Source organism: Mytilus galloprovincialis, chromosome 1 (assembly GCF_965363235.1).
Source record: "Mytilus galloprovincialis chromosome 1, xbMytGall1.hap1.1, whole genome shotgun sequence".
Lineage (NCBI taxonomy): Eukaryota > Metazoa > Mollusca > Bivalvia > Mytilida > Mytilidae > Mytilus > Mytilus galloprovincialis.
Genome location: NC_134838.1, coordinates 100,451,599 through 100,595,777, shown reverse-complemented (window position 1 = coordinate 100,595,777; position 144,179 = coordinate 100,451,599). Strand labels below are relative to the sequence as shown.

General features: G+C 31.9%; 3 protein-coding genes and 2 long non-coding RNA genes across 10 annotated transcripts in view; 2 read left to right on the top strand and 3 right to left on the bottom strand.

Moving 5' to 3' along the window:
- Window positions 1–1,633, bottom strand: part of LOC143047269 (uncharacterized) — a 10,526-nt gene extending 8,893 nt beyond the window's left edge. The window contains exon 1 of the long non-coding RNA XR_012969475.1: window positions 1–1,633. This exon is cut by the window's left edge and continues 2,836 nt beyond it. This is a non-coding gene — a long non-coding RNA (uncharacterized LOC143047269).
- An 18,163-nt stretch (window positions 1,634–19,796) lies between these two features.
- Window positions 19,797–24,735, top strand: LOC143047260 (required for excision 1-B domain-containing protein-like). Its single transcript, XM_076220288.1, has 4 exons — window positions 19,797–19,948; window positions 21,106–21,310; window positions 22,319–22,407; window positions 24,355–24,735. Exons 1-4 carry the CDS (start codon window positions 19,833–19,835, stop codon window positions 24,458–24,460), a joined length of 516 nt encoding a protein of 171 aa, XP_076076403.1. The 5' UTR covers window positions 19,797–19,832; the 3' UTR covers window positions 24,461–24,735.
- A 13,594-nt stretch (window positions 24,736–38,329) lies between these two features.
- On the top strand, window positions 38,330–102,779 carry LOC143047231 (regulator of G-protein signaling 17-like). 6 transcript variants are annotated; one of them, XM_076220270.1, is made up of 7 exons: window positions 38,330–38,468; window positions 66,343–66,442; window positions 72,011–72,168; window positions 95,780–95,854; window positions 97,105–97,160; window positions 100,262–100,428; window positions 102,159–102,779. In XM_076220270.1, the coding sequence occupies exons 2-7, from the start codon at window positions 66,347–66,349 to the stop codon at window positions 102,333–102,335; spliced, it is 729 nt and encodes a 242-aa protein (XP_076076385.1). In that variant the 5' UTR covers window positions 38,330–38,468; window positions 66,343–66,346; the 3' UTR covers window positions 102,336–102,779. The 6 variants fall into 6 exon arrangements, with proteins under 6 accessions (XP_076076385.1, XP_076076377.1, XP_076076372.1 ...); XM_076220262.1 differs by having other exon boundaries at window positions 97,105–97,166; XM_076220257.1 differs by having other exon boundaries at window positions 72,011–72,192.
- A 13,454-nt stretch (window positions 102,780–116,233) lies between these two features.
- LOC143051744 (uncharacterized) lies at window positions 116,234–120,983 on the bottom strand. Its single transcript, XR_012970901.1, has 3 exons — window positions 120,823–120,983; window positions 118,492–118,569; window positions 116,234–116,761 (listed from the first exon to the last, which is right to left on the bottom strand). It is a non-coding gene; the product is annotated as an uncharacterized LOC143051744 (long non-coding RNA).
- A 20,216-nt stretch (window positions 120,984–141,199) lies between these two features.
- LOC143051651 (uncharacterized) overlaps window positions 141,200–144,179 on the bottom strand; it is a 9,136-nt gene continuing 6,156 nt past the window's right edge. Inside the window, exons 3-6 of the mRNA XM_076224587.1 lie at window positions 144,005–144,118; window positions 142,580–142,690; window positions 142,108–142,195; window positions 141,200–141,479 (exon numbers count right to left, since the gene is read on the bottom strand). Coding sequence (XP_076080702.1) covers window positions 141,374–141,479; window positions 142,108–142,195; window positions 142,580–142,690; window positions 144,005–144,118 — 419 coding nt within the window. The 3' untranslated portion in view covers window positions 141,200–141,373. The remainder of the gene's footprint in view (window positions 141,480–142,107; window positions 142,196–142,579; window positions 142,691–144,004; window positions 144,119–144,179) is intronic.

The window sequence follows — 144,179 nt, the reverse complement described above, 5'->3', positions numbered from 1 at the left end:
TTTATAGAGAAATGAACTTTAAGTTTCATAGAGAAATTTACATTAATTTCATGGAAGTATGTTATTTATGTTTCATAGAAGTTAGAACATTTAGTTTCATAATGGTATGCACATTAAGTTTCATTGATGTATGTGTATTTAGTTTTATACATGCCCGTTCATCGAAATAAGTTCATAGAAAACATTACAATATCGCAATTTGTATTCCTGTTGTGTATTGAACATAACTGTATGTTACGTAACATATTCAAGGATTAGTCGTGCATCATATGTTATACTTGATGAATAAAGAATAAAACATCAGTACTTTTAACATCGTCTGGGGTTTATATATCTTCATATATAAAGACCAAAATTTGCATTTTCTTAAAATTAAAATATTGATTTTAGTAACTAGAGGCTCTCAAGAGCCTGTGTTGCTCACCTTGATCTATGTGAATACTAAACAAAGGAAGCAGATGGATTCATGACAAAATTGAGTTTTGGTGATGGTGATGTGTTTGTACATCTTACTTTACTGAAATTCTTGCTGCTTACAATTATATCTATCTATAATTAACTTGGCCCAATAGTTTCAGTGGAAAATGTTATTAAAAATTTACAAATTTTATGAAAATTGACTATAAAGGACAATAACTCCTTAGGGGGTCAATTGACCATTTTGATCATGTTGACTTATTGTTAGGTCTTACTTTGCTGTACATAATTCTGTTTACAGTTTATCTCTATCTATAATAATATTCAAGATAATAACAAAAAACGGCAAAATTTCCTTAAAATTACCAATTCAGGGACAGCAACCCAAAGTTGTCCAATCCATCTGAAAATTTCAGGGTAGACAGATAAACAATTTTACCCCTCTAAATGCTTTGGTTTTTGATATAAGCCAAAAACTGCATTTTACCCCTATGTTCTATTTTTAGCAATAGCGGCCATCTTGGCTGGTTGGCCAGGTCACGCCACACATTTTTTTAACTAGATACCCCAATGATGATTGTGGCCAAGTTTGGTTTAATTTAGCCTAGTAGTTTCAGAGGAGAAGATTTTTGTAAAAGTCAACGACGACGGACAACATACGACGGACGCCGGACGCAAAGTGATGAGAAAAGCTCACTTGACCCTTCTGGCCAGGTGAGCTAAAAAAAGATTAGCATAATTGAAAATGTAGATATGGATAATATTTAAATCATAGGCAAACATTCTTTTATATGTGCAAATCAATTTAATGACATGCATATATCCGGCATTGGCAAATAAGGAAAAGTTTCTGATCTGAAAATATGTCACACTTTGAAACTCACAAATATGAAGATTGGCACTTACTATAGAAAAGTATCAAGTACATTTACGCGACAAACCGGATGTAGATAAGTGTAAGTGAACATGTATATCTAACACTTCCCATGTTAATGGCCCATAAAAAAATCAACTACTGCTATTTTTACATTTCGTAACAGTTCATGTCTAATTCAAAAATAATCATAGCTCTATAATGAAAGATATGTGTAGGTGTGCATTTTGTATGTCAAAAATTATTGTTTGTGGATGGTAGAAGAACTTGTCATGCCTATCTATACGTATAGTACATTACAGCCAGTAGTGCATTTGTTGTTATGCAGTGTCGATACGATTATGATTTTTCAGGTTGAGGGTGGTATCCATGTTGATTCCCATGATAAGATGATTGAGGTTGCTGTCCATATGATGGTTGATGGCCGTAAGATTGTTGTGGTCCAAACGGATCATTATAAGCCGAATTATTTTGCAGAGTAACAACTGTTGGTGGATGCTGATGTTGAACTACTGGCATAGGTCCTCCTGTCATTGCTATAACGGTCTGTGGGTGATGATTTGAAACTACTGCCCCTTGGTGTACTGGCATATTACATCCTACTAATATTAGTATAAATGATACTATCACTGCTCCGCCGCCAGCCGCTGCACATAAATAAAATGACCATCCGGGTCCCACATCTACACCGAAAACTGAAAGTAGTGTAGCCATATCACCAAATGTTCCTTTGAAGAAGTACAAATAATACCATAAAGTAGCTGCACCACAAAAGAAACCTACAAATAAAAATATACGTAGATCTAACTATATTAAAATTAATGTATAAAGTAATACACGATCCGATTATATTTTCAAATAACATTACATTTTTGTACAAATGAGATTCATTTTTGTGCATTTCACCACTCAAGCAATTGATAGGCAGATACAGTTATCATAATGTCAAAACAGGACGATGAGTGAGTTTGTGGTGCGCACTTGTTTTACCGTTTCTATTGGTAACGACACGAAAGTACTCATTTACAAATCACAAAAAATGGTCAAGTGAACCTCCTTTATCACCTAAGGCTGCATATTTAAGGATATTTTTAATAACTAAAAACTAGAGGCTCTAAAGAGCCTGTGTCGCTCACCTTGGTCTATGTGAATATTAAACAAAGAACGCAGATGGATTCATGACAAAATTGTGTTTTGGTGATGGTGATGTGTTTGTTCATCTTACTTTACTGAACATTCTTGATGCTAACAATTATTTCTATCTATAATGAACTTGGCCCAGTAGTTTCAATGGAAAATGTTTGTAAACTTTCAAATTTATAAAAATTGACTATAAAGGGCAATAACTCCTAAAGGGGTCAACTGACCATTTTGGTCATGTTGACTTATTTGTAAATCTTACTTTTCTGAACATTATTGCAGTTTACAGTTTATCTCTATCTATAATAGTATTCAAGGTACAAAAATGTAATAACCAGAAACAGCAAAATTTTCCTAACATTACCAATTCAGGGACAGCAACCAAACAACAGAATGTCTAATTCATCTGAAAATTTCAGGGCAGATAAATCTTGACCTGATAAACAATTTTACTTCATGTCAGATTTGCTCTAAATGCTTTGGTTTTTGAGTTATAAGCCAAAAACTGCATTTTACCCCAATGTTCTATTTTTAGCCATGGCGGCCATCACGGTTGGTTGGCCGGGTCAAGCCACACATTTTTTAAACTAAATACCTTAAAGATGATTGTGGCCAAGTTTGGATTAATTTGGCCAAGTAGTTTCAGAGGAGAAGATTTTTGTAAAAGATTACCAAGATTTACGAAAAATGGTTAAAAATTTACTATAAAGTGCAAAAACTCCTAAAGGGGTCAACTAACCATTTCGGCCATATTGACTTATTTGTAAATCTTACTTTGCTGAACATTATTGCAGTTTACAGTTTATCCCTATCTATAATAATATTCAAGGTACAAAAATGTATTAATAAATAACCAAAAACAGCAAAATTTTCCTAAAATTACCAATTCAGGGACAGCAACCCAACAACAGAATGTCTGATTCATCTGAAAACGTCAGGGTAAATAGATCTTGACCTGATAAACAATTTTACTTCATGGCAGATTTGCTCTAAATGCTTTGGTTTTTGAGTTATAAGCCAAAAACTGCATTTTACCCCAAATGTTCTATTTTTAGCCATGGCGGCCATCATGGTTGGTTAGCCGGGTCAAGCCACACATTTTTTAAACTAAATACCCTAAAGATGATTGTGGCCAAGTTTGGATTAATTTGGCCAAGTAGTTTCAGAGGAGAAGATTTTTGTAAAAGATTACCAAGATTTACAAAAAATGGTTAAAAATTTACTATAAAGTGCAATAACTCCTAAAGGGGTCAACTAACCATTTCGGTCATATTGACTTATTTGTAAATCTTACTTTTCTGAACATTATTGCAGTTTACAGTTTATCTCTATCTATAATAATATTCAAGGTACAAAAATGTATTAATAAATAACCAAAAACAGCAAAATTTTCCTAAAATTACCAATTCAGGGACAGCAACCCAACAACAGAATGTCTGATTCATCTGAAAATGTCAGGGCAGATAGATCTTGACCTGATAAACAATTTTACTTCATCGCAGATTTGCTCTAAATGCTTTGGTTTTTGAGTTATAAGCCAAAAACTGCATTTTACCCCAATGTTCTATGTTTAGCCATGGCGGCCATCATGGTTGGTTGGCCGGGTCAAGCCACACATTTTTTAAACTAAATACCCTAAAGATGATTGTGGCCAAGTTTGGATTAATTTAGCCAAATAGTTTCAGAGGAGATCTTTGTAAAAGATTACTAAGATTTACGAAAAATGGTTAAAAATTTACTATAAAGTGCAAAAACTCCTAAAGGGGTCAACTAACCATTTCGGTCATATTGACTTATTTGTAATTCTTACTTTGCTGAACATTATTGCAGTTTACAATTTATCTCTATCTTTAATAATATTCAAGATAATAACCAAAAACAACAAAATTTCCTTAAAATTACCAATTCAGGGGCAGCAACCCAACAACGGGTTGTCCAATTCATCTGAAAATTGCAGGGCAGATAGATCTTGACCTGATAAACAATATTACTCATGTCAGATTTGCTCTAAATGCTTTGGTTTTACAGTTATAAGCCAAAAACTACATTTTACCCGTATGTTCTATTTTTAGCCATCTTGGTTGGTTGGCCGGGTCAAGCCACACATTATTTAAACTAGATACCCCAATAATGATTGTGGCCAACTTTGGTTTAATTTGGACCAGTAGTTTCAGAGGAGAAGATTCTTGTAAAAGTTAACAGACGACGACGACGACGACGGACGACGGACGCAAAGTGATGAGAAAAGCTCACTTGGCCCTTTGGGCCAGATGAGCTACAAAGTATATTTGGAAAAAAGCATCTCGCATTGTAATGGTCTACGTTCATTCAACGCATTTTGTTTCCGGTAATAGCACGCATATATCAATTATTGTCGTTATTTTCTATGATCCGAATTTTCTGGTCTTTTATATCTCCTTTGAAATTAACTTATATGTTTGGGTGACATGACGACAGTGAAATTCTTTTTATTTATAAAATAAATCAAAACTCATTTCTATTAAAATTATTGTAAAAATATGTAAAAGATCTATAAGAAAAAGTGATGGTGCATTTTCAAAGTTCCTGATTTATGAAAATGACGACGGGTACAACCATATAGGTGCTAAACAATGATCCCGATCATACAATTTAGTAAATTTGGATCCATACAACAGTTAACAGTAAAACATAAACATTTCAAAATAATTATAATAAAGTCACTCAGATTTGCACATTAATTTATATCTGCGTACCGCGATGTCTCGGGTAACTGATTGTTGCCTTGCATAACGTCCAGTAACTAATATTTTATGCGTGTTTCGAGAACTCAGGGGAGAAGTCGGCGGAAAGAATTAGTTAGTACTGCATATACAATTTACCCCTGTCTATACACGAAATACTTGCCACTGAACGTTAAGTAGAAAACACTCAATTAGCTTACCTCCGAAGAGACCGACACCAGCTATATTCTGTACTGTTGGTTTGGGGTTAGGTTTACTACAGCCAAAAAAACCGATCATACAAGCTATAGACAGAAGTAGACTTCCTAAAAGAGAGCCTCCAGCTATACCAAAATAATGAACTGAAAACAAATAAAACTGTTTTACAAGTAGTTATAAATTATGAAAACGATAGGCATACAATTTGTAACAGAATAGCTATATGTGGCGTACTATATTATTAAATTATTGAATAGTGAGTTCGTGACGTCGCGTTCATCTGCATGGCTTTGATCTCATTTTCAAGATTCAATGGTTAATGGTTGATGCTAATGTAAAATGGGTTAACAATTACTTATGAGTATAATTTAAGGATCGGCGACTATCTAAATTTTAACTAATATTGCTCGCTGTATTTGTGGATTTGCTATAAAGAAAGATCTGCAACCAAGTTTTCGTCTACCCTGTAACTAACACCATTCAGGGTCATATACTGTAAACTTTTCATCGCACCTTTCAGGACCAAACAACCTTAATCTCCATTAAATCTTTCAGGACCAAACACCCTTTACCACACAACCTTCAAGACAAAAGACCATATATCTCACATACTTCGGAAACAAAAACTCTTTGCCTCACACCCTCCAGGGTCAAAGAGACGTTACCTCTATACTCAAGACCAAAGATATTTGACCGAACATACTCTAGTGCCAAAGACATTCAATATCGCACCCTCCAGGGACAATTATATTTTACCTCACATACTTCAGAGATAAAAGACTCTTTACCTCATACCCTTTGCAGCCAAAGTCTTTCTACCTCATTCCCTTTGGGACCTAAGACTCTTTATACAAAACCCTCTATTACAAAATAAAAAACCCATTTGGCCCTAATACCTCTACCTCACATCCTTCACGAACAAAGATCTCACAACATTCAGGATAGAAGACCCTTTATACCTCACATCCTTCCGGACCAAGGACCTTTAACAACACACTCATAGGACCGAGGAGACTTAACTTCAACATTCAGGACCGAAAATCCTTCACCCGACACCTATCGGGGCAAATAATGTCACATCCTTCACCTGGCACCTATCAGGGCAAATAATGTCACATCCTTCACCTGGCATCTATCAGGGCAAATAATGTCACATCCTTCACCTGACACCTATCAGGGCAAATAATGTCACATCCTTCAACACCAAAAGCCCTTTACTTTACTTGCACCTTTCAAGAATTAAGACTCTTTACCACACATCTTTCACGGCCACATAAATTTTCTTCACACCCTCAGGACAAAAGACCCTTTACCTCATAGCCCTCTGAACTAATCACTATTTACACCACACCCTAATGGACCAAAGACCCTTTATATCACACCATATAGGGTCAAATGACAGTTACCTTATATCCCTTAGGGCCACAAATGCTTTACCTCACATCCTTCATGACCAATGAGCCTGTACCTCACAACTTTCAGGGCCACATACCCTGTATCTCGCGCCCTTAGTTTATGGACCAAAAACCCTACTTTACATCTTTCTGGACCAAAAACCCTGTACCTCATACCATTCAGGACCAAAGACCTTTGAGATGAGCATTATACATTGTCATACGTTGGTGCGTGTTTTCATTGAGCGATAACTACGGCTATACGGCATCTGAATTAAGATAGTAGTGTCAGTCGAAGCTTTGGGGTTGTTTTTATTTTGCCTAGTACATATTTTTCAATTCGAAGTAGTAGCTTTAACAATTTACAGATATTTTTAAGCTGAAAAATGTCGACTTTCTAAAAGTTAATTTGAGTTTTTTTTATTGGGGGAAAAGAGGAAAAAAATCATTTGGAAAGAAAAAAGTTTGACTTGTAAAAATTCAAACTGTAAAGTTTGAAAAGTTGTAATCAAATAACAATATTAAAAAAAGATGAAAATTGGTGTTCAGCTATAAAGAAATAATATTGTAAGTCTAAAAAGACTGGAAAAATAAAGAAAAATACAAGAAGATAAAATAATAGATATAAAAATTTCGACTTTAAAATAAACCCTATCTTTATTGTGGTTTCACTGTGTCTGATTATGTATACAAGACGAATATTTGTATGTAAGATTTTTAATAACAAATGGGTTTTAAACATGCATATAACTCACTGTGAAATGAATAGGAAATTGAATTTAAAACTCGTATTTTCTCTTTCCCCAGATCTAATTTAAATGAAAATCATATCTAAATTTTGTCTGGTTGAATGACCGCAAAGCAAGTGATTATTGTAAAGTGCTAAATAAATGTCGCTGTATCGATTGTGTATCACTAGTAACAACCTGAACAGGTTTCAGGATATCGAAAGCCGTACCATCATTTTCAGAAAATTATGTTATTTACATCATCCAGGTCAAGCAAAAAAATGAAAGTACTTTGGTCTAAAAAAAAAAATAGATTGGAAAGGGCGTAAGGAAGACATTTAAACTCTGTTGAGGACCGATGAAATTATTTTTTTCGATTTTACATGCGTGTTTGCTTTTTAATTATATATATTAAAACTTATCCATAGCTACAGTACTTGAACCATACATTGTACATATGTACTTGAACTAACAAAAGAATAAAGATTTACTTCGGAGTTTCAATAAGAAAATACCTTACATCAACGTCTTACATTTGTTTAAAGTAAAAGTTTCAGGTTTTTGTTTTGTTTACCATATGCAGAAGACGAATCACTGCTTCTGTAAATTCATCATTTATAAATTTTAATTTAATTTGGGATGAGAATGTAAAACTACGGATTTAGAAAATGTTGAATAAAATAGTTAATTGAAAGAATAAATAAAAGATGTTTTTGAAACATGTTTTTACAAACGAGACAAAACTAAAAGGAACTATTGTTTACTTGTAATATAAATATATAAGATACTAATTGAATACAACATGTACACCTAGGTATTTCATCTTTGATAAAAGCCAGTATATATATCTTGATGCAGACAAACATATTAACTCTTGATTCGTTTGTTTCTTTAACTTTTGTAACATGTGTAAGTTTCACATATAAATTATGAAGCGTGAAAACAATAAATCGTTTAATACACATACATGCACAGTTAAGTAAGTCTTACCATTTAGGAAATCCTCTGCATATTGAAGATAATAAAAACATGCTTCTTGATTTAAAACTTCATAGCATATCTTAAAGAGTCCGGCATGAGATTGTACAAGTCCTGATGAATGGCCAACTACCATCCAGTACTGAGTTGCAAGTCCAACAATCTCCATTATAAAGCATGCTACTAAAAGAAACGTTCCAATTGGTACTGCTGACGACATTTTGTTATCTTATTAATAATAGTGATGAAGTGTTAAACGATCAATGCATCAAATAAGAGAGATATTCCGGCAACATCCTGCGTCAACGTCATATTACCTGGAACTTTTAATTGCACTGCGCATGCATTATTGTATACACGGACAAATCTTTAAAGTTCTTTTCAGGTTAAAAGTGAATATTTCTTAAATCAATTTGATTTTAAGTGTGTGAAAATATGTTAACTGATGTTGGTTGTTATCTATACGCGTATAATCTTCACTAAGTGCTGATATTCTTGAAATTGAAGGGGAAAGTGGAGTGCGTTGCATTATTATGTATTGGCCATCATGTGGTTATATATATGTCCCCATTGGCAATCCCTGGAACCCCCTGGATCTGCCACAGACCAGAGAGTGCCTGTGTAAAAACAAATGTATATAACATAAGTGTTTTGCCTGTTGAGTGAGTTTATTAAGTTTATTTTAACAAAAGGAATTAATACTTGATAAATTAAAAACTATTATTTTGCTCAGGTTCAATGGTTCTTAATAAATCGGGAAAAAAATTGTTAAAATCTTTTGTTATGTATATTTACAAGTGAATGCACTAAATGGAAATTACCGCGGTGAAACCGTGAATACATTTATGAAGTTTATATTACATAACATAATTAGGTCAGAAAATTAATGCATACCGATTACTGAGTAATGATGATAAAAATAAGTGTATCTAATGCTAGCTTCATTATTTTTGTTTTGTCTATGTATTTGCCATAACCAACATTGGTTTTTATACGACCGCAAAAATTGAAATTTTTTTAGGTCTTATATTGGTATCACGTTGGTGTCGTCATCCGAATACTTTTACTTTTCGCACTCTAACTTTAGTAAAAGTGTATAGAAATCTATGAAATTTTAACACAAGGTTTATGACCATAAAAGGAAGGTTGCGATAGATTTTGGGAGTTTTGGTTCCAACAGTTAAGGAATTGGTGGCCAAAAAGGGCCCAAATAAGCATTATTCTTGGTTTTCGCACAATAACTTTAGTATAAGTAAATAGAAATCAATGAAATTTTGACACAAGGTTTATGACCACAAAAGGAAGGTTGGGATTGACTTTGGGAGTTTAGGTCCCAACAGTTTAGGAATTAGGGGCTAACAAGGGTCCCAAATAAGCATTATTCTTGGTTTTCGCACCATAACTTTAGTATAAGTAAATAGAAATCTATGAAATTTAAACACAAGGTTTATGACCATAAAAGGAAGGTTGGGTTTGATTTGGGGAGTTTTGGTCCCAACAGTTTAGGAATAAAGGGCCCAAAGAGTCCCAAAATTGAACTTTGTTTGATTTCATCAAAAATTGAATCCTTGGGGTTCTTTGATATGCTGAATCTAAAAATGTACTTAGATTTTTGATTATTGGCCCAGTTTTCAAGTTGGTCCAAATCGGGGTCCAAAATTAAACTTGTCTGATTTCATCAAAAATTGAATAATTGGGGTTCTTTGATATGCCAAATCTAACTGTGTATGTAGATTCTTAATTTTTGGTCCCGTTTTCAAATTGGTCTACATTAAAGTCCAAAGGGTCCAAAATTAAACTATTTTGATTTTAACAAAAATTGAATTCTAGGGCTTTTTTGATATGCTGAATCTAAACATGTACTTAGATTTTTTATTATGGGCCCAGTTTTCAAGTTGGTTCAAATCAGGATCCAAAATTAAGTATTAAGTATTGTGCAATAGCAAGAAATTTTCAATTGCACAGTATTCAGCAATAGCAAGAAATCTTCAATTGCGCAGTATTGTGCAATAGCAAGAAATTTTCAATTGCACAGTATTGCACAATAGCAAGAAATCTTCAATTGCACAGTATTGCGCAATAACAAATATTTCCAATTGCACAGTATTGCGCAATAGCAAGAAATATCTAATTGCACAACATTGTGCAATAGCAAGAAATTTTCAATTGGAGTTATCTTTCTTTGTCCAGAATAGTAGTTGAATCAACTTAAATCATTGTTTTATACAATATACAATGTATATACACTTTTACTACCAACTGATAAATTAAAACAATCTTTACCATTCAGTGATAACAAGCACTTTATCTTACATTTTAATATTTTATGATGTATTTAAATGAGTAGTTATTGTTGCAAACTCCATTAGAAATTTGAATTGAGATCAGTTTTGGAAAAAGGGAAAGGGGGATGTGAAAAAAAGGGGGGGGGTTAAATTTTTCTCATTTCAGATTTCATAAATAAAAAGAAAATTTCTTCAAACATTTTTTTGAGAGGATTAATATTGAACAGCATAGTGAATTGCTTAAAGGCAAAACAAATATTTTAAGTTCATTAGACCACATTCATTTTGTGTCAGAAACCTATGCTGTGTCAACTATTTAATCACAATCTAAATTTAGAGCTGAATCCAGCTTGGATTTTGTGTCCATACTTGCCCCAACCGTTCAGGGTTCAACCTCTGCGGTCGTATAAAGCTGCGCACTGTGGAGCATCTGGTTGTTTGTTTTGCTAATAAAGATTATAATTTGAAAGTCGTGAACTTTAAAACAACACCAGCAACGATTGTTTGATGTACATGTTACATCTGAAGATCAATAAAATGTTGTACTTAATATCAACTAGTTTTACTATGTATATTATACAGTTTAGAAGATGTCTTAAATAGTTAATAAGATATCTCAGATAAAAAAAATTATAAGATATCTTATGTTATTTTAGATATCTTATGCTATTTTAGATATCTTATACATTATATAACATAAGTTATATAAAGTATATGTGAGACATCTTTAAGTTCGAATAAATAGTAAATAAATAGTAAAATGACTTGCGATATATTTCGGTTATGTTTTACTCCTTATTAATGTTTCTTTTGTGCAGGTGGGGATATCATTTTTATAACTATTTTAAAATATTTTGATAAATTAGAATACAAACAACTTATTGTTATTTGTGAAATATCTGTACAACACAATAAAGTTAATCAAAATTGACATCAAGAACTCTCCAAACTGCAGTATTCGACAATAAGCAATCGCCCACACCGATTGCGGGGCGTCTGATAAGGCCTAATGGAAGCAAGCATAGGAAAAATAAGGGGGGATGATAGATCCGTAGGGAAAAGGGAAAACATTAATCAGGACCATGCTTTAAACCAACTCTCCTCGAAAGCAAATAATCCGTTTCAAATATACTCTGAAATTCGAGGATGTGTTATCACCCACCGATGTGCGCTCCTTATCCAACCACAAAAGGTATATGGCATATATGTATTAAAAACATTTCTCCAGAATCATTATTATTCTACCTTTTTTTTCTAAACATTTATCTAATAAGATGATAGATACATAGATTTTAAAGGTATATGAAAACGCCTTGCACACCATGCAAGTTGACTTAAAAATTCAATTTTACAAATAATATTTGCATCAATTGCTACTTGTAGGATTTTTTTTCTATTGTCACTTGTATCTATAGTAGATTTTTTTTCATAATTCGACAATGATTCTTGGTAGTTTGGTAAGTTAAAATGCAAGTCTTCTCGCGGTTTCTTTTCATGGGTTGATCATAGTTTTTAGAATTTTAGTATATTTTATCTGAATAGAAACTTGATTGAATGTCTTGAGTCATACCCACTGATTTTATTTGTACGAGATCTTCGGCACTCCATTTTCAATAGAAGCAAATACGTATATTTTATCCGAATTTTAAATATGTTCACACCCTATTATATAATACATACGTCTGCGGTGCTCATTGTGAAATGTCTTTCCGACTGTGACAGATTATGTGTTCAGGTGTACCACATCATGGACAAGGTTGAAATTTTGTACTTCAAAAACACGGCCGACACTCGGCTAACCGAGAGTTTGGTCGGTTAATCTATATTGAGTATGCGGCTATATACGCGGTTGGTCTGTTAATCGGGTTGGTTATACGTCTGTTAAGAGTAAAACTCACAATTTAATGTTAAACTCTGTTAAATATACAGATTTTTGCCATATTATGAGAACTACATTAAACAAAGAAAAGTGTCTGACAAAATGATATCTATCATACAGAACATTTTCCACCAGAAAAAAAATGCATAGCCTGCGCAGTTTAAAGTAAAACGAAAAGGCGTCTCGCAAGTATGTGGTTTTTATGCTTGTACGCATAGCAATATTTTGGATAAAAGGCTAAAAAAACATTTTTATATATGATTTAAAGGACACAAAATAGTACTTTGGTTCTAAAAAAAATAATTGTCATTGATAAATATTTCATAATTGTTATATAAGTTGAGTAATACCACATTTTAATGAATATTAGGGGAATACAGTCTGTTAATGGGTTGGACAATTTAAATCGTGTCAGTTAAGAGTTATTTAGCCACGACAATAGTCTTACGGGCGATATCTTTTTGCGCCAAAAAGTAACTCATTTGCGCCACAACTTAATTGCGCCAATACTTCTTTTGCGCCACCTAATTTTCAAAACTATAGGTATCATTTGCGCCAATAAAATAATAATTACTACCTTTTGTTTATATTTTCACATTGAAAAAAATGAGATGTACTTGTGACGAAAAAATTACAATACGGTGCAACAGTATCCTTATAGAAAGAGAACTTTTATTTTAATTGTATTTCTTTGCATTTCATTGAAGGGTGTGTCACTTCAGTTCAATATAGCGTTATATGGACTGATTGGCCGCTCGAATTCGCACGAATTACTACTACTTATTTACGCCAAGTTATCAATCAGCCTTATTTTTTTTTTTGTCTGTTCAAAGTCTGTAACATCTATGAATCTGTCATGTGTTGCAATGCAGCTGGTTAAATTCCATGCATTTTCTTTGAATTACTAAGGCTTTTCTACCCCAGGAATAGATTACCCTATGCCGGCGTCACACATTGGCGTATAGACCGGCGTGCACCAAACGTACAGAGAAAATTGACAAAGTCGGTATACGTTAGTTGCATGCCATAGGAACGCTTAGCAATCGTTCAAAGCGCGTTGCATAAGTTTGTAGTACGTCGAAATACAAAGGTAAAATTGAGAAAGGAAATGGGGAATGTGTCAAAGCGACAACAACCCGACCATAGAGCAGGCCAAGGCCACCAATGGGTCTTCAATGTAGAGAAAAACTCCCGCACCCGTAGGCGTCCTTCAGCTGGCCCTTTAAAAATATGTATACTAGATCACACAAAACTAACAAAGGCCAGAGGCTCCTGACTTGGGACAGGCGCAAAATTGCGGCGGGGATAAACATGTTTATGAGATATCAACCCTCCCCCTATTCCTCTAGCCAATGAAGGAAAGTAAATACGCTTGATGAACGTTACAATCCCAGGAAATTTGTATGCAGCATAAAAAACATACAACATACGCCAACATACGTTTCTAGTACGCCCAATACACGCTTAAAGCTCGTTTTGCACACGTTACAAATATGATTGACAGGTTAAATGCATCCACAATTACTAGCGTATTGGCAGCGTAAATGATTTTGAACAAGCCAGTGCTATACGCTGACGTGTGACGCCGGTATTAGTTGTGTTTCCTCAATGCTTTTCAACTTCGTATTTTATTTGGCCTTTTAAACATTTTTTTCGTCACTGATGAGTTTTTCGTAGACGAAACGCGTGTCTGGCGTAAATATAAGGCGTAAATATAAAATTTCAATCCTGGTATCTATAAGGAGTTTATTTCCGGTATGTATTGTCTTTTGAAATTAATATTACTTTGATATTACACTTTTTGAAACCATTTCTATCAATTTTCAGATTCCATTGTCTAAACTTATGTTTCATTGTTCATGTGTTGTTTCCATATATTCTAGCCACTAATCTTGAGTCTATCCCTTTATTCAGATAACACCCCATATAGCAATTAAATTATTCTTGTAATGTCATTCATAACTAACAGACCAATTAACAGATCGAGTTTTATACATCCGACCCATTAACAGACCACATTTTTATCAAAAATTGATTTATGTCACCAAAATACAGTTTTTCGTGTAGATTTTTCACATATTGATGTTAATATGGTAAACAAACATAATGCCTGTCTTTTTTCGATGTTCAAAATATTGCATACAAGTTAACTCAACCAACTTGTCATTTTTGTGTACAGTTTGTGTGTGTAAAATGTGTATAAATTTACTGATGAGTAACTCGCCTTTTCATTTTATAGATCGTTTATTGAAGCTAGAAAAAAAAATTACACCACTGGATTCAGTACTCCAAATCGTTTTGTTAGATATAGTTTTTATGATATAAATATAATTAAAAATTTATACAATGAAACATACTGACCTTGCAATGATTTACTCGATAACACCTGATTAACAGACTTTAGCCAACCCGATTAACAGACCAACCGCCGATATAGCCGCATACTCAATATAGATTAACCGACCAAACTCTGGGTTAGCCGAGTGTCGGCTGTGAAAAAAGACAGAATAATTTATCGTATTGGAATAATGAAAAGAAAAGATTTGACATAATATAGAAAATAGAAATGGTGAAAAGGTATAGGCCTATCAAAAGTCAAACTCAATAACATCGTCAATTGTTGTGTTATGCCATATATGTGTTTTTTTTGTCAGATGACCAAATTTTTTCAATAGCCTCGATTGATGTTTTCACAATTTAATTGAACAATAATCAATCTCTATGATTTCGTTATGCATCATTTCTGATAGCTCGGGTATAACTTCAAATGGATTTTTTTTAGATTTATAAGGGTTAATTTAAGTCCGTTTATAAGGTATGGTATAGCTATCTTTTATCTCTGTTTCTCAACAAACCAAATTACATTGGTATAGAGAGACTGAGTATTTTCCACTAAATTGATTGATTTGCTTAATTGTTTAACGTCAAGTGGACACATTTGGCTGTTATATTTCACTCTCTATAAAATAAACACACATTTCCAAGAAATCTACGATTTGCATGAATTATTTTATTGATAACCTATAGAAAAATTTGTTTAGTCCATATAATTCTCAATTCAGACATTTGAAATTTTTACTTTACATTTTTTTCCGTTGGCGACTTGCCTTTCTTTACAAAGAAACATATAGCATTATGTCACCAATAATTAATTGTGAATAAAAAAAATTAATATATATATATAAAAAAACAATTAGACATGAAGATTTTGGTGGTTTGACCGACCGACCGACCGACCGACCGACCGACCGACCGACCGACCGACCGACCGACCGACCGACCGACCGACCGACCGACAGACAGACAGACAGACAGACAGACAGACAGACTGACCGACCGACCGACAGACAGACAGACAGACTTGCTGAGAGGAATAGAAAGTTAGTAAGTTATATCCAAGGGGATAATGATTGTCTCATTGGCAATTATACCACATCTTCTTTTTTATATTTCCTCAATGATTCCAAATATCCGGACTGTAAGTGTTTTATTATACGGAAAGATATAACAGACAATCAATGTCGGGGTTAAGGTGGTAGACCTTGGTTCAGGGAGATAACTCTTTAAATCAGTTATGTGCTTGTTTAAGTCAAGTTTCATCAATGTTTTTCAAGCATTTACCTGAAACAGATTGAAAATAATCTATGTAACCTAGAAGCTTAGACTATATTTTTGAAAATGGTTTACACAAACGTACTGATGATTTTAAGAGTTATTTCCCTTAACCTAGGTCTACCTCCTTAAATCAACTATCGTGATTTGAAAAGAGGTAAAAAGTGACGTCATGACTCCCAAGGTATTCTCAACATGACAGTCATCCTTCGACCAATCGGTGACATCCCATTAGTCCGACAACCATTATTCCGACAGCCCATTACATCGACAGCCCACTATTCCGACAGCCCATTACTCCGACAGCCCACTATTCAGACAACCAATTACTCCGACAGCCAATTATTCCGACAATGCATCTGTCTTGTGTGTATGGGTAAATTTTCTCTAAAAAGAACAACCCTGTTCTCTTTAGTATTTGTAGTATTTGGGGTTGTCTGTTTTTATTAAAATTGTTCTTTCCATGCAGGATATTTGTCTCATTGTATTGGAGTTGATACACATGTTTATTGCAACTGCTCAGTCCTTAACTTTTTCCCTCTTCAGTGGTGGATCCAGAACTTTTCAGAAGGGCACGTTGACTGACCTAAGGGGGCCCACTCCAGTCATGCTTCAGTGATTCCCTATATAATTAACCAAATTTTTCCCACGAAAGTCCCCCCCCCCCCTTGGATCCGCATATGCTCTTGCGTTTTACGAGTCTGGGTATTTTATTTGTCTTTATATTTCGTCGTTTGTATGTCCACTGTCAGTCTGTGCTGTTCTAGTTCGCTGGGTTTTTTTTGTGTGTCTTGATCTACCTTCTTTCACTAGATCTTCGGTTTCCCCCTTTCACGTATCAGGGGAGTTAGCACAATTAACTACATAAATAAATATATCGGAGTTGGTTTACACTTCCCGCCCTCTTTGGTCGCAATCTCTCTACCCCTTGTATCACTTATCTGAGTTTTATTTGAATTGATTTTGCCGCAGAAATAAGGGACCAATGTGGCGTCAGTCAAAATAAGGAAAAACGGTGACAAATACATACCAAGATCCTAAAAAATAAGATGAAATAGGACGAAATATGTGCTCCGAAAAGATGCGCAATTCCAATTTGAATACGGTATAATGTTCGGGAATGTGAATCCACGAAATACAAAGACAGTACAAGTTACTTCCAATAGCGATCGATCAGATTTAGTATGAGAGATGACACTCAATATATTTGTAGGGATACCAATTTTATATCCCGAGCTTATTTTAAAATCTAGAAAAATATGTCTCTTTTATAATGGTTGGGGGATGTGCAGGACTGATGATTGACAACAAAGCTCATACGAAAGACAAATATGACGGACATGAACATTTCGGTAACTTCTATTTAAATATTCATGAGGCGGAAAATTGATATCGGGCCAATGACTGTATATGACATAGAAATATACAGTCAACACAATTTAACTGCTTAAATGGAACGAGTGCAGTTTAAAAGCCAATAACAACTAGTAAAAGATCTAAGACAATTTGTGATATTCTTGTAAAAACTTAGTACATTGTGTGTTTTGTGGCAAACTTGACACTTATTTTTTCATTTAAAAATTGTTTCAAGAAGAAAAATGTTTAGATATCATTGATTTTAAGAAGGTAGTTCATATGTTAATTAAGAATCTGTGCTCACCCATTACATTATTATTTGAAAATGCCAGATACTCAAAAAATTGTATTGTACAGCTGAACAAGTTAAGGTTCAATCGAATGGTCACTTCATGATAATTTGAGGAATGAACTCTTTCAACATATTTCTAGCACCTGTCAGAATTTTAAAAAGTTAGATAAACTTGATTAAACTTCGATTTTAACACAAGAAAACTTTACTATTATGGAAAAAAATGATGATTTTATTGTTAGTTCTTTTGAATTATGTAGTGCAGGTATTGATACTGACTGTTGTTTAATATCAATGTGCTAGTTTTTTGTTTTTTTCCCCTATTTTGTGTTGGCTCCGATTGTGACTGAGGCTTATGGTGAAATAAAGATAACTATATCATATCAGTATTGTAATGTCTTAATGTTGACCCGATCATTATACCGCCACTTCGAAAAAATGTGGAGTACTGATTTGCCTCTTTCTGTCCGTCCGTCCGTCCGTTCGTCCGTCCCATGAATATTTCGTTGCATCTTTTTCATGAACAACATTACAAGGATTTCTGAAATTTGGTTTCAGGGTGTATTGTAGTCGGCTGTATCGTGTGATGCTTTTTCAGATTCATAACTCAACAACTTTCTGTTTACCGAAGACTTTTCACATGAGAGCCAAATTGAAAATGTTTGTCATATTTTTCTCAGAAACTACAATACAATGATTTCTGAAATTTTGTTTCAAGGTTTATATAAGTCAGTTATTCGATTCTGTGTGATGCTATTTCAGATTCACAACTCAACAACTTACTGTTTACCGAAATATTTGGGCGGGGGTATCATCAGTAGCTCGGCGCACCATCACTGGTTGGTCTTGATTTATATGCTCTTTAAAAATATAGACCTGTAATTTGGAAAATGAAATATTCTTTTCTGTTCTATTTTATATACAGACTTCGAATTGAGTAATATATAGAAAGACTAAAGTATTCGGACTACCTTAGTCTTAAGTAATATATATACGGAGTTATATTTCTTAACTGAATATGTTATTACATAAATGTAATGATACCAAGGATTTGTATAGTTAACCATACAAATCCTTGATAATACAGACAGACAAATTTTATTCTACCCTGATACCCTGATACCGTTGACTTGATAAGTGTCGGACTTATGGTTGTCGGAGTATTGGGCTTTCGGAGCAATGGGTTGTCGGACTTTTGGGTTGCGGGACAAAATGATTTTCGGACCAATGGGCTGTCGGACTAATGGGCTGTCGGAATAATGGCGACCAATCATTGCTGAAATTCTGTGAAATGTTATAATCGACACCTGCGGTCAAATAGTTTCATCGAGGGCATATAGTTGGAAACTATTGACCGATCAAATACTGCAACGCTTGCAATTTGATTAATACTGAAAATATTGTGTACTTATGATAACTAAGGATTTGTATAGTAAGATCTTACTATACAAATCCTTGTGATAACTGAGGTATAATAATATAAGTTGTATTCATCAGTTATAAATTCGATTAAATATGCAATTGTATCTATGCGGCAAAACCGTACGTGGGTCTTTGTCGTCATTAAAGAAATTCCTTTTTGGCCGGTACTAAATGCATTTAAAACCATCATTGCTATTTTTTTATTTAAACTTTTGCTGTTATAGATGATTAATCTCTCATGCAAAAACCTCACCCCGTGAGAAAAGAAAAAAAGTTGACACATGAATTTATCTTTAGTTTAACTTCGGACCACAATGGAGGTAGGTGCTTGTTCTAAACAAACACTTTCCAAATAGAATTGCTATGAAGCGTAAGGTTAATTAACTGTCCCTTGCACTTGACATAAAAGCAATGCTCCACTCACATTTAAAAATGACATTTTATAAATACCGTAAATACATACGTTTCCATTTTTGTTGGTTTTATTTTATTTTATTTACAAGGGATTGCTTCCCTTGAAAAATATCCAAAACAATGACAGAATCTGTTAGTGTTACAGATAATTCGTTTGAAACAACTGCTGTTAAACTAATTCAAAGATTTCACTTACTACAACAAGAAAGAGTAGAAACTTACACTTTATTTGAAGAGTACGGGTTTTCGTAGCGTTCATTTTCACGCTTTTAGCTCAAATTATAGAGTTTATGTTATGATATATCCTTGTTACTACATTTTTATACTATTGAATTTACTATGCAGACTGTCAATGAAGAACTTTTTATGATTTATTGATGATAGGCTCTTTAGGCTGTGTCTTTGATGAATTGAGCAGGTCTGCCCGATAGGGACAAATTCCCACAATTCTCCAAACGGGCCATGATAACTTATTTGGGGGTAGTCCAAATAATTTTGACTCTAGGAAGGCTATTTTAAATTTTAAGCTTTGATGCTTTCCTGCAACGTCGATGTAAGGCATCAAAGAAAAAAATATAATAGCCTTTCAAAGAAGTATTCTAGCCCACATCATCATGGCACATGCAAAGTTGACTTTTAGTGGATAGTAAACATGCATATTTAAAGTAAAAATATGGTATATTAGTATATATATGGTACAAATAAGTGATATATATTAAAAAATCTGAGATTTATGATAATAAGGGGGAGGGACTATGGGGGGCTCATATAACAGGATCCTGTCCTCAAGCACCTATGGGAATAACATCTGAAATTTTAATTTTGGCTAATATTGGTGACTTTTAAACATTAATTGATAAAATACTAGTACATCAGAAGTTTATGATATACATGTAACATACAAATGATTTATAGAATCAGGTACATGTACATTTACATGTATGTACATTCATAGAGATGATGTCATTATGAATTTAGTGGATACATCTCTATTATGAAATTACATACATGTACCTAATTATTCTATATACATTTGTGCAATGTATCATGTGTTTGTTAACTTCTAATGCATTATTATTGATTCAATCAATGTTTAAAAGTCACCAATATGTGCATATATATACAACATTGAGTTTCAAAGAAAAAACAACCTTAAAAAAATAAGAAAAATACTGATACACAAGTTGCATGGTCGTTGGATTCTTTAAACATGTTAAATCTGAATGAAAATTATGAAAAAACTATGAAATTTATTCTTTAATCTTGTATTTTTGCCTATCTATTCTTATTTCTGAGAGACAGCCTGCTTGAAAAAAAAACACAATTTTTTACATACTTTGATTAATCATTTTTTAATATACATGTATATTTTGAAACATCTTATATTTTTCAGAGGTTATGTGGCATATTTAAAGGGACATCCAAATTACAATTTCCCTTTGTATCGTCAGCTTGTTCATGAGATAACAGAGACATTTAACAAAATATCAGCAGATATCATAGTGATTAAAACCAGACTTAATGATGATCATCAACAAAGTGCTGTAGCTGGACTTATCAATAAAATACAGGACCAGGAGCAGAAGAAATTAGAAACTGTATGTTGATTAATGTGGTTTGAATTATCTCCCTTTTCTAAGTTTTTTCATGACTGAAATTGTTATAAATGATTAAACATTTCATTCTAAGAAGGATGTGGTGAACATAGCCAAATTATTGGAAATATATATATTTCCTGAAGTTCTTTTTTCAGACTCTCCATAACAAAGATTTCTGTAAAGACTGAGATTTTTTCAGCCTATTAAAAAAACTATTTTCTTAAAGAAATCTTGTCATTGTATAAGTGACAGTTGCTAAACAAACATTTCAGAGATTCATTTGACTTATAAAACCTGTATCTTCAATGCTTATTTGCCTAATGTACATATTATTCGTTAAGCTGTGTTGTCATAGACCAGAGCAAGATTAGTTACATCTGGACTTCCACCTTGGCTAAGCTTGTCCTTACATGTACATCCTCTCAAACACACACAGGGTAATGTGCATCCTCTCGAACTTCAAGAATTGTATATCTACATTGTTACAACTTTGCACAATAGACTGACAGCTTACAGATTAAAGTTGTACACCCTGGAATCTGGATCCTTGTCTATTTTAGCAGATTGGAATTTTTCAGGGTTGACAAAGTAAACCCCAGTCCCTGATTTGCAATACTCCCAAAAATGGGCAATACTTGACAATATGATTGTTAAGTTTTTTTTTTTACATGGAAAAACTAAGTTATATTGCAGTTTCTTAGCACCTGAATCGTTGAACTTCTACATGTTAATATAACTAGAATGGAGATGATCATCATGATGCTATGCTATTAGATGACTCATTATTCTATATTATTCACTGTTATAAATCACTAGAGTATACTTATGAGTTTAAAAAAATAGAAGAAAACAGCATACTATTGCCTAAAACTGCTTCAATTGTCATTGGATTTCAATGAATTATTCAATGAATCAAGCAATTTAATATTTTATACTATTGGACATGGATTGTTGGTTTGCATTTATGAGTTCTGATATATCTTATATAATTTGTCTACTCCATTACAGACTGTACAACATCAGATATCAAGACAGAATGACATAGATCATCCTGATGTACCAGAACACAAAGAACAATCTGAAAGCCAAAAAGAAAAGTTAGTATACCTAAGGAGATTGTCTACTTTGTATTAAATATATCTATTGGAAATTCCCTGTTCCCCTATTCTACACACAACTTTTTTGTACCATGCTATCTGAATTTAAAAAAAAGTACCATTTCAGTTCACTGTTTCCCTTTCGAAAATATTTTGGAGAACACTGTTTTATTCTTCACTATGGTCAGTACCAATTCAGTTTGATACAAGAATGTTTTATAAACTAAGTTGTGCTATGAAGTGGTCAAAGATATACTTTTAAAAATATTGGAATTAATAATTTCATAATTGTGCAATTTAGTTATTAAAAAAATTAAAAATGGTTGACTTTACTGATTGTTAGTTGCTTATAAGATCAGGTAACCAAAGGAGAAGGTAGTATAAGAGCCATTGTTAGGCCCCTGAAGTAATAAAATGAGTAAAAATAGTCAAGCCTTTTAAAAGTGGGTTAATTTTATTGGTAGATGAACAAGTTGATATCATCTAAACACTTTAGTACAGAGAGGTCATGTATGGTGTCAAAACATGTTGCATTGGACAATTTTGAGCTTAATTGACCATTTACACATAGTTTGGGGACAGAATAGATACGAGCAACAGCCTTTAATACTCCATTTACACATAGTTTGGGAACAGAATTGATACGAGAAACAGCCTTTAATACTCAAAAAGATTTTATGCACATAGACATCTTTGTATCAAATATATCTTATAGAAAAATATCTTTTTTGGATTAAGCTGTTTTTCATACACTACATATGTAAATATTAGTAAAAAGAACTCAAAATGAGGCTATTTGTGAGGTCTACAAAACACCTTGACTAAAATTTATTTGACTCTTTTAATTTTCATAAGATTTTGACAAAATATTTACTTTGACCCTTTGACAAAAATATAAAACTTTCAAAAAAATTGAACCAACCAATTTATCAGAAAAATTACACTGGTTATATAGCAATTTGACAAACACTAATTTTGATCATGGAGAAGCTTAATGTTCCCTTAACACCACAACGTAATTTAAACGTTTAGCTGATTTTACAGAGTTATCTCCCTGTAGTGTTAGGTACCACTTTAAGAAGTGTGAATCCCTAATTCAAATATGCAAGACAATAATTCAAAATTTTAAATTCTGATGTCTGACAAACTAATGTCTTATGAACATCTGAAGGATTGTATTTGGTTGATTAATGTTCTGTTGTGACTTGTTCAATACAAGTGCCTTAAACAGGAGCATTATCCTACCTTTTCATAACAAACTTTCTTCAAGACAAGAAAGCATTTTTTTCCCCAAAAACTTTAACCTTAATTCTGTCTTGTCTTTGCCAGGTTGATATGATAGGAAGGATATTTTTCCAGTGTGAGCAATAGCAATTTAAATACCAAAGTATCTTATTCCTATGTAAAATTAAGGGCCACAGTAGTGTATTAATATTCTAATCTTAGAACATACAAATAAAGGTGCTACATTTGTATTCTACAAATTATTTTTACTGTCATACATGTACAATTGACACATTAAGGTTATGAATGCACATGTGCAAACCAAAAATTTGATATCTTTCAATTCCAATAAATAATTTGTCAAAAAAAATGTTTTTTGTTGTATTCATGGCAATTTATATGTTCTGCATGTATATGCCAAAGCATTTCTACAAACATGAGTTATAAAATGCAACATTTGGCTCCAATATCGGTCCAAGAGAAGAATTTTATTCCTTTTGAAAGTTTCCATTTGAAAGTATTGACATTCATTTACAAAAACAAAAAATAAAAATAAAAATATGATTTTTTACATAAATTTTCTGTGGGCATGATACAATTGCAACACATTTTGAATTATGAATAGAGAAAGGTTAGTCTTACCGTGATTTCTAACCCTTTAAAATGATTTTTTAAAACAGCATTATCTGTAATACATCATCATTTGTGTCACTATTTTTTCAGGTTAAAGGAAATAGTTGATAAGATTAATGAATTTTTGGAAGAACTAAAATACGAATCCGAAGAATTGTATGGTGAAGAAGAAGATGAGAATCTTGTTGAAAGATGACACCATTGATATGTAGTCAATAGTTTAACTTTTAATTTGTGTCTGAGAGAAAAAAAAGCTGTGTATGATAGAAGTATGTTCTAATGCAAAGATGTCATGCATATGATACTAGAAGATGTGAAAATGAAAACAGGATAGTTTTATAAATGTTAACATCATATTGTATTATTGAAAAAGGAGATATGATTTTGTAATTTTCAGTTACTTTCGATAGTTGTGTATTACATTATTATCATTTTTGTAAAAGAATAAAAAGTGACCACATCCATGAAAAATCTCATTAAACTAAGTGTGTTATCCCAAAATTGTGAACCTCATGCATCATATGATTATATAGATATAAGAAGATGTGGTATGAGTGCCAATGAGACAAATCTCCCTCCAAGTCACAATTTGTAAAAGTAATCCATTATAGGTCAGGGTACAGTCTGTAACAAGGAGCCTTGGCTCACACCAAACAGCAAGCTATAAAAGACCCCAAAAGTACTAGTGTAAAACCATTCAAATGGGAAAAGCAATGGTCCAATCTATATAAAAAAATCAGGTGTAAAAAAATGCAAACATTTTAATAGGTACCAACCTTCACTATTACCCAAAACAATAATGTAAGATTGCAATGCAGAAAGACGCACCATATAATATCAATTGAAATGGCTTAACTCAATCAAAAGACATATTCTTAAAACAAGTGTTGTTACATTTAAGCTAATCTATCTTCTAAGATGGCCAATAGAAAGGACACAGTACTCTAAGGACATTACATAAAACTGTCTTCTTTTAGATAAGAACTATATGGAATAAAATAAAACATGGCATACATGATCCTTATGAGGTTCTGACCAAGTGTTGTTACTTGCTATCAAATTCATCAACCAAGAAGGCTGCCAACATAGGACTTAGTTTAACAAAGGACCAAAAGGGAAATACATACAAATGTCTTGAACCTCTGGAATGAAATAAAACTTGCCATAAATGTTTCTTATGAGGTGCTGAGCAAGTGGTGTAACTTTTTAGGCGATATATCTTCCAAGATGGCCGCCAGCGAAGATGTAGTTTAATATAAGACCCTCTGGGAAATACATACGATTGTTTTTTGAGAGAGCAACTGAATGGAGTGAAACCAAATATGACATAAATGTTCCTAATGAGGTGCTGATCAGGTGATATTCATTTGTAGCAATTCCATCAACCGAGATGTCTACCAACGTGGTATTCAGTTTAACAAAGAACCCTTTGGGAACTTGTGATATATACAAATGTTTTCTTTTAGAAAACCGCTTAATGGATTGAAACCAAACATGGTATGAATGTTTCTTTTGATGTCCTAACCAAATGTTGTTACTTTGTAGCTGATTTGTCATCAAAGATGACTGCCAGCAGGGGATGTAAGTTTAACATAGAACTCTATTTGAAATACATACAAATGTTTTCTTCTAGGGAAAAAGAGTAGATTAGTCCGACAGATAACCAACCTATCTTTCTGTAGGATTAGGCTACTTCGAAATGGGGGTAGTATACCTAACCTAATAATGACTTCACGGTTTAGCTAACGATCAAGCTAACCAACCTACACACGTAATGCAATCGGCTGCAATACGCTAGATGCATATCAACCAGTAAGTAATCAATAATTACACATTTCTACAGATCAAGAAAGAATTTGCATCTGAGGTGACAACTAAAATTTACAATACAGTAATTCAGTACTGACGTTATATATAACACACATTTTCAAATTTCCTTCTTGCAATATGACTTTTCTGTTATAAACATGCCTTTTGGCCATTTAGCTCCTACGTCTACACATTTTTACATCCATAGCTTTCAAATGATAAGATGATCATGTACTTGTTGGAAGCATCTTATCCCAATTCAATTGAAATAAATGGTACCACATATCCTGCTTCATAGTTGACAACGAAGGTCAACTGAGAACTTAACTTTACAACAAAAGAAATGATTTAAGCTTTCGAGTTGTGAACCATTTCTTTGTAGCAAGATTCCAGTAGCTCATTCATATGGAGTATATTATACTAGCGGAAAAAAGGGTACCAATTGTTAGAATATCAACAGTTGACACGATATTCAAGAGATGGCGTTTCCAATCATGATAGTGGGTTGTTTATTACAAGTATTAAAGCTCGTTCCTTTTTTTGTGAAGTTATCCTCTTAAAAGTTTTATGTGTCATTTGGTTGACCGTTATGGAATATTTATGTCATAAATTCCTACAACTATGTTCTTATAAATTATTTTCGTAATCTTTTTTTAATAAGCCGTTCATTTTTGTATTATCATTACACCCCATACACCGTGTAAACTTATTCGTCCTACGGTAACAGCATGTCTTAAAAAAGACCGCCAGACGTCAGAGCAATCACGGACTGAATTAACACCTGCCTCATTGATAATACTCATTTACGTATATTCCAGATTTACGTATTTATCGCATACTCAAGTAAATTATTATTTTTAACAGTTTGATAATAACATTCTATTAATGCAATTTCTTCCCCTTATACCCGATACGGTGATTTGTCCTATATAAGATAGTACATGCACTTACATTGACAGCAATAGGTGAAATAAGACATTAAGCTTATAAAAATCCTCGGCAATAAGCTGAAACGTATGCGTTGAGTTATTTCCAGAAATTTTCAGGCATGATTACGTATATTTTCTGAAGTCTAATAAAAATTATACGTTCAAACTATTTAATGCAATATTAAATTGAACTTTGGAATTTTGTTTTTTCTTCCAATTACAAGTACATGTACATTCGGTGAATATTCTTGAAGTATGGTGGAAATTTCAAAATTATATTCGAAAAATCTTTAAATTTTAGTATTTTCCATATTCAAAACCAAATAAACTCGTACATCTCATATGTAAATTATCTTTGTTAAATTTTTTTTTATCAAATACTCCAAGATTATCTTGTATGTTTTACTTCTTTTAAAATTTGGATTAATAAATTACAGTTAAATAAATTTGGGAATGGAAATGGGGAATGTAAGAGCAGACGAAATAACGGGATGTCTGCCTAGGACAAATTTATTCATTTTTGGCGGTACATTTGAATCGGAGAAAACAGGGAACGTATAAGATAAGATATTAAGATAAATTTATTTAATTACAGTGTCTTAATTAAAGTGACACGTATTGATCTTACACAATAGTAAAATATTTACACAAGTACAATCACATAAAAAAAAGATCAACACCCAGCCTAAAAAGACTTATGAGACACTGTTATATATGTCGTGTACATGTTATTATTTTGTACAGGTTATAATCACTTGTACAAACATTTTATACAAGTTATTACTTGTATGGAGCCATCATACAAGTTATTACTTGTACAAATACAATTGTACAAGTAATTACTCGTACAATTTTAACAGAGAAAAAGATAATAACTTGTACAAATCATTATATTTGATGTTCTTAAGAAATCGTTTCCCTTTAAACAAATAAGTTATTACTTAGAATAATTTGTTACTTAGGCATAAAGGTATAAACTTTGGAGCAATTTCTGCTTACCCTTCCGGAGCACCTGAGAGCACCCCTAGTTTTTTGGTGGGGTTCGTGTTGTTTATTCTTTAGTTTTCTATGTTGTGTCGTGTGTGCTGTTGTTTGTTTGTCTTTTTTATTTTTAGCCATGGCGTTGTCAGTTTGTTTTAGATTTATGAGTTTGACTGTCCCTTTGGTATCTTTCGTCCCTCTTTTTTCAACATGTGTATACTTTTTGAATAACAAATATATCAGCAAAACTTAAAAAAACCAAGTCAAAACTTAAATGAAAAGATGGAAAACAGTGTAGAAAAAAATATCAAAAAATAATTAACTCTAATAATTCGCTTACACACGTGTAAGATAGTACAGAGAGAATATAAGTTATGTAAAGGAAGCCAAATTATGTTCCATAAAGACAGCACTTCAAAGATACTTCTTATGACAGAATGGTGTTTTGAATGTACCAGTAATTGAACTTGAAACACATTCGCAAAGGCGACAAATTGTTTATATTGTGCAGTTGATGAACTTTACCCTTTGATGAGAACAGCACATGCCAAAAGATGATTTAAAAGATTAAGAAATTGAGACAATGTTACAGTGAAATAGTAGACAGAGGTTTGATTGACTGTAGAAATATCAAAGGAGTTGTAAGAAAAAATAAACAAACAAATAAATGAATAAGGGAAAACAGTAAAAAAAAATAATACCCGACAATTGACAAAACAATCCAAAACTTACTAACTCAAAGAAAGGACTTTTTCAATGAAACATTTTGTTTAAAACAAAAGTAGAAACACATACAACCCAAAGATATTGTTTTGTACAAGTTATTGTCTTTTTCTCAACAAAAAGTGTACAAGTAATTACTGGTACAATTATATTTGTACAGGTAATAACTTGTATGATGGCATCATACAAGTAATTACTCATACAAAGATTTTGTACAAGTAATAACCTGTACAAAATAATAAAATGTACACGACATAAACATATAAAACAGCTCAATCACACAATGTAAAAAAAAAGAAAAAAAAAAGAAATAAATATATATATATTAAAAAAAGGAAATGATAAGAAATCTCTTGCAAACCTGATAAATTAAACGGACTAATAAAAATTACATTTTAAAGAAATGTAAGAATAAATACACCTAGTTTAAAAATTGCATCTAACGACTAAAACAAAATATAGGTAAAACTGCGATAAGAATAAAATATTTCTATATATTATAATTTAAAATTAATAAAAGTAATAGAAAAAAGAGAAAGTAAATTGAATCAACAGTACATTTAAACCACTTTCAACAATTTTCAAAAAAAAAAAAGAAATACTAAAAGTATACCTATTAGATCGAAGTACAATGATCTTTTGGCAATGATTAAACTTTTAGAATTTATAAGAAAAGAACAATAGAATTTTATGTACAATTCAAAAGGTATGACATTTCTATCTTCACAGGCTTTGCAAGTTTGATAACCAAACTAAACGAGACGACTGAAATTTCAAAATTTATGGTTTTTATAAGAACTGTAATGTATTTTGGAGAGGGCAAACAAATAAACTGGTTATGGTGGCGCCATAGAGACCGTTCGAATTAAAAACAACTTAATAAGGACTTTGCTTTACATTTCCTTTGATCAAATAGAACCATTGCTTTCACTTTGTAAAAATGAACAGTAAGAAAAAGTAAACCCTTTTTTTCCAAAGAGTTAGAAGACATGTTGATTTAAGGATTTTCAATCAAATCCATTTGAAAACTATTGCCTATCTTTCTTTTTTTTTTTTTGTAATGAATTTATTGACAAAAGTACGTGTATCAATTATACTATATCTGTCAAAAATACGGTAATTAGTCCATTATTACGCAAAATCAACCCTTGACAAAACCAAATATGTATTTCTTAAATCACTTAATAAACTTATAAATAACTAATAATGATAGAAAATACAGGCTGTCTGAAAGATATCTAAATTTAATTTACTTAACAGTTTATTTGTTTTAATTGAATATCAATTGGAACCAGGGGTTCTATAGCAGGAGTTCGCTTTTTTGCTATGCTTTTATATTTATTTATTCGGTGGTTTCTAAAACCGAAAGTAAAACTATTTCGGAATCTACGTTGAATAGTCAAGTCTAGAATATGTGTTCTTTGGTTTCCTTGAGCACATACAGAAAGTACATTTATTGCTTTCTACATTATAACTTAATTTTGTAGACATTCATTTGTTCCAAATATTCTGTGAATGATCTTTTATTGGTGCAAATTTGAAGTTTTAGTTATGTAAGATGTCATTCTATGTACATACCCAATGTCCCAGATAACAGTATATCATTGTAGGATTGATGGCCATTTTACTTTGATGTGATATTTGTTATTTATCATTTAGAATACTGTAAATGCCTTTTTTTCAATTTTAATCAATTCAGAGTTGTATTCCAAGTGTTTATTCAATAAACTACATAAACACCAGATCGAGTGAGCTTTTTTAATCGACCGAATAACATAACGTATAAATACATACAATAGTCACGAAACAACATAATTTTAAACATACAGCTAGTGCATAGTAAGATGTCATAAATGACATATAAAAGTTAAAAGCATCGACATCGTGCACGCAGCGGAGTCGCTATATAAAAGAATATGTATTATGATTGCCAAGAGATTAAATGACACAGAAATTAACAGCTAAAGATCATCATCATGCCTTCAATAATGGGAAAAGCCCCCCCTTCCGCATGGTCAGCTTTGAAAGAGGGACGAAAGATACCAGAGGGAGAGTCCCCGAATTGACAGATGTTTAACAATTTTAATTCAAACTAGAAAAGTAACGGTTTTGTAATGTACAAACAAAGACCGAAAAACAGATATGTAACACAGCGGCAAACGACAACCACTGAATTACAGACTCCTGATCGCTATGTGATAATAACGACAACCTTAGCGTTTAACTTTTCACTTTTTGAAGAGATAGGAAATTCAAAATGGTCGTCAGTAAAGGCAAAGTTTGTAGCGTAAACACATTCGTCTTTTTTTTTTATAGAGAATAATGAACACCATATGCAATCAAGCTTATTTAAAGTTATTTACTTGCAACTCGAGACTTGCACATACAAGAAATTTATTTTTTAATCAAGTCAAATCAGACCCAGTTGAATAGGGGAGCAATTCAAGCTCCTTGGGGCCTCTAATTATGTTTGGCATGTACAGATTTGTGTAAATTATGAAGTACTTAATTTCCATTCCAGGTTCTGAATAAGATGAATTTTAAGCTTTTCCCAATGAAGACTAATATCTTAAGCTTTGGAGTCATAGTGCTCAGACCCACGGACCTCTGTACCTTCATTTGTACACAATTGAATCTTAATGTACTACTGAGACTTGATGCAAATTATAACTGCATTGCTATTGTTGGTTCTTAATGAGATTCTTCAAGCGTCATCCACATTAAAGCCTTATCTAAACTTTGTACCCAAAGTTCTTTCAACCACTGTACACCAGGACAACTATTCCTACAAACTTAGGGAGAGGGTCTGAATCCCGCTAACATGTTTAACCCTGCCATATTCTCTATGTATGTGTCTGTCCCCAAGTCTTTAATTCAGTGGTTGTCGTTTGTTGATGTGTTACATATTTGTTTTTCGTTTATTTTTGTACATAAAATAGGCCGTTAGTTTTTTCAGTTTGAATTGTATTTCATTTGTCATTTCGGGGCCTTTAATAGCTGATTTTGTGGTATGGGCTGTATTCATTGTTGAAGACCGTAAGGTGACCTATAATTGTTAATTTCTGTGTCATTTGGTTTCTTGTGGAGAGTTGCATTCATACCACAACTTCTTTTTTATATTTACTCCTCATTATACAAGGATCATCCATTCTCTAAGATTGGTCCAACATGGCCTGATATTTCCTATGGAGAAGATTTTCAAAGCTTTTTCCATTGGAGCCTATGTTAAACTTTGGACCCTAATACTAGAGCCTAATGGATCCCCTGACCTTCAAAAATTTCAAAATGATCAGTTTGACCCATATCTGAGTTGTGTCCTCTAAACCATTTTTTGGATAGCTACATGTATTGACATCACTTTGCGTCCGTCGAATATGACCGGCAACCAACAATATGGAGACTGATACTTAGTAAAGGCAAGAGTAGTATAAATAAAAATAAAAGTAAACGGTAACTACAGACGATGACGGACGACAGGCAATTGCTAAAGCACTAATTACCCTTCAAGTACTAAACACATGTTCTTGCTATAATAGGAGCCTGATTTGATCACCATTTATATGGGTCCTATTCGACTTGATTATGAAATAAAGTTCTATCATGTGCAGTCATATAGAGTAAATAACTTAAATCTCAATCAAGCTTGATTGAATTCAGAGTTTATCATTCTGAAAAAGAAAATGAATATGTTTACAATAGGGTTTTGATACAAACTTTGTCCTCACTGGCGGCCATCTTTAACTCCGGATCATGTCAAACGCAACAGCTCCTTTTAAAGACATCGGATACTAGGTACACAATGTTTATTTATACTAAGTTTAAACTCAGTCATTGTAGTGTTCTTGAGAAGAATATTTTGAACATTTTTAAAGTCCCTTGGCGGTCATGTGTTTTAACCAATTTGAAACTATAAGTTACAAAACTTGAATAGGACCTTAAAGTGCACACGTATATCAAGTTTGATTCAATTCTTATAAGTGGTTCTTTAAATAAAGATGAACATGTTGGTTCCCATATTGTTTCAATGCTCACGAAGTAACAAGGCTAAGGTTGTTATAATGCTATAGCGATGTCGTTATTTCCACATAATATGTCGTTATTACGACATAGCAGTGTCGTTATTTCCACATAATATGTCGTAATATGTCGTTATTACGCCATAGCGATGTCGTAATAACGACATGTTATGTCGAAATAACGACATGTTATGTCGAAATAACGACATAGTGATCTCGTTATAACGACATGCTATGTCGTAATTACGATGTCGTAATTACGACATAATTATTTTTTTGAATGGCCCTTATCGGCTTCCGTAAATATATGCTAAGAGCAGTGTAACGGAAATAATAAGCGACTATGTCGTGGACCCTATTCAAAAATATTCGTTAAAACGTCATTTCTTTAAATTGTAACATGATAGTTGGACATCCAAAAAATTTATATGTTCAACCTGGACTATTAAATTTTTATTTTTTTGCAGATTTTATCATACCTCTTGTTATGCACATTTGGAATATGACGTTTTTTTGAAATAAAAAAATACCTATTATAACACACATCTTAAAACATAGTACACGTTAAAAATAAAAATAAAATGCACAAATAAAACAGTCCCACAACAAATAAAAAAAAAAAAAAAAAACAACACAGGCATACAACTCTTTATGCATGCACTGCATTGTCATTTGATCCCATGTTTGTACCAATTTTTTTCAATTGGTCAAAAGATGTTTCCGTACGACAATGGTTCGGCAGCTCATTCTAGATTTGTGCAGCATTAAAGCGAAGCAATCTTAAACCATACCTGGTAGTTCTGACTCTCGGGAGTGCTGCTGTTTCCTGTGGTATTAAACCATACCTGGTAATTCTGACTCTCGGAAGTGCTGCTGTTACCTGTGATCTAAAACCATACCTGGTGTTTCTGACTCTCGGAAGTGCTGCTGTTGCCTGTGATCTAAAACCATACCTAAAACCATACCTGGTAGTTCTGACTCTCGGGAGTGCTACTGTTGCCTGTGATCTAAAACCATACCTGGTAGTTCTGACTCTCGGGAGTGCTGCTGTTGCCTGTGATCTAAAACCATACCTGGTAGTTCTGACTCTCGGGAGTGCTGCTGTTGCCTGTGATCTAAAACCATACCTGGTAGTTCTGACTCTCGGAAGTGCTGCTGTTGCCTGTGATCTAAAACCATACCTGGTAGTTCTGACTCTCGGGAGTGCTGCTGTTGCCTGTGATCTAAAACCATATCTGGTAGTTCTGACTCTTGGAAGTGCTGCTGTTTCCTGTGATCTTAAATCATACTTTTTATTTTGATATCAATTAAATCATGAAGATAGCTTGGAATTCTTTTGTGAATTCTTTAAAAAGGTTATGCTGCAATAGATTTTATTCTTTTTATTTCTAACGATCGAAGTATTTTTGACTTTTCTAGCACTTTGTCGTATGAACTATCCTAATCTTATACATGAACCCAAGAGCTCTTTCTTGATTTTTTTTCCATTTTAAAAGATTTCTTTTTCGCTACAGTAGTTCCAAATTACTGGACAATAGTAAAAATTGGAAAGGATGAATTAGTAGTACGTGGTTAACCTACCTAGACTATTGAAATATTCATCAATTCGTTTTAGAATATTTAAATGTACATGTCTTGGTGCCTTTTTATATATTTCATGAGTTCGAATCCATACTTATTCAAAGATGTTTAACATTTTTCTTCGAAAAGAAATTGTGACTCCATTTTTAGGAATTAAATGTTAAGTTAAATTAATTGGTTTTTTTCCAATGGCTATAGCCTGGAATTTTTTAGGATTAGCCTTCATTAAATTTAATGAAAACCAGATTAAAACTATCAGTTTCTATACATTCAACATTTATCTGTATCATTATTTCTATATGAGACAGTGTTATCATCAGAATAATTATAATGTACAAAATGAAATATGTCATTTATGAAGACATTGAAAAGAACTGGAAAAAGAATTGACCCTTGTGGTACACCCTTTAACATACAATCCCATTTACTGTAAGAACTTTCAATTATAAATTAATACGTTGTTTTCTGTATTCTAAATAACTTTGTAATAATTTTTGAGAAAATTTGACCACATGCTTTCAATTTTGGAAAAAGTCATTCGTGCGGTAAACAATCAAATGCTTTAGATATATCCATTAAAATAGCAGCAATATTACTTGATTTTCTTATTTTAATAAATGCTGTCAAGCAACCAAAACCTGACCTAAATGACGAACGGAGATGCCGATGAAAATGTTTATTCAAGAATTACATTTATTGATGAAGTATAGGTCTTTCCTAAATTTTGGAAATACATGGTAATACACTTACATGTCTTTAGTTTTCTTTATCTACAGAGTTCTTTTTTTTTTTAAAGTGGGGATACCTGAGCAGATTTAAGGTTAATATCAGCTAACTGTTAGCCATGCATTCTGATGTTAATTTCGGTTATCTGTTAGCTATGCATTCTGATGTTAATATCGGTTAACTGTTAACCATGCATTCTGAGGTTAATAGCGGTTAACTGATTGTCATGCATTATTAGGTTAATATCGGTTAACTGTTAGCCATGCATTCTGAGGTTAATATCGGTTAATTGTTAACCATGCATTCTGAGGTTTATATCGGTTAACTGTAAGCCATGCATTGTGAGGTAAATATTGGTTAACTGCTAGCCATCCATTCTGAGATTGTGATATGTTACCTGTTAGCCATGCATTCTGATGTATATATCGGTTAACTGTTAAACATACATTCTCGTGTTAATATCGATAAACTGTTGAGCATGCAATTTGATGCTAAAATCGTTTATTTGTTAGCCATTCATTCTGAGGTTAATATAGGTTAATAGTTGGACATGCATTCTCAGGTAAGTATAAGTTAACTGTAATCCATGCATTCTAAGAAACAAATATCGGTTAATTGTTAGTCATGCATTTTGAGATTGATTTCAGTTAACTGTTTGTCATGCATTATTAGATTAAATAGAGATTGATACATGGCCTTTTCTATATCGGCCCGGGTATCATACCGAGACGTATAGTCGAGGTAAATGCTACTTGAAATGGGATATATCACCGCTATACCTGAGAATATGATTCAAAATTATACAGGACTCTTCCAATCTTTCCACAAGTAATTACGGGCAGGCTGAATGTCAGACGTTCACTTTTTTTCCCTCAGAATTTTGTGAGCTGAATTGAGTGATATAAAAAGAAAAAGAAATATAATTATTATGTTAGGCCAAAATAACCTTTTCCAATGAATATTAATGACTGCCTTGACTTGTTTTACAAAAATTACTACAAAGAAAAAATATTGAAAATGGAATTTTGGAAAATGACCTACCGGCTTTGAAAGTCACAGTGTCGTCGTGCTTTACGTGTTTTAAAACTAGGACTGGTTTGTTAGAAAAGTTGTTTTCAGTGTTGCGATATCTTGAATATATGAAAAAAATGTGATGATTTGGAAATAACAAGTGAAGTGATCTTAAGTATATGATTCTTTCGATTAAAACTCTGGTCGTTGGGGTCAATTGTGGCGATACCAGATTTACGCTAAAGGATATGACAATGCAGATAGTTTTATAACCTTTCCGGTAAAATTACATTTATAGTTATATATGTTATTTTCGACATCATCTTAATAAATTCTTATAAGAAAAATCATTGTAGATAAGTACTTGTACATGTTTTTTAGGACATATAATTTAACGACTTTTCTTGGAAAACGCCCTCTTTGAAACACTGAGATTAGTTGTGAGAGCCTTCATGACATTAATGAATACTGTGGCTTTAAAAGTTTTGTTCTACGAAGCCAGACATATATCAATTTAAATCCATTTGACTTATGTTCCTGCTAAAACTCTTACTTAACCTAAATCAGTCCTATCAACTTAATCACTATATGTGTTTGTTTTTGCTACTAACTTATACCGGGGTTGTAATAACATGAGCAACACAACGGGTGCCACATGCATGTGAAGCAGGATCTGCTTACTCTTCCGGAACACATGAGATCACCCCCAGGTCTTTATTTTTATATGTTGTGTCTTTTGTACTATTATTTGTCTGTGTGTCTGTTTGTCTTTTTCTTTCTAAGCCATGGCGTTGTCAGTTTATTTTCGATCTATGAGCTTGACTGTCCCTCTGGTATCTTTCGCCCCGCTTTTATAACAAAAATATCAATGATATATATATATATATATGTTAATGATGAATAATTACATTAGATGTATGTTTCATTATAATATTTTATTCTGATCGGCTAACTGCACATCACGTGTTATTCCGTAAGCAGTTGCATTGCTTAATACAACTTTTCATTCATGATAACACGTGCTCCAACAATAAAGTGCACAGGTGAATTAAATAATAAAATATATAAAATTCGTGTTTTCATGATCATAGCTAAAAAATGTAATTATAAGTATTGAATGCTTCTTTTTGTAAATTTATAGGGTTGTAAAAGCGTTGACCGTGCGTACATTTTTAGAATGAAGCGCTTCCGCGTTTCATACAAAATGTACTTCGGTCAACGCTTTTACACCCCATTAAATTTACAAAAAGAAGCATTCAATTCTTAAATGAATAAATAAAATCAAATATGGATGAAGAACGCATTTAGTCAAATTTCAGTTATTTTCTATTTTTACTTCATTTTGGGAATATTTTGGCCGGTTATTTTATACCTCAATATTAAAGTTGCCAATCATATTGGATGTAAAATTGTTACTAACTATTTATGCTGCGGGTGCACAGCTAAAATAACAGATTTTTGTAGGGAACTCCATCCAGGTATTTTTCAACACATGTATAATGGATAAGTTAAGAAAAGTTTATGTTAACAATGTAATGATCCTTTTGAATTAAATATGAGTCGATACTATAGATTTACAATTAAGGATATGACAATGCATACATTTTAGTAACATTTCCGGTAAAAAAAATACATTTATGGTAAAAAGTGTTATTTTCGACAAGATCTTAATTTTGATGTGATCTCATTAAAAATACGCATATAATAAAGAAATTAATATAATTATATTCACTGCATCATTTATATCATTTAAATAATATAATAAAATAATGAATTAACTGGCAGGTGTTGCTCTTTTTACTGGATTGTTAATGTATGATCACCATTGATTATCATTTCACATAGAAATCATTTGACTTCCAATTGGTATTATCATGATTAATTTTCTCCATCAATTGTTATATGGTATGTTCCACATTATCATCATCTATCGATCAGCATCCTCTGCACATGTCTGGAACATATCTTGAATAAATAATTCATTTCTTTAGAAAGTATCCATAAATTTTGAGATTTTTATATGTGTGTTACAGGTCTCGAGCAACATGTTAATTATTAATTAGACATGAATTGTCAAATGCTGTGAAATTTCTTCTTGGATAAATCGATTATCTGCTGCACGCGCCTGGATAGAGATTCGGGCAGACGACAAGCCTCGCTTTGACTGTGAGGGTGATTTATGCATACATGTAATATTAAGGCGATGAAATATAAAGAATCAATGGTGAATTAGTTTGTTTTTTTAATTGCCGTGATTTTAACGACAAAATGTGTACCATTCATTATTATTATTGGGGAATTCCATCTATATGAAATGTGGTTATAGGACTTAGGATTATATCTAGATTCTAACATGAACCGTTCAGACAATCGGGTGCTTTTCTGATGTTTATTAAGAAGAGAGTGATTTTTCCAGCTGGCTCCATCGGTAAGTCAATGTAAATTTTTAATATTGATGTTTTGCATAATAAAAATATTTCTCGGTAACATCGTCCATATTTAATGACCCGGCGCTATGTATGAATGCTCCATATCGACATTTATTATTGACATCAGTTACAGCGGAAACCATCCTGTTTATGAATGATAACGTACAAACCAGCTGATTGAGTATGTGCAAGATTGAAATGGCTATATAATTCCCGGGAGAGAACTGTCCTTAACCGACCCTGTATTTAATAATGCATACTTTGCAGTGTTATATTTTCAATTATAGATTTATTTGTTCTGTGAACATTGAAGAATTTTTCCTTCATGCTGCGCGCAAACTGTTAATGTAGTAGTGTTTACACATTTAATGTATATCTTACTTTCAATACATTCATTTGATGTATGCGTATTGATTTTGTATAAATAATACGAGAATAAACAGAGTGAAGTGTAAATAGCTAAGTTCTATAATGATGGATCTGGGATCTAATCAGTTTTTACTGACGAACATCACATTATTTTTATTGAAGAAAAATGGTGGACACACGTAAATGTGCATCCAAGGGTACTCAATTCGCACCAAATTAATGGATATTGTGATAATTAACATTATTACATACAATCGCATAATATCATATAGATAAATAGCGCAGCTGTCGTACAGAAAGACAATTATTTTATCTGAAACTGATTGATATATATGTTTTGTCATCCATGAGATTCTTGTGTAATAAACTATTGTTATGTATTGTACTGTTACGTCATGAAATCAAACTCCCCCGCAGAAATAACCGGGCAATCGATTAACAAAATGTACATCAAATTATTAGTATCGTACACAACTTTTATCTGCAGGGGTGGTGTTCTCGAAAGTATCCTAAGATTCGTCCTAAGTCATAGATAAGACCAATTTTAGGATGGACTTAGGATCGACTTAGGACAGTCGAAGCTATCTCGGACACATCTTATGTTAAGACGTCCTAAACATATCCTATGTGCGAAATTTTGTAATAACATGTATTTAATAAAATGCATGATTTCAAATGTAATTATAAAATAATATCAAAAAGGATCGTGATTTAAACTGGAAAACAATTTGTTTTGAAATGAGAATAATGAATTCGTAGTGTCATCGTATCGTAAAACACGAAGTTCAAAACTGTTTAAAATCATGCACAATTTCTGTATACGAGTTAATAACCGATAGTGCGTTTCATTTCATGTTCATCTTCACGTAAAAAATTGAGAAAAAAGCCTTCAAAAAGTTAGGATGAAGATATGATGATCTTAAGACACTTAATTAGATGTCCTAAAGTTAGGACGAACAATGTGATATATCCTAAGTTAAGAGAGCTTCGAGAACACGACTTAAGACAAAGACTTGTCATAAGATGGTCTTAGGACACGTCCTAATCCTAAGATAACTTCGAGAAAACCACCCCTGCAGCTGGTCTTTTGAGAAAGAATAACATAATTATTATGATTATATCTATATATTCATATTCAAATGTTGTTTAAGGCAATGTTTTGTTTGATTTATTTATGAGCCACATAGTATGAGTAATTCAAAACATATCAAAATAACCAAACAAACATTTATCAAGAATCATCGAACTTAAAACTGAAAAAAAGATATCCATTGTCCCAAACTAAAATGTACTAAATCCGTGTAGTGGATATCTGATTGAATTTTTAGTTAAGGAGAACATGGGTTTTCATTAAAGTTGAAAAGGGACTTTGAATTAATAGCCTAAGCATGCTAAGCAACTGATAGAACTATTAAATCGTCTCTTTGTGTCTTATGTGTTTTTATGCCCCACCTACGATAGTAGAGGGGTATTATGTTTTCTGGTCTGTGGCTCCGTCCGTCCGTTCGTCTGTGGTTCCGTTCGTCCGTCCAGGTTAAAGTTTTTGGTCAAGGTAGTTTTTGATGAAGCTGAAGTCCAATCAACTTCAAACTTAGTACACTTGTTGCTTATGAGATGATCTTTCTAATTTTTAAGCCAAATTAGACTTTTGACCTTAATTTCACGGTCCACTGAACATAGAAAATGAAAGTGGGAGTTTCAGGTTAAAGTTTTTGGTCAAGGTAGTTTTTGATGAAGCTGAAGTCCAATCAACTTGAAACTTAGTATATTTGTTGCTTATGATATGATCTTTCCAATTTTAATGCCAAATTAGATAATTACCCAATTTCACGGTCCATGGAACATGGAAAAGGATAGTGCGAGTGGGGCATCCGTGTACTTTGGACACATTCTTGTTTCTATTTCTCTTATGCCTAGTACTCGTCCCTTTCTAAATAATGTTCACACTTATTTTTAGCTCACCTGGCCCGAAGGGCCAAGTGAGCTTTTCCCATCACTTGGCGTCCGGCGTCCGTCGTCGTCCGTCGTCGTCGTTAACTTTTACAAAAATCTTCTCCTCTGAAACTACTGGGCCAAATTTAACCAATCTTGGCCACAATCATCATTGGGGTATCTAGTTTAAAAAATATGTGGCGTGACCCGGCCAACCAACCAAGATGGCCGCCATGGCTAAAAATAGAACATAGGGGTAAAATGCAGTTTTTGGCTTATAACTCAAAAACCAAAGCATTTAGAGCAAATCTGACACGAGGTAAAATTGTTTATCAGGTCAACATCTATCTGCCCTGAAATTTTCAGATGAATCGGACAACCTGTTGTTGGGTTGCTGCTTCTGAATTGGTAATTTTATGGAAATTTTGCTGTTTTTGGTTATTATCTTGAATATTATTATAGATAGAGATAAACTGTAAACAGCAATAATGTTCAGCAAAGTAAGATTTACAAATAAGTCAAACATGGCCGAAATGGTCAGTTTGACCCCTTTAGGAGTTATTGCCCTTTATAGTCAATTTTTAACCATTTTTCGTAAATCTTAGTAATCTTTTACAAAAATCTTCTCCTCTACGGGGCCAAATTAATCCAAACTTGGCCACAATCATCTTTGGGTTATGTAGTTTAAAATATGTGTCCGGTGACCCGGCCATCCAACCAAGATGGCCGCCACGGCTAAATATAGAACATAGGGGGAAAATGCAGTTTTTGGCTTACAACTCAAAAATCAAAGCATTTAGAGCAAATCTGGTAGTTAAATTGTTTATCATGTCAAGATCTATCTGCCCTGAAATTTTCAGATGGATCCGACAACCGGTTGTTGGGTTGCTGCCCCTAAATTGGTAATTTTAAGGAAATTTTGCAGTTTGTTGTTATTATCTTGAATATTATTATAGATAGAGATAAACTGTAAACAGCAATAATGTACAGCAAAGTAAGACCTAAAAATAAGTCAACATGACCAAAATGGTCAATTGACCCCCTAAGGAGTTATTGTCCTTTATAGTCAATTTTTAACAATTTTCATAAAATTTGTAAATTTTACTAACATTTTCCACTGAAACTACTGCGCCAAGATCATTATAGATAGAGATAATTGTAAGCAGCAAGAATGTTCAGTAAAGTAAGATGTACAAACACATCACCATCACCAAAACACAATTTTGTCATGAATCCATCTGCTTCCTTTGTTTAATTTTCACATATACCAAGGGGAGCGACACAGGCTCTTTAGAGCCTCTAGTTTTGAAAAGCAACACCACTGTCATGACTGTTCAATGTTAGGACAGGGTGTCTCACAAACATATTCGACCTCCACATTCATTATGTCATTTTTAAAGCAAGGAATATATAATCCAGTAGTTGTCGTTGGTTATTTTTCTGTACTTTGTTTTATACATTTATCATTTTTAAAAGTACAAATCAGTTCGTTGTTTTATAGAAAATCTCGGATGACGTTATTTGAGCTAGTTAATTCCCTTTGTCGACACATTTTGCCAACCCGTGGCTTTATAACTACGGTTACTACATAGACCTAGTGTTGGTTTTGTTCGTAGTTGAATGCCCGGACGATGAACTGTAACTTCAAATATTTGCCATTTGGTCCTCATTGATGAATGTTTCTTTGGCAAACTACATCTCTTTTTTTATTATTATAAAAATACTGTAACACACCATCCATGCGGGGGGGGGGGGGGGGGGGGTACATAGGCATCAGTTTGTCTGTATAGTTCTATAGTATAAGACGTTGCAGGTTCATTTCATTTACACTCAACGTTTTTTATCCGACATTGTTATAGCAATAAAGTTCCATGGTTTACTGTATTTAAAAGAACCTCAGTACATAGTTTTAGTACCTAATCTGCGGATGTGCATGTGGTTAGCATGTTCTGGTTCATTGAGTTTTTAAAGTTATTGATTTCAATGCGATATTTTCTGAATTTGGAGGAATTACCTTCAACTTGAGCAGTGTTGAGAGTGTTTCATTCGTATAACGGCATGTGACAGTTTGGCATGACACGTATGTGCTAAGATCATTCATCGAACTTCGCGGATTGTGGAATTTTATTTAATTTTGATATTATACTTTTTCCAAGCTTTTACTAATACAAGAGTTCTTTAAACAGTTCTTAGTTGTTTTTAATTCACATTTTAATACAGCGCACTGAACATTATGAGTGTCTACGAGGCTACGATATATTTGGTTAAATACGTGAGGGGTAAACAGCAACATCCATAAATACGTACATCTCTGCATGAGTTTGGTTTACATAGCGAAAACGGCACGTCATATTACAATAATTTAATTTTGGATGTGACGCGTCTTCTGATTGACTGACGTTAATTTGTTATCAGACCATAGACATAATTTAGTCATGTGACCGTGACGTCATCAACGTTTTTTCAAGGTTTTCTACGGTTTAAAATGGAATTTAGAATTAAATTATAAGAAATGACTGTAATATTTTTTCTGTCTATTCGAAATAACATAAAAAATGTGGTGCACACTGTTAAATAACCCGCTACGCGCGTTATTCAGTGTGCACCAAATTTTTTATGTACGTTATTTCTTCATAGACAGAAAAAATATTACAGTCATTCCTTAAGGCGAAGTGTACGTAATTGCACGCCTCTAGCGGAATACGGGATTAAAAACGTTCGTCGTTAGTTACGCAAGTTATCTCCCTTACTCCAAGAAAGGACACACGAAAGAGGAACTACTTTCTGCGGTCTATAATGAATCCAACAAGCACGCCTGTGCTGTCTTAAACCTCATAGAAATTATCTAAATAACTCCAATTAGAAATCACAGCATTCTGTACGTTGTTCTGTGTGCAGCCTGACTTAAAAACACTGTTTTGTTTTTTGTTTTAGACGCGTAGGAGAAGGCATTTCGTGTTTATGATAACAACAGAAAGAAAAAACGCCTCACAACAAAATTATAAACAAATAAACAAATAAACATGTTACAAATTTTCTTCTATTGATATCAAATTAATTAAAATGAAACCTGAATTGACCCAACAATATCGTTTCAAAAAGCCGTAGTCTTGAACGAAAAACACAGTACTCAACGTGAAGTTTTATAATAGGTTACAAATAATTAATGAAAGACGTGTGAATTTAATTGTTTAATCAAAAAGACGTTGAAATGTTCGTATTTTGTGCAATTGAAAATTTAAGGACATGACTTATATTCATATAAGAAATCAGACGATACCAAGAGAACAATTTAATCTCTAGTGCAACACTTACAAGTCGGAAGAACAAAGACGGAAAACAAACAAAAAATAAAAAAATTATGCCCCGAAAATTACTCATTTACTTAAAAATTCTAACATTTATCTTAAAATAAGTAAAAATTATGTCATTCAACTCCCAGTTTTCAACTTTTTCTACATGTGCAGAAAATAAACAGGTGTCTTCTATTCCGTCCGCAATTTATGGGAAAACTAAATCTAAATTTAGAACCATATTGAAATTGAAAGTACACATGTAAGATAAAATATAACATGTCATTTCTTCTTTCACAAATTCCAATTTCGAAGAGATATATAGCGAAATCTGTTTTCTTTTATTGTGCCTGTGTGCATCATTCAAAATTAGAGAATGTAATTTTGAAGTATCAAGTCTCAATTCAAGATTAAGAATGAATAGAATATAGAATTACGACGGGGGGGGGGGGGGGGGGGGGGAGGGGTAGGACCTTTATCGGAACTCCGGGATCCGGGAATTCTTTTTCCGAATTTCGGGTAGTCGGGATTTGACTTTTTTTTAATTTGGGACCTCGCCGGATTTCGTGTTTTTAAGCCCGGGATTTCAGGATCTGGATTCCTCCTCCCCTCCTCCCTCTATTATGGTTAAAGAAAATAGGTCAGGGAAGTTTTGTGATACTTGTAACTGCAATTTAATATTCAGTGGAATGAGCGGTGAAATGTGTTCAGACTATTACATTTTGATGTTTTTTAAATTTAACCAAAGTTTACTGCAAGGGGTGTTTAACGACCTCGATGATTATCCATGAGGATCTCGCACTCGGTCAGCTCTAGGTTTTCACCTAGTTCATTATCATACAAGAATTTAGAAGCCTGTGGTTACTAGTCTTATAATATGAGATTTTGGAGTTCATATAATTAACATTCAACATTTTTTATCGAATATTTCAAGGCTTTTTGACTATGATGTATCAATGTTGACCCCCCCCCCCCCCCCCCCTTTTCCAATTGATTGGATAAAACGAATGGATTGCCGCCCCTATTTCAAACTGAAGTCCTATAGACTGGTATTCGAATTTGTTAAAAGAAATAATTGGTATCTCTATTGATTCAATACCGTAATGCCAAAAATTAGTTTCCGCGAATTCCGAACAGTTAGAAATAGAAGCCCTTTCCATGTCCGATTTTCTCCCACACGAGAAATGTAGCATTCGTACATCATCTGAAATATTCGGGTTACAATTTGTGTAAATCCCGAATGCACATAAAAGTAAAGGTCCAGCCCGACTTTCGGAAATGGACTGTTGTAGATTTCAGATTGATTTCCAGAAATAAAAATCATACAAAAATGTTTCACGCAAATATTCGTTTTCAGGCGTGTAAAGTTATACAACGGTTACTAGCGGTCTGGATTGTGATAAAAAGAAGCGCATGCGATGCATAAAATATATAATGTCGTGGCTCAGGGATGTGTTGAATTATAGAGATGCTTATGCGGCACAAAGATCAGATTAATTTACCCAAATGAACTAAGAATTACCACACAACTTAAATTTACTTAAATATTGATTTGTTATCCTGTGCCAGACAGATGGCTGATATTCTGAGAAGAGACGTTGATGAAATGAAGTTTTATGAGAACAAAGATTTTGAAAACACGTCGCAGTGTTTAGATTTTAACAAAAAATAAGGCACCGAAGTCGAAAATAGTTCTAGTTTATAATGAAGAAAATGTCAACCGTTTTCTAGCTTGGCGATCTCCGCACGCACCCGAATATAATAGACAAATACAATACAATAGTACACAAAACGTAACATAAAGAACTTAAGACCGAGCAACACGAACTCCAACAAAACGGTATATATTTCATACAAGTATTATGGACTATATGAAGCGTCGTAACTGTTGCGGCGACGTCAATAACGTTGTCGTTGTTTTTTGTTCTTTTTACACTCAAGATTCAACTTTAACAGGGTATAGCTTGAAAAGTAGCACGGTTGCTAAGGACTTTCTTTGCACCAATCGATTCCTCAGACATTTTAGAATCGTCTCATAAATTTTAAAAAAAATCGATTGTCTAATATAATAGAAAATCTTGGAAATGTAACAATTCCTGCCGAATTTCACGATTTTCCCTATATATCCTTTGTAATTTTGGTGTATGATGCTGTTAACTTCAACAGCTCGTATCTCAAAAACGAAAACGGTTACCCCCTTTTTTTATTTCATTTTCCGATTTATTTTTACAAGCAGAATCTACATGTAAAATTAAAAAAAAATCCATTGTGTAGTTTAATTACGTACACTTCGCCTTAAATGTGAAATAAATAATACCTTCAAGCTGAAAGTCTTAAAAGATATATATCTCGAAATAGCGATAACCGTTTCGATTTGACATAAGACGACCCATAGAAGGTTTCTGGCCACGGAAAATTAAGCACATGATCAGTGGCGGGTTTAAATTATTTGTTTAAAAATCTCAATCTCAGACACATGTCTCTGAAAAATAATACCTATATACTTGAACATAACATTATGTGAAAGTATATACGTAAAAAATTTTCAGAGGCATGTGTCTGTGATCTCCTTTAGTCTCGATCAGTTGGATAGGACATACAAGAACATGAAATATAAATAAGTTTAGAATAACACTATTAACTATATGAAATGACAGTACTCTTAGCTGTGTCAAAGATTGTCTGCATTTCTGCTCGAGAAGGCTTCCTTTGGTGGCTGGTATAAACATGTTTTATCGTAATACATAATTATTAACTTTGTTGAAATTTAAACGAGTAAATGATATAAAAAAAGGCGATGTGGTATTAATTTCAATGTGTCAACTCTTCACAAGAAACCAAATGATACAGAAATTAATAACTACAGGTCACAGTACGGCCTTCAACAATAAAAGGTCCGAAATGACAGATGTAAATCAATTAAACAAGAAAACTAACGGCCTAAGAATAAATGTACAAAAATAAACGAAAAACAAATATGTAACACAGCAACAAACGACAACATGTACCGAATTACAGGATCCTGACTGGACAGGCACATACATACAGATTGTGGCGAGTTAAACATGAGTGTTAGCGGGGTCCCAACTCCCCTTTACCTGTACCTGTACCTAACATACATGTACCTCGTCCTTCTATTACAATGTAAGTTATTGTCTCGCGAAGTGAAAACAAATATTAACTTCTTTGTAGCGGTTGGAGCTCACTGTTGAGGCCTATATCAAGCCACTTCGAAGTTTATTTAATTAAATTAGATTTCACATTTGGAATCTTATTAGTTTTTGTAAAGTTAAGAAATCCACGGATGTACTTCTATTCCAACAACACATGAATGTCAAAAACATTTGAAAAACCTGTTAATTGAAACCTTTTCAGCTCTGTTATTAACATAAGATATTATAGCCTTTTAATAAAGTGTAAGAAACTACAGAAATAAATATATATTATGGACCTGTATTGATTTCAAATCATTCATTATTTTTTTTTCTTGCAGACTACATTTTTCTTGTATACTACAGCTTGAAGTTGGAATATTCTTATGCATCTGTCTACTGACAGAATGATTACATATTTAAAAAAATACATTTCATCATATTTATAAATGTGATATAGATAAACAGGCAATTTGATGTATACGTAAAAAGGAAACAAAAGATAAAAAAAAAAAATCCAAATCGGGTGATAATAGTGTATTTTGGGCGGGAAGACACGTGATACAAAATTTGGTATGCAACTCCTACAGTTTTCAACCCAGATCCCTGGATCTTCACAGGAATATTGCACATATGTTGAAGTTAAGTACCTATTATTACGGAACTGTTTGATATTTTTTTTCTCGTTTTGGTCCAGATTTGGGAGCTCAGTTTTTTCAGCGAAATTTATGAAAGTTGGTACAAGTTTTCTGTAATCAACTTCTCCAACAGTTTTCATCACACATCCATGCAACTTAAGGAAATAATTTGAAATAGATAATTTTGATAAAAAATTAAAGTTTGGAAAATGTTCTACAGAACAAGAAAACTTTAATGAAATTAAAAAGTAATTCCGAGTGGTGACCCTTAACCAACCACAACTGGATGTTGAGAAAAAAATAAAATCACAAAAATACTGAACTGTGAGGAAAAATCAAAACGGAAAGTCTCTATCTAATCAAATGGCAAAATCAAAAGCTCTAACACATCAAACGAATGGATGACAACTGTCATATTCTAATAATAATGAGGTCAACATCCTTTATTTTTTTTAATTAAACTGTTATCGTTCCATTTAAAAAGAGGAACATGACGATACAAATGAGTGGGTTGTATCCCTTTCTATTTAAGAATTATGTTTAAATTATGAATTAGTAGAAATTCCCTTGGGTAAACTTTATATTTCATGTGTATCATTGTATATCAATGCAAAGTTTAAGAGAAAAACACTTTAATACGCTATTCCATTATATGCCCTTGAGCCTACCAGACAAGACTGCTTCAACAGTGGAAGAGCAGAATGGTTGATTTGACTTTTAGGCTAGCACAATACATATACAATAAATCGCTTTATTTGTCCGATTATAAATAGTATCTGTTATACTGTATATCTTATTTTGTAAACAGGAAATTTCATAATCCATTTATAAAGTTCTTACTGTCAATAATATTGGATAAGCACAAGTCTTTAAATATGTGAATAATAAGTAAAAGTGATGAATCACATTTACCATAAAAAATAACGACCGAAATAAATAGAAAAAGGAAAAGGTGGTCCGTGTCCTATAAAGCGCCATTTTATATAAATTTGCAGATGTTTTGGCGAATTGTTAGATCAGAAGTGTCCATTATTCAGCTATATCAATTACTGGTTTGGTACATTAATGTACTTGTAAGGTCGTTAACCTAATATATAATTATTGTTCCCTAGGACCTTTTAGTACAACTAGCGTGTTGTCTCAAATTACAACTGGCCTAATTCCCAATAATACGAATAATTAATATTCCCTCTGTTACATAGGCACGTTATCAAGGTAACAGAAAATAATAACGTTATTATATTTCAATCGATTATTGAATCACCAGTGATAATTATGGTTATAGATACGTGTAGAAAGCTGGCCTGTTGATCATCACAGATCATCTAAAACAAAATGTTAATGGTATCGATCAGAGACACATATATATAATAGATAGATGTGTCTTTGTATTGACCAAGTATTTCATTTATTAAATATTTTTACATGTTAACAATTTTACTACACCATTTACACCTGATTCACATTTCGACAAATTTATATTTAATAGTAAAAAAAAAAAAAAAAAAAAAACGAAATATAAAATGATGTCTCTTTAGTTTAAACATATATATTTATAATGGGTCGTGAAACAAGTTTTTATACGACCGCCAAAATTGAAAATTTTTGGTCGTATATTGGTATCACGTTGGCTTCGTCGTCGTCGTCGTCGTTGTCCGAAGACATTTGGTTTTCGAACTCTAACTTTAGTAAAGTAAATAGAAATCTATGAAATTTAAACACAAGGTTTTTGACCATAAAAGGAAAGTTGGGATTGATTTTGAGTGTTTTGGTCCCAACAGTTTAGGAATTAGGGGCCAAAAAGGGCCCAAATAAGCATTTTTCTTGGTTTTCGCACAAACTTCAGTATAAGTAAGAAATCTATGAAATTTTAACATAAGGTCTAAGACCACAAAAGGAAGGTTGGGATTGATTTTGGGAGTTTAAGTCCCAACAGTTTAGGAATTAGGGCCAAAAAAACAGGTCCAAAATAAGCATTTTTCTTGGTTTTTGCACAATAACTTTAGTATTAGTTTATAGAAATCTAAGAAATTTTAACACAAGGTTTATGACCACAAAAGGAAGGTTTGGATTGATTTTGGGAGTTTTGATCCCAACGAATTAGGGGCCAAAAGGGTCCAAATTTAAACTTTGTTTGATTTCATCAAAAAATGAATTATTGGGTTTCTTTGATATGCCAAATCTAACCGTGTATTCAGATTCTTAATTTTTGGTCCTGTTTTCAAATTGGTCTACATTAAGGTCCAAAGGGTCCAAAATTTAACTTTAAGTTAGCTTGATTTTAACAAAAAATGAATTCTTGGGGTTCTTTGATATGCTGAATCTAAACATGTACTTATATATTTGATTATGGGCCCAGTTTTCAAGTTGGTCCAAATCGGGGTCCAACATTTTAAGTATTGTGCAATAGCAAGAAATTTTCAATTGCCCAGTATTGCGCAATAGCAGGAAATTTTCAATTGCACAGTATTGTGCAATAGCAAAAAAAATTCAATTGCACAGTATTGTGAAATAGCAAGACATTTTCAATTGCACAGTTTTTATGAAATATGCATTGAAAATTGGAGTTATCTTTCTTTGTCCAGAATAGTAATTGAATTAACTTAAATCATTGTTTTATATAATATACAATGTATATTCACTTTTACTACCAACTAATAAATTGAAACAATCTTTAACATTCAGTGATTACAAGCACTTTTTAGCTCACCTGACCTGAAAAGTCAAGTGAGCTTTTCTCACCACTTGGCGTCCGTCGTCCGTCGTCCGTCGTCCTGCGACCGTCGTCCGTAAACTTAAAAAAAAAATCTTCTCCTTCTGAAACTACCCAGCCCAATTTAACCAAACTTGGCCAAAATCATCATTGGGGTATCTAGTTTAAAAAATATGTCCGGTGTCCCAGCCAACCAACCAAGATGGCCGCCATGGCTAAAATTAGAACATAGGGGTAAAATGCAGTTTTTGGCTTAAAACCAAAGCATTTAGAGCAAATCTGTTGTGGGGTAAAATGGTATATCAGGTCAAGATCTATCTGCCCTGAAATTTTCAGATGAATCGGTTAACCCGTTGTTAGGTTGCTGCCCCTGAATTGGTAATTTTTAGGAAATTTTGCAGTTTTTAACCGGATTTTTGTGACAAAAATGTCGGTTATTGATTTGGGGATGTACGGCGGGCGGGCGGGCGGGTGGGCGGGCGGCAATCAAATGTTGTCCGTGCATTAACTCATGAACCGTTCAACCAAAGCTTTTAAAATTTTAATATGTTATTCCTGACAACTATACGAAGGTCAAGTTCAATAATGGCGATTTTAACTTTTACCGTTCAGGAGTTATGGTTCTTGAAAGGCGGCAATCAAATGTTGTCCGTGCATTAACTCATAAACCGTTCAACCAAAGCTTTTAAAATTTTAATATGTTATTACTGACAACTATATGGAGGTCAAGTTCAATAATGGCGATTTTGACTTTTACCGTTCAGGAGTTATGGTTCTTGAAAGATTGAAAAATGGAGTTTTCTGTCGTGTCCGTGCATTTACTCATGAACTGTTCTACCAAAGCTTCCCAAATGTTAATATGTTGTTACTGATGACAGAATGGAGGTCATGTTCAATAATGACGATTTTTACTTTTACCGTTCAGGAGTTATGGTTCTTGAAAGATTGAAAAATGGAGTTTCCAGTCGTGTCCGTGCATTTATGCATGAACTGTTCTACCAAAGCTTCCGAAATTTTAATATGCTTTTACTGATGACAAAATGGAGGTCAAGTACAATAATGACGATTTTGACTTTTACCGTTCAGGAGTTATGGTTCTTGAAAGATTGAAAAATGGTGTTTCCCGTCGTGTCCGTGCATTTTCTCATGAACCATTCAACCAAAGCTTTTGAAATTTTAATATGTTGTTACTGATGACAAAATAGAGGTCAAGTTCCATAATGACGATTTTGACTTTTACTGTTCAGGAGTTATGGTTCTTGAAAGTTCGTAAAATGGCGTTTCCATTCACGTTGTTGCATTTACTCATGAACCATTCAATCTAAGCTTTTCAAATATTATTATTTCAAAATGTTGATACTAATGACAAAATGGAGGTCAAATTTGATATTGCTGATTTTCACTTTCACCATTCATCAGTAATGGTTCTTGTGATATTGCCAGGACACAAATAAATGTAAATAAATCCGGTTTGCTGTCGTTGTGACAGCCTCTTGTTGGTTATTATCTTGAATATTATTATAGACAGATTTAAACTGTAAACCCCTTTAGGAGTTATTGCCGTTTATATTCATTTTCTATCAATTTTTATAAATTTTTGTAAAATATTTTCCACTGTAATAACTGGGCCAAAGTCATTATAGATAGAGAAAATTGTAGCAACAAGAATTTTCAGTAAAGTTAGATCTACAAACACATCACCATCATCAAAACACAATTTTGTCATGAATGTATCTGTCTCTATTGTTTAATATGCACATAGAACAAGGTCATCGACACAGGCTCTTGAGAGCCTCTAGTTTTACATTTTAATATTTTATGATGGATTTAAATGAATAGTTATTGTTGCAAACTCCATTAGAAATTTGAATTGAGATCAGTTTTGGAATAAGGGAAAGGGGGATGTGAGAAAAAAAATTGGAAAAGGTCAATTTTTCTCATTTCAGATTTCATAAATAAAAAGAAAATTTCTTCAAACATTTTTTTGAGAGGATTAATGTTCAACAGCATAGTGAATTGCTCAAAGACAAAAATTTTTTTTAAGTTCATTAGATCACATTCATTCTGTGTCAGAAACCTATGCTGTGTCAGCTATTTACTCACAATCTAAATTTAGAGCTGAATCCAGCTTGAATGTTGTGTCCATACTTGCCCCAACTGTTCAGGGTTCAACCTCTGCGGTCGTATAAAGCTGTGCCCTGCGGAACATCTGGTTACAACTTATATTAATCACTTTCAACTTTGCGGGTGGGAGTGCTGCCTTGTAGCGGCAATAGCCTGCTCTTTTTGGAAATCTGCAAGGGTGTCTTTTACGTGCAAGAAATATTGCTCTCTCTTAACACGGTGTCAAGCGAGAGCCGAAAAATAAGTCCCTGCAATTTTCTCCCCGGAACCGGGATCGAACCAGGAACCTTGTGTTTGTAGTCCTATGAGTCCACATTGGAAAAAGTACCAAGAGTATTTATAAAATCGGTCTTAAATTTCAATTGAAACACCAATATAATTTTTAATCAACATATTTTCTTTATTGATCACCCTCTTTCGTCAGTTCGCTTGGTCTATGATGTCATCTTTGAAACCATTTATAGATCTATTTACAATTTACAATTAGCTTTATTATCAGAACCTGTATATCAATCTTTTGGTTTTATTGTTATAATTAGTGAATGATGTCAGGCCAAGTTAATAGGTCATGATAACTATTCTGGTCACAACTGTTTCCACTTTTAACTTGGTTATTACAGATCGAACAGCAATCTACCCGTTACTATTTTATCTACCTTTGTAATACAAAACGATTTCGTTCGATCTGTACATCGTTAGAAGGCCTTCAGATGCGAGAGCTCCCATTATGTTGATAGGAAATTAATTATAAAGATCAATATAACAGACTTCTATTTTTAACTTATCAATACTTGTCCGTTTATAAGATGGAAATCTGGCTTGTTGATGGTGAAATTCAATGTATAATACAAGAATCTAATGTATATATAATGGATATTTAAATGTGATTTGAGAACGATGCGTGGATGACATGTATACTTATTATTTAGGACATTAGATTTTAACGAACATATATTTTGGACAACACTGCAAATTCATTAACGGTTCTGCTTCGGAATCGAAAATGTCTTAGTAATCAGGTTGGTACATTATATTCAAGTGTATACACATGTCTTTTCTATTTTTTCTCCTCTTGGTTAGAACATATTGATACGAATGGCATTATGCAAAATGTGACAGTCAGATGCATTAATTCGTATGAATTCCAAAACAATCTCTGCATTCAATTCTATGTAAAAAACAAACTCCTGTTCACTAGTTGGTTTTATTCCCTTAAGCTGGGATCTTGTCTACATATCTACACACTTACTACACCTATTACAAGTGAGGATACTGATGTCCAGTCGCCTGTCAATTTCTTTGTATTTATTGACTTGATTAAGCAGAATGCTTATCTGTATTCTTAATTTTAACATTTTTTTCTGGTTCTACCACTTACGGTCATACGGTGGCAAGACGATAAATAAAATCATTCTCTCGATTTTGTTTTTTCAGTATTTACAAGTTTCTTGATTTTAAATGAATATTCAGTTTAAAATCGATACGTGTAAATATAACCTACTATTATCGACATATTTTTAACAGTTTTTACAGGACAAATAGGACTAAATCCGATTAATTTTCCAACCTAATTTGTATGGTTAATGTGAAAGAAAAACTAAAACAAAAAATCAATTACAACTCTCAGTTATTGGAGGATTTTTTTCGGTCGAAACAAAAAGAATTACTTAATATTTATATATATAGCTGACATATAAATCATAAGAAATATATTTTTTTTGTTTTATAATACTTCTATTTTGCACATGATACTGATGTACGAATATTCATTTCGGTTTATTTACTTACTGTGCGGTTTGGGCTCATTGTTGAAGTTAGTACGGTGACCTATATAGTTGTTTACTTAAACATATTATGGTGTGGGTGAGAGTTGTCTCATTTTGCAATCATTCCACATCTTTTAATTTTATAGTGTACATTTAGGCCTCTCTATACTAAAGCTGTCACTCCTGCTGCATATATATGGATAGAGTTTTGGAAGGTTAATTAACCTCTATTATACTTTTAAATTGTCTCTTGTGATTAAGGCTTTTAATGCTACTAAAAAAAGGGGTGTGTGTGTTTAACGACTTTGACTACACATGAGGGTCTCTCGCGGTCGGGCAAAAGTGTTTAATTCATTCCATGAGACCAGAATAACAGAATATGCATAGTATTTTGAATTATTTAGTATTTTGAATTATTTACTATTAGTATTACTAATTATCCCTCGCAAATAAATTTTCAACCACACTTTAATTTTATGCAAACTGGCTTGCTTTGTAGGCTATTGCGATCCTATGTTTAGTTAGGCCCTCGTTGTTAAGATGCGTTTGAAATAACTCCTTTCTTTAAGCTAGCTCTATTTTTGCCATCCAATTAGCGTCCTCTTTTTATGGGGTGGTCTGAAAGCCTGGGTATAATTTGTCACGTTCGTCAATTCCATTAGGAGTTTGCCAGCGGTATCTTCTATATTACGTGCTCGGCCATTCTGATGGATCGAATAATATCATATAAATAGCTTTGTCAGTTATTTAACTAATTTGCTTAACCAACGTTTTTGCTTTTTCTAACATTTTCTCTGTCTTCCCATCAGGAATGCCATTTACACGTTTAAGGTCCAAAAGGCGTCTTCAGACCCATGGAGGTCCATGTGTATACATGTACCTTTTGGTTTTCTTTGAGAGCCTGTCAATTTTACTGTTTGAATCTTTTATTTTAAAATTCATTTAGGGATATTACTTCTTCCGTTTTAAGTCTATCTGAACTTGAAATACACGTGAAATATATTTTAAGGCCTCAATCCTTGGTCCAGCCATTCTGCTTGTCGTGACCGAGTCAGATCGGATTCTTCTTTGTATGATTACAATGAAAATTGTTGCCGACCATAAGTTTGTGATGAATGATATAGAAAAGATAAGTTTCTGTAGTTCAACCCATACCAATTAATGCAATTATAAGCAGACCCATGTCTTAATCAGAATTTCTTTCCAGTCAGTAAGTTCATAGAAATAATAATTCAACAGTCAGCCATTCATTGACAATTATATTAAATTGAATATCAAACGCTGTGCTATTTACATGCAATCATTCTGAAGATAGAAATTCTTTTTTTTTTTCCTGTTTTATTTCTTATAAATATGAAGATTTATAAAACGAAACTGTTTTTAACAACCTTCTTTCTTATATAAAATGCGGCATTTTTTAAAAGACGTGTTCTTCAGAAATGTCAACTTAAAAACGCATGTTCAACATTGATAGTATTTAATTTCCTGTTTATTATATTTAACCATTTCCAGTATTTTTAAAAGTTCATAGAAACAAGTTCAAAATGTGTCTATATATGGCTATTAAAGAACAAATCATAAATCTATTCTAAAAGTTAATTTAACAGACTATATTTTGTCTTGCTTTTAGTTAGGAAGTATTATTCCTTTAACCATCCATTATCATACAAAAAAAAAAAAATGTTTTGTTTGAGGAAGAAAGGTAAGAGAAGATGTTTTGATATATAGGTATAGAATAAAATTTATTTTACCACAAAACAAGACTATATAATAACTGAAACTAGAGGCTCTAAAGTCCTGTGTCGCTCACCTTGGTCTAAGCGCATATCATAAACGAAGGACACAGATGGATTCATGACAAAGTTTTGTTTTGGTTATGGTGATGTGTTTGTAGATCTTACCTAACTGAAAATTCTTGCTGCTTACAATTATCTCTATCTAATGAACCTATGAATCTATCCCAGTAGTTAAAATCTTTTGTAATTTATGAAAATTGTTAAAAATTTACTATAAAGGGCAATTACATCCTTATGAGGTCAATTGACCATTTTGATTATGCAGACTTATTTGTAGGTTTCACTTTGCTGTACAGTATTGCTGTTTACAGTTTATCTCTATGTATAATAATATTCAAGATAATAACCAAAAACGGCAAAATTTCATTAAAATTACCAATTCAGGGGTAGTAACCCAACAACGGGATGTCTGATTCATCTGAAAATTTCAGGACAGATAGATCTTGACCTGATTAACAATTTTACCTCGATCAGATTTGCTCAAATGCTTTGCTTTCAGAGTTATAAGCCAAAATCTACATTTTACCCCTGTGTTCTTTTTTTAGGCCATGTCGGCCATCTTGTTTGGTTGGCCGGGCCGATTGTCAAACTATTTACCCCAATGATGATTGTGGCCAAGTATGGTTAAATTTGACACAGTAGTTTCAGAGGAGAAGATTTTTGTAAAAGATTACAAAAATTTACGAAAAATTTACAAAAATTGACTATAATGGGCAATAACTCGTTAAGGGGTCAACTGACCATTTTGGTCATGTTTACTATTTTTTATGTCTTACTTTGCTGTGTTGACATGAATATCAATAATGTGGTCATTTTTTTTTAATTTCCAGTTTACAAAACTTTGAATTTTTCGAAAAACTAAGGATTTTCTTATCCCAGGCACAGATTACCTTAGCCGTATTTGGCACAACTTTTTGGAATTTTGGATCTTCAATGCTATTCAACTATGTACTTGTTTGGCTTTATAAATATTTTGATATGAGCTTCACTGATTAGTCTTATGTAGACGAAACGCGCGTCTGGCGTACTAAATTATAATCCTGGTACCTTTGATAACTATTTACTGAACATTATTGCTGTTTACAGTTTATCTCTTTCTAAAATAGTATTCAAGATAATAACAAAAAACAGCAAAAATTTCCTTAAAATTACCAATTCAGGGACAGCAACACAACAACGGGTTGTCTGATTCATCTGAAAATTTCAGGGCAGATTGATCTTGACCTGATAAACAATTACCCCATGTCAGATTTGCTCTAAATGCTTTGGTTTCAGAGATATAAGCCAAAATCTACATTTTACCCCCAGTGTTCTATTTTTAGCCATGGCGGCCATCTTGGTTGGTTGGCCGGGTCACCGGACACATTTTTTTTAAACTAGATACCCCAATGATGATTGTGGCCAAGTATGGTTATATTTGGCCCAATAGTTTCAGAGGAGAAGATTTTTGTAAAAGTTAACGACGACGGACGACGACGACGACGACGGACGACGACAGACGCCGGACGCCAAGTGATGAGAAAAGCTCACTTGGCCCTTTGGGTCAGGTGAACTAAAAAAAAGTACTTCATATCATGATCAGCTTATTCGTACACCTTTTTTACCACACGTTATTTACAGAGAGGCTCACATAGATGGCTCTATTTTTTCTGGAAACTTTGGTGAACCAGAGACAAAACCAGAGACATATGACGTAAATCATCCAATCACAGTGCAGTTTTTTCTTTGACCAATGAAAAACTTTGATAGTGACACAAGATAAGTTGGACACAGTTTATCTGGTAAAATACAACTTTGACCAAGTTGACTATGCTAGTGACAACAGGCTTTAAATAATTAATAGAAAAAAAAAACTTTTGAAGAAAAGGCATGTACAGATCTACTTATAATCACTAAGCTCAAAAAAGCCCATCTTGATTTTTTGAACTTCAAAGTGCCAGTAGATCTTTTTGTTGACATTTTCCAGTCAAATCTGACTCTTTAAAGATTTCATTCTGTCATTCAATGGGTTTTATAGAACAAAAATAATTAGCCATTTAAAATTTTTACCTTTACAGTTTTGCTGTCAGTCAAGATATTGAGATATATATTTCTTTTAAATATATTTTTTCTTGAATTCTTATTAAGTAAATCAATATGACAAACATCATCCCTTGAAAGTAAAACTTGTTTTTAAAAATTTGTATATGCAGGAATACAGTTTGTCACACCTTAAGCCGTTTTCTCTTTGCAAAAAAATCTAAAGATTTGAAACAATTAAAAGTTGGTAATTTCGAAAATGGGCTACAATGTTTATTTCTCTTTCATTCATTAATAGTTTTACAGCGTATACATTTAAAGCGCATCGGTGACTGTTTTGCAAAGCTTATAAGTTAGAAAACGAATACTATAATAATACTTTTTTATGTGAAATATTTTTTAGCAGATATGTTGAACAAACATATTTAAATGATACTGTACTGACCATATATGTCATACGTTTCCTGACTTTTAAATTCTAGCAAACAATCTCCCGCTAGGACTGTGTCCTTAAACTAATTATCACTGTGCCATTTTTTTTTAAATTTTTTATTGTAATGACGAGAAAGTATAAATTCAAATGTTTGAGTAAAAATGCATTGGTAGGGCGCTTTTTTCATATTTGGATTAAGAGAAGAAAAAAACATGATCATTTTAGTTTTTACAATTTTTATCAAAAAGACTATGTCATGTTTTGAACTGAGGAATAGCGATATTTGAGTATACACCAAGATAGCACATCGGTATAACAAGAGGCACTATAAATACTTGACTTAAATATGATTTATAATAACGAACGAGTTATACACAATATGTAAATAAAATAATAAGTTACTGTAGAATATCAATACATGTACATATATGTACTACAATAAATGAATAAACAGATATGAAACAATACATACAGAACGATGTAAGAAATAATTGGTATCAAACATGCATGGCAATGAATCGAGGGGTCACTGACAAAAGTGGAAATCTTAAAAAATGAAAATAACAATTATTCACAACAATAATGTATTCTAAACATCTCTATAAAATCGGAATTTTATTTCTAATAGTTTTATTACTCCTGTGTATGTTTTGACGTATGTATAAATTGTGAGACTCATCTTCAAGTGACCTGTCGTTATACGCACATAATTACGTCGATTGAGGGTCATTAGCCAACTGATTAATGTAAATTGGAATTTTATTTAAAGAACAAGAACGAAATATAAAGATCATTACTCTGTGATTATTTACAAGTTAAATCAGTCATTTTTTAACCGTTTTCAATTGAAAAAAAAATCTCCAGTTCTGATGCATTTTCATTATCATTGTATCAATAAACTCCTCATATATATATTAAAGTTTTATACGCCAGACACACATTTTTCTACAAACGACTCTTCAGTGACTCTCGAATAAAACAAAAGTTTGATAGGCAAAATAAAGTTCGAAGATGCAAAGCATTGTGGAATCTAAATCAAGTTCAAGTTCATGTCATCACATAGAACTGACTAGTAATTTTGAATAAACTGATCTTTCGGAAGATTCTTTTAATATACTTGTTTATATGGTAAATGTAACACATTTCCAATGGTCCAATTAAAAAAGGATATGACATGATGTTGACTCAGACAAAAATAGATTGTATACCGTCATTTATTGTCTACAGCCTTACATTTGTATATATAAACACCAGTAAAATACAATGACTTGTGAAGCAAAGAGGTGTGTTTCAATATGAACTTTTACCCTTTTGAAATTATTTCTGTATATAAATTGTGAATTACATAAATTGTGAATTACAAGGTTAACAGCATAGAAAAATACAAAAACAAAAACTCGTCAGGCCAGTCCTTCATACTGGTAAAACCGGTCACTTCTTGTTTTGCATTTTGAATTTCATATAGAAACATGCATTGTCACTAAATCTGGATTTATACCGCCAAGCCTTGCTTGGTAAATTTTAGCATAAACGAAAGTAGTGACGTATGCAATGATTGCTAACAAGCAATCATGATTTTCTTGGAAAGCTTTGATTCATATTGCAGTAAGTAAAAAATATTGATATTTTATCCCTAGCTATATCACAACGCATTACCGGTTATCAATGTGAATTCAAAACTATTGTTTGGCTATCTTGTACAGTAGATTTTTGTTTGTTGTTTTGATTGCGTTATAAAACAATTGTGTTTGCTAGACTGTACATCAGATTTGAGTTTGTCGTTCCGATTGCCGTTACATATTCAATAGGTTTTTTTTTTCATGTTCATGCAGATTTTTCTCGTGTTTTCATCTGCTGTACCGATATCGCTGTCAAAAGTATATTTATCATTTGAGAAACATTTCTTTAACCCTCTTGTCCTTCATTTTGTGATACAGTGACTCTGTTAATAGTTTAAGGATAAATATTACCTCACCTGTAAACACTGAAACCTTGATTTTTTTCAATTTTTTGTCCTGTTTTAGCAAGGACGCTATTAATTATAAATTCACAACAAAACGTAACAATGAAAATAAATAGAAATAAAAACAAAATTTCCCTATGATATAATCCTTTTCCTCCTAAAATAGCAAGTGACGAGTACAGTATCCTATAGCACCTTTGTAAAATTGGTTTTAAATGTTGATAGGTAACAAAATCCTAAAAAGTCAACTTTCCTTTTTTTTCTGGCTATATATCTCTCTTTTCCAATTTTCTATGTATGTATGCAGCTAGATCAGAGAATTTTAGAAAAAAGGCACAGCACAAATTGATTATCATTAAAGATTAGTTTGAAATTAAGTTACTAAGCAAATACAAACGAACCTTATCCCGATGTAAACATTGAATGCGAATACATGTTCCTGAGTCCAGACGACTTATTCCTTATATTTTTTTATCAGCACAGACACAACTTTTTAAAAGCGTTCTATTCACGTAAGACTATCTATATTTATACTGAAAAATGTTTTGTGTGCATGGGAAAATGTAATAAGACAAGTACTGTATATGGGGAACAAATAAGTGACTTGGAAGAGCTTTAGATTTCATATGCGCACGATTTGTTTATTTTAAAAAAATCAATAAGCAGCTTTAAAATTTCAGTTTCACAAGTTACTAATGCAATTACGATAAATAAAACATTTGTTCATGGGTGTATTCATTCTATTAATCTTTAAGATAAAGAATAACAGCCAAACAATTATCTGATATACTAGTATACTTGCCAAGTAGGGTGTAACTGTTTTTTTTTGTTCCATCTTTAACCATGAGATCCCATTTTAGGCATTTTAGACCATATTTCTATTGTTCAAAATCTTCAAATTTATGAAAGGATCTATATATATATTGGTAACAGACTGGTGTTTCAATTTTGACAGCGTCTTTTCAGTGAAACATTGAGGGGTCCTTCTGGCCTTCATACGAACAGCACCACACATTTTATATTTTCTCTTCACATTTTTATGGGCTTATAATATTATTGATCAAAGAAACACACCATCATATGGTCAATTACGGGAATTGGCAAACAGACTATTTGCCGATTGACTTTGTTGACTCTTAAGATTGGTGCGAAGCACACCTAATACTAATACTAAAGACAGATACAACCGATTAAGAGTGCTCGTAGTAGCTAAGCCCAACTTGAAGCTCAAAGCCAAACCCAACTGACGAATTAGATTTGTTTGCTCGAAAATAAATTTAAATAAAAAAATTCGGAGTAAGATTTTCTTTTACAGCAGAAATAAACAGTATAGAGGTTTTAAAATTCTTTACTTTCCCAACCACAGAGATCTTCGATTCTATTTGTCTTTGTATAGTTGCTCGGAAATATCTAAGTTTTATATGCAATTCAGAAAGCAACCATTTTATTGTCCTAAGGGAAGGAATTTAGGAATTTGGGGTACAGAATGTGATAAAAAAATTTGTGATATATATAGACAAATTAACAGAAAAATGTTCAACGTTTTATTGATTTTATCACAAACATTATAATTAATAGTAAATTTCAGGACACGCACACGCCAGAGAGAAAAGGGTATATTTAAAAAAAAATCATTAAAATGAACAAATATTAGAATTTATTTGTTTTGGACCAATTAATATTATTTATAAAATCGGAGACACGGAAATATTACCAGGTCTCCACATTAAGTAAAGTTACTTCCGTGTCACCTCTTCTAAAAATTAAAATAACTATAGCACTATAAAACTAACCGCCCCATAACAAATAAAATGAAATATTTATAAATATATTGATATGTTGGTTTTACATAAGAAACTTTGCACAGGTACACCATATAGCATTGGAAATTGAAGGTAAGAGGAAACAAAATAGAGCAAAGAAGGAGAAATGTTGCCTCTTTTTGCCCTGGGTATGCCTTACCGAAACAATATTCGTAATTCTGTTCGTTTGGATTTTATTTTGGGAGATGAATTTAACACAAATTGAACATTTGAAGCTAAAAAATATTACAACTTAACCATGATTATAATAGTATACCCTTGGAATCAAACACAGAAGATCGATTAATATTGTACCTTTTGAAGACGACACTAAATGTTTAGATAACTAGATATATATGCACTTCTCAATGTTCCCATGAGGCAAAACTGTTGTATATATAGATGACAGTTGCCTCAAAACTAGATGGTTGACTCAAAACTAGCGCCAATTTTCCACACAACTAGCGCCATTAATCCGCAAAACTATCGCTTATAATCCACAAATACGTTTTATAAATATATCGCTTGGTGTTTAAACCTATATAGAGAGGAATTTAAGAATTTAGCAAAATGTTAATAAAGTTAAAAAAGCAAGCACTTAAAAAAACCTGAATCAACCATCCCCATAGGAAATGTTACAACACCTGTATCATGTCAGTGAGTTAATTTAATATCAGAGGTTAATTTGACTTATAACAAATTACTTATTATTGCCAGTGCATATGCCCTTCATTGCATTTATAAATAGAATTAAGCATCAGTTAGATGTAACTCGGAACCTACTTGCTTTCAAGCCTATTTCAGTGCGGTTTATTCAAACCAAAATTGAATTGAAAAAAATATGATTTAGCTAATAATAATAATATACAAAAAAATGTTCCATTATGACCACGCGTACTTTATTTAAGGTATTCAACAATATCTTAATATAGAAGCATTTTTATCCATCAAACTAACGAACTTGCAGAGTACAGACTTGTCGCAATTTACCTATAATTGGCAATACAGCACAGTTTGAGGGGTCGGAGTATAGGATCGTCACTGAGTGACAATATTTATACCTGATCAGAAAAAAGTCCTTTTTCATTGTTCTCGTATAAATTTCGCTTGACACATTTGCTACTCCACGTTAAGCATAAACCAACCATTCAATCATTGTTTTGTTCCGTGTGTTTTTCTTTCATGCTAAAATTGATCTATACCTTTGTCCACACGAATAAAACAGAATTATTTTCTTCAAATCAAATAAAGGTTCTGAAATTAATTTATTTGTAAAAAAATTCAAATATTTGACTACTCAAATCCTTATAAGGAGTCATGGTGATTCGGAAAACAAAAGATATCAATGCGCTTTAAATAGAGGGATACGTAGAACAAAAATAGACCGATGAAATAAATCATAGTCACAGTAGGTCATTAAGATCTTATATGTAAAGCTGTGACGTAGGAGGTGTAGGAAGATCTGACGTTGGAGCATATGTCTATAAAAGGAAATACTGTAAAAAGTGTTATACATGTAATACTTTTTCACATCGTAACTGATAGTTTTTTATGAACAAGGATTAAGTATACTAGTAACATAACTTTTCATTGTAAGATGACACTGACAAATTGCATTTAAAAAAAATATGTAACTATCATAAACTTTAAAACATTTTTCGCTCTCCTTTGAATAGGTTTTATTCAATCATAATGTGTATAGCTCTATTAAAGTTAAAAACTATATTTTCAAAGTTAAAATTAGGTACGTACGTGAAGCCTATTTCTATTATATTACAAAATGCCTGCATGCTTACAGTTAAGAAATGCACGTATCTGAATTGTACTTTACTCATATTATGATCATGTATGCGAACTATTGCTGGCAGTAAAAAGACGTTATTATTAAGAAAGGAGCCTCGTAGGGAGCATTCTTTTAAAATTGCGATTGTTGCATGCATTTAATCCAGTTGCAACACGAGCATTTTTTTGCCATTTGGTTAGGTAATGAATTGATTAGAGTAATAATTATTACTCGATTAGAGTAATAATTATTACTCGTTGTAGTTGTTATAAAATTTCTAAAATATTTGGTTCACTAAAAAAATAAATGTATTCCCATATTTGCTAATTTCTCTAATTGGTCAAGTAACATTTAAAGCATGTTTAAAACAAAAGGAACATATTTGACTATGAATGAAAATAAAATTTAACTAAAGTTAGTTAGTACTGTGTCATATAAACATTATCATACTAGTTGTTTGTGACAAAGATTTCATTGACCTATAATGGTATACTTTTATAAATTGTTATTTGGATGGAGAGTTTCTCATTGGCACTCATACCACATCTTCTTATATCTATAGATTGCATGTGCAAAAGAAGTTGAAGATAACGTTTTTGGATTAAAATAATGAGTAATTGTTGCCTGATTAGAATATTGCATTTTTAAAACAATTAATTGCGACCTTCAAATCGAGAATGTTCACTTCTGAATTCACCTTGATTTGTATTAACAGTTATTGTTGGATTGCAAAGTTTCATGAGATTGAGAAGATGTAGTGCAGAACAACGATTTGTTTCACCGTCGCAAAAACGTCTCGTCTTATTCGGAAAATGTAAAACGTTTCAGAAAAAAATGAACACAGACACTATTTCTACGATGCCGCTTCATTAGCATTTTATCATAAAATAAATTGATATATGACAATATCATTTATCAACACAATCTATTATTCCAACTGAAAATTAATACGATATATATTTTAGTTGGAAGCCATTGATTCTTAAGGAACTCTAGTACGATCAATTTATACAAGACGTATCTTGCATTGATTCAGAATTTTCCTTAAAAGCGCTGATTTCATTGAATTTCATTTATACTGACGTTAACTGTTTATATCTGTTTGTTAGCAGTTACATTGATTATTATTTTCTGTGTACTCTGTGAAATGTTCATCCAATTATTTTATATGACCCACATAAAGGAAATCGATAGACTCAGCAACAGGAAAACGCGGTCAATCGCTCTCTAGACGAGGCAAACAGGTCTCGGTAGTTGTGGTTTGTTCGACGATAAGAAAGGTTCCCGTCAAGGGTAATCGGTATCGATCAGCGCATGCGCATTCATTTTGTATTGATGCCCCCATCGATCATAAAAACGTGATGCATTTATCGATTGGGTAAAAAGTGAAGAAGTACATTGATTACCTTAATGATAAATATTCAGGATTTCATCGAACAAAACTTTGAGATGATGTCAATCAAGTTGGATAATTAAACAAGATCTTTTGAAATGACAAGAGCTTCTGATATCAGAGAAAAGATGATTTAAATACCAGATGTAAAATGACATAGTTTAATTTAATGTATTTTCGATTAATGTGTTATATTCATTAACACTTAGTCGGTTCGTTTTGTTTAATCTGTACTTTCTGTTGTGTAACGTGTTATGGACGGCTGTCTTTACGACTCATTTTCGCAATGGTATATATTCATTATTTCTGAATTGACACCACTATCTGTTATCTTTTATGATTTTTTTTTTCAACTGATGAATCGAAATTTAATGATTGCTTGAAAATTTTAAACGTCCAGTGGGAAACATTTCACGATAATTTAGGACTAGAACAAAGATTGTGCAAGGTTGTTCTACCAGATAAAGTGTGCAAAATTTAAACTCCATTAGTAAATGAAGACATGTTGAATGCCTTATATATTTGTAAAACATTTTGATCTATGCATTCAGTCAAATGTCCGCTACTATCCGCCAACTACCGCCAAAGGCCACTTTTGGATGGCATATGATAAAAAGGTAAAGAAAGCATTCACAGTAATTTTTAGCTGTTATTTTTTAATTTAACAAAGTAAAGAATTTCTCTTGTTTACTTTCAGTCAAATGTCTGAGTATCCGCCAAATGCCAGTTTTCATCGGATCTGTTTAACCGGCGTGATAAGCTGCGGGGACAGAATCACATCTAGAATCAAGCAAGGAGTAAGTACAATAAATACATTTCTTCACAATAAGTACAAATTTTACACAATAAGTACAATTCCTACACAATAAATACATTTTTACACAATAAGTACAATGTTTATACAATAGGTACAATTTTTATACAATAAGTACAATTATTATACAAAAAGTAAAATTATTATACAATTAGTACAATTCTTATACATGTAAGAGTACGAATTATTCTGATTCACAGGATTACAGGATATATTCCTCAAATTGTATGATAAATCCCATTTGAAATAGTAATACACATTTTTCGCCGAGTGCTTGATAAAAAAAGTCTCTGTTTTTTTGTTTTTTTTTTATATTTGTAAGCTTTCAAGTTCGAACAAAAAAAAGAAAAAGTGAAAGGTGTTTTGATACGTCCACTATTAGTTTCACCTTTGCATTTCGAAAATTAAAAAAGATTATCAGTGAAATAACACCCATCTGATGTTCACATTACATCTGCTTGTAAGATATCAATAATATTTAGATTGTTTCTTAAATTTACCTTGCCTGTATGTCAGAACATTCAAACAAAAGGAGTACAAATGTAAACTACCAAAATTACTAATTATTATGATTCTTTAGTTAGATCTCTTTATTTATATTTAGCCATGTGCATTAAATTTACACCAAAAAGCATATTGCAACATAATGTCTAATGTCTGAAACAAATTCAATGTTTTAAATAACCAATACACATGTTGAATTAAGAAAGCACATTTTTCAATACAATTGATTATATCTAATTATTCCTATAGATGTTCGAAGAACATGTTTCTATTTCTACCTATTTACTATCATTAAGTGACGTTGGATGTTGTCCTGTTATAAGGAACAGTATGAAGGTTTGATGATAATTCATCGAGCAATTCTGTACCTTCCCGATCATCTTTTATATAAAAAAAACCATATATGTTATAGAAATTCGGTAACTCCTGGATAACTTCCGTTAACCAGTAAATCCTATTATAAAGAGGGACTTCGTTTTTCTGAGGGATGTTTATAATACGCTGTCATGCCCGGTCGGATGTGGATGTTATATCCAATGCATCGTTTATGATACCATATTCTCTGCACGTTAATGCACCCTTGCTCTTCTTAGGGTCAACAGATGACATGTAACAAAGCAAAATGTCTAGGCCACCCATGCAACACACGTTTTTCAGTATTGGTCTTAATTTCCCGTTACTTTAATTCATACCGTTCGACCTTTTTTTTACGGTTTCAACCTACTGGAATTTTTGTCAACTTGTGCATGTCCTTACTATACTTAATCTGTTTGATCTTGGGATTTAATTACGTTACAATAAGAATATCCTCTCTTTATGATGAACATGGACATTTTGTAAAGAAAATTATCTGACAACTCAATTGAAATTAATTTTCTGATATACTTTATTTACCCAGTTTATCTCCGCTATACAACTGATGTGTAGCTCGTCCGTCTGTACCTCATTTCTGGTATTGTTCTCAGCAGCTACATTTACCTTTTAAAAATAGGAAATAAAATCAAATTGTATATATCTAATTAAAGGCGTTTCATAAAAAAAAATATATAGATTATGTGATCAAGCTTTGCTTACACCTTGTAAGCAGGGCATGGACACATGCTTGTTGTTTTATTCAGACGGTTCCACGAGGGTGCACCTAATGCCTCGTATCTACCGGATTGTTAGCTTAGTTTATCTATATTATCGTTCATAGATTTATAATTGCACAACTTATATATAGGTTGTTCTCTCTTTTCAATACCTTTGACATACCATTGAAGTATTACATTGACTATAATACTTCCATGAACATACAAACGAATATTTAACTATGAGGTATTACCATGCCAGTTGTATAATCAGTTGTCACCAACTTGCAAATATTGAACTTTAATCGTAGAATGATCAGTAACTGTTGCACTTTTGAGCTGTTATATTACAAGTGGTTGGTCATTTTTTAAACTGTGTTGGCTAAGTTTCCCAAAGTTTTTGAAAGTGAATCCATTACCAATACAATGTATTTATACTCTTGCAGCTTGATAGAATTAGTTGTATACATTATATCCGGAAGTGTTTTTAGTATTATTTACATGTATTTGTAACTACTTTGTTATATTATATTATATATAGATTAATTCATTACGTTACACTGCATTGATAAAAAAAACTATGACAGGTTAACAAGTTCAAACTTTCATTTATCGTCTTAAGATATGTTAAAGTTGGTATGTTCTTTTAAACTGACTTTTTAAAATACTTCATTAAATATTTTTCATTTGATGGTCTACTTTTTTTGGTGATTTTCTAAATATGCCTGTTATTCGCGACATATACAATGAACAACAAAAACGTGAATGTTTAAACAATCTGATAGTTATACAGAATTATTCAGTTTATATTTTGGATAAAATGCCATAACCTTTTTTTCTAACTTCCCCAGCAAGATAGATTTGTTAGACTGAAAGTTTTTATAAAAATAAAGTGTTACAAGTTCATGTATAAAGGGAAACTTTACAAGCAAATAACTATAAATTAGAATAGGACTTCAATGTGTCAATTCATTGAATTGTATGTTGCTCAACGGCGAAACAGGAAATATCGGGGTGATGTTGTATAATAATTTATTAGTTAAACAAGGAAGCTAAAAACACGTAAAGATTAAAGTTTGAATTGTTAACTTGGATAGACAAATATGTCGATACCATTGTTTAGAAACAAGGAAATTTTACAAAGTTGGACGGAAATTTAGTCTCCTTTTTGAAAAATGGACGAAACGTCGTTAAGAAATATCATTACTGATCATAATATAGTGGTAAGCTTTGGTATTATTTTTTAAGGAGTTTAGTTAACATAACCATATTTAATCTCTGATCGATAGTTGTCTCGTTGGCAATCATACCTCATCGTCTTACTTTTTTTTTTAATAAGATGTATAACAGACTTCATGTAATTTAAATTTTACGTGTATGAAGTAAAATAAAATAAAACTTTCTAAAATGAGACAAAGAAAGAAGATACTAATAAGAACAACAAAACACGAAAAACGTACAAAAAGGTGACGAAAAATACCGCTAACAGTTCATCTTGAAAATATTATGCTAATGATATATGCGATAATATAGATAATATATAGATACTAAAGTAGTAGTACATCGTGATTTAAGAAAAATCTAGAATTAACTCGGGTGCTCCGGAAAGGTTTGCAGTTCTGTTGACATCTGCTGTGTTGCTTTTGTTGACATGCATAGACGAGTAATGTCCTATGATTACATACAGGCGTCACACAATGTCTCTATTATACTAGTACTAATATATAGCTTATTTCATAAACAATCGGTCACGTAAATTAGAAAAAAAAAACGGAACTTCAACAAACATGAGTTTGGAATTTTGGATCCTCAATGCTCTTCAACTTTGTACTAGTTTGGCTGTTTAAATATTTTGATATGAGCGTCACTGATGAGTCTTATGTAGACGAAACGCGCGTCTGGCGTACTAAATTATAATCCTGGTACCTTTGATAACTATTAACACCACTGGGTCGATGCCACTGCTGGTGGACGTTTCGTCCCCGAGGGTATCACCAGCCCAGTAGTCAACACTTCGGTGTTGACATGAATATCAATTGTGTGGTCATTTTTATAAATTTCCTGTTTACAAAACTTTGAATTTTTCGAAAAAACTAAGGATTTTCTTATTCCAGGCATAGATTACCTTAGTAGTATTTGGCTCAACTTTTTGGAATTTTGGATCCTCAATGCTCTTCAACTTTGTACTAGTTTGGCTGTTTAAATATTTTGATATGAGCGTCACTGATGAGTCTTATGTAGACGAAACGCGCGTCTGGCGTACTAAATTATAATCCTGGTACCTTTGATAACTATTAACACCACTGGGTCGATGCCACTGCTGGTGGACGTTTCGTCCCCGAGGGTATCACCAGCCCAGTAGTCAACACTTCGGTGTTGACATGAATATCAATTGTGTGGTCATTTTTATAAATTTCCTGTTTACAAAACTTTGAATTTTTCGAAAAAACTAAGGATTTTCTTATTCCAGGCATAGATTACCTTAGTAGTATTTGGCTCAACTTTTTGGAATTTTGGATCCTCAATGCTCTTCAACTTTGTACTAGTTTGGCTGTTTAAATATTTTGATATGAGCGTCACTGATGAGTCTTATGTAGACGAAACGCGCGTCTGGCGTACTAAATTATAATCCTGGTACCTTTGATAACTATTAACACCACTGGGTCGATGCCACTGCTGGTGGACGTTTCGTCCCCGAGGGTATCACCAGCCCAGTAGTCAACACTTCGGTGTTGACATGAATATCAATTGTGTGGTCATTTTTATAAATTTCCTGTTTACAAAACTTTGAATTTTTCGAAAAAACTAAGGATTTTCTTATTCCAGGCATAGATTACCTTAGTAGTATTTGGCTCAACTTTTTGGAATTTTGGATCCTCAATGCTCTTCAACTTTGTACTAGTTTGGCTGTTTAAATATTTTGATATGAGCGTCACTGATGAGTCTTATGTAGACGAAACGCGCGTCTGGCGTACTAAATTATAATCCTGGTACCTTTGATAACTATTGAAATGAAAACACAGTTTTTAGAACAACAGATATATATACTTACAAACAGAAACAGCGAAGACATAACAAAACATTGCTACATTGAAGACCCATTGGTGGCCTTCGGCTGCTGTCTGCTCTATGGTCGGGTTGTTGTCGCTTTGACACATCCCCCATTTCTTTTCTTAATTTTATGATAACACATAACTCTGAAAGAATAGATGACATGGATATGTAGTTGTAGAATTATTCATTAAATTGAGAAAGGAAATGGGGAATGTGTCAAAGCGACAACAACCCGACCACAGAGCAGACAACGGTCATCTGTGACAACATTTTGAAGAGATGACATTGACTTCAACATTTAAAAATTCTTGGTTAAATAATTTCTTTGTAAACAGATTTCGTCTATCAAGGAAATGATTATTTTAAATGCAAGCTCTGTTTTATTTTAAAACTATAGGATAAACACGAATGCTGATTTGATCAGTAATGTTTCAGGTAGGGATAATGCGGCTGCGCAATGCTAGACGGTGTTGCCACATTAGGAAAAATTATAAGGTCCCATTCCCGATTGTTGAGAAAGGAAAGGAAGATATTTACTCTAACATTGTTTGGGGTTTTCCCATGCTAATATATAAACCCACACCATAATCAGGTCCTGTCAGATTATTGTTGTATACATGGAAGGAAAGTTAACAATGAAAAAATCAAATTGATTTGTTTTCTCATATTTTTTTTTTTTTTAATTCTCACACAACTCCATTGCCTATTTCCAGATGTAAATGAATAGTATTCGTGTGAAAGAGAATTTTAACTGTGACTGTTGTATAATAATATGCTCGCTAAATATTAAGTATGAAGGTACTGTAAGACTTAATAACAACATGAATTTGTCACGTTCTGTCATTAAACATTGATGATGAGGGTAAATATTAAAAACAAAATCACATTAATAATTCAATATATTTTAATAACTTTATTTTCAGATGACTTCGGTGTTACGAAGACAATCATCGACGTCAAATGAAAACGATGTAAGAATGCGAAATAACCGGAGTAGTGGCCATGGTGCAGTCAACGATTCACCTCCATCTTCCCCAGCACAGCCCGGTGACCGTGGGACCAGAGCTTGCTGCTTTTGTTGGTGCTGTTGTTGTACTTGTTCATGGTGAATGCATGTCTCTTCTTAGTCACCATTTGTTTAATTCACGTTCTTAGGACCATCGGTTTTTATTTTTTGATTATCTTAAACAGACGGGTAATTTTTCCTGTATATAAAGTATTTCCCACTTTTTAGAACACATCTGGCATGACATGCACATTTTGTTTGTTACAGCCTTTTGATAAAATTATGGACTGCTAAATTAAAGTTTTTTTCATGTAAAATCAAATTGATGGTCCTAACTCGTGTTCCATTGTTTTAACGATTTTTCCTTTTGGTGGCTCGATGTTGTAATTTGTTTAAATTATCATCTCGTCCAGTTTAAATCAAATATCTGACAACACAAATTCAATTTTGAAAGCATTTTTGGAATTTGCACATGGTGACTATCTTTTTCTTGAGCCAAAAATCAACAGATAAGTAATAAGCAAGCTGTACAAAATAATCCTATGAAAGTTGTAAAGTTTAATTTTGAAGTACTCATCACTTCTTAAATTCAACAAATGAAAATTTTAATATCAGGTGTGAACATCAGTATAGAAGAAAAGAGATGGAAGTATGGGAATTAGATATGATATATTTTCAAAAAGACTTTATGATTCCTCGTCTATCTTTAAGTCTTTAATATCATTGATCAGTTTCAACCAAACAACTAAGAATGTTGATATCCCAAATGCTGCCAATGTACGTGTTTATCTAAGATATTTGCCACTGATCTTTATTGGAAGATTGCTTGTGTATTACGCCAATTCAAGTTAAAAATACTAAAACGAGGCGATGAGGTTGAAAAAAAATATATAAAAGGGGTTAAAAAGGCTGAGGTATGGCTTAGGTATGGGACAAAAAAATGAAAGAATTTGAACAGCTTGAGAATTCAGTAGAAACAAAACGTTTAGACTTTTGTAGCAGCCATATTTGTCTTGTATATTTTCCCTTTTCGAAATTTACAAAAGTAATCTTTACCTTACACTACCAAACACTCGTTTCAGATTATGTTCCATGTTCATGCTTTCAGTAATAAATCTTGCATCACTTTAGGAGTTGTACATTGGGTATAGCTTCTGCTCGCTGTCAAATCTAACAAGTAATTAACATATACGTTATATTGACATGCTTGACCAGATATGGTCTATTCAAGTTTCTATCAACTGTATAATATGCCGAGACCGGAAATAAGAATATGAAAAGTTAAGAATAAAGCGAAGCTGACAGCACTGAGGAAATTCATGACTTCTGATAGACATATAGTTGTTGTAGGGTTGATGACTTCTAATTAATTTTTATAGGCCGCTCAGATTATTGAAACGCACTATTGTTTCAAATAAAATACCGCTATAAAGAAAATATGATTGCAATGTTATAAAGAAGTATCAAAGTTCTCTACTAGGTGTACATTGAATTTTCACACTTCCATCCTTTATTTCACATCAGTTTTCCTATCATATCAAGTCACCTTTGAACCCTTTTTGTTGAGAGGTTCACCACAAAGTCCTGGTCGATATTTGTTATGGGGCAGCTCACATAGGTCTTTTTGATATTTGTTAAGAGATACATCACATACACCTTATTGAACTTTGTTAAGGGGTACGCCAGATAGGCCTTTTGCAATATTTGTTATTGGGGTATACCACATAGTATTCGTCGATATTTGGTATGGGATACACTGCAGAGGCCTTTTTTTTTTTATAGTTGTCAAGAGATACACCATATATGCCTTATTGATATTTGTTAAGGGTACGCCACAATGGCTTTACAGTCATTCCCAAAAAATGGGTACAATTACAAAATTACAGTGTCGCCGGAAAATAACCACAAAATGCAAGCTTAACATATGTCACAGATAATCTTTTTCGTGTTCTAAGTGATTAATATGTATACTAAAATAAAATTATATTCTTTTGTGATGTATATCTTAAATATATTTGTGTGATTTTCTATTTAATATACGGGTATCACACGAATTCCGAATGTCGCCAAGAAAAACTCCAAATATCGGTGTGAATCAAAATACTTTATTTCATCTAAATCATGATTAGATTTGCTTTTTTTATTTGACACTATATTGATTTTTATCCACAAAAATATTTTAGAATCAAAAGTTATAATATACACTTAGATTTACCCATTAAACCAATGTCGCCGATAAACGTATAACCTACCGTAACGTATCTTTAGGTACAGTCAAAACATATTTATATGATTGGAAATCATGCCCAAAGTGACTTTAAGCAAAGTTGATACATCAAATTTTAAAATCCTGCCTTTAACTTTTATTGCAATGAAACGAAAAATTTAAAAAAATCTTCTTTTTCTCTTTTTTTCGATTGTCGCATATAAGAATCCAACCTACGTAACGCGTATTTTGGAACGTACTAACCAAGAACAAATCAATTTGATGATTATTTCATTGAAATTACCCATAAAGCTTCTCAATAATCAGTTTTGAGAAAGCAACTCAACAATATTGTTACATATTTCCATGTATAATGTAAATAAATCTAACCTCCGTTTGAATAACCTCCGTGACGCAGTTATTTACAGTTAAGTTGTCAGACTTTTTTATCAGTATCAGCGGCTGCTGACACTGCCGAAAGTCATTTTTGTAGCAGACAGCATTTATTATAAAGGAAACAGACAAACAAAATACAGATTTTGAGAAAAAAAAATGTTGTTTTGAGAAAGGTAGGTTAACTTGTTTTTTCCTTTTATGTGAGCAACATTATAACGTTTAATAAACGTTATATCAGCCATTTTCTCAGATGTTAAATAGTCTACAACACAACTTGTGTAATTACGACGACAATCATAACTTTAACAGCGGTTAATGGCAAACATTTTCAAGATCATTTAGGACTCATCAATGTAACGGAGGTTATACAAATTAAAAAAAATCTAAACATGCATGTAAACACGATCATACCAATTGAAATTCTTGTACATTGTTATAGATACCAAATCAGTCCATCAATTATCACTAATAAATATCAAAAGGTGATGTAAATCATAACCGATATCATTGATTTACGTTACGGAGGATAGAAATTTAAGGAAAAAAAAGTTTTTTTCTCTAACAGGACTTTACTCTTTTTCGATAAAGATTTACTAAGAAATTTTTTTAATTCTGTTGTCTTGTTTGTCATTTAATTCCAATATTTACATTCATTTATATGTCTGCTGTTGGTAAGAACTGGAATTGTCCGTTATGGAGGTTTTAAATGTCGTTACGGAGGATAGAAATTTTCGAAATGAAATTATTTTGACCCCAAAACTTCATAGTTGAGTATAATATATACATTATAGTGTGAAAGAAGATGACATTATATGTATAGAGCTAATAAAATTAAGTTGAACAGTATTCGGTTTAGGTAAAACATATTTTTGAGTGAAAGTTCATGAATCGTTACGGAGATTTTGACAAGAACAAGTCCATTTGACTAAAAGAAACATATAACTTGATAGAAAACAGTTTTTTAGTTTGTAATGTCAATAAATTGTTTAGAAAAGCTAGCATTAAAGAGTTAAGTGTTACTTTGTATCAGCATTTAGATACTGGTTTGATATTAACCTCCGTAACAAAGATGGGGGTGTGGATTAATACAAGCATAAAAAATACATACAAGTGATTCAAAACATATATAATAGGGTTTTTCATGGAAAGCTGTATTATGAAACTAAAATATTGTACAGCATAACATTTCATTAGTTCAAATTCATTACTAAATAAGTTGTGAAAACTACTAATTTGAATTATTTTTTAAACGCTATATTGATTCAGACCTTAAAATTGGTATTTGCTTTCAATATATACAGAATAATACGTATATATCAGTTTGATATGGTGGTTAATGTAACCCATTTCACATGAGCCTGGATTTAAATCTTGTGTTTTTCTCTAATGCAATTTTTAAGATGACTTTATACAACACTAACCTCCGATACGTTCATACTTACCTTGTCTTACAAAAAATGCTAAAACTTGAAAACAACAAAAATGGTGTAAGTAAAAATTTAAAAAATGACAGACTAGATATAGACACAGAAGAAAACAGCACTCTCTCTCTGCTCAGTTGAAATTTATTTTTTAACAGTGTCTACATTCGAATTGTACCCATTTTTTGGGAATGACTGTTTATTGATATTTGTTATTGGGTACGCCGCCCAGATGGACCCTTTTCAATATTTATTATGGGATACACTGTATAGGCTTTATTGATATTTGTTAAAAGGTTGGGTTGTAAAAACTTTTCTTTATGACGTAAAATTTTAAGTCCTAAGAAACGAGTGACCGGTGAAAAATAATGTTCTTCCATTCTTGAACCAATGCAAAACAAAGCTGTCTTAGGACAGTCCTAACTACGATGGTCCTAGGACCATCCTAACACATTTATTTAATTGAAAATATATGTAGAGATTTGTATGACATAGATTGAATTGTATTTTAGAACCTACATGTAAAGAGAGGGAGGATGACTCTTATATAGAAAACAATTAACGCAAAATAAAAGTTAAAGTTTTTACGGAATACTAATAACTACATTATTAAATATGATAAAAGATATAAATGAATTTAATACGAAAACAAAAGTAAATGGTCACAAAACTTTGTGATATTCGTGCTGCAATTTTAGTACATAAACTAGTTTTGTCCTTAGGTCCACTCGATTTCATTACATGTATCGAATCAGGATTAGGTAAAAAAGAAGTAAACTTTTTCCCATATTTGAAAATATGTTGCTTATGATGATAGTATTGTTTAGGCTTCAAAAAAGGCATCACGAAATAATTTAATATAATACAATTAAATCTTTAACAAACATTAAACAATATTTTTTTTTATTAATTTTATCTAATGATAGTTTAATATTGTATAAGTATTTTTAGTATTGAGTTTATGCCATATTTGTTGTTTTTATTACGTTTTAGGACGATGTAACCTTTACTATCCTAAGACACCTAATTGTATATCCTAACTTTAGGACCAAATTTAGGACATATCTTATTTTAGGAGACTTTCGTTAACCCGACTTAGGACTAAGACGTGTCCTAAGACCATCCTAAGACATGTCTTAGTCCTAGGACAGCTTCGTTTACACGGCCCCTGTTCAAGAATTTTTCATTTTTTTGCATAAATTTCGTATAATCGTCAATTTTTTTTCAATCGGTCACACGGTGGGTATGGTTGTCCTGCGAGAGAACGTTCTGTGCTGGTGATTCGGTCCTGACGGGTGCTGGTGATCAATGAAAAAATGTAATCAAAGACGAAAATGATGATTTTTGACGTTTTCACTCATAAAAAATGGAAGAAAACAGTTGAGATTTTTCAATTTTGTTTCTTATGGGTTCATATGTAAACCATTAAAAAGTTGACCCTCTAAACTGTTTCACTAAGCGTAACACAAAAATGCTCATTTTCAGAAAATCTAGAACTGAAAAAATAAAACAAAAATGCTCATAGAGTCCGCTTTCTAAACCGCAATCCACACGACAAAACTATTTTGTGAAAAAATATTGCAATTTATTAAAATGTATCATTTTCTCAATTTATTCATGTCCTGATACTGTGCTGGTGGGTCCTGTCATTGTGCTGGTGATTTTGGATAAGAAGTTGGTCATATTTGAAACAAATGTTACAAAATCAATAAAATTGGGCAGATAAATGTTGTCAATAGGATCTATGACTCCTATTTTAGCTCTTGTGCATCCATTTGGCTGTTTAATATGTGTTTTCAAATGATCGTAACTTGTATTACATAATTACATAAAAGGGCAACATCTTTCGTCAAATATCAGATAACAATATATAGTATCTAAAATAAGAATAGTTTTATTAAGATATTAAATGCCCCTTTCATTGATGCTTCAACAATGATCAAAGCCCATGCCGCATAGACATGTTTGTTAGCGCTCCGCATACACCTCGCCACTTCCACCCAACCAACCCTCCTAGTTTCCTCCTTCATTGTTACAGTGGTGTACCAACACAACAATTTATCACATAAAATAATAACACAAAGTCACATTATTGAACAACGAATGCTCGCAGATACTAAAAGCTAGTTCAAAGCCGCATTTTCAACTAATAGATAAACCATGTTCTCATATACAAAAATCCCAATCGTGTCGATTAAAAAAGTCTCAAAACTTAGTTCACATTTTAATGTTTGATGAAGCAGAACTTTAAAAGTGTGCAGTGAATCTTGTGCTCACAACAGTTATTGTCATAATTATTTTTACATAAGACTTATAAAGGAATTAAGAAGGTACCAAGAAATATTTTACAGTTCAATTTAATAATCATGAATGGAAGAAAATGGTACGGAAGTTTACATAGGACAAAAAAAAATTGATAGTATTTTTTGGCGAAAGACTTACACGCTTCTTTACGTTATATAGTACAGCTCTTCTATAAAAGCATACGATGACGTATGGTTGTTAACACATACTTCCTTTGGTTTCTTATGGAAATTTGTCCATTGACAACAAACATACCACATCCTCTACTTTATATAAGTATTGTATAAATTACAACGTATTTTGGTGATCTTGCAAAATGATCGTAATCCCGAAAATCGTAAACATATTTTCTTATCTTAAAAGGGGGCAAGAAGGGTTCCATTAACAGGCCAATAAATATAATTACAGTTAAGATTTTTACGAGATGGGTCACACTGAGGTCACTTTGCATACGGAAAATATGTCGGGGGAATTGCTTCCTGGAAGGAAGCAATTAAAATAAAGTAAACTTCTTCTAAATATGAATAAATTAAAGAATTGTCTTCAGAAAAAAGTATATGTACATAAGTTTTATAAAGTAAAGTATCCATTGAGTTATAAAAAACACATGCATTATTTTTTTTTAATTTGAGGTTTCTATGACTTTAACGAAAAGAGTTGAGAATGTCTTTTAAATTTAAAGACTGACACATGACGTTACGATCTAATATATATATATATATTGGGGTGGACGTGATTGAACACACGAATTCTGTAAAGAGATTCAAAATTAGGGGAATGTGTGTTGCTGTGGAACTTATCACCCCTTTTTGTGATATTGACCTAGAAAGGAATCGAAGTAAGTTGTATATATGATATAAAGTAGTTTGTAGGGGGAATAACTCTCTTACTTTTCATGATTGAAACGTAGAGTCTATTTATTTAAGATATTGTGACACTGATAGTGGGGTTTCGTTACCTTTTTTTTTATTTTTTCAATTTTTTGTTGGTTACAAAACCCAGTAATCAGCGGTTGTTGTTGGTCATATTTTGTTTTTCATAAATCAGGAATTGTTTTTTTCGTTTTAATTGGTTCAAATTTTGTATGTCGAGGCCTTTCATAGTTGACAATACGGTATGGGTTTTGTTCATTTTTGAAGACCATACTGTGACCTAGTATAGTTGCTTAAATCCGCTTCATAAAGACATTCAGATTATAGTTTTAATTCTTATAGTATAAAAAAAGAAGATGTGGTATGATTGCCAATGAGACAACTATCCACAAAAGACCAAAATGACACAGACATTAACAACTATAGGTTACCGTACGGCCTTCAACAATGAGCAAAGCCCATACCGCATAGTGAGCTATAAAAGGCCCCGATGTAAAGCAATTCAAACGAGAAAACTTACGGTCTTATTTATGTAAAAAAAATGAACGAAAAACAAATATGTAACACATAAACAAACGACAACCACTGAATTACAGGCTCCTGACTTGGGACAGGCACATACATAAATAATGTGGCGGGGTTAAACATGTTAGCGGGATCCCAACCCTCCCCCTAACCTGGGACAGTGGTATAACAGTACAACATAAGAACGAATAGATTTGTTTAATAATTGGATTCGTTGAAACGTTTAAAATCCTGTGAGGTATATTGTAAACTAACTATCAAAAATAGATACTAAAAACGCGTCACAACTGTCAATAGATCTGTCCATATATAGAATAATGCTTAGACATCTTAATTATAGGATTTCTTATTTCTGTGATTATAGTTGTAGAATATGCTTACACAATAAGATAATAGGGCTATGTTCTTGTTTACAGGAAAACACACATAGTTCATCGTAAGCATCATAATCAGTAAGAAAGGATAAATACAAATCACAGAAAATAATTGTCATATACGGTCAGTTGCACTCCTCAATAACATGTCATAGGTGCAGCAATGTATAATAAACAGAAATCACATGTGGGTGCACTATAAAGCTTTAAAGCAAAACTTTTGAAATATGAAATAAAACAAATATTTTTTTAATAAATTCAACTCTACTTACCAAATAGAACAAGCGAAAATATGTCTTATCCATTATTGTAAGTAATTCTTCTTTCTTTGCTTATCTATATTATTTTGTTTTGTTATACTAGAAATTGCACTTTATTAGCCGATGTTAGAAGTTTAAAGCTACATACTTAGCTTAATATGGAATGGAATATTAAGTCAAATTTTGCATTCACGCCGGCGTCATCATTTCAGTTTTTGAACATGATATTTTGAATAATTTATATAACAAACGTATGAAACAGGAAAGGGAATAATTTTTTTCAGATTTGTATTGTTGATCAATTAAATTCAAATAATTTAGAGAATATTTTTAAGCAATACCATCTAGGTTTAGGCTAACATTTGGAAATATCGATTTGTTCAGAATAACAGCATTAAAATGATACTTATAATGTGTAATACCATTATTCAAGATACAATGGACCAATGAAGAAGAGTACCCACATGCCTTTTAGTTAACAGTGTTGAAAAAGTTATAGGTTTAAAGTTATTATAGATATACTGAAAGACCTCTTACTATATATATTTTCCACCGAGTAATTCAAAATGTGCCATTTCGTTGCCTCACCCTTATGCCCAATGGGAACTTATTAGCTATTGAGTTCACAGAAGGCAGCACTTTTAATGATAAAAACTTACACCAGTAAAAGTCCTACTAAAATATCAATCTAACTGAAAGCCCTAATTAAATCCATATATGAGTTTCTCACTTACTGACCTTACTCGTTACTGGAGTTTTTTCTTTCTTAAGATACCATATTCACTAATTTGGCGTTTTATGCCTGTTATTTTGTTTTTTATAGAAAGAAGTGTAAACTGCAAAACCGATCACCAATACAAGATATAAAAATTTTGAATATGTCTGAATCGAGCACATGGTGACTTTCGCGGAGTTCTCGCCCTTGAAAGATAATTAGCGCCCTATTTAATAGTTAAGTCTTTCATTTTAAAAATTAGAAAGGAGATGTGAAAAGAAAAACGAATATCCGTTATTCAGGTAGACCTGAAGTTTTTGAATAGTTTTTATACGACCGCAAAAATTTTAATTTTTTCGTCGTATATTGCTATCACGTTGGCGTCGTCGTCCGAATACTTTTAGTTTTCGCACTCTAACTTTAGTAAAAGTGAATAGAAATCTATGAAATTTTAACACAAGGTTTATGACCACAAAAGGAAGGTTGGGGTTGATTTTGGGAGTTTTGATCCCAACATTTTAGGAATTAGGGGCCAAAAAGGGCCCAAATAAGCATTTTCTTGGTTTTCGCACAATAACTTAAGTTTAAGTAAATAGAAATCTATGAAATTTTGACACAAGGTTTATGACCACAAAAGGAAGGTTGGGATTGATTTTGGGAGTTTTTGGTTCTTACAGGTTAGGAATTAGGGGCCAAAAAAAGGGCCCAAATAAGCATTATTCTTGGTTTTCGCACAATAACTTTAGTTTAAGTAAATAGAAATCAATGAAATTTAAACACAAGGTTTATGACCACAAAAGGAAGGTTGGTATTGATTTTGGGAGTTGAGGTCTGAACAGTTTAGGAATTAGGGGCCAAAAAGGGGCCCAAGTAAGCATTATTCTTGGTTTTCGCACCATAACTTTAGTTTAAGTAAATAGAAATCTATGAAATTTAAACACAAGGTTTATGACCACTAAAGGAAGGTTGGGTTTGATTTTGGGAGTTTTGGTCCCAACGGTTTAGGAATAAGGGGCCTAAAGGGTCCAAAATTGAACTTAGTTTGATTTCATCAAAAATTGAATAATTGGGGTTCTTTGATATGCCGAATCTAACTGTGTATGTAGATTCTTAATTTTTGGTCCCGTTTTCAAATTGGTCTACATTAAGGTCCAAAGGGTCCAAAATTAAACTTACTTAGTCTAGTTTGATTTTGACAAAAATTGAATCCTTGGGGTTCTTTGATATGCTGAATCTAAAAATGTACTTAGATTTTTGATTATTGGCCCAGTTTTCAAGTTGGTCCAAATCGGGTCCAAATTAAACTTTTTTTGATTTCATCAAAAATTGAATAATTGGGGTTCTTTGATATGCCAAATCTTACTGTGTATGTAGATTCTTAATTTTTAGTCCCGTTTTCAAATTGGTCTACATTAAAGTTCAAAGGATCCAAAATTAAACTAAGTTTGATTTTAACAAAAATTGAATTCTTGAGCTTTTTTGATATGCTGAATCTAAACATGTACTTAGATTTTTGATTATGGGCCCAGTTTTCAAGTTGGTTCAAATCAGGATCCAAAATTATTATATTAAGTATTGTGCAATAGCAAGAAATTTTCAATTGCACAGTATTGCGCAATAGCAAGAAATCTTCAATTGCACAGTATTGTGCAATAGCAAATATTTTCAATTGCACAGTATTGTGCAATAGCAAGAAATATCTAATTGCACAATATTGTGCAATAGCAAGAAATTTTCAGTTGATTGGAGTTATCTTTCTTTGTCCAGAATAGTAGTTGAATCAACTTAAATAATTGTTTTATACAATATACAATGTATATTCACTTTTACTACCAACTGATAAATTAAAACAATCTTTACCATTCAGTGATAACAAGCACCTTTTGTTACATTTTAATATTTTATGATGTATTTAAATGAGTAGTTATTGTTGCAAACTCCATTAGAAATTTGAATTGAGATCAGTTTTGGAAAAAGGGAAAGTGAGATGTGAAAAAAAATGGAGGGGGGGGGGGTTAAATTTTTCTGAAATTTGAATTGAGATCAGTTTTGGAAAAAGGGAAAGTGAGATGTGAAAAAAAAGGGGGGGGGGTTAAATTTTTCTCATTTCAGATTTCATAAAAAAAAAAGAAAATTTTTTTTGCTCAAAGGAAAAAAAAGTATTTTAAGTTCATTAGACCACATTCATTCTGTGTCAGAAACCTATGCTGTGTCAACTATTTAATCACAATCCAAATTTAGAGCTGAATCCAGCTTGAATGTTGTGTCCATACTTGCCCCAACCGTTCAGGGTTCAACCTCTGCGGTCGTATAAAGCTGCGCCCTGCGGAGCATCTGGTTTTAATTAGCTGTGAAAAATACTTTATTTGGTTAACTATTGTAATTTAATATATTACAAATGTTATAGTAAAATTTTGTCTTTGGCAATTCATAATTTTACTGTAACACAAACATAAAATATCTTGACATTGCAATTAATTAATTCACGCTTACATCCTAGTGTGTGGGGGATAATTAATTAATTTACACTTGCATTCTTGAAGGTGTGGAATATTAATCTGATCCATTTAAAATTTTAAAATGCAGAATTATTCATTGTATAAAGCTGTTTCACGGTATGTTTTAATATTAACTTGTATTTTTAGAAAAAAAAAATGATCAGTTTGAAAGTATTATTTAAAGTTATTTGGAATAAGCATGATTTATAAAGTCCCATAACCCTTTAAGTATTAAATTTTTAATTATGTTGGATTGTAGTATGCAGACTTGAGTTATCAAGAAATGTACTTGGAATTGTAGACGTCGTTAACATTTAAATACCTATCACTTTAAGATGAAAATAATGAAAATTGAAAAGGATCTTGTCGTCAAAGAACCAATTTGAAACATCTTTCTGAAAACATTCAAAATTTATATCAGCACGTTAAGATTGCGCGAAAAGTTTATCACAAATGTGCGTCAAACCTCATTACATTTGGGCGAAATTTATCTATAGATTTCTAAAAAGTAATAAAGTGATGATGGTTAGTATTAAATAGCTCGGTGGGTTTTTCCTAATCATGTTTTAATTTTTACTTAAATTGCCTGATTCTTACAAAGACTGGCACTTACTATTTGAATAAAAGACAAAATAATATTAATATATTTACCAATATAATTTAATTTAAACAAAATTTCCGGGAAGTTCGTGTTCTTGTAGGATATGATCAATTCGCGCGAACGTTATACTAATCTGTTCGTGCAAATGAAATATCTGTAAAAATTCAAAATTGCGCTAACTTAGGACGCACATTTGAACACATCGGAGATTTTTCACTTTCAATCAGACAACAACTTAAATATGTCGTAATTACTTTTATAGACCTAAAAAAATATAAATGGGGAACCAATTGAAAGATGTTGTTTTTGATGATGATTTTATAATGATGAGTGTCTGCTTAATGCCCAGTGGTAAATGTCCAACCTTAATTCAGAAAGAACCTTGATAGGGTATGAACTATGTCCTACTGTGTTATTTTATAGCTTATTAAGACACGATTGTAAATATAAATGGTCAGTGAACAACATAGTAAAAATCAAACATTTAGGGACACCTTTCTAGAAGCTAATTTAATTTGAAACAGCATTTTAATGTCAAGAATGTTTGTAACATATACATTAAATCGGATATGTATACCATCATTTTTGGGGCCCTTTATAGCTTGCTGTTCGATGTAAGTTAAGGTGTCGAAGACCGTACTTTGACCTATAATGATTTACTTTTACAAATTGTGACTTGGATGAAGAGTTGTCTCATTGGCACATATACCACATCTTTTTATATCTAGATACTACAGTGTTGGTTTTGTAACTTTATAAATCATTATATTTTGTCCAGTAAAAACAATCTATCGCACCGGTTCTAAATATATTTTACCACTGTGTGCATTAACAATCATATGAGATTGGTAATAATAAGATTTGAGTTGTTACATCACATGAGATTGGTAATAATATGATTTGAGTTGTTACATCACATTTGACCTTGCCTCTGAAATGGTCAAACTCTGCTCACCTGGTTAAAAATCAATTATTATTGATCTCAGAAAAAATTACAATAAAAGGATTATTTACTATTTTTCAGATTGGCTTCAATTCAGTACATGAAACAAACGGTTTTAAAAAAAAAATACATTTGCCAAGGTATTGGTGTTGATGTGGAATGAGTACCAATGAGACGATTCTCCATTCAAGTCACAAAACAAAGATAGTTAACAAATATAGATCAAAGTACGGCCTTCAAGTATAAATATCGACATGAATATGTCATAGATTTTCTGTTAAGCCAAAAAAGGTTATATGACACGTTTGTTTGTATGTGATGAAGTAAGAATAACATCAATGGACTTCGTTGTTTAACTGATAAGGTGTTAATAGATAGGACTATCCTTTAAAAATAGAAAGTCTAATAATTATTTAAAATGAAAGAAATTTTCAGTTTCATTCATATCATGATGTTTAAACTTATCAATCAAAGCTATTTTGTACAGAATGGACATATGGTTTTCTTCTAAGCGGTAAGTTCATCTTTTTCTTTTGTTTATTTATATTTTCCCTACTTATCAACTGTTTAGGGATTCACAATGCAAACATCAGTTTCTTTCTATTATATAGAGGTGGTTTTTATTAGGTAGACGAAAATAAATTCACGTAAGTTAACAATTATATTTTTTTTCCGAAAAAAAAAGAGAAGTTAGTATAAATAAGAAGACGTTTATGAGTGCAAAGTAGACAACTCTCCATCAAATCACAATTTATAAAAGTAAACCATTATAGGTCAATGTAAGGCCTTCAACGAGGAGCATTGGCTCACACCAAACAGCAAGCTTTAAAGGGCCCCAACAAAAAATACTAGTGTAAAACTATTCAAACCGGAAAACCAACGGTCTAATTTATATAAAATACAAGAAACGAGAAACACTTATGAACCACATCAACGAACGACAACTACTGAACATCAGATTCAGGCTGACTAAGGACAGGTGGAAACAATAGCAGGAATGAATTAACATATCGTTTAGGCCAGCATTTGTACAGATATCAATAAAATTAAACATTTTTTTTTATGAGATATTAGTTATTTTTGTTCAAAAGGTCAAATAAATTTGTAGACTTCTTCGTCTCATTCACAATATTTTATTGGAGTTAGTTTGCTGTTAGAAGTGTTGCCACCTGTCAATTCAATATGATTTTGCTTTGCTAGAGCCGAACTCTAATTGATATTTGAATAAGAGGGTATGGTAAATTGGGGGTGAAAAGGGGGGGGGGGGGGCTAGCAATAGACCATGTAAGAAAAGTCGCTACAGAGTTCTTAAAGGTGAAGATTATACTCTCCAGACACGAAGTACAGGATTTAAAATCCAATTTTGACCGCATATGGTTTTGTATAGGTCCATTCGACACAGCCGATCGGACGCCCGATAAGCATATCTCTAACTGTCATATGGGAGTTCGCTTGACTGTTTCTATATCTAGGTCAACCCGGGAGTTCTATCGAAGACCAGAACAAGCCAATGATATATTTATAGGTAGTGGATGGATATACTTCCAGTTTATCCCGAATCTTATCTGAAAAAAATATCGCTGTAGAGCTCACCTAGTTAGTTAAAAATACTATTATTTAACAGTTCCTCGAAAATTAAGATCACTGTCACAATTACGTACATTGAACATAATGTGTTAATAAAACGCAGAGAAATGACCGTTTCACAGTTTGCCAATTGTATATTTTGGTTATCTCAACATCATATAAGGTATTGTTTGAAACCACAAAGTGTTTCTCACGTCATGTGTCCAAAATAAAAATAAATCACAATGAAATAAAGATAACCACGGAATTGACGTGTAGGAACTTCTATCACAAGATCGAAAAGTGCTAAATATGAACAATAATATACTATTTTTTTAAATTGTAATTTTTTAAATTTTTTTTTCAAATGTCAATTTTGATTATTGATAGAAGTATGATATACAAAACATGCATATAACATAATTTTCTTAAATTCCTAATCTTATAAAGAATTTGCTCATAAACTAAGGTTTCAACTCCAATAGTCAAAGTAAACATAACTTATATTTGCTATTGTTATAAATGTTTTTTTGGTAATGTAGCTCATAATGTTTTATGTATTTAAAATTCACCATTTGTTTCAAATGTTAAGGTTTGGTCGTTTCTGATTAAGGTGAATCCAAAAGGAGACACACTTATAAATTGTTATTTTTAATTTATCTGATGGTCCCTTTTCTTTTTCTATAAACACAGTGTTGAGATATAAATTGAGTGTTGTGTGTTATTTTTGAAGCTATAAAGGTCTAATCTGGTATTGTGTGAACCCTGCGGAATAGGTGAAGCATTTTGTTAGTCCAACTTAGGTTCATTATAGCCGGGAAACTCACTGTTATAGGTTAGAAGTTGTTCACAAGCCTTCAGAAATAGAAGACATGATACCCGCCTTTAGAAATCACCACACTTCCGGTAATACAATCAATAACAACAACCGAATTTAGCCTTGTTTAGAATTTCCACAAAGACAATCTTTATTGCGTAAGAAATCAGTGTATAAGAATCATGAAGGTGAGCATGCTGTTTATTGATTTATCTTTTGTTTTGAAATTACCACAAAGAACTAACATCTTGTAGGAGTTCAATTGCGTCTATACTGAAAATATTTATTTGTTATTCTCACGCCTTGTATTGGTCAAGGCTATAATCCGACGAAGCATGTTATCCATTCTTAATATACAAAATTTTACTATTATCGAGAATGGACGTAAAAGATTCGAGGTTAGTTTAATTATTTTATTTATAAATGGTTTATGAAAATAAACATTAGAAACATGCTTGGAAGAATTAATGGCACCAATTCATGTAAACATTAGAATACTGTCATAAATAACAATACGATTTATCGGACTTGCTGCATTTGGAGGGATATCTGTAGGCGACAATACACAAACGATGCAAACAATAGGTCACATGACATGTGTATGCGGACAAAAAGGGAAATATCTTTATAAACACAAAATTCTTAACCTTCGTCATCGATAACTGTATATTAAAGATGGAGGTGATAATAGATGGGTGCACCAGAAGGGAGAATAATGATAATAATAAACTAAGTACTAATTAATTTAAGCCGATAATTGGTCAACTGGTTTAGTTTAAGAATAAGTTACTTGTATATATAGGGTGATAAATAAGGATTAGTTCGATTTGAAAAGTGCTTCATAATAAAGTATTCATTAGAATTATTGTTCCATTTTCACTTTTTGTTGCATTTTCAAATCTTTTTTGTGTAAGTTGTAATCGATGACGTTGCACGGCAGCAAATTATCAAATCTTTATTTGTAAACTGTATGTCTGATAAAACTAGCTACTACTTTGGAATACTTATACCTGTTGACAATTGATATTTTGGAACATGATGGCAAAATAAACAATTTTGTTCTGTTTTAATCACTATGGTGGCTTTTATTTTGTCCTTTGCGGTTGTATTGTGCTGAATGATCAGAATGAAAACTCGTTTACGTGCCTAGACAATTAACAAAAACATGAAGTCAAATGTGCGCCTTAATGTAGGAGGCGTAATTTCTTAGTGATTGGACGTTATAGATCACTGTCATTGAGTATTTTATTATGCAGTTAAGCTGCATTATGCGAACACCCTAGATTTGTGTTCTACCTAATAAATGCCCAAATACTTGCCATTGTTATTATCTAGCTGGCTACTATGTTATATATAACTAATTGAACACTTTTTTAATACTTTTAATTCTGGATTACAAAAAATATGACCAGAAAAACCTTAAATGATCGTCGAATCACCCAAAAGTGTTGAAGTGGCACATAGTAAGTAGTGCTCATTAAGAATCCTTAATATGTAGTTTATTATCGCCTGTGCTTTTGGCTAAGATGTCAAAGAACAATTGTTTGAAATATTTAATCGCCGAAAATCTCTAAAGACAAGTAGTTTAGATTTCCAAAATGGCAAAAGTCGTAGGAATATTGTTTGTCATCAATACGTAGGACAACTGTTAAGCTGTTGGCGGCAATTTCAAATTAGAAGACGAAATTTTCGTATTTTTTTCAATTTGGACCACGTCGCAGGGGTTCAAATTAGCGGTGGTCCGAGGTCCGCGACCTTACACTTTTGCAATCGGACTTTCGATTTGGTCACTGGCTACGCGCGACGCCTGATAGGACCTTCCACTTGAAAGAAAATAAAAAATAACTTTGCAAACATTTTCACAAAAGTCTCCAAATAAACGATCTCAAAACTTATTTTTATCATTATTATTCACGACAGCGATGTTCTTTTTGTTCAACCGCTAGCTTTATACAAAAAAATCGCCGACAAATAATGTATAATTTCGAGTAAAATCGTATCTGACTGACAAAAACAACATTGGAAACACCATAACAATGGCTGCCGTGAAGAACATTACAATAATATCGGATCCGATTCCGGCAGCGGATAAGGGTAATTCCGTCTTTTTGGCGATCAACTACAAAAAAAACATACAGGCAGGTGACAAAATACATCTTTGCATGGTAAATGAATATAAACACTAGAATTGAAAAACGAAAGATATATGTAAAAGAAGGGAAAAGCAGAAAATATTTTATACAGAAACTCAAGATTACTTTTTGACAAATTTTAATGTCAAACTCCAATACAATGTGACAGCTGGGAACAGTATATCTAACAATATATATGTTCCTGGTCACAGTATAAATTTTCTTTATCAGTGATAAATGTTGATAACGCATGTAAGATGCTTTTAAAGTGTTAACATATTACTGCAATTTGAGGGGTATTTAATTCTCAATTTTGAAGGGTCAGTGGTTAAAGTAGCTGAAAGTTTCTTACTTTATTTTCACAACTAATTAATGCAACTTTATTATATATAACACCTGAATGTAAGCAAATCATATGATATATAGATGGCGTCCTTTGAGCCACTCTTCCCCGTCCTGTTTGATTACTTTGACACGGCTGAGACCCCTACCTCTCAACCATATTCATTCATGTATGGGACTATATAACTAATCAAATGAAATATAGGGTTGTTCCCGGGGTCACCCCACCCCTCCAGTTTGGGAACTTTGAAACAGTAGGGATCCCCACCCCTAAACCATGTATATTCAAGTATGGGACCATATAATAAATCAAATGAAATATAGGAGGAGTCCCTGTGGTCACTCTACACTCTCCTGTTTGAGAACTTGGAAATGGTTGATGTCCCCACCCTTAAACCATATATACTCATGTATGGTATTATATAACAAATCGAATGAAATTAAGGGGGAGTCCATGTGGTCACCCTACCTCCTCCTGTTTGATAACTTAGAAACGGATGAGATCCCAACCCCAATACCATACATACTCATGTATGGGACAATATAAATTATATAACTAATCAAATGAAATGTAGGGGGGAGTCCCTGGGGTCAACCCACCCCTCCTGTTACGGAACTTTAAAACGGTCAAGATCCCCACCCTAAACCATATATTCAAGTATTGGATAATATGATAAATCAAATGTAATATAGGGGAGTCCCTGGAGTCGCCCCCTCCCGTTTGAGAACTTGAAAATGGTCGAGGTCCCCAGCCTGAACCATACATACTCATGTATGGGACAATATAACTAATCAAATGAAATATAGGGGGAGTCTCTGGGGTCACCCACCCCTCTTGTTTGGGAATTTACGAAACGCTCGAGATCCCTAACCCTAAACACAGTATATATTCAAGTATGGGACTATATAATCAATTTAATAAAATATAGAGGGAGTCCCTGGAGTTGCCCCACCCCTTCCATTTGAGAACTTGGAAATGGTCGAGATCCCCACCCCTAAATCATACATACTCATGTATGGGACTATATGACAAATCAAATGAAATATAGGGGAGTCCCTGTGGTCACCCTACCCCCTTCTTTTTGTTAACTTGGAAACGTATGACATCCCCACCCCACTCCTAAACTATATATATATTCATGTATTAGACAATATGATAAATAAAATGAAATATAGTGGGAGTTCCTGTAGTGAGTCATCCCGACACCTCCTGTTTGAGAACTTGGAAACGGTCGAGATCCCAACCCCTAAACCATATATATTCAAGTATAGGACAATATGATAATCAAATAAAATATAGGGCGAGTCCCTTGACTCACCCAACCACCTCCTGTTTGAGAACTTGGAAACGGTCGACATCCCCACCCCTTAACCATATATATTAATGTTTGGGACAATATAAAAAATCAAATGAAATATAGGGTAGTCGCTGGGGGTCACACCACCCCTTTCGTTTGAGAATTTGAAAATGGTCGAGATCCCCACCACTAAATCCTATATATTCAGGTTTGGGACAATATAACAAATCAAATGAAATATAGGGGGAGTCATTTGGGTCAGCCACCCACTCCTGTTTGAGAATTTGAAAACCGTTGAGATTCTCACCCCTTAACCATATATATTCATGTATGGGACCATATAACAGGCCAATGAAATAAAGGGGAAGTCCCTGGGTTCACCGTACAGCCTTCTGTTTGAGAACTTGGAAATGGTGAAGATCCTCACCCCTAAACCATATAAACTCATGTATGGGACAGTATAGCATATCAAATGAAATATAGGGGATTCCCTGTTGTCACCCCACACCTCCTGGGAACGTGGAAACGGTCTAGATCCCCACTCCTAAACAATATATATTCATTTATGGTTCAATATAACTAATTAATTGAAATATAGGGGGAGTCCCTGTGGTCACCCTACCCCCTCCTGTTTGAGAACTTTGAAACCGATGAGATCCCCACCCCTAAACCATATAAATTCATGTATGGGACAATACACCAAATCAAATGAAATATAGGGGAAGTACCTGGGGTCACCCTACCCCTTTCTGTTTGATAACTTGAAAACAGTTGAGATCCCCACCCCTTTACCATATATATTCATGTATGGCACAATGTAACAAATCATTTACATGTACTGTGGGCAGGTCAGACAGACCTCACCTTTAATCCCTGTAGTATTGAACATTTGTATGATTTGTGTCTTTTGACATTTGTACTATAGAAGACAAACTCAGTTTTCTTTCAAGGGAAACCAGTCAATTCATACTATTACATGTTCATACTAAGTCAACTTGTACTACTAACAGTCAACTAAAACCAACGTTAACTACCAACTAGAACAACTGCAATAATTGCGAACTTGTACCACTGCAGACTCATCATAAAAAATATACATTGATATATGCACTGCTTTTGAAACCTTGATAACATATAAATTATTTGCCTTAATAATTGATTCATTAGATTAACATAAATGTACAATATATGAATGTTTAATGTTGAAGCAACATATGAGTGCCACAGATTTCATAATTACGTTTGCCCTGGTTTTTGGTTAACTGCCTTCAGCGCTGACAGCGCTTCGATTATATTTCTGAAGTCAGTGTCATGAACAGTTGGATTGAATCCGAGGTGTCCAGTTCCTCCCTGCTTCTGACATAAATTGTATTGAATGATCAGCATAAATAATCTGTTACGTGTCTAGAGATTGAACAAAATGTATGTGTAGTTCGTGGAGTAAACATTTGAAGGATTTGTAGAACTTTCAACTTCTAGTTTTCCAATGCTTTTGTCACTTACGGTTTATGTTATTTCTACTGTGAAGTTTAATAGTATAATCTAGATCATATCTGGAATGTTATGACATCATGGATATACCAGTCAAATGCCTAAAAAGATGATTAAATGAATACTGATGTGTACCAATAGCTGTTTCTGACATTTACCAAAGTCATACTGTAAATGTGTGTTTATAAAATTAAAGGTCATACTTTGTATGGATCCCATTAGTTTTACGTGGTAATTGTAAAGGTTATGCATATTCCACAGAAGGTTCAACTTAAGAATACCACTTGCATGGATTTATAGCATGCATTGAAGCTAATCCCATATAGCATTGTTATTGATATCAGGGAAAACAGTCGATATATTAAAAAATGTACATTATTCTTTCCTTTAGTTTCACTGATGGTTTTAAATTTCTCTGTAAATGATATCTTGAAAATATGAGAAATGGAACAGAAAAAACTATTCTAATTTTTTGCAACACCAATTCTTCATCAAAACAATTTTGCTAAAGTGGATTTGATTAAGATAAACTCAATGTTTTACATTGGTCAACACGAATTGATTGATCTTTACGATGCTTGCTGTTTCGTCTTTACAATATTTCCAGTGAATTGTTTACAAGCAGTCCATCATTGTCTAGCTGGGCTTAAGTAATGGTTTGATTTTTTCGAGGGTTGGCATTCAATACTAGACAGTTTGCATAGCTGATGTCTACTATGTCAACACTAAGATTTCCTCTCATTTGCAACGATTCGCTTGTTTCTGCCTTAATATATTTTACAATGCAATTTAGAATGACTCTGCTAAACTACCTTCGTATGATACTTAATACCAAAGTATTTATCATTGATTTAGAAAAATATTGTTAAAATCTGGCTCCCACTCCAAAACATATGTTTAAGAGTCTTTTGCAAGGATTGTTTGCACAATAAAATATTATTTCTTTCAATTGGTTATATGGACCTAATCCATTCTGGCGTAATTGATCACCAAAATATATTACAGTTAGAAATCCAACATTATAGTAAGGCGATCGATTCCGCCATTCATTCTCTAAACACTTCCGGTAAATTAATCAATACTTCGTGATTAGGTTAGACAAAACTCTTCTGAGGTTTCGATTTTTTCACAAATTGATGACAAGATATATATTTTATGCTTACATAATAGGGCTGTGTTAGGGAAAATTAGTTGTTGGTTGGAAATTTATGATTGCTGTCATTCTGACGTCATTCCTTGTAAAATTCAGTCCGTAGAAACTCAAACAATAGAAATTATTAGTTTAAATTAGATTATCATGTGGTTAAAAGAAATTGAACCGTGTATTAAAGTGCTGAATGATTTGTGTGTATCTTCTATACTATTAAACGAGAAGACCTCATTTCGTGTGTCGCTTCTCCTCCTTCCACGTTAAATTAATCATCATGCCTCTGTGTCCTATAGGTAACATGTATAGTCGCATTTGTCATCCATTTTTATGATCATTCAGTTTGGGTTATTTTGGGAGAAAAACGAAAAAAATGCGTCCGGATATTATCCCGTCATTGAACAAAACTTCAAGTCAGATTAGACTTCCGGTTTGTGTTTTTCTGTACTTTGAACATACAAAGACTATGAATAAAGTGTATACATTTGCTTTCTGCTATCATTTTGAGTTATAGCATTTATCATCCTTGCTTAAAGTGTTTCAGTTTGGATTATTTTGGGAGAAAAACGAAAAAAAAAAAATATTTGCTATTTACTATCAATTCCAATAGTTAACTATCCACGGATATATTTCTGTATACTTACATACATTTACTATGAATAATTATATTTGTTATAATTTTTATATTAATTCCGATGGTTTACTGGGGGAGGGGACTCTTTACTATTCATGGCGTTCACTGGTGTATATATATTACTATTAACTATCAATTTCCCCTCGATTTCGCGGGTGTGTTCTAGTTTTACTAAAAGGATAAGTCTTGCATTGATTGAGGCTGATATAGCTCACTTAATTCACAACGGTTATAGATAATCCGTATCGTTATATCATGGTATGGGAATATGGCAACGACCAAAAATGAAATACTACGAAAAACAAATTTATACAGAGAAAACACAATATTATTTTAAGGTGAATTACCACCATTGATTTTCCCCTATTAGTTTTTGTTAGATTTGCACTATTCGAAAAAAGTGTGGAGAAATGATATTTGCCTTAATAAAGAAATACTTGGAATGAGTAAAGATTTATCCTGTCCAGTATTTTGGAAAAAAATTCACATAACATTTAATTGCATATAAGACAATAGCCATCACTGGAAGTTAACAAATCAAATGTTCATTTTGTTTTACCTGTGTACAAGCTTAAGTAACCATGTAACCTCAAGTTTCCAAATAATTCTATAGAATGGTGCTTTGAAATACCCAAGATTTTTGTGTATGACCTAGAAATGTTTTACTGTAATGAAATGTCGGATTAGTTACCTACAACTGTGAAATTCAATGGAATATTTTTTTCTACATATATTCGTATGCAACCGGATGTGACCTACTATGATTTGGTGTTATTACACCTTATAAGAATTAATTTAAAAAAAGAATGTTAGATTCATTTGTATCTGACAAATTATTATTCGTTGGGGCTTGTTTTATACTGATATAATTCTACAGTATAATTTGTCCCAATTCTCGAATGTGTTGCTTTATGGGTACTTCTATTTATATATATTCTTCATTTTGAAAGCAGTAGTTTAGCTCGTTGTTTTCTTATGTTAGTTTTATTTAAACATAGTAATATAAACTCTACAGCTTATATGTTAGAAAAGTACAGAGACATGCATTTACCTTTTTTTATTTTTGTTAATATAATAATAAATTGTATTTGATTAATATGCTAGTCAAATGATTGGCACTATACCGCTGTTTTTATTTTTACAGTTTGGCAGTGAAGTCTGGTAATGGTACACAAGGTGGACCAAACAGTAGAATACCTTTACCAGAGAGAGATGATCCGTAAGTAGTTCTTATACTCTTTGATGTTTCCAATGTGTACAGTTCGTGGATGTTATAACTAGATTTAAAATATCGCTGTAGTGTACACACTGCCTTAGTAAAGGAACTTAATGTTATAAAGATGAAACCAGTTCCGCGTGCTTACATGTCTTAAATGTTTTTTAAAGAATACAATGTGAGCAAATATTATACTTGAAACGATATATTATGTGTAAAATGGATATTTACCTTTTTAGAACACTTTTAGTTATATTGGTCCCTCTTTTTGTTCTTCGCATGTTACTTTGATTACACGCGGAGGTAAACAATGGGAATTGCTTCTCATACAGTAAAAATGTACTTGGCTATACTGACTTGTTCGAAAATAATGATATTTAAGAAGCATATCAACAGACACAATTGTATATGCTTCCGATTTCCATGCATCGCAAAAGACCTTCCTTCCTCTGATATTTAGGAAATGACAGTCTACACACTTATTTAATAACATCAACTTACAGTGAGGGAAAAGGTGTTTCAAATGATGACTTAAGCTCTCTGAAATGTCATTATGTTTATCTCTGTGTTTGTTTTCTGTAACATAACTGTTTCGAAATAGCATTATTTGACAACCCTGTTGGTAAACGAAAAGATAACAATGTACAGTCATCATTCTGTGTATACTTCTAATTTACATTTATGTAGTGTTTTCTGAACTTGTTCGAATTTTGTCATGTCGTTGTCAGTTTTTCGTCGACTGATGATTACCTTTTTACACCTTTCCCTACTTCGTCAACCACAATTTACGAACTACGCCGTTCACAATTTCCCATTATTATATACACAAAGAACATTCCCCTTTTCCCAATAAAATCATACGTTTTTGAAGGTAACGAAAACGAATTAATTACGAGGGTGCAAACCCTTTAATAGATATTTTACAAACTCACGCGACATCATTTCTGAAAGGCATACCATGACTTCAAAAGGGAACTTTTTTAAATAGACATTCAACTATCAAGACTGAATAAATATTACAACCAAAAGGTTCAGTAATATTTCTTCAAGATACAATAAAACAAATAATTACAGAAACAGTTTGTTGTAGGTAACATTTGACCTACAAAAAGTTAACAATATTTTATACTAAGGTTGTTGTTGAGAGATATTCAGAATTTATATTTATTTATTTCATCTTTTTTCTTTTCAATTTTGACATGCTTTTATTGTCAAACAGATATGTATATATTAATGACTAATTTATATTTCAGGCCTACACACGAAGAAATAGAAAGTTGGGGAGAATCTTTCGATAAATTAATGCAAAGTAAAGGTATTTTCAAATATCTGCACCTAGGATCTCACATTTTGTAGTTACTAAATGATTTCATTCAAGATGTTTATTTTTGAAAATGGTTATTGTTTTATGTTACAAACTCGTTATACTTTGGTTTGCAATCTTATATTATGTATCTAGAAGAAAAAATGCAATTAACATGCTTTAAAAACAAATGATATGCGTCCAAAGCGATTTTTCTGTAATCACATACATCAAGAAACATAAATGTAAGTATTTGAAAAACAAGGATGTACAAGAACAGAAACATTCAAAGAGCTAATTGACCAAAAGGAATCTGGCCTAATTCATCTTAGGTCAAATTTGCCTGAGGTGCGAAACAATTTAATGTTTTTTTTTAAAAGTAAATCATGGTCATATTTCTAGAGAAAGTACAAAAATAGATTGAATACAGTGAATACAAACATTGAAAATAAATCGATAGTCAATATAGACATTGAAAATAAGTCGATAGTCAATATAGACATTGAAAATATGTCGATAGTCAATACAGACATTGAAAATAAGTCGATAGTCAATAAAGACATTGAAAATTAGTCGATAGACAATACAGGCATTGAAAATAAGTCGATAGTCAATACAGACATTGAAAATAAGTCGATAATCAATACAAACAATTCAAATAAGTCGATAGCCATAACAACATTTCCAAAATAAGTCGATAGTCAATACAAACAAAGCAAGAGTAACATAAAATAAATATCCTGCCCCTAATTAGACTGTATGTTGTTTTAACCGTAGAATATTATAATTTAATTTGCACTTTGCACATTGACACTTAGAATAAATAGTGTAACTATAGATATCAATGTTTGAATACTTTAAATTTCTTATTTTATTATGTTTGATTTAATATATGAACAATACTTGGTTACCAAGGAAAAAAAGAATAGATTTGTGTACATGAAGGGAACATTTTAAACGATGAATCCAGCTTTTTTAGAGATATTCCTTCGGTATAAATATGAAATGTCTATGTATCTTACCTGTCTTTAAAGTTTTTGCTAAATAATGCCATCACTTAGCGGCTATGGTCCAATGGTTAAATACATTTTGCGTATCAAACTCTAAGCAAACTTTGCAGGATGGATGTTAAAAGCATCTTTTTAGATATTTTGTTTTACTGCTTCAGAAAAGAATTGTTCTCTAATTTGCAAAATAAAATAAAATCTTTTCTTACACTATAAAATGAACGGATTTGATTCGGTATGGTGGTGATTGAAACAAAGCCACCACATCTTATTTATGATTAAGCAAATTAGAAAATATGTTTTGCCAGACGAACCTTACGTCTTATGTGGCACAAAGTTGAAACTATATACAATGGGTAATGGCTTTTTCATCTTATTTTTGCAACAAGATGCATAATTTTAATCATGTCCTTGAAGACTCTAGTTAACAGGATACATTCAATTTAAAGTTTTGTTAATAGATTGTACAGTAACATTTACATGCACCACACTTATTAATCCTTCATTAACAACTAATTGTTTAGGACTGGCATTAATACATGCCAACAAAAACATTGAGATTATAGTAGGTATCTGGTGAGGTAGTTTCAGGCGATTACACGTTATTGCGCTATAATAAAAAGTAAAATCACAAAACACTGATAAAATGGCAAAATCAAAAGCTCAAACACATCAAACGAATTGAAATCAACTGTCATATTTTCAATTCATTTACATCTGCCAATAACCATTTTACAGTTTTAACTTCTAACAGGGATATATTTTGATATAATGTATTTATACTAGAAGTTGAAGACTCTATTTTATGGAATAATGCTATTATCCGTACAATTAAAATGTCGTGATATATATCTAATTTATGATCATAAGAAATTTCTATAGACCAAATAAGGAATTTTGTGTAAAAAGAAAAATAACAAAAAAGCTGAATTCAGAGAAAAATTCGAGAAGGAAAGTCCCTAATCAAAAGGTAAAATCAAAAGCTCAAATACATCAAACGAATGGATAACAACTGTCATATTCCTAATTTGGTACAAGCATTTTCAATGACAACTGCAATTGACACCTGGTTGTTGAAAATAATCTTCAACGACTATGAAGCTCTAAATATCGTCAAGTTAGGTTGCAACTTATTTTTAAAACTGGAATTAACTCCACGGTGATTCTGATAGACTTTATTGATGTGGCAAGAATGACGCAGAAAAAAAAGTAGAATTGCTATTGCACAGGGTATATGTATTTCTATATCTTCCTGTGTTTTGTGATACACACACAAAATTACAATGCGGTAAATAGTCTTGATATGATCTCATTCTCGTCCATGACTAACAGAAATTAGATCTATCTGCTTCAAATTATTTGTTTGCCAAAGGGAAGTAATTCAATTTTATTTTCAAAAATTGCTTACTATTTTTTCTCGACTTAATAGGAGGCTTATAAAAATAACAAGATGTGGTATGATTGCCGTATAGTCAGCTATAAATAGCCCGAAACTGACCAATTTATAACAATTCAAACGAGAAAACTAATGGCCACAGTTGGGAATTAAATAATGAATGAAAAACAAATATAGTTTACATGCACCAACAACGACATCCACTGAATTACAGGCTCCTGATTAGGAACAGGTACATACAGAATGTGTCGGGTTTGAACCAGTTTGAAGGCGCCAACACTCACCTTACCTGGGACAGTGGTGTAATAGTTCAACATAAGAACAGACTATTGAAATTAGTAGAAAATTGCTTAAATCATCAGATCAACAAAAGACAGAAATATTTCTAACAAAAACACAGACCGGACGTGGTAGGGTATTTATGCATCCCTACACAAAAAAAGAGACCCAGATCTAAAAGTACTTGCAGTAAATGACAGCTTATTCAGAGCCAATAACAACTTACAAAAAATCATGCATCTAAGACTAAAATATCAATCAGTACACATCCAACGCCAATAGTTTTAGTGTAAAGACGCCATTAACAGTCAGAGAAAATCATGACCGTAATTTGCTGAACTTAAATTATGAATACACTTTGAGTACACTCAATAATACATCATTTGATTGAATTTTTTTAATATGAAATAAAATTTCTCATTCAGGTGGACGAAGAACATTTAGAGAATTTTTAAAATCAGAATATAGTGAAGAAAATATATTATTCTGGTTAGCGTGTGAGGATCTCAAGAAGGAAGAAAACCCAGAGATTGTAGAAGAAAAGGCTAGATTAATATATGAAGATTATATATCTATACTTTCACCTAAAGAGGTAACAAATCTCATTAAATTTCAATTTAAACGGTCAGCTTGGTTAACTTTTTATTATATCAAACTATTGGCTTATTGGTCATCTGGTTGTTGGTTTATTATACCCCCGCTTTGAAAAAGGGGGGGTATACTGTTTTACCTCTGTCAGTCCGTCCGTCCATCAGTCCGTCAGTCAGTCCGTCAGTCAGTCCGTCCCATGAAACTTTCGTCACATTTTTCTCAGGAACTACACATCCACCCTTTCTGTAATTTGGTATCAACATTTATATATGTTAGCCATACCGTGTGATGCGTTTTCAGATTCATCACTTGACAACTTCCTGTTTACCGAACACTTGTATGATTTTACACATGATAGCCAAGTTGAAAATTTTCGTCACATTTTTCTCAGGAACTACACATCCACCCTTTCTGTAATTTGGTATCAACATTTATATATGTTAGCCATACCGTGTGATGCGTTTTCAGATTCATCACTTGACAACTTCCTGTTTACCGAACACTTGTATGATTTTACACATGATAGCCAAGTTGAAAATTTTCGTCACATTTTTCTCAGCAACTACAATACAAGGATTTCTGAAATTTGGTTTCAGGATTTATATAAGTCAGCTATACCGTGTGATGTGTTTTCAGATTCATCACTCGACAACTTCCTGTTTACCGAACACTTGTATGATTTTACACATGATAGCCAAGTTGAAAATTTTCGTCACATTTTTCTCAGGAACTACAATACAAGGATTTCTGAAATTTGGTTTCAGGATTTATATAAGTCAGCTATACCGTGTGATGTGTTTTCAGATTCATCACTCGACAACTTCCTGTTTACCGAACACTTGTATGATTTTACACATGATAGCCAAGTTGAAAATTTTCGTCACATTTTTCTCAGGAACTACAATACAAGGATTTCTGAAATTTGGTTTCAGGATTTAAATAAGTCAGCTATACCGTGTGATGCGTTTTCAGATTCATCACTCGACAACTTCCTGTTTACCGAACACTTGTATGATTTTACACATGATAGCCAAGTTGAAAATTTTCGTCACATTTTTCTCAGGAACTACAATACAAGGATTTCTGAAATTTGGTTTCAGGATTTATATAAGTCAGCTATACCGTGTGATGCGTTTTCAGATTCATCACTTGACAACTTCCTGTTTACCGAACACTTGCATATTTTTACACTATTAATATTATCCACTTGCGGCGGGGGTATCATCAGTGAGCAGTAGCTCGCAGTTTCACTTGTTCATTGTGCATATACAGGAGTTTGTAAACTATGGCAAACAAATCAACAATAATTTACTTTCGTTAAATACAGTATGCTTTGAATCACTAGTTTTTCAAAGTTTTGTTAACAGTAAAATATCACAAATATCGAACTGCAAGGAAAATCCTAAACCGAAATTTCATTATCAAGTGTCTAAATCAAAATCTCAAACACATCAATAGAATAGAAAGTAACTGTCACATAGTTGACTTGGTACAGGCATTTCCTTATGAAGAAAATGGTTGATTAAACCTGGTTTTATAGTTATTTAAATCTCTCACTTGCATGGCGGTCATATTAACTTCAATGTGCGAATTAATTTATATATACTTACGGTTGTGTCAATAATATTTCAAGTCAAGCGCGGAAATGTTGACCATATTTTGTGTATACATATATTCTTGTTTTGTTTTGTTTTTATTTTTTATTTAATTTCTTTAATTCATTTGTTGCAGGTTAGCTTAGATTCCCGAGTACGAGAAGTTATAAATAGGAATATGGTTGACCCAACACCGCATACATTCGATGAAGCACAGCTACAAATATATACACTAATGCATCGAGATTCTTATCCACGATTTCTTAATTCTCAAATGTATAAAAAACTACTAGAAGAGTCACAATTATCTTGAACCTTAGAAAATTTAATAAATTTTAAATTCACTACAGGTCAAATCAAAGTTGTATCACATGATATTTTAGTGCTGTGTTGTTGGATATCTAATGAAAGATGTGAATTAATGGAATGTTGCCATCTAGATTGATGAATCCTTTGCTCATCTAATCAAAGTGCGGAATGATTTTGTTGATTTAAAAAATATATTCCGTCATCGAACAACTTGGATTGCCAACAAAGATTTTTACAAAATAATTTTGTTGGAAATTTTGTGATATGTTCGTTGTGACTGAGCCATGTGTGCGACGTTTAGTTTATATGTGTCTGAAAAGCCGTCTTAAGTACCACGAACTTGGCTTTAATAATACTCATATGACCCACAACTTTCGATTTCAATCTCTGTACAAAATACTTGTTATGTTTATAGTCTCAACCAATTAATGATAAATGTTCAATTGTTGTGCAATGTGTTTTCTTTCTCCGGACTTGTGCAATATTTTATTTTACTATATACCTTTTTATTAAGATAAGATTGTAGTTACCCCAAAACAGTTACACTTTTAAAAAAAAAGATGTTTTATTCAATGTTTTAGAATAATTTGTCCAGAAAACATAGTCTTTCATAATTGATTTCTTTTTATGGTGCTTTTCTGACCTATTGGTATGTACACTATCCATATCACATTTCTTGTCATCAAGGGAAATCATAATCAAAGTGAAAAATAAATTTTATTAACTGATTTTTATCAATTGATATTGATCTAAAACACAAGAAATTATTGTTAAACATTATAATTCACAATGATTGAATAGAGCTGTTAAATTTTAAGATTCATTTAGTCGTAAGAAGTGAAATCAGGAAAGGTGAAAATGTGAGATAAAACTGTTGTCCTGTATAAATTCATTTCAGCACCTCAAGATTTATAATGTTTTATATAAAATTAATTATTGTTATATTCTGTTATTTAGGTAAAATTGCAGCATTATAAGTAAAATCTCGTTTTGTTTTAAAGTGCATATTTCTTTAATGTATGCAATGATAAGTGTGTTTGCTGTAGGTCACTTGAAATGTTACAGTTGCAAAGACAAAAATGATAATATTTCAAGTGAGGTATAATTGTATTATTTTTGAAATGTTTCAACAATTACAATATTCAAATGTAATATATATGTATACACAATCCACTTATTTCTTTTTCCTCTCTTTATAATACACTCCCTACCTTTTGGTTTCGTGAATAGATAATCCTTATATTTTATTTATTGACATTTTAAGTACAACATGTAATTCGAAGCAAAACATGGTAATGTTTTGACCCAGGCAAAACTAAATGAATAAAAATAATATTCATTTGCATTTTCATATTAATATATTTTTTTTGATTTTCTGTAATGTTTCAATCATCTTCAAAAGTTCTTAATTCACCTTAAGTATTTTTAGAAATGCATAAGTGAAACTATCATACAAATCTTATACAGTAATTGAATTTTCACATTCCAATAGGATAGATATAGCTCTATAACCACTATTTGAGGTTTACTATTTATGTATATGTATGTTACTGTTCTTTTAACAATACATCAAATGGACATTGCTTATAAGTTATTTTCTTGAATGTTGATGTATTATTTTTATTTGTTTGAATTTGTGAATGTTTGATTTTGTTAGGATGTGTAATATTCGAATCTTAAGATGATTTTGAACTATTTTTTTTAGGATACATCACCTTGGTAGCCAGTGTTGTATGTACAAGTGATAGAACGATTTAATTACCATTAAACCTACCAAATAGTTGTCTTTGTGTGAGGTCTTTTTAAAAATTTAATATGATGCAAAGCACTCTGATAAACTAGTACCAGTGTTCTTTAAATATACTTGTAGTGATTGTGAATAGATAACAAAAAAACCTTATAACGTTAAATTATTTTATTTGAATTATAGGAGTTGACGAACAATGTTTGCCCCACATCTCACTTTATTCATGTGTAACTGTTTTTGTCTAATCCAACGTTAAAAACACAAATATCATAATCTAAGGCTAAATTAATCTCTCAATGTTACATATACACCCTAATTATGATATGTGGTGAAATACAAAACTACTGAAGAGACAGCAATATGGCGATTTGACATTAAATGAATTTGTGTAAGTATTGCCATGATCGTGTATACTAGAAATATTAATTAGGCAATATGGCATAATTAAGACTCGAGTGAAATATTGAAATTTTATTAAAATGGTGCATGCAAATGTAATATTCTAGCTCATTTTCCATACGATATTGATTCATACAATGCTGCAACAAAAATTGGTGTTTTAAACCTTATATTAATCAATATTTTCTGGAATTCAACGTTACAAAAGCATTGTCTACTTAAGAAAAGTTTTAAAGCACAGTTAATATCACATATTTTTATAATACATGTTGACTGAATTATACATATTCATCTGACAGACTTTCATTTATTTTTTAACGAAAATTTATGTTTTATTTTGGTACACATCGAGTATATAAGTAATATTTACAGTCAATCTCAGAAAATATAAAGGAAAATATACCCTGTATTAATTCTCTGCTTTTGATATTAGCAAATAATTTGTGGATTTTCACCAAAAAGTTTCGTGTCAAAGATAAGAAAATGTTGTGCATGATAACAGATTTCATTAAAAGCAATAACTACGAAATTAGGCATACAGTATGTACTTATTAATGCAGTAAAGAAATTCAACAAATTACAATCCTTAAAAAATTGTAACTGACAAAAAATATTCATATCATTATAAAAAAATGCCATTAAATGTTTTACCATATCAGTAACGTACCAGAACTTATTAAGTGTACTCTTCACTCATCTTAATGGCAACTTACCCTTTGTGTACATTTTATGTGTACATTGTATGTGTAATAAATTGTTAGTTAAAGATTGAACGTATTGTCACTTTTTATCTTCACAAATATTAAAAATCTTTTATTTGTGGTTTATATAGATTTGAAAAATAGCATAATGATATTTTCTGTGAAAGAAGAAGCAACTTCAACTTATTGCGTGTAAGTTATATTTGCAGATTTTAACATTAACATATTGCTAATGTTGTGTACAAAATAAACTTTACCTTCAAACTTATGTTGTTCCTGTCGGATCACACACACTAATTGAGGGTCGGAAATAGGGATCACATTGTCTTCCCTAACGACAGTTAATATAATAACTATTTAAATAGCTATTTAAATAGGGAAACTTCGCAATGTAAAATATCCCTAAAATATCATAGGTTCATTAATAAGAAAAACCATAATGTATCGTGTCATATTTAGCTGACGGTTTGTGTTTCCTTCAATCAACGCTATCTTACCAACAAACGGGTATTTCTATGTTTTGATAAGTCTCAGCGATATATTTATTAATTCATGAACGTTTTTCATTTGAAAGATTAAGTGAAATAGACATAACTAGAAACTTATGTGAACTGTTCTCATTTCAGTAAGTTCAAGGTGGCTATTTATATACATTGATATCGATAAATTTAGTCTTTTCTATATGTGTCACTTTTTCCGTGGGACAACTTTTTTTTAAGTTATGTTGTTTAGATTTTATTCTATCTTATACAAAGACGTTTTATATTTTATCTTTTCATCTGAATTCTAGGTATGAAAAAGAATGAATATTTCTTTGCACCATTTAATCACATTTAAAGGATAAAAGATAATAAGCTGTTTAAAAACAAACAGAAAAATATTAACTACGTCTATACGTTTAAATCTGTTTAAGTTTTGGCCTTAACCTAAGCTTTGAAGATGCATAAGAGGATGTGTCGGATTATCTTGTGAAACAATTATCATGCATTTATACAATATGTGGAGTAGAGATATAGTTATGTCCCATCCTGTGAAGTAAATGAGCAGGTCTGTGTATTCTGCAGCAATATTTAAACCCTGATGTTTCATAAAATTTAGAAATAGTTTATAAATTGTCCTATTCGTTAATAGGTATAACAGATATGAGATGCAATTATTCTCCCATTCTAGAAATTTGATCGGTATTGAATTCACCTTCTCCTTTCGTCCAACAATTATTTCTCAGGTCTTATATAACAGAATGACTAGTTTTGTTAGCAGCTTGACAGTGATAAGTTATGACTTTTGAGATATCAGTTATATGCTTCCAGTTTGCCAATACTTCTAATTGGAGGTTTACTTAGTACAACGCGAGAAACCATGTTGGGAAACACATTTACAATTATTACATTTGCCAAGTGTCTAACCATTTAACATTCATTACTCTAACTGACAAATGGAGCTTCATTTGAATTGATTGTTTGTTTTAAAACAACAATGAAAAAACTAAACACACATTCTCATGTACAATATTTATCAAGTATCATATATATACTTGTATAATTGTATTTTGTTCTGACCATTTATTTGCAAATTTGAATAAGCCAATCATTATTTGGCATTACTAGTGTGAAAGCAATAATATAAATATGTTTGTCTTCCAATGATCAATCATTATTGGAGCAATTACTACTTTAATTTCACTGGTTCTATTAGACATTTTTATCTGATCTAGCATAGGTACATATTAAGGTGCAATCCAATTCAATGTCTATTTAATTGTCCATCCTAAATTAATTAATCTTTAAACAATATAAGTTAACTCAATTGCACGGTGAAAGAAATATTACTACTGTATCATTTTACAAGTTGAAATATATTTTGGACAAACAGATAAATGTCTTTCCAATCATCTTTTGCAAAACATCTTTTTTGGTGGCAAATTGTAATTCCTTAAATGATTGAGGAGGAACTATTTCATGATGATTAGTTCTGCACAAAATCTATCTCAGTGTTCATTTATTTAACTTTAAGCATCATTGTTATATCATATCAAAACAATTACATAATCTGGACATAATTATTTTCAAAGTATATTTTTATGGAATATTCAGATTTGTCTCAACATCATTATAAATAAATGTGTTGATCAAGTAGTCCTGTGACGTGTACCTATTACTTGTTATATAGAAAGTGTATCAACTTCATCAAAAGGTTCTTTTTAAATTTATTTCAACTTAAATCTCTTACCTATTCCCTTTAATATAAGTTCTATGTATCAATTAGTTGCAAAAGACTATGCACTGACATTAGTTTTATTATTTCATCTGTTTCATCCTGTCTAAAAACGGGCTTACAAAATGACGGTTTCAGTTGGATAATCATAAATACATCTTTACTTCTCACATTTTTGTCTCGGAATTTTTTTTATATTAAATTTTAAAATTCTCCTCAATAAGGAAAGATAAACAACAATGATACACTTCGTTCGAAGGGGAGTTGTAATGTGTAATGTTTTGATTGAAGTGGCATTTGTACTAAGTGAATGAAAGACCTTGAAGTTCTACGTTGTTGTCAGTCTAATGTTCGGCGTGTTTATTTTCATTGTTCGGTTTGTAAAATTTCCAAACTGAATTGAGAATATCCGTTGGGATGGAAAATGCACATATCAATTATTTATAAGGCACAAAAGCTATCGATAGGCACACACTTGATATTGGATGATATATCTTGAATATTTTGAATGATTCATTCAGTCTTTTTCATACACATATTGTCAAGAAACTCCGGATAGCCAATTTCTATATACCTGAAGGTTATAAATCTAAAGGTGTATGAATATCATCAGGGACTAAAGATAGGTCGATTTGCTCATATAAAATATTCCGCATTTAAGAAATTTGAAACAGACTGGTTTCCTCTTTGACCTTTGAAATTGTATATGTAAATGCTTTGACCTAATATCTTCAGTCTTAATTCAACAATGAAACATATCTATTTTATATATAAACATAAATATTTCAAAAGTTTATTTGTAAGAGTATCATTTTACATATCTACCTTCCCATCAGAAACTAACTCATAAACGTTATAAATGAGAATCGTTTAAATTGGGCATCAGTGTAATTTGGTGACCAATTATATCACCAAAGTACCATTGCTTTTACCGCTCAAATATTTTTAAAAACTTGGCTCGAGTAATGAAGCTTTTAAAAAAAAAATATATGTTGCTTATCTTATTCAGCCGTTGACGTTAGCTTTAATAAAATAAAGTTAATATTTGGAATAGAACCAAACATAAAAACGTATAAGATATGAAATCTCCGGAACAATAAATCATAGTTTTAATTTTAAAATCATACATTGAGAAACATAATAAATATTGGTCAGATTATTATTCAATTGGATATACTACTTTTGTTTAGATAATGTTTTTGAATGCATTAATGACAAGTATGTCAAATTGTGTCAAATTGTGGCTTTGAAATATTGTAGTTCTACATAACGGGTTCCAGAAAATGAATAACTGTAAAGGAAATTAATTATCTTGTAATATGGTTTGGAACTAGACATGAATACATCGAATGCTGCATAACGTCAAGCCTAGTCTGTAGAATTGTTTTTAACAGACTCAGCATTTATTTCATTGTGTGTTGTACTTTTGTTAAAATTTCTGATCACTAAAATTGCTAGTGATGGCACCGTATATTGATTGTATTTCATGTATCAGACCGGAGGGTTAGGAAAATAAATTCTCTACAAGTTGTTTTAAAATGATAATATTGACGAATTCTAGTAGATTTGTGTTTGAGACCTGTGCATTTCTTTTTGTTCATAAGGTGTGATGTGGTTTATAAGTATTTTGACTCCAAAATGCATGTTTTAATAAAACCTTTTGTTTATTAGGTATGTACTAGTAAATTATTTATTTGAAATTTTCTTTTTTATACATGGTTGAGTGAAGACAATAATATGTGTGTTTGTAGTTCATTATTTCTTTAATCTCAGTAGCATTGCATTATAATGACTATTTTAAAGCTCATACATGTTTGAATTTTATACGGAAAATACTAATTCAACGACTTTATACTCATCCATTCAAAATAAAACATCTGCATATTTGTATTTCTTTACATGTATCAGGCTAAAACTATTTAACGAAATACAGAGAGACAATTTTGTCTTTCCGAACTTACATTGGAATACACATTGAAAGGTTTTGTTTATACTATAGAATTGATGTTTAAATGAAAAATATTTTTAACTACTGAGTACCGCTTATGTATGTCTCTTGTCAGAGTGTATAGTTGAAAAGGGACCAATATCTGTATTGTTACATCTGTAGTATAGCTCAGCATAATTTATTTGGCGGGTAAAGTACACTGGTAAAGTATACATTGTACTACTTACATTCTACATTCTTTTTGGTGTTAAGAAATATTAAATTTATTTGGGCAAAACTTGCTCATGTTTGTTATTTTTGCAAAGAACGTAATATTAAATTGTTTGGTACCCCGTACTGTTAAAATATGTTTTACACATTCTTTTATTTGTGGTGTAGACTATTTCATACAAAATATTTACGAATAAATCTTACTATTGTGATTTTTCATGTTGATATTTTATATCAAGAATAACACTGGATTCGCCTTAAGCTATTTACAATCTAATAATTTAAAACAGATGGATAATGCTATAGACCAAGGGAGGGACGAATTTCAGGCAATGTTGATATTCTTCAATTTCATGATTAAAAACAAATATTTTTTTTTTTATTTAGACCAAGTATCGATTTGGAATTAGGATAGGTTAAAAGGCATTAAAATGTGTGTTAATTGTAATTTTGCCTGTTTTTATATCTCAACTGAAACTGTATGTAGAAAAACAAAACGCGCGTCTGGCGTTCTAAGTTGTAGTCCTGGTTATAATTTATAGAAGTTTATATAACCGGAATTGTTCAACTGTGTACCTTATAGAATACTATTGACAGTTAATAAATCAACCACCTTTTCGGCTGTTTTATTTCTACCCAGTACAAAAATGCTTACTCCAGATTTGACACAACTTTTACTTTGGCATATTTAGTTTTAATGCTTTTGAGATTTGTGATTTTATTTGTCCTTCCTCTTTACCAATTCTTGAGCAGCAGTATACCAGTTATTTCATTTTGGGCTTACATATTTTAATTGGTAGGTTCAACGCATTATATCTTTATTATATTGACTAAATTATTAGGAGTATTCTATAAACTACCTCCACATAGTTATAAGGAAATAGACATTAGATAATCGATATTGATGCAGTGTGGCAGTTATTTTTTCAAACTTATTTACGCACCGATTTCTATTTTGTAAATACAAATATATATGCTATAAAACAATCTTTGTTTTGTTTCATACAATCTCTTTAATATAGCTAAGAATATAAAAATAAACTAGGCAGAGAGACTTACAAGAAAAAAACAAATTTAATGCGTTTGAAGCTCATACCTGGATTTACATTCAAACAATCTTGAGAGTCGAAGGTGTATGAAAATAGTATAAACAAAACTACTGGACTCCAAGGTAAATTTGAAAAGGATAAAGTCAATAAATCTGAAAAAAATCAAAGGCTCGAATATATCAACCAATGACGGAACGAATGGAAAACAAATGTCAAATTCGTGACTTGGTATAATATTGAATCAAAGAAAATGTGTCAAATCTTATTTTTAATCTGACCTAACCTCTCACTTGTATAGCAATTGTTTATAGTTCCGTTGTACTGACAAAATAAGCCACACACATAAACACACACGACATTAACGCGATATCAATAGGGATTAAGAAGTGAATGCTGTTTAAACCTTGATCACAGACATATAATGACAAAGGTTCCAACAAAGTAAGCAGTCCTTGATAGAACATACAGTATAGTAAAACACAACGGCATATACACTTTCCCGATTATTGGAAGCCGTGTTGTAGTAGTCAGCACATTAGACTACTAACACAAAGGTTCCTGGTTCGATCCTCGTTCCGAAAAGAAAATTTTAGGGACTGACTTTTTGTCTCTCTCCTAATACTATTTACGAGTATTATATTGAGAAACGATGATAGTCCGTCGGAAGGGACCGATAAATGGCTGATCCATGTTAAGAGAGGGCAATATCTCTTGCACGTTAAGAACCCCCTTGTAGATTTAAAAAAAGAGCCAGGCTAATGCCGCTACAAGGCAGCACTCGCACTCACAAAGTGGAAAGGGATTAATATAAGTTGTAATAACTTGTTGCCCTGTCGACTATAAATAAATATGTTTAAACTGAAGTGAAATGAAAATACACGGCGTTCGAATTGCACTTCTGGAGTCCATTGCAATAAAACACTGGATGTACAAAAAAATAATCACAAAAATACTTCGAGTAAAATTCAAAAAGATAAGTCCCTAATCAGTTGACAAAATCAAAAGCTCAAACACATCAAACAAATGGTTAACAACTGTCATTTTCCTGACTTGGTACAGGCATTTTCTTTTGTACAGAAAATGATGAATTAAACTTGGTTTTATAGCTAGTTAAACCTCTCACTTGTATGATACAAATACTGAGAAACCTAAATAGCCCCAAAAGGAACACAAACATTCAGAAACAAATAAGGGGAAAACTGAGAATTAATAAAATGATACACATCGTCAAGACCGAGAATCGATAACTTAGAACCATCCTGTATGTTTTGCGCATTAAACACTGTTTTATTTAGGTCGATTTACTCTGCGATGAAATTTTTGAGTGAAAGGACATAACCCGGCTTATTTTTCATTCAACTTTATTTTTGAACAGACACATGTCGGGTTGACTATGCGAAATATGTAATGCATGAGTTTCAAGCACTGTCTGATATATTTTCGACTATTCGAAATATAGGAAACATTAACTAACATTGACAGATTTGGTGGTGCAAACAATAACTATGCTTATTTTTTCCTTTCAGTGATGTTCAAGGCCGAAATATACGAAACTCCAAAACATTAAACAAACTTTGAATAGCTGATAAAGACAAAAAGCCCAAAAACGGAAAGCCTATCCTAGCCTGAATAATATACCCATTGATTATTTTTAATATCAAAATAAAAAAGTAGGTACTAATTAAAAACACTATACTTTTATTTCGATGTGCCTTAGATTAAAACCTTGGATACATGTTTTTTTCTGAAATCAATTGTTTTCATGCTATCCCATTAAGACCCAGATCAATAAAGCCAAAGATTTTGAGCAGATAAAACTGATTCTTCCTCGTCAATAAAACAATCCTCTGTATGTATCCTAATACAAACATGATTTTAAACAGTTAAAAACAACATTGGATTTATAAAGTTTTAAAAAATGTTCTTGTAGATGTATTTTCGGATTTAAGAGGACAACTGTTTAACCATTTTCTACATTGGAAAATGCCTGTACCAAGTCAGGAATATGACAGTTGTTGTCCATTCGTGTGATGTGTTTCATCCTTTGATTTTGCCATTTGATTAGGGACTTTCAGTTTTGAATCTTCCTGGGAGTTCAGTATTTGTGTGATTTTACCTTTTATTTTATCAAAGATCTAAGTAGGTCAAGTTTTTATACCAACGTTCCCTTCTAGACACGTTTCATTAACATATTGACGCTGTTGATTTAATATTGAAAATTTGACCCAGTTATACCTTATTAGGTTAAACATTTTAATTAATTTCTGTTTCTTTTTTGAAAGTGGTAAAGATGCTCTTGTTTATTCGTTCTTTCCTAAAAATATCGTAAAATCAGTACAATTGTTATGGTAATGTGAAAATCAAGGTTGAGACAATGTCAAATTTTATTAACGGTTTCAAAAATAAATCTCTCTAGCACTGACCGTGTACCAGTTTGATCGTTTTAATAGAGCGGTCCGCCCGCGCTTTTTCAACTGACATGGTGTTCTTTTATTACGCCCTACCCGATTTTGTGAATTGTACACGAACAAAATATTGTCTGAATTCGAATTTACCAAGATGGACTAACATTATCAGCCAAACAAAATTATTGTTTCTAGTGATTATTGGGCAGCATGGCAAATATGCAAAATAACTTGTTACGAACATCAGAATCAGAATCAGAAAAGGTTCTCACACAGCTCCAGAACAAAGGAAAGCTGATATACAAAATTCAAAGATACAGTACTACCATAATACGTCTGTCTTACTTCTATTACAATCCCCAACCTTGAAGACGTTTTGAAAGAAGAATTTGATTAAATGAAAAAAAAAAAAAAACAAATAGGAGTGTGAATGTCTTCTTTTGAACTGCATGAGTGTCTTAAAGATGTATTCTTCTGACGTCACGTTTCAGTCTCGTTCTGAAATTATTTCCAAAACATGTGATACAAGTGGAAAATATTGATGTTTCTAGAAAATGTTATAATCAAATCGAGTCATTTTCTTCTCCTTGAAAAATAAATGTTCCTTAGTTTATCACTATTTTTAAACGTGAATACAATACACTTAAGGGTACACAGATACCTTAAGATTCTCGAGATGCTGCAGTATCACGAGTGTATAAACTTATTCTGAATGGCTGCTAAAGTGGTTTAGTTAGTTTTATATGTATGAAAGCATCCTGATAGATGATACATATTGACACAAAACTGCTTTTCCATCCGAACATCGACGTTTTCAGCGTTTTCGGTGGGGTTCATATTACTCAATACTAGTATTTGTTTGTAACTGTTAGTTCTTACATGTGATTAATTAACTGTATTATTGGCCTTTGATATTTTCACTCTTTGTTTTGAATGCATAATCTTACAAAAAAAAAACTTTTTGTGTCAGACTTTAATAAGACCATCAAATCTGTTTATATATTATTTACTGGCACAATTTCAGGATTGATTGCTGCCAATAGAAAACAAAATACATTTCAAAACGGACAGTCCCTAAGAAAATGATACAACAGCTCACACACAACAAACGAATGGACAAGTGCAGTCATATTCCTGACTTGTTACAGGCATTTTTTTCTGTAGAAGCTGTTGAATACCGAATAAGTTGGGAAATATATTTCCCATATGGGTAAAGTTGATAATTTCAAAATCAAAATCGTTCCGTTTGTCATAGAAGTGATTGCCTTGTTTATTGTTTCCAGAGAACATACGTTTTTCATACATATGTATATGCAAACGCTGACACATTTATGTTGCTGGGACAGAACATCAAAAACTGATGGTGAGCTGTTCTTTTTCTTATTGCGTACTCAAACTGCATTTCAGGGTGTTAAGAAGAATTTCGCACAATGTTAAAACACTAAGGGAATATTTAAGACAAACACTTCACTGGTTTATATTTGTTTTATCCTCAGCTTTCAAATATTATGTTTTGATCGTTTATAATAAAATTTAATCAGGAAAGCTCTTAGGATGTATGAAATTTAAAGAGTTATTTTCAACTAATGTTTTTTAATTCGTTTTGTCATGACTCATTTTCAAAGTCGAAACATTATAATCGTTGTTATTGTTAACTGCTTGCAGTTTGAACACTATGATTATTTTTATCTGGCTATTTTGAAAGATATTGAGATTGTGCAAAGCCATTCCTGTTTTTAGAAATTACAAAGTTGTGCTTATTAAGTGTAATCACCCGATTATTATATTTTATATATCAGACGTTTTCATCTGATTAAGTAGCTCGATAAAATTCCGTAATAAATTGATTTGAGTAAGAAAAAGTATAAGCATCCATCTCATTGGTTAAAAAGATTCACTACATGGTTGCGTTTTCTTGATTATTAAACAACTTCTTTTGAAGATGTTGCAAATTAAACACTCAAAATTGTTACTTGGATGGAGGGTTGTCTCATTGGCACTCATACCACATCTTCCTATATCTATATAAGACTGCAAGAACTTTTCTTTACACAAAAACAGAGACAGCATAATAATCTAAATTAAATGTCAGGAGTGAATTATGATATGCAGAGCATGAGAGTTGTCTTTCCTTCTACAACAGAAATCGGGAAATGCAGTCTGGGTGGAGAATAAATGTATTTACTCGACGAACGTCTTATATCAAGACATGTTCAATAAGCAGATATAACGATAGAACAACATATACAACATATACCAGTTCTACAATATCCGAAAATGATACTCTGTTTTCCAGTCAGTCAATCTGAAAGACTTTCTTCATTTTTATCTGTTTTACTACAAAATGGTAAAGGTGTTAACAAGTACTGGAGTTTAGATTTTAAGCAGACTGATATGTTCAAAAGAGGTTTAGTTAAATCAATGTAAAATATCATATTCATAATTAAAAGGGAAATGACAATACCTCTGTTATCACATGACAATCATTTCGAATCTAAGAGGACAAATACAATATTTGTATATTCATTTTAATATTTAATTTACATTTGATATATCCAAGTGTACCTTAAATTAAAGATACTACCGACACAGATAAATCTGCTCCATATTTAGATCTTTTTCTCGAAATGACTACTGATGGTAGGTTGAATACCAAAATTTATGACAAACGCGATAATTTTACTTTTTCCTATAGTCCACTTTCCATTTCTGTGTAGTAACATCCTAGCGGCACCAGCATAATGGAGTATATGTGTCTCAATTGATAAGTTACTCTAGAGCTAGCTCAAAGTACGTTGATTTTGTTGAACAAGGAACTCTGATTTCCCAAAAGTTGATAAGACAGGGCTATGAATCAATCAAGTTAAGGTCATCCCTCAAGAAATCTGATTGGCCATTATGACAAAAGTGTGTCAGAAATCATATCTGATATTCTTCCTCATTCATAATAACCTTCAATGATTACCGAACTGAACAAAGAAATAATACGATGGGTGTCGTATACGGTGCAGGAAATGCTTACCCTTCCAGAGCACTACATGATTTCACTCCCAGTTTTTAGTGGAGTTCGTGTTGTTTCTTATTTATCATTTATAACTGTTGATGTAAATATCCTTTGGTTTTGTGAGTCTTTGTTTGCTCCATGGTTTTGATTGTTATTGTCCTAATAAATTAAAAATTAAAATGAAGGTAAATATATGTTGTTTGATAAAGAATATATAATAAAAGATTATGTAAGCTGCTTAAATCTATATATTTTATTAGAATAAAAATGAAAATAACGAGAACTACAATAGTAAATTTGCGCGCATGTGTCAAACATATTTTGTGCTTATTAGAACACGGCTTTGTATACAAGGCGAAATAATGACATCATATAAGATTGAGTATGAGTACCATGAAAAGAATATGTTGTTTCTATAATTATAGAAAACTTATTGACCAAATGACTACGACGATGCTGTTTTACCCGTTATGATATAATATCTCCAAAAGACATTTTGATGCAAAAAAACAAAGCAATATTTTAAAACATTTTTCACTTGATATCAGAATTAAAAAAGGCCTCCTTCATTATCTGGCTTCGGTTTCTTTGCTTTCTTTTTCTTTTGCCTTGGTTCTGCATTTGTATTTCCATGTGTACTTCCGGTGGTAGCGTTTTTCTTTCTGATGCTGCCGGGACAACAACACACGACATCATCGTCAGAACTGTCTTCGTCTCCACAATAAACACCACCGTCATCGCAATCACTCATATCTGTAAAAAGAAATCATTACTTTTTCATTAACATAATTATGTAAAGAATAGTGAATAATATACAGAGAAAGCATGACTTTTAAATGACTGATGGTCTTTTGCACTTCTTTATAATTGAAATTTGTACATCGTTACAAATGACTTAAAGTTTACCGTTTAGAATCCTTGTTTTTGTTTTAGTTTGTTACCCCGATTTTGTTTTTTGTCCATGAATTTATGAGTTTTGAACAGCGGTATACTACTGTTGCCTTTATTTGCCAAAAGCCTGTATAAAAAATTATCGATAGGAAACACAAGTCTTGGAGAACTTCTTGAACAAATGTTACCATATCAATGTTGCATCACATAAACATTTTAGGATTTTAAAAAAGTCTTCTATATTGTAGTATATTAAAGTAAAAGTAGAGCTAATTACTTTAATATAATTTTAAACAATAAAAAAATAAGGCGTTGCCCGAACATGGCATTTAACTTTACCTGAACCAACATCTTTTTCTGTCGTTAACGGAGTATAAATTTAAAGGTGTGACCATGCCCGACTTTCATAGAAATAACACATCTCTTTGCAGATTAACAGAAAAGAAGGATTTTTATTTGTCTGTTTGTTTTGTGTGTCTTTTTGTTTTCTATATTGACACAGATTGACGACTTCACCATTAAATCTATTACAATCGGTTGTTTTTTTTCCCAATTATCAATTTTCTTTTTCTCAGCAGTAAAATATCCTCTGTTCCGTCGTATTGTGGTTACATATATGAATTGATACGTTATGCTCGTGCATGTATACACTATACTGACTGTATATACAGAATTCGGCTTCTATTACAGAAACTGTTCCAACAGAGTCATGAGGAGGAAAGATTAAACATGACACTTTGTACATTTCATGAACACAATCATAAATTGGTTGATCTATACGATGCGTGTGTCAAAATTTATACCACGTCTTAGATTGTGGCTTTTCTGCTGGGTACCGAGTGTGAACTATTCCCGAATATGACTGTTAATAGTTATCAAAGGTACCATGATTATAATTTAGTACGCCAGACGCGCGTTTCGTCTACAAACTGAGTGTGATTTTACATTGCTATAAGACGCGTCTCGGTATTGTTTACATCTAACATTCATGTACATGTGTATTTATTTTTGATGTTTCTTTTATGGTTTTGGTTTGATAATGTGTTAGGTCTTATACTTTGTAGTCCAAATAATTATAAAATAGCCTTTCAATACCAACATTGTCTAGCAAATTGTTTAATTTTAGTATGGTTTGGTGGTTTTCGTGTCGCCATTGGTGAACCATTGAAAGGCAATTATAGAAGATATGTAGCAAATTTAACATGAACATTCGTCTATCTTAAAGCCAAAACTGGAAATATTTTATGTACAAAGATCAATTCTAGATAATAGACAATTGTGAAATAAGATGAAATCCATGGACGCCTTTTTAAAGATTCTAGTTATTGGAGTTCTAATACAACCACAACATTTCATAGAAGGACTCGACACTCAACAACATATCAAATATTATTCGGAAACATAAGTTCGCTTTTGGAATATACAATTTGCGACAACGAGCTATTGGCTCATAGTTTTGAATGTAATAGGAATCAACACATCTGAACAGTCTGCATGAATAATCTATATTATAAATAGTACCTTGTGCATGCATAATAAATTAAACCAAATTGAATGTTTTCTGTGTAAGGAACAGTATACTATTTACATACCTGAGCTGTTTTAAACCGGTCGTGTTGAGGAGTGGATTATTTTTAAGAGTAGAATAATTATATGTCAATGCCGCTATGCTGAAAAAACAACATTACAAATTACAATAATAATTCTGACTATATAACATTATCTCGATCTATGTTAGGATGATCTTTTAAAATGAATTAATTATCTATTATATCATACATTTCATTTAACATTTACAAATAATAGAGCTATTGGGAATAAAATGTATGTTGAATCAGAAAATATTCGTATACTCTGTATGTAGCTGTACCACTGAGCTTCTGTCGGTACCAACATAAATCCGACTTACTGGTGATGAGCTATTAATATGCATAGGTTTCTGAAACAGTAATTGAGTTTAAGAATAAACAAGCAAATGAGATCTTTAATAAGGAAATTAAAAAAGAAATAGTCTGTTCTTTTCAGTTACTGCTTTATTATGAATTGCTGTGTGTGATATATAGTGGTCAGTTTGTTTCCTAGCTGCAACGAGGCAAACTGCTGTTTCTAATGGTCTAATAGCTGTCAAAGTTTCCGAACTTCATTTTGATCGACTTACTTAATTTATTTTTGTTATGATAAAATAATATAGTATGGTCGGTACATTTATCGGTTATGTTTATTCCCTTGTGTGACATATGACCGCTTTTGCATTGTCGTTTTGTTTTTCTTGTTGCACTTAAGTATTTTGTTGTTTCGTTGTTTTCCTCTGATAGTTGATGTTTTTTCCTCGGTTTTGGTGTGTACAATGTAACCCGGATTTGTCTTCTCTCAATCGATTTATGACTTTCGAAGAGCGGTACATGTATACAACTGGGGCCGGTTTCACGAAGCTATCCTAAGACATGTCATAAGACATATCTTAGGACATGTCTTATGATCCTCTTATGACTATCCTAGGACATATCTCAGACCTCGTCTCGAAGCTGTCTTAGGATCCTCTTAGCTAAGACATCCTAAACCTGTCGCAAGTTCTTTAAATTTTCAAATCAAAATATGATCTACGGGAAAAAATCATGTAAATGTAGTATGTCTTACCATAAATTATTCTAAACGTATTGATTAATATAATGACATAATTTGCAAAATAAATATAAAAAAATAAAAGTAATTTATATATAAATTATCTTTAAACAATACATCAATATAAATATGAAATTTTCAATGTAAAATTAAGAAAAAAGAATATAAAATTATGACATTGTTTTGGTACATGTGAGTTGAATTCAATTTCGACTTTATTGGTTATAAAAAGGTTAAGAGATAAAATCGTGCAATTTTTATATCAATACATCGAATTTTCATTGTTGACAAATCCTGATAATCCGTCAATGTATATATGTTTTAAGCAGGAACAGGACAATAGATAATTAGATAATAATAAGATATTTTTTTTCAAAATTAATATAAAAAATGAGTGTAATTTATATAAATAAACTATCCCAAGACCATCATAAGACACCTCTCGCGTTGTCCTAACTTTATGACCAACTTTAAGAGATGTCCTAATTTAGGACCGCTTTGTGAAACCCACTTAGGACTAAGATATGTCGTAAGACCATCCTAAGACATGTCTTAGTCCTAAGACAGCTTCGTGAAACTGGGCCCTGTTGCCTTTATTTGTTTGAAATGATGGGTGTTACTGGCATTGCCGACGACACATATTCTTTCGATAAGGATGTTTGTAGTTTTTTCAGGTTTTGTTTTATCTTTGATTTGACATGCAGTGTTGCCTATAATGTTATATTTAAGACATTTCATTTTGTTCAAGTTTAAAACGGTTTATTATCGAAGATACATTATTTAGTTATATCAAAGTTATAATACCAGTATATGTTGTATTTGTGATTATTCCTAAACTACTTTGTTTTATTATCCGTTAATAATTTAAAATTGTGATGACACTGAGTTTTCAACTTTTTATACAAAGACGTTGATGAGTGTTGTCATCTTTAAGGTTCCTTTTTTTGTGAGATAGGTTCCCATGATTCAATTATTAATGCCTTTTTGTCATTTTGTTTTAAGTCTTTTTGATGAAGGAATACGAAAGTGTTTCGGACGCACCAAGTTGTGTCATTGTTATTAACAATATAGTTTATTTTCTTATTTTCCTGTATCCTTTAAAAACTAATTTAGTTAGACCTAAAGATAAAATTTGAATTGATCTTCTGAAACATTTATGCCCAATCGTTACTTAGTAATAAAATTTGTTAAGTCAATTAAATTAATTCCTTATGAGGGCTCTAACATAACTTCTTGTTTACCTGCATAGATACGTCTAAATATCATAAATCAAAAATTGTCTTAAACAATAATGGACTTACCGTGTCTGGATTACGAATGTCCGTAGATTGAAATGAATCTCAATTTAATATCGAAAACAGATTGTCAATAAATTCTTTTCTCAAAGGAATTCGTGATTTATGATCTCATGAATATTGCATTGGTTTGAAATGTTTCTCTCCGTGAAATTAGAAATATAACATATCACGATTGTTCATTTTGGTTTTTTTTTCATAAGCTAATAACGCAAATAAAAAATGATATGTTTGTTTTGCAATCGGAAAAATAAATAACTAATAACATTATCAACAAAATGCTAAGGATAGTGTACGAAAGCCCTACATACTAAAAATAATTTTAAGTAAACTAAAATTAAAAAAAAACTTATCGTATAGTTGATATCATTCACTAGTATATTCTATTCTATCTCCAAAAAAACTTCAACTAAACTGTTATGACTATAGATCACCGTATATCTATAAAAGGCTAAATTATGAAAAATATTTTATTTCAAAGAAAGATTATATTATTTATCTAATATGCATTTTGATTTGATATGACAGCTATTAGTGATTGACTAGTATAGCCTAATATAAAGGTCGGGCTCTAGGCTTAGTGGTCAGCTTTGCAATATGTCTATTACGTTGTGGCTCAATTGTTTGTCTGTTCTCTTTGCCATATCTGAAATTTAAGAAATTGAGTTAGGAAAAAGGATAATGACAATGAACTTTTTTGATTTATTCTGTTTGTGTACATAAAGGATGGAGCTTATCTAGCATACGATTTACCAGCAAACAAAACAAGTTCTCCGGGGAAACTCATCTCAGATAAGTACGGTGGTTTTTTTTTTTTTGTATCTGCATTATACGAAACAGTTATAAGCAAACTGTGTATAATCGTTGATTTAGTTATAAATAATTAAATTTCTTTTTAAACTATACTGTAAGACAAAAACAAGAAGAAAAAATACCACCCAAAAAGGTTATCTGAAGATAGCGTGTTTTTTGTTATTGCTTACAATGAAAATAACGTTACATATAAAGGAAAACATAGGATATAATGTCGAAATTTAGTTACTTTCTGCCCAATCATTATGCTGAAATTGTTTGTTTTATACAATTAATGTTTAGATACATAAATCTGCTGCTAAATTGGTATCGTAAAGTATTCTAAAGGTTTGCTGACTTTGTCCACTTTCACGGATAACACCTGCCTCCTATTATAATAAAGAAATAACATAAATTTTAAAATAAAATACTTACTTTTTAATACAAAACAAGAACACACAGGTCAGCATCAATAGAGCTAGAGCTGCTGCCGACACTAAAGCAATGGCCCAGATTTTCACTACAAAAAGAGAAACTCATAGTCATGGTAATAAGGGACAAGATGTGTAAATTGGCAGTAAATTAACCCATGAAATTGTAATACTAATGACAGTATTCAAGCCTTTCATGATTATGTGAATGTTGTCGATAACTGTTTTAACTGTTTGAAACGGACACAATTAACCTTTTTTTTAAAACAATTTCACACGCCGAGGTTGTTAGGTCAAAAAAGATCTGAGTCGGTTTATATATAACAGGCATTTGCATCTTCACAAAATGTATCTTGTACAAGAGTATATATTTCTGTAAAACCTTGGCTCATATCTTAATATGAATAATATGATATCAAAATGAAACCTTTTTGACATTTGTTTGCGTGTTTGCACCATATGCAACAAGGTCAAAACCTTAATTAAATACAAATGTGTAGGGCAAAGTTCGAACATGATCCCCATACTGAAGATTGATAGTGAAGTATCTTATGAACATCTGATGTATAGAAACTCATCATAGATACTAGGACTAAATATTTTATATACGCCAGACGCGCGTTTCGTTTACTGAAGACTCATCAGTGACGCTCGAATCCATGTTATGTTATGTGTCAGGGGCCAGTATCACGAAGGTGTCATAGGACTAAGACATGTCTTATGATGGTCTTACGACACATCTTAGTCCTAAGTGGGTTTCACAAAGTGGTCCTAAATTAGGACATCTCTTACAATTGGTCATTAAGTTAGGACTACACAAAAGATGCCTTATGATGGTCTTAGGATATTTTTAAGTTTACTTATATAAAAAAACATTCTTGTTTAGTTTCACTTTTGCAAATTTTCTAATTACTATCTAATTAACAATGTTCTTTAATAGTTATCCCACGATGACGCGGTGTGTCAGTGTAAGATCACCCCGAATTCAACGTGAATTTTGATAGATAGTCTTTTCCGTATAATTGTATATTTATTTATAAGTTTTATAGTGGATTAGACATTCCAGCCAAAATGTTACAGAACAAAGGAGAGCATGCATAACAAAGAAACTCAAACTGGTGTGATCTGGTAGGGGTGATCCGGCTCAGATCACCCCAGTTTGAACAAAGGAGCTTGGATGTAATTTTCCTGCTTATAACTTAATATGTATAGGTTGACAGATTATCATGATTTATCAACAATGAACACTCTATATATTGATATAAATAATGCACGATTTTATCCTTTAACCTTAATTAAACCGATTTAGAGACAATTTGAATTCAACTCATTGTACAAAGGGAAATTGTTAATTTTTTCAATTTTGTGTTTAAAGTTTCAGAGGTATATGTGTGTTATTTATATATGATTTATACAATTTAAACTTCTGTTTTAAATTAATTTTGCAAATTAGCTAATTAAATTAATCAATACGTTTAGTAATTTATGGGAAAGACATACTACAGTTTTAAATGCATTTTTCCATAATTCTATATTAACATTTTAAAAAAGAGCTTGCGACAGGTTTAGGAAGTCTTTGCTAGGATCATCCTAATACAGCTTCGAGACGAGGTCTGATATATGTCCTAGGATAGTCATAAGGGAATCATGAGACATATTCTTAGATATATCTTACGACAGGTCTTAGGATAGCTTCGTGAAACCGGCCCCAGATTAATAATGATTTCGTTGTTGGATTGAATTAGCCATATTAGGTGGGATAATTCAGATTTAAATTTTTAAAGACAAAATTGTAGAAACTCATTTTGTTAAAACTATCTTTTACTTATTTCATTTTGAAAAATTCTTCACCTTTATTTACTGTATATGCTATGTGTCAACTTACAACAATTAGCTTGAAATCAAAGCTCGGTGACCCTTATTGTTTAAATAACTGTTGAATACTATAAACTTGAAACTAAAAATATATTTTGGCAAAGTATAAACACATTTAGATATTCTTGTATATAATCCCCCATACTACGTTTGACATAACGTATTCATGGACAAGTGACACATCTTTCATAGAAAAGTTTGGGTTGTCTAAGATGTCCAACATGACCCAGTGTGCTCGAAATATTGTGAGAAATATTTTAATTGCAATTTTGAGCGAAATTACCATTTGATAACAAATGCACATTATCTTAAAATATTCTTTTAATGACTTCTTTATCAAACGTTTGATAAATTTGAGTTGTTCATTACAATGTCATATCAAGATTTCTATTAAAAAATCTATACACTCGTGTTAGTGCAAAGGTTTTAAAAGTTTACCATAAACATTAAAAAATGATTAATCATTATATATGCTAGAATTTATAAACCAAGTAGTATATTTTAATCGAAAATAGAATATAAGAAGATTTGGTACGAGTGCCAACGAGACAACTCTCCATCCAAGTCACAATTTTAAAAAAGTAAACCATTATAGGTCAAAGTACGGTCTATAACACGTAGCCTTGGCTTGTATACATTGTTATGAGAAATGACAATCAAGTAGACATATGGTGATATTTGCCAGCATACATTTTATATACTCACTCTCAGAACATCGTTTTCCTTCGAAGAAAGCATGACATTCACAGTAGAAGTCATTCTCCCTATCTATGCAATGGCCATACAGGCACATGTTATCTTTACATCCATCGTTGTCTGTAAAAAGAAATTTGAATATGTATACATTTTACAAACAGAGAAAGTTAACAGACGCTTGTTTGCTTTAAAAATAAACTGAAGGAATGTCCAACGCCAAGAAAATGACCTGCCAGACTTAAAAACTGTATTACCATTCCTTTTTTAAATTCACATTAAAATGTTAACTTTGCACGGTTCAATAATGCAAAAATAAAGCTAACTAGAACTTATTAAACAACACTAATTTTCAGAAACTTGGACAATTGGAGGACAACTATTGGCATCAGTCAATAATAAAGTTTAAAGTTAAAGTAAATTGTTGAAAATAAATTACTATTTTAAAACAAACAAAACAGGTATACAGCATTCATTTGCTACTCCGAGGAAGTTGTTTGTATATCCAAAATCATTATGTGAACTTCAATTTAGTGAATGGGGAAAGGTTTTTATATAATACCTTTCTCACAACAATTGCCGCTGAATTCAATTGAGCATGTGCAACGTTGTTTAATATAATCGTAAGTTCCATTATGGCAATTTGGTTTACAAAGCTCATGTTCCACACCATTGGTTTTCCACTCCTTATCTGTGATATTACATTTTTTTAAACAGTTTTCCAATGTAAAAGGAATCCAGTTAGTATTGCAATTAATATTTTTCTTTCTGAAACGTGATCCACTACCACAAGTTGCATCACATTGTGACCAATTATTCCAATCCAAAATGTCACACACTGCATTAGATATGCCTAATATATTCAAAAATGCACATAAACTTAAATAAAGGGTAACTACCCTAAAACCATCCATGTATTAACTTTTTATTATACAATCTGGTCTGGTTTTGGTGTAAACTACCCTTTCATCTATTTAGTTTTAAAAGAAAAGAAAAAAGTTTAACATTTAACATATTGGCCTTTTATTGACTTTGGTCAATCTACTCTAATTCTATATTAATTAAATTATTGATAAAATTGACATTCACGTCTCATTTAAAAGAGATAAGTAAGCTGAATATGAACATTTTGACTAGAAAATAGTTTGGTTGCTTTGATCAAAGTTTCATAATATGAATTTTTGTAATGATAGTAAAACTCCTTAAATTTCAAATATACTGCTATTATGCTGTAATATTTTGATTATATTTTTTATTATTTCCATATGTAACTTAAATTTTTATTTAATTGGAAAAGGTGTTCAAAATAAAACAATTTCGTCAAAACAAGCTTTAGCATTTATTTTATTGATACAGAAAAAAAAACCCAGATTATATTATCCACTCAAACACTCATTCCACAGTAATCAATTAAAAACGTAAAGCTAAGACCAACAATATCCCTTTTCAAATCTACTTTGTGTCGAGTGTCATATATATACAAAAAAATATATGTATACATGCATGTTTGGTCAATTGTATATGTTTAACCAAAAAAAAAATTTACATAGTTCAATTTGCATTCGGTTGTCAAAATACCTCGAGGCAGCTTACTTCCACATACAAGAGTTAAGAACTGGCACTTTTGACATCAGACAGAAAACTAGGAGCTATGAACAGTTGCAACTAGAAGAGAGGTTTCATATTTCTTGTTTAAATACTGTTGAAAAAAATAGCATGGTATTTCACTTTATCCTGTTAATAATGATATAAGAAAATTGTATTAACTGCATTTGTTAAAATCTTAAAATTGATGAACAATTAAATGCATGTAGTGAGTTACAGACTGTCAGAAAATTGCTTGATTTATTTTCGAATACAAATGTTATTAAATAATGTTTCAAATTCTTATTTCGAAAAGACGACAAGAAGTTTTATATTGTAAATAGTATCATAAATATGATGTATAGTTTAATCATTCATGCTTAAATCTGAATCTGAATGTATATACATGTTGTTTTTATTTGTAATCGTCTCACATAAATCTGTACGGACTGACTTAAGGTGACTAGGGAGTCTTAATTAAAATTGATAGAATATTTTGATAACTTGTTAAAATAAAGTTTTTATCATATTTAAAAATAAAATATATTAAAAAGTCACCGGACCTTTTTTTCACGCTGCAGGTTGTGCAAAATTTTAGAATTTTGTGTAGATTATGCATGGAAAATCAAAATTTCGTATGATGAAAAGAAAACGTATTATCAGAACTTTAAGATAAAATGTGAGAAGATTGCTCTTATAACATGCTTTCAAAGCAAAATAGGTAAATTCATAACACTTTCTATTATAAAAATGACTTTATCTGAGTTATCTCTCCTTCGTTGGCAACGTTAAAAAAATCTAATCAAATACAAACAAGGTGTTTTTGAGAAATTACAGCTGTAATTATGTTAAAACACACAATTTTCTATATTTATATTAAAGGTCTTTTACATACATACAACTCTCAAAATTTGCACATTTCATCAAATATCTAGACCAAAGTTATCTGCTTCTTCAAAATCCAAGATGGAGGAAGACACCCGGGCCACCTTAAGTTTAAAACTGTATCCGTAATGCTCGCATTTAGTAATTGTAGCATAGGCAAGACGTAAATAAAATACTTGAATTGACAATTTCTTAACACTGATGATTTTTTTCAACATAGTATTTGGAAAGAAATGTTTGAAAAAAATTACAAAAAATACGGTTATGTACAATTCTAAAGCAACAAATTTGTAACTTTCATTTTGATTGGATAACGTCACATATTTACATGGCATCAATTGACAATTGATGCTTTGGGACGTACGCGCAAGCGTAGACGGCATATGGCAAACTTTAAATACATGTTTAACGTTGTTTTCAGTCAGTTTCATTAAAATGGAGATCACAATATTGTGTTTTAAGCTCCGACAGCATCAATTGGGGATTTGATGGTCGCAAATACCCGTTTAGTGTCTCCGCTAACGGGTCGCCAGTAAACTTAATTTGCGACCATCAAATCCCCAATTGATGCCGTCGGAGTTTAAAATACTATACAGTTATCTCCTAAGTGTTAAAAAATTACGAAAGGTGCAATTGATTTTTGGTGGTATTTTAATACTACGTATATATTCAATTGTGAGAGCCGAAAACTCTGCTGTACACAAATGCAAACTCGATTGATTTTAATGAATGGGACACAGTTCCATGTACATTTTGCTGACTTTTATTCAATATTTTCTGTTTTATTTTAACAAATGTATGCAAAATGTAATACCGTTATAATAGGACCACAAACAATAAAATACCGTAATAATAGGACCACAAACAATAAAGACGTAGAAAAAATGTTATTGAAGGTTTAATACAATCATACATTAACTACTATCATAATTACAAACCTGATTTGGAACAATATCAAAATTTTAGAAATTTACCTCTGACGCCACTTTTGTAGCGTTATAAAGTCGGTGATAATGCATGGTTCTTTGATGCTGCTGTATGTGCAGTCCTATTTTGTTTTTACGCGTTCATTTTTATTCTGTGGTTAGTCAACACTTCGGTGTTGACATGAACATCAATTATATGTTCATTTTTATAAATTTACTGTTTGCAAAATTAAGAATTAATCTTAATAATAAGGATTTTCTTATCCCAGGCATAGATAACCATATCCGTATTCGGCACAACTTTTTAGAATTTTGGGTGATCAATGCTCTTCAACTTTGTACTTGCTTGGTTTTCTTTACTATGTTGATATGAGTGTCACTGGTGAGTCTTATGTAAACGAAACAAACGTACGGTGTATTAAATTACAAGCCAGGTACCTTTGATTAGCATGTCGAAATGTCCTATTGTAATGTCTATTTGTGTATTTTTCTGTCCTGAATGTTCTTGTGTGTTTTTTTTTCGTACTGTAGTCCTGTCATGTAATGTTGTCATTTTAGTGTTATATTTAACATTGCCATAAAAGCGCGAGGTTTTGCTAGGCGCAAAATCTAGGTTCAACACACCATTTTTTTCTTAAAATGTCCTGTATCAAGTCAGGAAAATGGCAGTTGTTATGTCATAATTCGTTTCTGTGTGTGTTGCATTGTCGTTTGGTTTTTGTTGCACTTCAGTGTTTCTGTTGTTTCATTGTTTTCCTCTTGTAGTTGATGTGTTTACCTCAGTTTTTTTTATTTGTAACCCGGATTTGTTTTTTCTCAATCAAGTTTGTGACTTTCGAACAGCGGTAAACTACTGGTGCCTCTATTTAAACCCATCAAATTAAATCGACAAATGTTATTTTGTTTTGTAAAAAAACAACGAAATATTGCAAAATGTTCGCGTAGAAATTAGTGATTTACTTTGAAATTTGAAGATTTGACTAGAAAAACAAACACAAATAACAAATATAACAAACAAACAAATGAATAAAATAAAATGACATTTTTAACCTAAATGTCCTATGAGTGATCAAATGAGACAATTCCGTCAATGGCATAACACACCAGACACAATCATCATACGAACAGCGCATTTTCAAGAAGAGCACTAAACTCTATAATAAAATTATAATTGATATAAACTAAAAGTTCAGGGTTTCAAAAAGGGGATGCTTATATTTTAGGATAAACCTGAACGACAGACAATTCAGCTTAAAACCTTAATGGCGACAGAAATTTCTTTTTCATGGAAAATTGAATTAATAAAACTCCGAACTCCAAGGTAAGTTAAAAAAGGGGATTCAATGAAAACTGACAATGAAAAACAACTATCTATTTCTGATTTGGTACACGCATTTCCCGTATAAAGTAGTGGTGAAATCTATTTTATAGCTTGGTAAAATTTCACATTTTTCACGTTTTTTTTGTAGTTCCATATAATTGAAACTTGAGTGAGCAACCCAAACAGACATAAGAATAATTGAGATTTATAAACCAGACCTGTGTAAGCATACTTCACAGACAAAATAACTAACGACTGAAAATAATCAAAAGCATACAAACAAAAAAGCTTTGTATTTTACAAAGACGACAATACAAATGTGTTTGTAGTTGATAGAACATACAGTATATAGTGTAATCTTTCTCGAAAACTAAAAATTGTTAAGAAAATTATGTAGACAAGAATAAACAAAATGAAAATAACACTGTACAACTGAACATCACCTTTAAATCCACCCACTCAAGGAACACCAGAACCCTATAGTTGAATGCATACATACCAAGTTACGTCAGGAGTAATACGGCCAAAAGATATGAAAAAGCATTTAGACAGATATAGAGACAACCAATAAGTGTAAATAAAAAGATACACTGCGTTAGCACCTATGATATAACATTCATGACTATCTTGTAGTATAAGTGGAGTAGACGTATGATGGCATGTAACTACATAACTAAGGTGAGATATGGTGGTTGTTTTTCAAATGATAAAAACCTAATCAATTAAACTGATGTCTCTTGCATTTCAGTAACTAGAAGAAGTTCTTTCTTAATTTAAGTTAAACAAGAATCTGAAATGTCAACTTTGCTCGCAAAGAAGATTTGGGAAAACATTGTTTTCTTTTTATATTTTATTTTCACATATCATATTTAAATTTAATATTATTTTCATATGTCATATTTGAATTTAATATTTTCAATGATTATTTTTTTAATTTATTTGTTATTTGAACCATGATTCATTTGTTGTATTTGTATTCAAATGTCTATATTCTATAGAACGGGTTGCATTATAGATATGTCAATGAAATCTCTATGATACAATTTTCCCCTAAAATTCTCTGGCTGAGTTTCAGTTGTAAATCTTAACTATATTCGTTTTGAGGTGGAAATGTAGGACTAATAAAAGTGGTGAATGAATATTCCAGTACAATTTGCATAATTCTAGTATTTCAAAACATTCAGTAACTTTCAATGTATGAGCAGGGTTTCAAGCATAATCCTATACACTTTAATTGTTGCTTGTGGTTTTCCAGGTTCAGATATACATCTGCCCTTGTATAATAAACTATTGTTATTGTTACCATACTGGATACGTTTTCTCTTTATTAAACTAATTCTATTGTTATTGATATATTATTAATAAAAAATATCAATGTCAGTAAGTTTTTGTATTTCTATCTCTAACTTATTGACAAAATAATCTTCTGTAGTATGATTTTCTATATAATATCTTTTATTTCTTTTATGAGGATTACAATTGCAACTAAACAGATAGGCTTGTATTTTTATTAAAAGTTTAAAATTATATTTCAATATTAACTGACGAAAAAGAATTATTTTCAGGTGGAATATAAGCAAGACCAAATACAATTTATTCTGGCGATTAGAACCATTTTTTAGCTATACTATAAGTACAAAGTTAACTGACAGTCGATTTTAATTAGTTTGATAAAACCCCATAAGTAACCCTTATACACAAGGGCATTATCACCTGATTTGCTAATAGATTAGTTTTCGATTTTTACGTGAAAAATCAACAAAATATATATGTATCATATTCATTAAAAGTGTCGACAAGATTTCTTGACTTCGACAAATCCGGGCCTTAGAATGTTCAAATTAACTTTTCATTTTCAAATATTTATATAAATCGGTCGAATAATGATTTCATTTACTCACTGTTTCGGCTTGGATTTTATCTGAATGATAACTTCATGATAAAAATGACCAATGTTATTTTCTGTTACGACACACTAGCGTCTTATCATGTGTGGACGTGCATACAATAAATTTCAATGCTTTTCTTCAAAATAATACCTTTTTAAAAGATTGAAAAATAACAACAATGAATTAAAGCTATAGTAGTATACCACTGTTCAATAGTCATAGATCGACTAGGCGAAAACAAATCTGGATCACAATCCAAAACCTAGGGAAACACATCAACTATAAGATGAATATTTTAACAGTTTTTGGAACGACATCCTTCTAGGAACGATTTTGTCTGGCGCAAATATTAAATTTCAATCCTGGCATCTGTGGTGAGTTTATTTACATGGTAAATGCATTTGTAATTGGTCACATTTGAAAACGGGTTTCGTAGGCGTAATTGTTAACAAACTTTCAAATGCAAATAATTAATGTTGAATAATAAATTACAGTTCAATAAAACGCTGAATTATATGTAATAATGTATATATTATTTTTTCTATTATTTTTTTATATAACCTCACAGCTGTGAATTTTATGTTCAGATTGAACGAGACGGACGTCTAGAAAGGTCTTCCTGTTCTAGCGAAAATTAAACATTGAGGTGGTAGTGTTTCCCTAAGGAGCAATGCCTTCCTCCTTTGACTTCGAATTATGAGTGGCTGCTTAAAATTATTTACCAAATACGTCATGCATGTTCATGACGAGGACAAAGTAAAAATAGATACAATATGAAGGTCTTGTAATAGAGGCCCTTCAAAATGAAGATAATAACATAATGTTGGCTGCTGTACCCCTATTATTGTTTTTTTTCCCTTTGATATCTGTTTGTTTTGTTAACACATCGTTGTCAATATAAAGATATTTTTAGCTAGCTATACAACCAGATTTAATCAACCATGTTTTACATGAGAACATTCCTGTACTAAGTCAGGAATAGGAAAATCGTTATCTATTTGTTTGATATGTTTGAGCTTTTTCAATTTGCCATTTGTTTAAGGACTTACCTTTTTTTATTTTTCTTGGAGTTAAGTATTTTTGTGATTTTACTGTTTACTTGCTTTAATGTGAAAAAAGACCAAACTTAAATATCAGTGTTGGTAACATATATAGAAAAATTATTGGAACTTACAAACAATGCAAATGGGAACTTACTAATAATATAGATTGGAGCTTACTAATAATATAAAAGGGAACTTACTACTAATCTAAAAAAAGAACTAATAAAAAATATAATCCATAATTATTCGGCTATCAAAATGCTTGATTTTTGTTCTACCATGGTTATATTTGATAATGATATAGAAAATTGTAAAGATATATCTTTTGGCATCTGTGTTTTAGTTATTGTTGGGTTTGCTCCTCGTTGCAGTATTCCTCAATATTTTTTTTCTTCATATGTATCATTATTAAAATTTTTGAACAACATATGGTAGTTGGATTTGATGATTCTTCACATATTTTTTTCATACTAAAACACTTCTAGAAAATCTTTTTATCGCGTCAATTTTGAAGCCGGTAATTGTGGATTAGAAATGTCAGAGATGTTTCATCTTATCAATGAATGTTATCAGACAAAAGCCCAATCTAACGATGCCAGAAAAAAAGAACTGGGAAAGCAAAATATTATATCAAAATGGAAGCATCTAATATTTTTTTTAACAGTTCAATATACCGTTTAACCCTTACATCTTGACAGTGTAAAGTGCAAAAAAATAATAAAACGAAGGCCGGTCGGTACATGTATCCCCATACATGATAGTTTAGGTCACAAAGAAAACCTGTGACTTTTGAAGGTCATTACATAAATCGCTATATAGATTATCAATATATTTGTATATTGCAGCGTGGTCTATTTCATAGCATTGACTAAGACTGATTACAAATAAATCTTATTCAAACATCTATTATCATAGATGTCAGTTATGTTCGATTTACTTGTCGGACTTTTGACATTTATTGAGCCCAGTGCTTTGTGTCTTAACTTTGATCATTTTTTCTTTGGCTGTGAAGCTTTACCCATTGTTTTGAAGTAAGGGAAGATTACTGAGTCGTGTTTTTCTGTTATGTTGTACCATTTGATAATCTTTGTATTCATGCTGTTTTCATTTACGTCATGTCTAACATTCTAAAATTAAGTAATACAATGATCTTACAGGAGGTAATACAGCTTGTCTCACATGATCAGAAAACAAATATTGTCAAATCATTGTGGAATATTATGTAAGCTTTGTACATGATATTTTCTCTAAGGAGAAAGTAAAATGTTTCAATTTGTGATATATTCTCACATGATCAAGTAAAAGTGTCTCTTTATTTTGATTTAAAAAATTAAGAAAAGCATTCACGCCATTTGTGCTGGTATACCAGATCTATCATGAAGACAATATTTTTTTTCAATTCTGGTACCCCATGTTAGTAAACAGTGTATGTTCTCAGTTTTAATATTAATCATATCTTCCCGTTTTGTCTGGTATGATGATTATTTATATGGACATTATGGGTGTGTTGTCGCCTTCAAACATGTTCTTACCCTGCCATATTCCATATATGCCTGTCCCAAATCAGAACCAGTGCTTTTCGTTAGTTCATAACTGTTTTGTTTTGGTTTTTAGTTTACAGTCATACCAAGTCCGCAACTATTTAAATAATGTCCTTCCGGAGCACATGAGATCACCCCTAGTTTTTGGTGGGGTTCGTGTTGTTTATTCTTTGGTTCTCAATGTTGTGTCATGTGTAATATTGTTTGTCTGATTGTCTTTTTCATTTTTAGCCATGGCGTTGCCAGTTTATTTTCGATTTATGAGTTTGACTGTCTCTTTGATATCTTACGTCCTTCTTTTACTATCTTCTAAAAATATTTCTTATACAGAAGTTCTATACGTATATCGTTTCTGGTTACTGCTCTGTTTCATTTCGTAAGCATTTTTTTCAATTGATCGATAAAACCATCGGTTTAACATGTTTTAGAAATATTCATTTAATATCTATTTACATTTAAATATCTAACACTAACGACCCCACATCAACGTACAAACTAAAACAAATCAACAAAAACAGTTAGTGTTAAGAAAAATTCTATCTAATATGAAAAAAAAACAAGCAGTTAAATCATTGACATTTGTAGTTTTGTTGTGCTATAAAGGAGTAGGTTCAGTAAGACCCCTTTTTAGCCCCAAAATATAGCAGTTTTACAAAATTGTGAAAATGTGATCCTTTAGCTATTTATTGGAAGTTAGAATGCTTCTGCTACATACATATGGGCTGTTTGTGACAATACAATGCACATATATCGGGTACCAGCATCATTATTTCATGCCAAATCACTGAATCTTCACAATTTTAGCATTTTAGTTAAATTATAAATGGTTTCCGTCTTATATGAAAGTGGCCGCATTCGTGTTCATTCATAATATTTAAATGTTAGTTGTATTTGATTATAATACAAAACATATATAAAGGTTGAGGATGAACACGGATGCGACCACTTTCATTTTTGACAAATACTATCTGCACAGTGATTTTTTTTGGCATTTTTGATAGATTTTTAATATTTGAGCTGGAATCGGAGCGTTTTTAATGACTAATTTACTTAAAATCTTTCACATAAACTAATCGAATCAATTGAAATAGACACTTAAGTGTTTAAAAAGTGTTCAAAATCTTTCATTAGATAAACTTAAAATTTGAGTTCAAAATCGGCCCTTACCGGACCTACTCCTTTAAGAATCAAATGAAATAATGCATAAATTCAACTATCTGGATTTAAATCTCAGATATGAACGTTAATATTAGATTTTCAAAAATCAAATTTCAAAATTAATTGAAAAACTAATAGAAGGGGAAATATTGTATGCTTTAGGACTGTATTCAAACAAGTACTCTGAAAGCGGGTTGTACGCACACCAGTCGCCGAAAAAGTGTCCAATAAAGTGGCAGTGTTTTGAAAATAAACTCATCATAGATACTAGGATCAAAATTCTATATTCTAAAAAAAGACTCATCAGTGACGCTTGAATCAAAAAATGTTTAAAAGGCCAAATAGAGAACAAATTATAAAGTACAAAATCATTGAGGACCAAATATTCCGAAATGTTTTGCCAAATACAGCTAAGGTTATCTATTCCAGAGGTAGAAAAGCCTTAGGTTTTCAAAAATTCAAACTTTTGTTAACAGTTAATTTATAATTATGAACATAATGATAATTCAAGTCAACACAGAAGTGCTGACTACTGGGCTGGTGATACACTTGGGGAAATAAATCTCCACCAGCAGTGGTATCGACCCAGTGGTTGCAAATAAACTTATCATAGATACTTCTACATGCAAAGCTGTGTCATTACGGAGTATAATTGTACATTCATGTCATTACCATATCTTATACTATGGCCTTCATTGAACAATTGAATATGCCGACCTTGTATTGGAACACCGAACAACCACCAAATTTGTGCCACTCATCTTTTAACCAGATCTAGCACTACCATTAAATAAACGGCTTTCAACAATTTGATAAAAATACCGCAAAGTAAATAATAAAAAAGCCCGAATTGAAAAATGTGACACAGTTGAAACGAAAAAAATAACGGACCAATTTATAAGAATACAATTTACGAAAAAAAATTTGACAGATATGAACCAACAACAACCACTGAATTACATGGTCCTAGCTATTGACTGGCACCTTATGGACAATGTGGCGGGGATTAACAACTATATTGGCGCTCAATTTTCCTTTTTACCCGGGGCAGTGGTGTTATAGCACAAAATAAGAACAAACTATAAGAATAAAATGACTTACACAACAGATTGGTAAAAAATACTGTCCCAACCAAAAAAAAAGAAGAAAAAAAAAAACGATATTAGAGTACTCCTGTAATAGAAAGTTGAATATGCGTGATGTTTGTGCTCAGTGAGTGTTTAGATAATTTTATATAACAATGTCATTTCTTACTTGCCGTCTATGATGTTTTGAATGCTATATAAATCTTGTAGGTATTTTTTATGCACGTATATATCATACATTTGTCACTGGTTCAGACTTACTTATAATATGATTATTTCTGTGACTGCATTTTGCATTAATTTTTATGATTCTCTACGATAGATAATTTAGCTTATCTGTAAAAATGTCATTTGTGTGCATTTAAAATCATGTACTGTGTTACAACGCCAGAACAGACACGAAAAGGTAACAACCGGCCACCTTAAGCTTTATTATTGTCGAACTTCGGTGGTCGAATGGTCTAGCGATAGACATAGTGCAAGGCGATTTGATGCAACGATATCTAAGTAGCCAGATTTCGAATCTCGGTCATGGAAGAACAAACAATTTGCTATGGCAAATTTTCAGATCTAACATTGTTGGGCTGATATCTAGACGAAATATATAGATATAATATTATAGGAGACTTGTACCTTTTTGTAATGAAACATAGTTTAAGAAAGAATTAATTAAGAACTCGTTTAAACACCATTTCATCATTGTACATAGAGCATATTATGCAAATTTTCCTAAGTTATATAAAAAATTTTACTTTTCAGTATTCAATAATTGTCTAATATTACTACAAACATTTTCACTAGGAAAAAATATAAACAATAATGTTTTCCTTTTCAAGATTAAGGTATTTATACTTTGTTAGTTTTTTTGACGTTTATATTAAGTTAATGCCTTTAAAAAAAATGTATATCTACAGTCCGGAAATTGGTTACTTTTATTTAATTCTCTCATAGTTTAAAAAAAATATTTGGTATAAATCTACGAACGTTTGACTATGCTTGTCAAACATATTATAATCTTACGATTTTTATAGAACATGCAAATTAAAACACATGTAAATATATTCTAAATAAGAAAATGCCTGTACCAAGTCAGGTATATAACAGTTGGTATCCATTATTTTGATATGTTTGGGCTTTTGATTAAGCCATTAAAAGAGGGACTTTCCATTTTGAATTTTCCTCGGAGTTCAGTATTTTTGTGATTTTACTTTTAAGTTCTGTAAATAATTCATTTTGAACGTTTTTAATACAATAAACATCGTAAAATATTCTAGTATAAACTTCATCAGTTCAAACATTTAGTCTTATAGTTCTTCAAAATCTGTCATAATTGGTGTTTGTTTTTAATGGTGTTTGGTGTTTGATAAATTGTGTAATGGTGTAATGATGTAATGGTGTAATGGTGTATGGTGTTTGTGAGAAGTTTACACTATCCAAGGACTATAGCAAGAAATCAAGCTCGGTTACTCCTTTTTTTATTTCCCTTAAGCATGATGAAACTATCTTCTCATAAGTTATTTCAAAATTCCATCTCATAGAATTATTTTTTATTACAAAAAGTTTTTTCATGAAGACTCACGACTTGTAGCTTGAAATAAAGCACGATGACCCATACTTTTTGTTTTATTTTAAAAAAAACCCGGATGATCCACCTTAAAGATAACTACGATGCGTATGGTTTTGTTATTATTGAAGGACGTACGATTTTCTTGAACACTGCTATAGTCACCTGGTGACCTTGTTTTAATACCAACATCTCCAGATATTAAACGTAACACAAATAACGCGTAGTCACTAAACTCATTATATACATTTCATTTCCAATGCGTAACACAATAGGTGCCAGTAAGGGGGGCAGTGCTGCTTATAATTCCAGCACACCTTCATTTACTACCGTCTGTTGTGGGTTCATGATGCTCAATCTTAACTCTTCTTTGTAGTGTTTTGGGGATTGCTACTTGTCCTTTTGTCTATTTAACCAGGGTGTTTTCTGGTTGTTTTCTTTTTTTACTAATACTTTATCGGCTTCCTCTTTTTTCAAACCTTTCAATTAATAATATGGATCTATTACACTCCGAGGTGTTAGATTATTTTATATAGCAACTCATTCACAACAGTTTGATGTTTACATAAAATACGTTTAAACAACAAAATGTGTACAGTTTTTGGAGCCCTAAACCAACGTATCTATGACAATGGACGATTGTATGGTACCCTAAATAATAGAATAAAACTCTTTTGTAAAAACGATACAGAGCAGGAGTATAATTTCATCCTCAAATATATATATTTTTTAAGATTTTTGAACTCATTATCAAGCTATATTAAGGTAAAAATAAATCTACGTACGAATTTAATAAACTAATGAGGACAATGTTACAGAACCAGGTAGTTTAGATAAAGGAGTAGGTCCAGTAAGACCCCTTTTTGGTCCAAGAATATAGCAGTTTTACAAAATTGTTCAAATGAAAACTTTTAGATATTTATTTGAAAGAAGAATGCTTCTGCTATATATATATAGGCAGTTTTTGACAATACAATGTACATATATCGGGTCCAAGCATCATTAAGTCATGCTAAATTATTTTAATTTTGAAATTATAAATTTCCCCCACCTTAGTAGCAATATACCAACTTCACCTGTATATGGGATATATATTTCCCAACTTATTCGATATTCAAGAGCTTGCAGCTCCTACTCAGACTTTGTAAAACGTCATCAGTGTCTGAGTAGATAGTTGATGAACCAGGGGTATGTCAAAGAACGTCTAGTCCTTTTTCTAAAAAAAGTTCATCGGAAGGTACCAAGACCTTGTTGATAAATATTCTGTATCAACTTCACAAATAATACACGATGGTCTTGATATATAAAAAAGAAGATGTGGTATGATTGCCAATGAGACAACTATCCACAAAAGACCAAAATGACACAGACATTAACAACTATAGGTCACCGTATAGATTCTGCGTACTGATGTTGTTTATCATCGTAACTACGTGTTTTATAGTTCTTTCATTTGTCCTTGTTCTATTCTTTTATTTGTCTTTATTAATATTACTTTTACTGTTAAGTCTGTTTTTTTTTGTTATATCCTTTTGACGTAGCTCTGTGCTTATGTATCCCATCATACTTTGAACGACAAAATTATTTCATGATGAGACTCTGTACCGTTGTTCAGTTCAGTTTCTTGTATAATCCTCCATTAATTGTGGAGCACTACCCAAAGGGTATAGTTTTAGCAACTATGTACACATTAAAACATAAGGAAACAATTAATTATATGCAGATGACTGAATTTGGTTATAATAATCACTAAATAATAAATATCATAATTAATTCATAGGATTGTCATCATAAAATTTTAAAAGGTATATAATAATTCATATGTGCTGGGTTGTAAGACGATGTATCACATCATACTTTGAACGACTAAATTATTTTATGATGTGACTCTGTACCTATGTATCTTGTTATACTTTGAATGACAAAATTATTTTATTTATTAATATTACTTTTACTGTTATGTCTGTTTTCTGTGATACACATTTGACGTGACTCTGTACATATGCATCTCATCATACTTTGAACCACACTTTTATTTCATTTATCATTATTACTTTTACTGTTAAGTCTGTTTTTGTTATATCTATTTTACGTGACTGTATTTATGTATCCCGTCATAATTTTAACGACAAAATTATTTCATGTCTACCTGTGCGAATTTCAAACGCACAATTTTACACCAGTACTTAAAAACCCTCCATCCTTTATGGGTGCATTTGACATAGATAAATTAAATCGTTTAATATAAACAAAATTAGGATGTTAAATTTGATGTATGTCTTTTTGTGCTTCTTCGTTACATTTGTTGTTTTTATAGTGATTTAGATGATAACACAATGTTGACTGCTGTACCCCTATTTTTTTGTACCTTTTTACCTATTGTGTCTGTTTATTTTGTTCACGCATCGGTGACAATATAATGGAATTTGATGCGACTGTCATACAAGTGAGAGGTTTAGCTAGCTATAAAACCAGGTTCAATCCACCATTTTCTACATTTGAAAATGCCTGTACCAAGTCAGGAATATGACAGTTCTTGTCCATTCGTTTTTGATGCGCTTTGTTATTTGATTTTGCCATGTGATTATAGACTTTCCGAATTGATTTTCCTCTGAGTTCAGTATTTTTGTGATTTTACTTTTTACTGAAACCTTCACAATTCTAGCAATTTAGTAACATTTTAAACGGTTGCCGCATTTATGTTCATTCTTCATATTGAAATGTAAGTTGTATTTGATGATAGTACATAATATATATAAAGGCTGAAGATGAACACGGATGCGACCACTTTCATTTTTGACAAAAACCAACGGAAAAGTGACATTTTTTTGCATATTTGATATATTTTTCATATTTAAGCTTGAATCGGAGCGTTTTTAATTACTAAATCGGTTAAAATCTTTTACATCAACTAATTGAATAAACTGAAATAGTCACTCAAGTGTTTCAAAAGTGTCCAAAATTTTTCGTCAGATAAACCTGAAATCTGAGGCCAAAATCGACCCTTACCGGACCTACACCTTTAGTTTTAGATCTTTGGAGCTTAGAACTGATATGTTTAAATGGTTTTAATTTGTAATCACAACACCTTCTAACTGCTTTTCTGTCACATATTGTGTGTTTATATATGTAATATTGATATGGGTGTTATTCAAAGAGCAACTTATGTTAATATAGACTTTGTTGATAAAGATATTAATCAGATTGCCTGTGAAAAAGGTAGTAAATCTGACAGATAATAACACATCTTTGCCATCTACACCAATGGGTAGTACAAACAAATAACCACGGGTATATAAGTTTCGCCTGTAGTAAAACACTGTCCCTTCGTCATCCTCTATTTGCTGTAGTGTTTTATAGATAAGCGTGTTTCTTTTTGTCATAGTGTTGACTTTTTTTTGACTTATGGATTTTGGTGGCTTTCTCTGTCTCTTCTCTTTTTTTTAATCATCATTTGAAATGTAGATCTTACGTAAATTCTGTGAATGCCTATTTTTCTGTCTTTTCAACTTTATATAAGTACATTTCAGTGACTATCCGTAATATGAATAACTTAATCTCATTTATATATATCATTATATAAAGTTGGCACAAGATAAGGTAATTGTAGTTTTATTTTGAAACATTCAAAAAAATAAAATTTGTTTACTTCCATTGTCAGAAATTTATTATAGAAGAAATGGTAAATCAAGTAAATATGTAATACGATAACATGTTTAATCATCACAATGCAATTTATCCATGAAATAAATTGTCAGATACAGTCATTTCTACCAATCATTATAACGTGGTGGTCTTTCTATTGGTGGTGGTCTTTCTGCTTGGTATTGTACTGACTTTTTTCTCAGTGGTTCTACTTTCTTTTTTTCGTCATCGCTAAAAGCATAATTATTTCAAAATTAATTTTAATCTTTTGAAAAACATACGAATGTCATTTTTTACAATTTAAACGAAATTTATTGTTAATGTTTATTCGCAATTTTGGAACTAAGAAATGCTATGATACATATATGAACTGTATGTGTCAATTGACAGGAAGTAAACTCCTACTATGCTTCTGCTTGCATACATTATTCTGTTCGAATATATGTACGTGAAGTACTAGAGGTCACGACAGGATCAAGAAATAGATGAGATTTAGACTGAAAATACTGTATTTAACGTTATGTTGAATTCTCGTAGTTAGTTAAAAAAAAATTCTACAAATTCGCGATGAATAAGTCTTTTCAGAAGAACTGTTTTTATCAAAACGGACTGAATGATAAAAATTGCAATATAAGAAGGACAAACTATTGACATATGATGGCATATAACGTGACAATCCTCACGTGTGATTATATTCTTTTTCATGCGACATTTTACCATGTTTAAAAATGAATTTTCGTTATTGTTTTGCTGTCCACATTTTCACTCCACAAGAAAACATGTGTTCTTGATTTTAAAGGATCTAGATAATTAGGATTCATTTTACAAATTTCTTGACTATCTGATACCATATACATACGTCCCAAAAATGCATCGGTAACAGCAACAGAACGCAAAAAGTAGAGCTAGTGATGCTAGTGAAATAAAAGCAATTGCCCATGATGTAACTGAAATTAAATATTAGTCAAATTGTCACTAAACAGTCGGAAATAGTTGATGTTTGGCTTGTCTGGTTTTATTTAACGTCTAATGGCTGTATTTAATTCAGAAAATAATTTCGGTCAGATGTAGTTTGTTTATTAATACAGCAGAGTACGTAAATAAAAATGAATATGCAACACTTATACGTATATACATTGTACATTCCTGGTTTTAATGTGACTGCGTGAACCTCAGTAATAGAAAGACATAAATAATGTTGTCTGTTCATTAACGTTTTCGGCCATTTTCTAGATTTATATTTGCCGTGGTATTTGTATTACCTCATATGTTTTGCCTAGTGCTATCTATCATATGTTTCCAATTAATTAGTTAAGCATTTTCAAACTTACATTTGCTGCACATTTTGCCTTTCACGAAAAAAACACATTCACAATTAAAATCATCAACCATATCTTTACATGTTCCGTACTGACATGGTGTGTTAGCACAATCATCAATATCTGTAAATAAAACATAGTAGAAACATGTTTTATTCTTCATAACGGTCACATTACTGTTAGTGTCTTAATCTTCTAATCGGTAGTTTTAAGTTTGCGTTTATTATCCAATTTATATAAATGTTTCTTTTTCTGGATGTATTGTTTCTGTATGTTGGTCTTTTTATGCACCTTCAGTGCTAACGATAGAAAGGACACTATGTTTTTTTGTTAAATGTGTGTCCGTCCGTTCGTTCAGTTTCAATGTAAAGTTATTAGTTACATAGTTATCAAAGGTACCAGGCTGATAATTTGATATGACGAATGCACGTTTTGTCTACATTTAAACAACACAACGGGTGCCACATGTGGAGCAGGATCTGCTTACCCTTCCGGAGCACCTAATATCAGCCCTAGTTTTTTTGTGGGGTTCGTGTTGCTCAATCTTTAGTTTTCTATGTTGTGTATTGTGTTCTATTATTTGTCTGTTTTTCTTTTCAGTTTTAGCCATGGCGTTGTCAGTTTATTTTCGATTTATGAGTTTGACTGTTCCTCTGATATCTTTCGCCCTCTTTTAAAGACATCTTATAAAAGTGTTGCACTTCTTTATATATACATGTTCATTACGAGGAAAATTTTCAAAATCATTTATTATTATAGTTTACTGAACTTGGAAACATGGTATTGTATACCAATGCATTTTCAGGCTAAATGTGTGTGGTTAAATTATACAACTTACTTACAAGTTACTAGATTGACTCTGATTTGAAGGTGACAAGAACAACACTACAGCGCGAACATGACATTGTTTCCTATTGCCATATAACATTTGCTAATATAAATCAGTGCTTTCAAATATTAAAGTCTAGCATACACATGATATCATAAGTGTAACTGCTGTTTTAAACGTTATAACAATATCCTTAATCAGATGATGATACTCATAAAAATTGTTATCAGTAAAAAGCAGGTGTTTCCGTGCTGAAAAAAGGTAGCTATCAAAGTGGTGTTTGTGTTCTTATATTTTTCAATTGACATAAGGTTATGGAATGATCTGCTATCACAAATTTGTAGCTGACTATGCGGTATGGGTATTGTTCATTGTTGAAGGCCATACGGTGACCTATAGATGTTAACTTCTTTGCCATTTAGTCTGTGGTAGAGAGTTATCTCAACGACATATATACCACATCATCTCATTTCTATATAAGGTATACATATTCTTATTTCTATATATTGCACTCATACCACATCTAATATCTATATACAATCATTAGTACTTAAAGTATATAACATTTAAACGGGATGATGCTTTTAATTTTTAAAATTCCCCTTTACCTTTGTCACAATCATGTCCCTCATATCCAGGAGAGCACAGACAGAAATACTGATTATTCATTGGTATACATGTTCCTTGTTGACAAGGATTTCCTGTACAACTTGTGATCATGTCTTCAACAAAATACATAAATGACATGAACACATATATTTCATACAATAGACTTATTTCAAA

Coding starts and splice junctions, on each gene's coding strand:
- LOC143047260 (XM_076220288.1), top strand. CDS start 19,833: ATGACAGAATCTGTTAGTGTTACAGATAATTCGTTTGAAACAACTGCT. Junction 19,949..21,105: donor ACTTACACTTTATTTGAAGA/GTACGGGTTTTC, acceptor TATATTTTTCAG/AGGTTATGTGGCATATTTAA. Junction 21,311..22,318: donor AGCAGAAGAAATTAGAAACT/GTATGTTGATTA, acceptor ACTCCATTACAG/ACTGTACAACATCAGATATC.
- LOC143047231 (XM_076220242.1), top strand. CDS start 66,347: ATGTCTGAGTATCCGCCAAATGCCAGTTTTCATCGGATCTGTTTAACC. Junction 72,193..95,779: donor TGTTGTTGTACTTGTTCATG/GTGAATGCATGT, acceptor TTATTTTTACAG/TTTGGCAGTGAAGTCTGGTA. Junction 95,855..97,104: donor TTACCAGAGAGAGATGATCC/GTAAGTAGTTCT, acceptor TTTATATTTCAG/GCCTACACACGAAGAAATAG.